Raw genomic sequence first — 134,731 nt, forward strand, 5'->3', positions numbered from 1 at the left:
TCCTTGAAAGTGTATATTTATGAGCTGGAGAGATGGCTTAGCAATTAAGAGCATGTATTGCTCTTGCAGGGGACCCAGGTGCCCACAACCATTCTAGGAGACCCAAGGCCCTCTACTGACCTCCTCCAGCATCACATATACATGTGGTGCCCATACATGCATTCACATAAAACACTCATGCGCACAAACTACAATGGAGCTTAAAAAATTTAAATGTTCATCTATAACCTTTAAAATATGTATTTGTGTATAGGTTTGAATGGGTAGTGATTTTATTCAAAATTTCTATTTAAATTTTATTACATGGATGATGGATGTCATAAATGAAATAAGCCAGACACAGAAAGACAAATACTACATATTGTAACATGTATATGGGTTTTCTGTTCTGTTTGTTTGAGACAAGATCTTGTACTGCAAATTCTAATTGGTCTTAATAATGAAAACCTGGAGTCAGATATCGGGGTAAATGCCGAAAGATCAGAGAGACAAAGGAGCAAGCCACAGCCTCTTCTTACCTTGCCAACTCCTCAGCCTGAAAAGCTTCTTTCTCTTCTTGCCTTATATTCCTCTCTCAGCCCAGTCACATTACTTCCTGTTTCTTCCTCCCTAGTGCTGGGATTAAAGGCATGAGATCCAAAATGCTGGGATTGAAGGTGTGTGCCACCACTGTCTGGCCTCTATGATTAACTAGTGGCTAGTTCTGCACTCTGATCTCCAGGCAAGCTCTATTTGTTAGAGCACAAACAAAATATCACCACCAGGTCTCACATAACCCAGGCTAGCTGCTAGCCAGTTCTCCAAAACAGCCCAAGCTGACATTGAACTCCTGTCTCCAGCTCCTAAGTGGTAGGGTATGTGCCACCACAGCCAGCTCTTTCCCTGTGTGAAAGCTTTAAAAGGTTCTCACGGAAGCAGAAAATAGAATAAATATTACTAGGAAATGAGGAAGGACAGCAGAGAAGGATGGAGGGAGCTAGGTAATGGGTACCAAATACGGTTAGATAAAAGGAAGGAATTCTAGTGTTCCTTTTTTATTATGTTTTATTTAGTGTATGTGCGTTCGTGAATATACTGTGGTGTTCATGTGGAGGTCAGAAAACAACCCAAAGGATTCAGTTCTCTCTTTTCTCCTTCTGCCATGTGGCTTCCCGAAGTCAGGCTTGGCAGCCACCGACTTTACTTCTGAGACATCTCTCCAACCCCGAGCTCGCTCTTTCTGTTTTTCTTTCTTTCTTTCTTTCTTTCTTTCTTTCTTTCTTTCTTTCTTTCTTTCTTTCTTTCTTTCTTTCTTTCTTTCTTTCTTTCTTTCTTTCTTTCTTTCTTTCTTTCTTTCTCTTTTGTAGTTTTGGTTCCTGTCCTGGATCTCTCTCTGTAGACCAGGCTGGCCTCAAACTCACAGAGATCCTCCTGGCTCTGCCTCCCCTGCCCAAGGAATGTGCCATTGCTGTCCTGCCTTTTTTTTTTTTTTTTTTAACATATTTTAAAAGACTTTTTTCTTTTATATGTGTGTTTGTTTTGCCTGCATAGTGCACTGTATGTATGCCTGGTGCCTGCAGAGATTAGAAGAGGATGTCTGATCTCCTGGAAGTGTGGATGGTTTGTGAGCCGCCATGTGGGTACTAGACACTGGACCCAGGTTGCTGTGAGAGCAACAAATGCCCTTAATGGCTGAACCATCTCCTCAGGCTCCCAGCAGCCCTGGGTTCTTATGTTCTATAGCACAGTGGGGCAAGTTTCACTAACAACGATTCACTATAGATTTCCTAAGGAACTAGAAGAGCTCATAGATCCTGAACACAAAGAAGTGAGAATGCTTGCCACGCAGATACTAATTGCTGTGATTTCATCATTGCACATCCCATACATGGGTTACCACACTGTCTCTGTCAGTGTGTACAATTATTGTGTTCCAATGAAAATAAATGAGCTATTTATTTATTTTTTTGTGTTCGTGTCCGTGTCCGTGTCCGTGTCCGTGTCCGTGTGTGTGTGTGTGTGTGTGTGTGTGTGTGTGTAAGCTCTCACATGCTGATTCTGGACCCTTCTCAGAATGCCTGAAATCACATCAGGATGCAGGCTGTAAAGGGAAGAAGGAGGGTCGACCGGACAACCATGCTCCCCCTGCCGACCCTTCCAGGTTCCCCACACCCTGTATGTTCCTGCCAATGCTGTTCCTTCCCTCTTTTTGGAACTTCTTCCTTCTATGCTCTTCCTCCAGCTAACTGTTCAGTCTCCCTCACTTAGATTCTGTCATCCAGGAAGCCTCTGCCCCCCTCCACAAGGAGATCAAGTGAGTCTCCTACCCTCGGAGGACCGAGTGATTCTTTATGTTATTGTCATTAAAAATTCACCAAGCGGGCATGGTGATGCAGGTCTTTAATCCCAGCACTAGGGAGGCAGAGGCCGGCAGATCTCTGAGTTCTAGGCCAGCCAGGACTACATAATGAGACCCTATTTCAAAAAACTACAAACACACAAAAATTCAGAGGCTGAATTCTCCGTGTTTCAACTGCCTGAGCGCTTCTCCGAGGACAGTCACCACACTTTTTCAGCTTGGTGTGTTCTCAGGATAGTGCCTGGCACTCGGTATCAAGTGCTTGTTAACTAAGACTAACTAGAAATGGATTCAAATGCCCTGCTCCCTCATCCCCTACCTATATTTAGGGATTGCTGATGGTGTCCTGTCCATTGCCGTCATTTAGGCAGTGTCTGGTTTAAGTTATTGAAATGAATAAACAGAATCGTTCTGCAAATGAAGCAAGGCAGACATTTGGATCCCGGAGAGAGGGGAAAAAATGTGGCATACTGGGTCAAAATTTGGAGTTCGAAATAGACTAATTTCTAGGCTGGAAAGGGTGAGGTGGGGAAGGTAGACTTCTCAGTAGCTTCATCACAGCAGCAGAATTTCTCCCAGATGCTGTTCAATATTTGGGGTTGGGGTGCTGCTATTCTACCGTGGTCTCAACTTGGACTCGGGCAAGGAGTCTCTGCCCTTGCGCAGTGGGGTGGAGACTCTTGGCTGTCATGAGAACACACACCAGGTCCATAGTTTGTAACCGGCTGGTAGTAGACTATCATAGGCTCCTGAAATCTATCTTGAGGCTTCTCTTACCCATCGGTTTCCCAAATCGCCATACAGCAGGCATTTTCTACGTGTTCTGCTGAGTAAAGGACTTAAAGTCGACAGAGCTCCCAAAACTAAAAGCAAATGGGTCCAACAGCATCCTCATGTGGTGCTCAGCATCAAGCAACCTAAAAGAAGCATCTTTCACTGTGTCTTAGTCCAACTGCTAGACTGCATCTAGGATTTCTCAAAGTCCTTGGAGGGCATATAGTTCACACTGTCCCCCCACTCGCTTTTAGGATTGGGCACTGGGCCCACAAAGGCAAAATGACTTGGCTCGGGGTTCTGAGAATCTTTCTAGAGGTAGGGGTTAGGCCGGCTAACACATTGCGGGGGTCGCAGAGAGCCCTACAGCAGAGTTAGGTTTGCACAGCGAGTATATCGTCTGTACTTTGGGCGAGTGTATTCTCGGCGTGGAGGGGATGATGAAGTCTAGGGATGGACCCCATTCCGGCTCCTGAGCGACGCGCTCCCCGAGGGACTCAGGAACCAAGCGGAGCACTGAGCTCCGCGGACTTAGTCTCTGATCTGCAAAGAGCTGAGTTCCGGGGGCACTCGATGAGGGCTCCCTCCAGGTATCCACCGGTGGGGTGGGGAGCAGGTCTTTGCAGCTGGAGTCCGCGTGGGTGGAGCGGGGCGTGGGTGGGGCTCCGGAGCTGTGGTTCAGAAAGCCGGGACCTGAGGAAGTCTGCAGGTGCCCCACGCTCCAACCCGAGATGACAGCCAGCAAGCGAGTCGCGAAGGTAAGTGCGTGTAAGACGACCCCTTTCTAGTGCTCTCCCCCCATGCTCTATTCCCTCCGTTTCCCCCTGCTGACCTCTGAGCTTTTGTTTATTAGGGGTACCAGAGTGGGCTGAAACCCAGGCATCCTCACCCTCTCCCAGTGAAGGAGTGGGAGGAGGCGGTCGGTGTGTGTGTGTGTGTGTGTGTGTGTGTGTGTGTGTGTGTGTAGGGCTGGAGTTTGTGGGCCGGGATATGTGTGTTTGTGGGTGTGGGTGTGTGGGTGTGTGGGTGTGTGGGTGTGTGTTTGTGTGTAGGGCTGGAGTTTGTGGGCCGGGATGGGGGACACACAAGACAGAGTAGTCACCACGTTTCCAGTTGTACTGGTGTGTGTGTGTGGTGGTGGTGTGTGTGTTGGGGCGGGGGGGGGGCGGGGGTGAGAATGAACTAGCGTCCCCAAACTGGTTTCAGTTTCAATTCTGCTGGACATTTATTTGTGGGGCGTATCTCAGGCACGGGAAGGGTTCTGTTGCGCCACCTACTGGATGGACCCATAATTTGATACCTTTCTTAACCGAGGCCTTAGAAGCTAGAGATGCTGATGGGCAGGGGGGCGGGAATGGGCAGTCCCTGGAATGAAGAGTATACAGAAGAGTCCCTGGATGAGAAGTACCAATTTATGCCCTGAGTAGGTTTGCATGCAGTCTGCTACAGATGCTAAATGCCTATTTCGTACTAGCCCAGTGCCAGGCGGCAGGGGGCAGAAAAGGAACAAAAATCTTATCCCCTTTGAGCGCTCATTTCTATCTGGGACACTGAATGCTATCTGGAAGAATGGAAAGGGGTCGGTTTCTTTAGGAATGTCTAGAGGGCTGAATGGAGCCACGATTGGAGATTGTAGGGGTGGTGGTGGGCTGGGGCTGGTACCCCAGCCTTTGAAGTTTACCCCAAAGGCCCCTCCAGTCTGCACAATTTAGGGAAAGGCTGCTTCAGGAGAGAGAAGGGTGGCTGCTGTCCTCGGCTCCATAAGGGAAAATTCTTTAAGATGGAGAAGGCCAGAGCAGGCCCATCCCAGAACTAAAATTTGGAGACTGGTGCAAAATAGGGCAGAGGGTCCTCGCTACCTCTTGCTAAGAGATGGACAGGCTTGTATTGCTCCAGAATCCTGAGTGCCAGGCAGTTTATTTTATCTAATTTGTATAGCAACTCTGTGAGATAATTGTGTCTTCCCATTTCGCAGAGGAGGAAATTGAGATATCAGAGAGAGTAACCTGGCTGACAGTGCTGTTCAGATATTCAGCAGGAGTGACGAGGCTGGAATTTGACTCTAGACTGACGAGACAATCACAACAGGGCTATTAAGGGCCTTTGTGTCTTCAGTTTCAGTTCCTCCAAGTCAGGTGACTTACTAGCAGACTTTGGGAGGAGCTGTGTGTCCTAGCTTAGATTTCAGCAATTATGGGAAAGTCATGGCAGAATTCACGAAAGCACATAAAATTCAAGTATTCCCAGTGGTAAGAGAGAAAATTCCCCTTGTTTTTTAGATAGTGTTTTATGCATTCCGGGTTGGCCTCAAACTTGATATATAGCTGACAATGATCTTTAATTTTCTTTTTAAAATTATTACTTTTATTTTATGTGCATGGGTGTTCTGCCTGCATGTATATCTGTGAACCACCTGTATGCCGGGTGCTCACAGAGGCAAAAGAGAATATCGGATCCCCTGTAACTGGTTGTTACAGAGATGGTTGTTAGCCAACATGTGGGTGCTGGGAATTGAACCCAGGTCCTCCGGGTTAGAGCAACAGGTGCACCTAGCTGCTGAACTACCTCACCAGTCCAACCTCTAATTTCTTGATTCTTCTGCCTCCATCTCTTAAGTCCTGGGATCAGAGATGTGTCCCACTTAATCAAGCTCTATGCAGTTTTGGGAATTGAACCCAGGGCTTCATGCATGCCAAGCAAACACCCTACCAACTGAGCTGCATCTCTAGCCCTGAACATGCTCGTTCAAGATCTGTGTTCTACTTAAACCTTTGTTCTTGCCAAGAGGATGGTTGTAGTTAGGTGGAATAGGCAAATGAGTGGTCATGGCTCTAAGTGGAAGAGGCAGGAAGCAATTTGTTGGTGTGGCTAGACATGGAAGAGAGGCTGAGAGATAGAAGAAAATGTGGGAAGTTCATGTATTTGGGAGAGGAAGTACAGATAGTTTACTGCAGTGAAGGACCCCACACCCAACCCCTTGGGTTAGGGAAACTTTCTCTCTGCGTGTGTTTACACAAGCACTTCTCAACGTTGTCTCTGTTGGCACTTGGGACCAGATACTTCTTTGTAGGATGTTTCATCAGTATCTCTGGACTTGACCTGCTGAACTGTAGTAGCACTCACCCCATTTGTGATAGTGGAAAATGTGTCTAGATATTGACAAATGTACCCTGGTGGGTACACACATCCCTGGATGAGAAACATAGTTTGTATCTAGTCGTTGTCCCAGAGGACTGAGCTGCTTGTTGTGTGAATGTTTTTCAATGTCGCCCCCTTCTAAAAACGAGGAGCTCTGGAGTCCCAGGGGTGAGGTCCCTTGGTCAGATGCACTATGGTATACGGGAGACTTTGGACATGTGGGATGTGGTTCAGGTAGGGTACCACCTAGTATGTTCAAGGCACTTAGTTTCACCCTCAGTACTGCAATAACCAAACCCAACCCACAACCTTAGGGCTGTTCTGCAGTGATGAACCTGGTTAGCTCAACTTGCCCAAATGTACTTAGCCGTGAAGCCCTTTTCCTGTGATAACATTAGTATTCCATGGGGTACCTGCATACACTTGTCCTGCCTGGGCCCTCAGCCTTGATGTTCTGCTTTTCTGGCGGGTTCCCATCTACTCTTCAAGGCCCATCTCACAGCGTGCGACCTCTGGGAGGCATTCCTGCTCCCCTTCTTCCCTCCTCCCTGATTATGTGTCCATTCGCACTATTCACATCCTCAAATTTGAGTTTCCTCCATTGCTCCAAAGACATTCTTGAGGGCTGCACCCCGTCTTAGTCAGGGGTCAGCAGAGGATGCTCAGTAAGCTGCTCTTGGGAGAATGAAGGGGTGCCCAAGTGATCGGGCCACATTTCTAAGAAGCCCGGTTACTCCTTATCCCTGGTTCCCATGTGTGGTGCGTAGAGTTCCTCACTGGGGGCAGACCTTTACCCTAAGGGCGGTGTGGCGTGGTGGAGGGGCGGGTGGGTGATGTCCTTGCCGTTGTTTCTACCCGTGCACATTCTGCTGGAAACTCAGCAGGTATTAGTGAAGACACCAAGAGGAAATTGGACCCAGTGGCTTTCCAGAAAGAGGGCAAGAAGACAGAGTTAAGTACCTTGCTTTCAGAAAGAAAGGCTCCTAGGAGAACTTACTCCCAAATTCTCAATATTTGAGAGAAGCGATCAGCTTATTCTTATGCTGGGGCCTGCAGACCTAGAGTGAGGATAAAATCAGGTGATTCATTTATCACCCAGTACTGTGTCCCACACCAGCTAAGTGCTCCCTAAGTGAGGGCTCCTGTAGTCGGACTTTCCTTTGAGCCACCAGTTCAAAAATAAAGGCATGGAGACTTACTATTAGTTATAAAAGGTTGGCTTTAGTTTAGGCTTTTTCCCAACTCTCTCTCTCTCTCCCTCTCCCCCCTCTCTCTCTTTGTTTTTTTCAGACAAGATTTCTCTGTGTAACAGCCCTGGCTGTCCTAGAACTCACTCTGTAGACCAGGCTAGCCTCCAACTCACAGAGATCTGCCTGACTCTGTCTCCCGGGTGCTGGGGTTAAAGGCGTGCACCACCACCGCCTGGCTCCATAACTTAAATTAACCTGTTTTTATTAATCTGTGTTCAGTTACCTTTCCTCTATATCGTATGTCTGACTTTTTCAGTGTCTCGTTGGCATCTCTTAACGCCTAAATCTGTTGGGAAGTCCCGCCTATTCTCTCCCGCCTCGCTATTGGCCAGTCAGCTCTTTATTACACCAATCACAGTGACACAGCTTCACACAGTGTGAACAAATATTTCACAAAAGGCTCTGACCTTTTGCTTTCTGTTCTTACGATATGCTGTTTGGGCTTGCTGCAGGGCTGTGGGTACAGTGCTGAGGTTATGAACACTTGGCCCACTGTCCCCGTGTGACCTCTACAGGAGCTGGAGGATCTTTTGGAGAAGCTTCCACCATACTGCGGGACCTGTCTAGCGATGATGCCAACGTGCTTATATGGCACATGCTTCTGCTGCCTGTGAGTATCCATGGGAGCTCTTGGGGTAGGGGTGACTTATGCTAGATGGGAGAGTCAGGCCTCGGTGAGAACTTCCTTTGACCTGGGATCTCTTCCTGGAGGTTGTGGTGTATGTTAAAAGGTCTGTCTCTAGACCAATTGCTTCTAAGTCCAGTCAGACTAATGAACACACCAACAGAAACTTTGGACTTAAGAGGACACCTCTCCTTCAAACTGGTAGCTAACAAGCCCACCAAAGAAGGAAGGTTCGGCAGACAAACAGTACCAAAATCAGGGGAGGCCCAGTTGGTGAACTTGAGGACCTGAGTTCGGCCCTCAGCGCCCATGTAAACAGTCAAGAGTGATGGCAGGAGCTTGTAATCCTAGAGCTGAGGAGGCAGAGACAGGTCTCTGGAACTCACTGACCAGGCAGCCTAGCTTACTTGGTGATTTTCAGGCCAGTGGGAAGCCCTGTCTCCCAAAACAAGGTAGTTTAACACATACACACATTTTGAGATACGATCTCCCTATGTAACTTGGTCTGGAGCTTGCTGTGTAGACCAAGGTGGTCTTGAACTCAGAGCACTGCCTCCTAAGTGCTGGAGCTAAAAACATGTGCTACCGGGCTTAGTTAATATCGTTTCTGACAAAATGAGACCTCCTTGTTTTTTTTGATATAGGGTCATGATTCAACTTGAGAAATAACACTTAGAAGAAAAAAGAAAACAAACAAACAAAAACAAAAGACACAGCCCTTTGCTAAGCAAAGCTCTTGGAGAAAACTGATGGTCTAATTATTTAGAATCTGTAATTACCATGCAATGGTCTCTCCTTCCCTTTCCACTAATCTGTAGTACAGAAAAATGGAGGAAGGCTTGAGCTAGGCCAACATCTGAGCCCTGTCAAGGTCCTTCAGCCCCTTGGTTGAAGCTGTCCAGATGCTGGGCCACAAGGGTTGGGGAAAAGATACTAAGTGGATCCTGATTATGTCTTCCCGGAGACCAGTTTTGGGATGATGACAGCGAGGAGGAGGGGCAGGTCAGGAGGAGGAGGGCAGTCATAGGAAAAATTAGGAAAGGCCATGTTTGAGAGAGACGGTGAAGTCACAGGATCTCTATGGGTGAGTCCTCAGGCAGATGTGCCAACACCTTTCTAGCCAATCAGGAGGCTGGAGGACATTTGTTAGACTCTAGGGAGCTGTGATGAAGAAAGTAGCTGGCCTGCAGGGAAGGAGAAGCAAAGAGCCTTTGAGGGTAAGCAGACCTCTAGCCCCAGAAAGACTTAGTCTCAATTTACATGGTCATCCAGGCAGCCCACCTGTCCCTTCAGTGACAGCGGGTCACAGCTGCGCTGGCCTTGTAAAGCTGTGTAGAGAATCGCAACAGACGGATGACTGTCTGAAGAACTCGGCATGAGGTTACACTGAGAAGCCTCACCCACCTTAAGGAAGGACATCATCCTGTTACAGATGAGGATATGGAAAGCCAGACAGTGAGGAATGTGCCCACCATTACACAGAATAAGGGGGCAGGGCAGGGGCTCGTCTGGCTCCAGAATTCAATTTCACATCCCGCCCCCTCCAATTCTGTCCCTTCTCCTCCATGTTTACCTTTGTGAACTTATGGAAGCAAGAGGTCAGTTTAAAATGCTGTACACTCCCCCCCACCCCCGGACTTTAGCCTGGGACTTTCTAAGTAGGGTAGGCAGGCTAAGCAGCCGGTCCCCAGGGATCCACCTGCTTATACTTCCCAGCACCAGGATTGCAAGCGTGTGACACCATGTCCTGCTTCCCCCCCCATACAGGGATTTGGGGGACCCAAGTCAGGTCCTTATGTTTGCAATGCAAACACTTTCCTGACTGAGCTATTCCCTCAGTCCCTTCCTTTTCTGTTTTTCCTTCCTTCATTGGAGACAGGTCCTCACTCTGTAGCTCAGGCTGGCAGTCCTCCTGCCTTGGACTTTCCTGTTTTTCTCCTTTTTGTTTTGCTTGCGGTGCTAAGATTTGAACCCAAGGCACGCGAGCAAAGCATGTACTTTGCCACTGAGCTACATTTCCAGCTCCAGAGTCTTCCATCCTAACCAGTGCATGGGCGGTTTCAATCAAAAATTTTATTTAACCCAGACTTTGGAAAGCAGTAACAGTCTTTCCACCAACATGGGGTGCAGTGTGAACTCCTTCATCTGGTCCACCTTCTTTACGGATGAGAGAGCGAGTCCTAGAGAAGCTCAGAGTCACACAGTAGCATGAGGCAGAGCAGGAGAAGGCCTCGGGCCTCAGCTGTCTGCATCCATTGTTAAGACCTTGGAGCTCAGCAAGAAGAAGTCTGCAGACAGGATGCAAAGACACCCAGTTCTGCCCTGAGGGTCCTGCGCCACTCACTCTTGTCTCTGCCTCACAGACCCAGGCTTTTCTGTTTATCAAGACCATGAGCTGGATATTTTCTTTATCTGCCCAGGGGTTGCTCCCTGTCTCGTTTCAACACAGCCTAGCCCAGTTTCCATTCTGTGTGTGTTAGAGACAGGTACTCAGTCAGAACCTTGACTCTGGGCTACAGACAGGGCTCAGTTACAGTGGACGAGGAGCCTAGCACGTGTGCGGCCTCGGTGTCCATTCCAGCACTCAGAACAGAACACAGCAATACAACACTTGACTCTGCCCAACCACTGGTGTAGTTCTAGCTCTCTTAGCCCTGTGTTTTCAAAAATGGAACTTCTGGAAGGATTTGGAGCTTTGGCACCAGCGTGAAGGACCCTGAGCTCTGTGCTGGGACCATTCTGCTCTGTGCTGGGATCATTCTGGTCTCCGCTCCCCTCCCCTTTCCTCTTCTTCTTTACCGGGTCTCGTGTGTCCACGGCTAGCCTCAAACTCCCTATGTAGCCGAGAATGACCTTGAACGTCTTATCTACCACCCACGCACTGGGATGGCAGGTGTGCACCGTCACACCCTGTGTTACGTGGTGCCAGGAACTGGTCCCAGGGCTTTGTCCATGCTGGGTAAATGCTCTGCCAACTGAGCCACATCTCCAGCCCCTGGAACTTCTTCAGGAACACAGAGCGGTGGTCGTATGTGGGTCGTAGAGTCAAATGCTGAGTTTCCATTTTAGCACAGTCACTGTGACCTGGACATCGCATGTACACACTGAACTACAGTTTCCTTACGTTGAGAGACATGACTTTCATACTTACCAATGATAGCTGGTGCACATATGTGTGCTGCCATACCCTGTTCTAGGCCTTTGACTAACTTATTCCATCCTCAGCTAAGCCCTACGAAGACATCTGCTGTTAGGGAAACCCAGAGAGGTCCAGTCACTCATCTAAGAGACATTGCTCGTGGGTGAAAGAGACAAAACTGACCCTGTAGCGTCAGGGTCTTCACGTTGCCTGCTCTCCACTCTACAGGCTAATGTGGGGGGCATTCCTAGTCACACACAGGTGGCCCAGGGTAGGTGCCCAGGAGACTCTTCAGCTCACTTGATCTGAATTCTTCTTGTACTAGCTCTTGGCCATTGCCAAACCCTTCTTTACCCCAGTCCCTGGGTTTGTTGTATTTTGTTTTGTGACAGAGTTTTGCTGTGTAGTCCAGGGTGACTTGAACTCACTCTGTAGCCCAGGCAACAGTCCTGCTTCACCTTCCAAACATTCTGATTATAGGCATGGAGCTTTATGTCTAGTTGTTTTTTTAAGGTTTATTTTGTTTGTGTATATGTATCATTGTAAAGTAATAACGTTTACCATGTTTAAAGAGTTCGTAAGTACATTATATAGTCATCATTCCCCTCCATTTTTAGAGCGTTTCAATCTGTATTTCAAACTAGGCCTATATTTGATAAGCTCTGTCCATTCCTCCAGCACCTGATAAGCACTTTTCTGTTTTATATTTCTAGGATTTGACCATTCTAGGTATTGACATGAGTGCCATCAATACAGTAGCTGTCAGGTTTTTTTTGTTTATTTTTTATTTTATTTATTTATTTTTGTTTGGCTTATTTCACTTATCGTAATGTCTTTCAAGGTTCATTCAAGTTGTAGTGTGTATTATTAGGCTGTCATTCCCTTTTAAGGATAAACAATGTGTCTTTGTCCATATGTGTCTTGTTTTTTTCATTTGTCTTCTTCAGCTGAGTAGGAAAAACGTAACCGTGAAATTTGCAGGCAAATGGATGGACTTGGAAAGTATAATATTAAGTGGGGTCACTCAAACTCAAAAAACAATTAGGATGTTCTTTCTCATATGCAGATTCTAGTCTAGAGTGTATACATGCAAACAGTGGTAAGGGTGGGCACAGCGTGCCATTTAGAAAGGAGACCAAGAAAGCGTAACATCAGGTGATGAGGACAGACAGAATGCTGCAGACAGAAGGACACACAAGTGAAAGAGAGTAAAAAACAGATTGTTTTTTCAGTTTCAACTCTGTCGTGCTTTTTCTTTTTTGTGTGTTATTTGTATGAACAAATTCATAAAAATACAATCGAAAGTGAAAGTGTAAATCCCTAAGTGTTTGATATCACTCACTGGGAGGCCTGCTCTTTTCTGAAGGGAAACAGGAGCAGCTGGATCTGGGGGAGAGGGAAGATGTGGGGGGCAGGGGGGGGAGGACCACCAAGACTGGAAGGAGTGGAGAGAGGAGAGGCTTCCACTAGAATGTATTGTGTGAGAGAAGAATAAATTAAAACACAAAAACATAAGGGAAGTTGTGTGGCTTCAGAAAGGCTGCTGTGTGTAGAAATTCATTGAAGTGTAGAGTTTAGGACTGGGCAAGCGTTTGTGTGGCTACATTAACTTAACTCTGTGATGTTTTAATTTATGACTTCATTATAGTAAAATGATTTTATTAAAAAGTTCCTCCAGGCTAAGGTGGTGCACACCTTTAATCTCAGCACTCTAGAGGCAGAGGCAGGCGGATCTCTGTGAGTTCGAGGCCAGCCTGGTCTACAGAGTGAGTTCCAGGACAGCCAGGGCTACACAGAGACACCCCGTCTTTGAAAAACAACAAAAGAAGTTCTTTGGGGAGCACTGGAGAGATGGCTCAGTAGTTGAGAGCCCTGGTTGCTCTCGCAGGGGACCCAAGTTCCGGGGAGTTAACACCTCTGACTTCCATGAGCATGTGGTACACTTACATGCATGCAGGCATTCATACACACAAAATAAATACATCTTAAAAAATTCTTCGAGGGATATGTCCAAAGTGGGAATTGATGGATCATATTTTAAGTTTTGGCGACCTCCTTTCTGGTTTCCATAGCATCTGCACCACTTTTAATTAGTAAATTTGTTCTCTGACAGTTTCATACATCTATTATACACACACCGGTTGCTCTCACGCCGCCTTCCCTCTTCCCTACACAGCTCTTGCTCACATGTCTGCTTGTTTTGTGTTGTGACTCATTGAGCTTAACCGGGGCTGTCTGTGTGATTTTCTGGGCTTCTGTCCCATTTTTCAGTTGAGGAAACTGAGGTTCAGGGATGGGAGGTGTTTCACTCATGACAACAGAATAAAACCCAGGGTCTATCCGTCCTCTAATTTCTAAGGCAGTTGCCACATGCTCCTCTCTTCCTGGGAGTAGAACAGAGAACACCTGGGACCCTGGGATGAGGAAGGGAGGGAACCAGATCAAAGCCCTTGGAGGAAAGCCATCTTGCAGGGAGTTGTACCATCAGAACAGAGCTCAGTCTCTTCTCTTTGACCAGGACCAACCTCCCTATCACCTCAAGGCCTTTCATCTGCAAATTGACTTCCCCAGAGAGTATCCACTTAAGCCTCCCACTTTGAAATTCATCACCAAGATCTACCACCCCAACATCAGAGAGGATGGGTTGGTGTGCCTGCCCCTCATCAGCACTGAGAACTGGAAGCCTTACACCAAGACCTGCCAAGGTAGGACTGGCCTTGCCCAGAAGAGGGGCAGATGTAGATGGGGCTATTGGATGGGGGATGTTTGGGGCTTAATTTGTGTTAAAGGCTTAAAAGAGAAGAGCTAGGGAATAGGGTGTAACTCAGTTGAGTGCTTGTCTTATAAAGTCTTTGGGTCAGTCTTCTACACCATATAAACTGGGTATGATGATCCACACTTGGGATGCCAGTACTTGAGAAGTTGAAGCAGGAGGGTCAGAAGTCCAAGGTCATCTTCAAGAGCAAGACGATTCAGCTGGCAAATGGGCTTGCTGAGTGGTGTTTTAGTTAGGGTTATCAACTGCTGTAAAGAGACTCCATGACCACAGCAACTTTTATAAAGGAAAACATTAATTTGGGTGGCTTGCAATTCAAAATTTAGTTCACTATTATCATGGCAGGATATGGCAGCATGCAGGCAGATGTGGTGCTGGAGAAGGAGCTGAGAGTCCTACATCTTGACTCTAAGACAACAGGAAGGGAACTGAACTAGACATAGCTTGAGCACAGGAGAACTCAAAGCCCACCCCCACAATGACACACTTCTTCCAACAAGGCCACACCTACTTCAGGAAGGCCACACCTACTAATAGTGGCACTCTCTGAGTTTATGGGGGCCAATTACATTCATATTACCACACTGAGCAAGTCTAAACCTGGGTTTGATCCACATATCCCACAGTGGAAGGAACGAACCTACAGCTCACAAAAGTTGTCCTGTGACCTCTACATGAGTTCTGTGGCATGCTTGTGTCAGTATGCACACATATCACACACACACAAACAAATTAATTTTAAAAGTTAATCCTTAATAACATAGCAAGTTTGAGGTCTGCCTGGCCCAAATTAGACCCTGTGTCAAAAATAAATAAATAGGCACTGGAGAGATGACTCTGAAATTAAGAGCACTTGCTGCTTTCGCAGAGGACCTGGGTTCAGTTCCAGCACTCAGGGGATCTGTAATTCCAGTTCCAGGTGATCCAGCGCCCTCTTTTGGCCTTCAAGGGTGCTGCATGCACATGGTGCACATATGTACGTACAGGCAACATGCTCGCATATAGAAATTTTAAAGTATATAAATAAAAAATTTTAAACATTTATATATTTAATATGTACGGATTTTTCTGTCTATGTGTATGTCTGTGCACCATATACATGTCTGGTGCCTGTGAAGGCCAGAAGAGGGAGTTGGAACTCTGGGACTGGAGTTACAGACAATTGTGAGGTACCATGTGAATGCTGGGAATCAAACAGTTCCTCTAGAGCAGCAGCCAGCATTGTTAATTGCTGAGTCATCTACCCAGCCCAATAAATACACTTATTTATTTATGTATATATATATATGTTTTGTCTGCATATATATTATATATTATGTATATATATGTTTTGTCTGCATATATATTATATATTATGTATATATATATATATGTTTTGTCTGCATATATCTACACCAGAAGAAGGCATCAGATCCCATGGGACTATAGTTAAAGATCATTATGAACCACCATGTGGGTGTTGGAAATTAAACTCAGGACTTTTGGAAGAGCAGCCAGTGCTCTTAACTGCTGAGCCATCTCTCCAGCCCAAATACATTTTAAAAAATGAATAAATCAGAGGTGATAAAAATGTGAGTCTAAGGTGAACCTGTTGAATGAAGAGATGCTTCCCTAGATACTGGATGGTTGGTATACTCTTTCAGGTGTGACTGAGAAACTTTGTCGTGTGTGTGTGTGTGTGTGTGTGTGTGTGTGTGTGTGTGAGAGAGAGAGAGAGAGAGAGAGAGAGAGAGAGAGAGAGAGAGAGAGAGAGAGAGAGAGAGAGAGAGAGCTTGCCTGCAGAGGGAAGGGCTTGGGGTAAGAGGACCATCATCTCTTCCTATGAGATGGAGTCACCGTTAGCCTTATTGAATAAATGGAGACACTGAAGCTTATGAAGGGTGAAGCTGTTGAATAAGGCCCTACAGGTGCTGAGGGGCAGAGCTTGGCTGGATCTAGCGGGTGTAGGGTGGTGGTTACTTTTATGGTAGCTTGACACAAGCTAGAAGCATTTGGGAAAAGGAGCTCTCAAATGAGAAGATGTCTCCATAAGATTGGCCTATAGGTAAGTCTGTCCAGCATTCTCTTGATTAAAGATTGATGTGAGAAGGCCCAGCCCACTGTGGGTGATGCCACCCCTGGGCAGCTCATTCTGAGTTGTATAAGAAAGCAGGCTGAGGGCTGGAGAGATGGCTCAGAGGTTAAGAGCAGTGACTGCTCTTCCAGAGGTCCTGAGTTCAATTCCCAGCACCCACATGGTGACTCACAACCATCTGTAATGAGACTGGTGCCCTCTTGTACATAATAAATAAATAAATCTTAAAAAAAAAAAGAAAAAAGAAAGAAAGCAGGCTGAGCAAGCTGTGAGGAGCAAGCCAGTAAACAGTGTTCTTTTATGGCCTCTGCTTTGGTTCCTATTCTGACTTCCCTCAATGACAGACTGAGACCTGAGAGTTGTAAGCTGAAATAAGCCCTTTCCTCCCCAAGGTGCTCTTGGTCATGGTCTTTCATCACAGCCACAGAAACCCTAAGACAATGATATTGTAAAAGAAAGTTGTCATCTGCAAAATGCATGCTTGAGAACTGTGTTATCAAGCTACCCCCCCAAGGGCAAAAATAAATATCATGTTTTAAGTAAACTCATAATTTTGTGTTGATCCCCAAGTTGGACACACCTGACTCTAGAGCATTAACAGGACTTTCTGTAGTGCTGGAAATGCTGGCTGTGTCTCCAGTGACTAATACCATAGTCCCCTGTGGTTAAAGAAACTGGAACTGAATTCTTAATTGTATCGAACTTCCATGAATTTAAACTTAAATAACACGTAAGCAGTAGTGACCATGTTGGACAGTAAAGCTCTGAAGTCAGTGGACTCAACCTGGGCGCCAACCTGTGTCTGGCCTGCTCAGGACTCTTAACGTAGGAGAACAAGGACCCCCAGGGCGGGGGACACAAGGAGTGGGCCTTGGACGAGCCCTAGGGGCCTGTGATGCTGTCTTCACCAGAGCAGTAAATGAGGGCAGAGACATTTGTGCACCTGCCTAGGAGGGTTAGAATGCCACCTCCCCAGGTTCCCGAAAGCAGTTGAGAAGATTGAAAGCCACTGGGGTGGGAACTGTTCTCAGTCTTTAGTTTAGAACCCCTTTACCCCAAATAAAAGTTTCTTTGAAATCCCAATCTAACAGAAAACCAGGGTGTCTGAGAAATGGTTCATCATTTAAGAATGATTGCTGCTCTTGCCGAGAACAGTTCAGTTCCCAGCACCCACATCAGGCCCCTCACAACTCCCTGTAACTCTAGCTCCAGGGGATCCAGCTCCCCCTTCTGTCTCCACGATCATCTGTACAAATATGGACACACACACACACACTAAAATCTTAAAAACAAAGCAGAAAGAGCCAGGCGGTGGTGGCGCACACCTTTAATCCCAGCACTCGGGAGGCAGAGGCAGGTGGATCTCTGTGAGTTTGAGGCCAGCCTGGTCTCCAAAGTGAGTTCCAGGAAAGGCGCAAAGCTACACAGAGAAACCCTGTCTCGGGGGGGGGGGGCACGACGGGACTTGGGCTGGAGAGACGGCTCAGAGGTTAAGAGCACTGACTGCTCTTCCAGAGGTCCTGAGTTCAATTCCCAGCAACCACATGGTGGCTCACATCTGTAATGAGATCTGGCACCCTCTTCTGGCCTGCAGACAAACATGCTGTACACATAATAAAAAGACCCTGTATAAAACGAAGGAAGAATGAGAGGGACGTCTGCTTTGGCTGTGGAGCCATCCCAAGTGGTGGGACCCTCTTGGAGTCCCCTGAGGAATGACTGTGGGTCTTCGGGAGAATCTGGGGATGAATAGCCCTGACCTGCTCCCATGGTTCTCCTTGGCCACGATGCCCTTCTCTGTCCTCTCTCTCTAGTCTTGGAGGCCCTCAACATGCTGGTGAATAGACCAAATCCAGAGGAGCCTGTGCGGTTGGAACTCGCTGACCTCCTGACTCAGAACCCGGAGATGTTCAGGCAGAAGGCAGAGGAATTCACCCTTCAATTTGGAGTGGACCGACCCTCTTAATGCTGGTTCTGAGGCCTCTCTGCCTGGATCTTCTGCTGAGTGGATGGATATCAGAGACTGGCACCATCCTGTGCTCAAGTTTTCCTTTGTAGCTGCTGATTGCCAATAAATGTGCCTACTGTGTGTGTGTATGGGGGAGGGTCTGTGTGATGTGTGCTCCTTTCCCGAGTCATATGGCTCTAGATGTGCTGTTCCCACGTCCTTGGCCGCTCCCAAAGCCAGCGGAAGTTAGGTTTGCCCAGTTTCAGGCCTGCTTTCCAGTTCTCCGTCTTAGGCTACCTTCCAGGCCAACAGGCAGAAAACTGAATGCCTCAGGGCCCAGGCACCCAGGGGTAAGGAAGGCAGGACTGTGGCTGGAAGGCTGGGCACACAGAAGGAGCCAAATTCCCTGCTGAGTGGTTGAGATCAGCCACACTTGTCATAGGCGAGCCCAGATTTAAGTGTTGAACGTTTTGTTTTCTGCTGGTGAGTCTCACAATGAAGGGTCTAAACTCCATCCCAGAAACTGGACTTCATGTTTCTAGATGGTTTGCTTGGCTACGTTTCTGGGGACTAGGCCTCAAGATGGGATTTGTGTACCTCCAACCTCTAGTCCAGGGGTCTCCACAAAATGCCCTTGCTTATCTGCCATTAACTTCACAGATGAATTCCAGAGTTCAGCTACGTTTTCCATGAGAGGATAGCTTTTTTGCTTTTTTTTTTTTTTTTAAAGTTTTTGTTACATTTTTATTTATTTTGTGTGTTTGTGTAGGGGCTGGTGAGCACACCATGGCCTGGGAGTGCAGGTAAAAGATCAATTTCTGGGAGACAGTTTTCTCTTTCCACTATGTAGGTCTTGAGAATTCAACTAAGGCCACCCACCTGGCTTGGTGGCCTGTGCCTTCTGCCTTCTGAGTCTCATGGATTAAGTGTTTCATCAGAAAGAGGGCTGGCTGGGGACTAACAGAGCGTGGATATTCGCCACACATGATAAGGAATGCTGGCCCTGAGTAGAACATCCTCAAGGAGCCTTCCAAAGGTCTACAGGAGGGGCACCAGTGTTTTCCAGACCAGGGAACAGCTCATCAGTGAATTGGGCATATGCAGCTGTCAATCAGCAGAGACCACATTTCTTCCTATAGCCTTGGCAGCATATCTGATTACCCTTCCCTGTTTGGTGCTAGGAAATGAACCCACAGCGTCATGTATGCCAGGCCAGTCCTCCATTATCAACTGAGCTTCGATACAGCGGAACAACACAAGGTAAAAGTTCAGCCAGAGTAGGAGGGATTAATTTTATTTGAAACCATTGAGTTAGAATGTGGTCCAACTCAAGAGCGCCACCCACTGGCCGGTTGCATCAGCCCAGTTTGGAGAGATTTCTAGAGATCGTCTACTTCCTGTCTAGAAGTTCCCCCACTGTGGGAAGTGGAGAGAGAGGGAGGAGGAGGAGGGAGAGGGAAAAGAGAGGAGAGGGAGGAGAGAGAGGGAGAGGAGAGAGAGCAAATTGCCACCCATAGCTCCAAATGCGGGTTCCTTTTTATTTTCGGCCACCGCCTATGGCACACATGTGGCTGGTTGGGGTGCGGGGAGCATCAAGGTATGAGAGGAATTTTACAACAGTTCCTTTAATGCCATTGAGACCGGTACCACCTGTTTCACGCCTGGAGGCCCAGTCTACCGTTGTCAGCTGGGCCCCCCCCCCCGCCGCCGCCCCCCCACTCCCCGGAGCGCACGGCTTTGCCATTCACTTCTTTTTCGTCTTCACCAGCCCCTTCTGCACAAGGCTGCGGTATAGCTCCTGGATGTAGGTGTAGACGCACTTGGAGTCGGGCACGGCCAGCCGCACCATGTCATCCACGTCCAGCAGCTGGGCACAGTCGGCTAGTTTCCTGAGGGTGGAATGGGGAGCAGAGGGTCAAAGGGGAAGAGGGAGCCGAGGAGATGGGTCCAGGCAAGCGAAGGCCACCAGGTCAGCCATCCTAGGGTGGGTTGAGTGTGGTAACTGAGGCCCCTGCAGGGGCAAGATGGACCTGGGTCTCCATATCCTCACGTGGGAACCTCTGTGTTCTAGCCTGGATTAGCTTCCTTCTTGCGCATAAGGACAGCGGTGCTCTGGATTAGGGACAGCAAATACTTCAGAGGACAGACCATGAATCCGACCTAGAGTGCTGGCTTGCCACAGCCCGAACAGCTCCATTCAATTAGAGCACCTATTTGTTAAACACCTACTAGGTGCCAGGCAGTCTTCTCTTGGTCAGCAGGGAATAGCCAAAACTCTGCTCTCTGCGGTGCCAAAGTAATCCAACACATGAGGCAGAAGGGGTATCAGACTGGTGAGAGGTGCTGGGGAGAAAAAGGTAGCAGAAAAGGACCACTCTGTGCTAGAGGGGACTTCTGGGAATTTGTAGTAGGGTGCTGGACAGCAGGCAGAGAAAGAACATCTGCAGAGGTCCTTGGCAGGACGGCTTGGTGTGTTCCCAGACTGCAGGGAACCCAGCAAGTCCTCCTCTTCTAACGTCCCAGCTGCATTTTGAGGTTACTTGATATCCCTGGCTCTGCTGAGGCTGATAAGCTGGCCTAATCGCTGCTGGGGCCTCCCTGCCCGGTGCCAGGTGTCTTATCGGGTGATCCCGGGAGATGGGCTCGGTTACTCCTCTTTATCTCTGACGAGCAGAGGAGGAACTGAGCTCACAGGGTTTGGTGCTCTGCCCCAGGTGAGAGTGTAACAGCCGGGACTCAACCCGAAGCCTGCCCATGTCTCTTGCACCTTGGCTCTCAGCAATCTGGGCGGCCACAGTCAGCCAACGATGGATGCTGGCAGTGGGAGCAAGAAGGCCCAGCGGAAATTCTCTCTTGGGGCTGCCACAGCTGGGCTGATGTGTAAGCCACTGGCCTGGAAGCTGGGGGAGGGGCCCAGACTGAAGGGTTTTGAAGAATAGGACAAGCATGCTCTCTGCATCCAGGGCTTCAACCTCAGCCCCATGGGTGTGGGCCGCTGCTGTTCCCCCAACGCTGGAAAGGCCAAACCCTTTGTGCCAATGAAGCCTGGAACAGAGCAGGGCTCCTCCAACAGTGTAAGTGGTGAAGCCCCACTGGGGCTCTGGACTGCTCATTTCTTCTATTCATGCCAGGCCTTTGAGAACTAGAGGAGAGTTCTGGATCAGGAGCTCAGGGCAATAGCTGTGGCAGTGGCCCCCTTCCACCTGTCACTTCTGAGAGGCCTCAGAGTTAGGAAAAAGGAGTAGGGATTCAAACCCTGGCACCTCAAGTATGATTCTCCACTTTCCTTTCTTCCTTCCTTCCTTCCTTCCTTCCTTCCTTCCTTCCTTCCTTCCTTCCTTCCTTCCTTCCTCTCTTCTTTCCTCCCTCCCTCCCTCCCTCCCTCCCTCCCTTCCTCCCTTCCTTCCTTGAGACAGGGTTACTCTGTGTAGTTTTGGTGCCTGTCCTGGAACTCACTCTGTAGACCAGGCTGGCCTCGAACTCATAGAGATCCACCTGGCTCTGCCTTCCGAGTGCTGGGATTAAAGGAGTGCACCACTGCCACCCGGCTCCACTCTCCACTTCTATAATTCTCCTTAGCCTCGGTCCTGTTCAGCTGCCTGGCGCTTCCCAAAGCCTGCAGTCACCCTCAGCTCATCCTCTGCCTTTCTGTGGCTCTGCCTCGCTGGAAACCAGGCTTGCACTCCCTAGATTAGGATGTTTGGCTGGGGCAGAGCTTCCTGCTCATTTGTTGCCTCTAAGCTTAGCTAGACCAGGAGTCACATAACACCTACCTTGCCACAGTCCTCCTGTAGGACCTGGGAAGACCCTAACCCCTCTGCCCAGCTCCACCTGTGAGGACAAGTGAGTGGGTCCAGGCAAACACTCGGCAGATGCTTACTTGGTTAATGGAGTTTTTACTCCGCATCGTTGAGCTGAAATACGACTCTGTTTTCGCTGACCGTCTCATCCCACGGCAGAACAACAGAAAACAGAAGAGACTGTCCGGAATACAGAGTCTGGCTGGAATTTTGTTGTTGTGTGCCTCTGCCTTTCAAGTGCTGGGATTAAAGGCATGTGCTACCACACCCGGCCATCTGGTGGCTTTTAAGTGACATCCATGTATCCTATGGCCCTAAGGACGTGTCCCCAGAGACCCTCTTAGGAAAAAGAGAGTTGGCCACGGGTCACCTAACTGGAAGGTCGTCCCTTAATATATATAGTATGTAGCTCATTCAACCAATGTCTGAAAAAACATGCTGTTTAAAAAAAAAAGTTGAGAAGTATGGATCAATATGCTCTCATTTTCCTGAGGAAAACACACATTTTTCCCCACTGGTGGGTGGGCAGGCCTGGGCTAGAGGGGGTCGGCTTCCCAGGCCAGACAATTTGGTACTGCCATTCCTAGGGTTTATATATCTATTTGTTTGAGACAGGCCTCCTGTATCACAGGCTGACCTCCAACTCCGTGTGTAGTCAAGGACGACCTTGAATGTTTGATTCTCGTGCCTCTCGCTCCTCTAGCTAGGGTTACTGGTGTGCACCATCACATTGGGTGATCAAACGCAGGACTTTGTGCACGGGGAAGCAAGCACTCTCTAAACTGAAGCACACCCAGAGCTGGTGATTGATTGTGTCTTACTATAGACATGAGGCCGGCCTCCAATTCTCAGCAACCCTGCTTCAGTCTTGGGGTGCTGAAGTTAGGTGCACACCACTATGTGTGGGCTTTAGAAAAAGCACCTGTCTGTCTGTCTGTCTGTCAGGGGCCTGAGTTGCGCTCATGTTGACCACACTCCCTGCACGACCCTGTTTCCACCAGTGGCTTACAAGTGTCTTTCTGCGGTCATCGCCCAGGTTGGAGGTGGGAGGCTAAAGACAGTAGGAACCCCGACCCCTTTTCCCCACTCTGGCAACCATGTTTTTCTGTTTGTTTGTTTGGTTGATTGGTTGCTTTCGTCTTTAAGATAGGCTCTCTCACTGCATATCCAGGTGGGCCCAGAACTTGAGATCCTCTTGCCTCAGCCTCCCGAGTGCTGGGAATATAGTCCTGTATACCACACCCATTGTTCAAAGCCTTGTCTTGGTCTCAGTTTCTTCCATCAGCCTCACTCTTCCCTACACCGCCCTCCCAGCAGCTGCTACCCTTGACTTGTGGCTGTATGAGCCTCGGCAATAATACCCCTCCAGGACCCAGAGTGAGTGGTAATTATCGTCATAACCGTGATAGCATTCATTATAATGATAGTCATGTAGCCAAGAGTGTTTGAAGTGCTTGCTGTGGGTTAGGCCCTGTTACGGGCGGGCGGGTTACAGGGACTTAATTATGTTACTGAGTTCTTATCTCTGTAAAAGGGGAAACATCATGGAGATAAAGGGGTGCGGGCGTGTCCAGGGTTACACAGAGTCAAAACCTAACCTCCAGTTTCTGTAACCCCCTGTCTCAAACCAGAAGGCTCACCTTTCTTCTCTCCCTTATTCTGCTTGAATTTTGAGTTTTCTTTGGATATGTGTGTCCATGTGCACATGCGTGTTCAGGTTTGTGGAGGCCGGAAGTCAACCTTGGATGTTGTACCTCGGGAGCTGCCTATCATGTTGTTTGAGTCTTGGTTTCTCACCACACTGAAGGGTCACCCAATTAGGCTAGCATGGTCAGCACGTTCCAGGGATCTGCCTGTCTGTGCCGCCCTTGGGTCCTGGGGATAGAACTCGGGCCTGGGGATGGAACTCAGGTCCTCACGGTGGTGCAGCAAGCTTTCTACCAACTGAACCATCTCCTCGGCCCCTCGAGTTTTCTTTTAGGGCACCTGCTGTCACTGCCTATGTGTTATCTGCACGCATGTTCTTATGACCTGTCTATTCATTTAGACTATAAGCCACAATGGAGCATAGTTTTCTCTGTTTGAGCCATTTACCTAAAGTTGCTTTAAAAAAAAAAAAAAAAAAAAAAGCCAACCCTCGGATACAGGTCTGTGTGGCAGTAGCCTTAGCTTGGTCGCCCACATGCACCCTTTGCACGCACCCGGACTCCTCTGAGGCCACCCACTTCCCTTCTGACTCTGCCATCCCAGGACTGAGGCTTACTCTGCAGTGGAGAAGGCTAGGGTGAAGTTGTGCCGCCGCTTGGTCGGGTCCAGCTCTGCATAGTCAAAGGCATCTGGGAAAAACTTGTGGATGAGGGCGCAGAAGGCCATGCCGCTGCTCCAGCTGGAGGAGAAGTTCTGGATGTCCACGTGCTGAGACAGATAGGCAGGGAATGGAAGCCCTTCGTGACCCCGGGCTGGGGGGCCTGGACTTTGCCTCTCTCACCCTTTTGGAATCCGAACCCTCAGATTCTCCACCGCACTACTGCCCCGGAGAAAAGTGTCCCCTGTCCCTTCTGTATCCCCAGCCCCTGCCCACCTCATACTTTCTCGTCATGGCCCGGCACCACTCCAAAAGCATGTTCTTAACACCACCAATGGCTGCCCCCGCGGCTTTCGTGTTCCGGAAGAGGGCAGTGGGGCCCGAGGCTGCCCTGTGAGGAGAGGGGCAAGAAACCACACACATCCCATTGTGAGGAATCTCAGGCTACAGGTGTGTGTCTGGGCTTAATGGTTTCCACTGGCCCCCAGACCCCCCCACCCCCTCCATTAGCCCCCACCCACAAATCCTAGGGAAATCTCAGCCCACCCTGACTCCTGGTTTGCATCCTACCCGCCAAACTTGTCCATGATGGCTTTGCGATTCTGCGCACGGGGTCCCCGGGGCCGAGCAGGGGCTGACACCCTGCGTTCTGGTGCTCTCTCCTTTTTTTCCTCCGAGGGTGGGGGCTCCGTGGGGCTCTGGGACACGTCACTGGGCGAAGACTCACTACGTGGAGAGGTCACAGAAGCACGAAAGGAGGTTGAACTGACACCATAGGGTGCAGAACAGCTCTGGGGGCTGGCTGGGCAGAGGTCACTGCCGTAGACAGGCCTGCGCAGTTAAGCTTAATTGGTGCACACACTCATCCTGTGCCTAGCAGTAAACAGACTCAGGCTAACTCTGGGGAGCACGTGGTCTGCTGAGGCCATATGCGGCAGAACCAGGGCACACCTGGGCTCTGACCTGAGTTTGGATCCTGGCTTTGTTCTTATTTGCTGTGTGATCTTGGGGCTGCCCCATCTGTAAAATGGGGACAAGAATGCCTCCCTAACAAGGTGATTCTGAGGCCTACAGAAGATCGAGGTCAGGTAGCTGCGCTTACCTCAAAGCTACGCAGATGCTTGCTGAGTATTCATCGGTCAGCTTTCCCCAAGAGACAAGGAAGTGACCGAAGTGTGTGCGATGGGAGAATAAGGCTGGCTGGCTAGCACTTCCCATATGTCAGGCAGGCACTATGTGCTCAGGCGCCATTTTTTGCTCACAAGTCACTGGAGCCTACAATAACCCTGTGAGGTCCTTACAATTGTTATGTCCACTTCACAGATGCAAGGAGGCTAAGGGACACAGCCAAGGTCACCTGGCTGGTCAGCGGCAGAGTCACTGTCCAGACTCAGGCTTTCAGATCATTCTTATGGATGACACTTCGAGAGCTGTCACAATACTCATGGGGCCTGAAGAGGCTTCAGCCACGGAGCAGGAGGTAGGCCAGGCATCCTTCATGCCTCGCCCTCCATTTGTTTTCTGGGATCTGTCTGAGATACAAGGCCAGGAATCCTGGAATATCTGGAAATCGGGTCTGGGGAGGCCCAGAGAGAGGTGACAGTTGACTTCAAAAGGAGCAGGAGACTGGAGGAGTCAGAACTCCGGGGCTTGACATTTACCTGGCTGAAGGACTGGTCTCTCCAGATGCTGTAGAATCTGTACCCAAGCCATCTGGAGGGTAGGAAGAGAGCAGAAGGAAGCGGAGGCTGTCTGTCCCGTGCTCCCTGCAGCATCCTTCCTCAGGGTAGTCCTGCAACATCCTGGGCTCCCCCTTACCTGGGCTGAGGCTGGTTCCCTCATCTGTGGGGCTCTCGGGCCACTCCTCGGGGGAGCTGGGAATCACCGCTGTCCTTTCTTCTGATTCCTTTTCCTCACCCTGCTCCTGCTCTTCCGTGGGACTCCCTGGCTCCTGGGGTGGGCAAGATCTGTGTGGGCAGCTACCCAAGGCTTTCAAGAACTTCAGAAAGGTTTGGAAGGCAGTCTGAGCCACAATCTCCTTTCTCCACCCCCACTCCCAGGATCTTGATACCTGGTGGAGGAAGACTGTACTTTCCCAAGATATGGTTTGGATAGAAAGTGGCCACACAGTCTACTGAGAGGTAGCTATCATGAGGGCTCTAACCTCATCAACAGACTATCCAGATGGGGCTTAGTTAGAGGATCTATCATGGTGTGTGTGTGTGTGTGTGTGTGTGTGTGTGTGTGTGTGTGTGTGCGCCTTTGAAGGGCGTATCTTTTATGTGATGCATGTGTGTTTGTGATGTGTGTGTGTGTGATTGTGTGTGCGCTCTCGCAGGGCAAAGGACAGCCTCAGGTGTAATCCTTACTTCCTCCTTTGAGACCAGTTCTCTTTGTTGCCTGCCGGTGTGTATGTAATAGGATTCTCCTGTCTTGGCCTTCCCTCAGGCACACAAGGACTTCAGATGTGTACTGCTGTGCCTGACTCCTACATGGGTTCTGGGGATTTGAACCTGGGTGCTTCTGCCCTCTTAGCAAGAGTTTTTACCCACTGAGCCATCTCCCCAGTGAGGGGAATGTCTTATGTTCAGAGATTTCTTCTCCCTCTCTGTCTCCTGTTTCCTGGCTGCCTGAGGAAAACAGTTTCCCCTTCTCCTGCCCTTTCGGCTTATTTCTGCCTTACCACAGACCTCAAAGCAATGAAGCCAGGACTGAAAACTTCGAAACCACAGGCCAAAATAAAACTCCCCCCACCTTTAAATTGCTTTGCTTGGGGGCTTTGTAGCAGCAGCAACAACAATAAATCAACGAGGGAGTCAGGGAGGCCTCGATTCCCGAGGAAGAGGGGACTCGAGACCCTCCTTTCTGCCCTACTCACCACCAGCTGCTTTGTGCCACTTTCGGCCTCCTTCCCATCGATGACCTCCTTCCCATCGACGATCTCCTTCCCATCGACAACCTCCTTCCCATCGACGGTCTCCTTCCCATCGACTGCCTGAAGTTCAGCATTGGCCTGGTCCTTCACATCAGCCTTCTTCTGAGATTCCGTCTCAGCCTCTTGGACAGTAACCTCTGCCCCAGCACCCTCAGGCTTGGGTTCAGGCTTGGGTTCAGGCTTGGCTTTATCACTCACATCCAATTTCTCCTTAGAGTCCAGATTGGCCTCTTTTCCATCAGACTTCTGCTTCTCCGGGGCCAGCGTGGCCTCCTCTTTCCCCTTAACCTCGCTGGGTTCAGGTGTTGTGTCTTCTTTCCTGCCAGTCTCTTCCTGGGAAGCCACGGCGGTCTCTTCCTTCCCACCCTCCTCCTCTGCAAGGTCACCCTTGGCTTCCTTCTTCCCACTGGCCTCCCCTTGCAGGTCTACCTTGAGCTCATCTAATACATTTGCGTCCTCCGGGCACTCCCCTGACACAGCCCCCTTGGGGGCTGCTTTACCCTCCTGTTCTGCGTCATCCGGAGGGTCTTTGACACTTGTCCCAGCTGAGCCTTTGGCCACCTCCTCTGCAGTGCTTTGATTTCCTGGTGTGTCAAGATTCCCTGCAGTTGGGGAGACAGTGGTCCCATTCTCAGAGGGATTCTCTTCTGTCTGTTCCATGTCTAGAAAGAGAGGACATGAAGACTTTGTCACACACTACCCTGGCATGAGGTGCAGACCCTGCCCACTGAGTGCCCTGGCCCAGGAGTCAAGAAGTCTCTGGTTCTGTCCTGTTTCCCTAACTAGTTGGGCATGACAACATACCCACTCTCCCTGTGGAAACATGAAGGATAGAACACTTCTTTTGCTAAAGTGGGGCAGTTGGGCCATATTGACTTGATATTGGATGGTATTTACCCAAGGCCCTTCTGTATGCTATGCCTTTTTTTATTGTTATTATTTTGAGGCAAGGTCTCATGTAGCCCAGGTTGGCCTCAAACCTGTTTTGTAGCAGGGGATTTCCTTGAACTCCTGATTCTACTGCCTCTGTCTCCATAGTGCCGGAACTACAGGCTTGCATCACCATACTTGGCCATTATTATTATTATCATTATCATCATCATCATTATTATTGCTATCATCAAACCTAGGGCTTCATGCATGCAAGCTACCACTTTACCCCTGAGTGAAATGTCCAGCCTCATATAGTGTCCTTTTCGATGATTTTGCCTCACTTTGATTAACAAGGAAGGTGGTCACAATGGAATACCATTGTTCTGGAACCTGGAAGGAACAATTGCTGCTCACCCCCTAGAGCCAAAAGCAGGCTGGCCTATAGAACTGAACAGCCCTGCTTTGCTTCTATTGTATGGATTTTCAGTTACCTTCTATTTCTGGTAAGCGATATCGAGCTTCCATCTCCAGCAGTGATCTGAAGTGTCTTTTTAAAACGCATTATTGGATTTAAAAATAACTTAATTCAAAACAAGACAGGCATTTAGGAAATTTGAGTAAAGATGGTACAAATGTCAGATCATAGAGATGGTGTAAAAATACTCACGATTTGGGAGCCCCGGGGCAGGCGAGTCTCTGAACCTCTGTGGTTCTTGAAAAAGTGAATGAGAAGAGTTTGCTTTGGTGAGAGAATAGAATCACATCCTCTCTAGTCTGCAAAGCTGGCCTCCACCTGCTCTTGGGTATATGTGGAGAAGATGACCCCTTAACTTGGGGATTCCTCGTTGAGTATGGTATATAGTTTTGGTGTGGGGACGGGGCCAAATCCCTCACTACCTTCTCTTGTTGGGGGTCTAGTTACAAAGAAAACAGCTCCCAAATAGAGTTCAGGGCATGACTCAGGCAGTAAGAAAAGTGGACACTCCTGTCATTGGCTAAAAATACCTCCTGCTCTTGGCAGTACTTTCTTTCTTGGTGAGAGTACCTAGGACACCTTGGTAAACTGGACAGAGTCCAGGCGGCATGAAGACATGATACACTCAGCCACCCACTTCCTTATTCCTGCTCCTCCAGACAAGAGTCCTGGGGTCTCTGGGTTTGGTGCTCTCCACTTTCTAGGAAGTAGATGGAATTTTGTAAAGATATGAAGACTGTCCACCATGATAGCCCCTTGGTGCTGCAGCAGCTCCAGCCATATATTCTAGCGAGAGGGGCAAAGTGTCTGTGTAGCAGCACGCACGGGTGGTGATCAGGAGGTCACGGCACATGGACCCTGGCATTCTAGTCACTCACTTTGAGCTCAAGGCATTCCCTCTGAGCCCCAGCTTTAGATCGGATGTTTCTAGACAGTACTCTGTAGAGGTATGGCACGCACAAAAGGCATGGGTTCACCAGCAGAGTGCTCTCCTAAAACGTGCAAGGCCCTAGATTCAACCTCCAGCACAGTATAAACTGGGTATCGTGGTACATGCCTGTAATCCTAGCATTGGCGAGGTAGAAGCAGGAGGATCAGTCCCAGCACATGGTGAGCTGAGGCCAGCTGAGGCTGTGGAGAGAGAGAGAGAACAAAAAGGTTCTCTTGACAGCGAGAGGAAGATGTATTTATTCACTGACCACGGTTGTTCCAAATATAGCCAGCTTTTCACTCTCCTAGAGACACACAGCATCATTAGCACTTAAGCAGGTATCAGGTGCCACTGAGTTAAAAAAAAAAAAAACAAAAAAAAAAAAAACTGAAAACTTAGCTTGAATATCATTGAATTCACCTTTTCCTAGACCTTCCTGGCCATGGCTTTTCTCTTTGCCCTCTTTCCTTACTGGAATGCTGTCCATGAGGCATTCCCATTGATCCCATTGACAAAACCGTGTTCGAGATCTGAATGAGCCACAAACCCTCTTCCCTCTGTGTCCTCATGGGGAAGACGGTGTGAGTCAGTGGTGAGAGGCATGGTGGTCTTGTGACGGCAGGATTCCAGCTGCCCCTGTTTACGGTGTGACGCTTGTTCTGACTTTCCACGTCTGTAGATAGAATAGGTCTGGCCCAGATGGAGAGTGGAAGGCTTAGGTGGCTAGCACATGGGCAGTATTTGGAAGGAGTCCTTACTCCACAGCATGCCTGGTGAAGATTGACTGTGCCATCCCTGAGCCAGGGTGAGGACCTGACCTGGTCCCCAGGGCATTATGAGTGACACAAGACAGAGAGGACTGGATGTCAGTAAGATGGCCCTTTTTATACCCCCAAGTGCGGCATATTTGGCTAAGACATAGCGGATTGCTTCAACCATCTTTGTAGCTGCACACTACTCACTTGGGGCGGGGGTGGGGGTGGGGGTTGGGGGTTGGGGGGTGGGGGGTGGGGGAGAGAGTATGCATGGGAACATATGCACACACCTCATTTACCTTGCCTGTTCATCGCCTCTGCTTTCCCCTCTGGGCTTGTCACAAATAGACAAGGAGTGAAGCAGCTCTGAATTCTGAGGAGTGAGGCTAGCTCTCCTCCCCCAGTGCTCCTGATGCTACGGCAGTTCACAGCGTACACTGAAGTGCTCTGCTTTACCTTGGTCACTCCTGGACGGACCCCTCAGAAGGGTGGAACTAGCCCCCTTTTAAAATTTAGGAGTCTGGTTTAGGGATTCTAGTTCTTGAGACTAAAGTCATAGGAGAATTAAGTGTGGGCCAAACCACATCTGGAACCTAGGTCTCCTGAGTCCCGGGTTAGAGCATGGATTGAGGATACTTTTCCCACTCGATCCTCAGCCCAGTGTCCCTTCAACAGTCCCAGCTCAGAAGAGTGGCCATGGCACCTGTGGCGAGGAGCCACTCAATGAGGCTGAGCGGTTTTTCTCTCTCGCGTAAGTGCACACTAGACCCTTCACCAGAGCTTTCTTCATCACTCCTTTCCAGCTTTACTCCCTGCCTCCTTCTTCCTTCGTCCTCCTGAACCCCAGCTATTACCCCAACCTTGTGTCCAGTTCGGCTTTTCAGTTCAGCTCCCCCAATCCAGAAGGAAAACCCAAGGTCTGAGCCTTCAGTAGTGTGAGTGAAGCTCGCTCTTTCTGCGATGCCTCTATCTCCTCCTACTGCCCAGCCCCCCTCCCAGTAGTTCTGAGGCCCCTACTTTACCATGCAGCCTTTTCTTGGAGAGGCCGTTGCATCCCAAGCCCCCCAAGACCTCCACCTGTCCCCCTGGGGCCTTCTTCATAGTTGGCCCCTTGCAGGCTGCTCTGTATCTGGCCTCGTTTTACCCAGCTCCTTTAGGCAGCTAAAGACAGTTGATGGAGTGCAGAGAATTAGGAAGCAGACCGAATTTTCTTTCATTGCAGGGTCCTTGTAAGAAGATCCGGGTCCTTGTAAGAAGATCCGGCTCTTTGAAGGAAGAGTAGGGCCTGGAGTAATTCGAAAAGGGCCCAGGGTTTTTCCTACCTGTGGGGTTCTGCCTGCAGCTTGGGAGCTCCTGCCTCGTTCTAGCTGAGTAGGCTTACTCCCATCGTCCTTTAAGTTCTGGTAGCTTTGAGCCCCCAGCTCATAGTCCCGCCTCCTTGCTTTCACTCCCCCCCCCCCCCCCCGCACCTCCCTTCCCACCTTTTAGAAGCCCGGGAAGAGCATTGTTTACCGCCCTGTTGGTACAACACTTTCTCTTAGACTGGGAGGCTCAAATTTCCCCTGAGGATCTGACAGGTGGCACCTTTCAATCATGCGGCGGTCCCTCTCGCCCCGACCCTAACAGCATCTTCTTTCCTGAAGTGCTCTGGCCCTGAAGATCTTGACAAGCAACTGCCTGGCCCATTTAGAACACACTCTCCAGCTCTGCTGTCGCCTAAGATCATCCACAGCCAGGCTAGACCTCCTGGGCTCCCTTAGCCCCTGGCCTCCAGTCTCCCTCTAATTGTCTCCTTTACTCCTCCCTAGGCAGAGCAGCTGCTGGCTGAGGGGTGGGCTCAGGAGGTGGCAAGTGGGGCAGCTGCCAACAGTGGGCTCACACTAGACCAGGAAACTTGGAAGGGGAGGGGCCAAGAGGAGAGCGGCATGGAGAGAGCCAATGAAACGCGGAACTTAGCATCTACATCACAAATAACTCATTGATTCTATTTTGAGCAGGATTGACTGATACATGATCAGCTCGCTCTCTCTCTCTCTCTCTCTCTCTCTCTCTCTCTCTCTCTCTCTCTCTCTCTCTCTCTGTGTGTGTGTGTTGAATTGAAAGTTTGCTCAGAAAAAACGGAAACAAATCCTTATCCTGGCTATGTGTCATACAACTTAAGGAGGGTACCATTTGGAGACAGTGGGCAGGGACACCCCTCCCATTTATGAAACTTGTGACTCCTCCAATTCCCCTCCCCCAGCTCCTTCCACTCAGCCACACTGGCTTGCTTCCTGTTCCTTAAATAAATCCAATCAGTGCTTTCCAAACTCAGGACTGGGTTTTCCTTCTGCTCTTTGTGAGACAGACTCCTCAGTGTTCTGGACCCAGCTCAAATTTTTTTTTTTTTTCCCTCAGAGAGGTCCTCCATGACTGTCAAGCTCTCTCCAATTTTCTGACTGCTTATGTATGTACTTCATAATATTTACTGGAATCAAAAGTTGTATTCTTATTGGGGTTTGATCCTAGCATTTAGGAGGCAGAGGCAGGCAGATCTCTGTGAGTCTGAGGCTGGAGCGAGTTCCAGGACAGCCTGAGTTACCCAGAGAAAGTCTGTCTTGGAAAAACCAAACCAAAACCAAAACTAAAACCAAAAAAAAAAAAAAAAAAAAAAAAAAAAAAGAAAAAGCATCCTTAGCCAGGCATGGTGGGCACACTTAGAGGTGGAGACAGGGGTAGGTCATCTCTGAGTTTGAGGCCAGCCTTGTCTACAGAATCAGTTCTAGGACAGCCAAGGCTACACAGAGAAACCCTGTCTTAAAAAACAACAACAAATTTCATTCTTAGGGTTGGTGAGATAGTTCAGTGTTTAAGAGCACAGCACTTGCTGTTCTTACAGAGTACCCAGGTTCAGTTCCCAACATTCACATAATGGCTCACAACCATCTGTAACTCCAGTTCCAGGGATCTGATGCCCTTATCTGACCTCAGAAGGCATGCATGTAGTGCACTACATTCATGCAGGCAAAACACTCCTACACATAAAATGAAAATAAATAGATCTTTAAACTCTATTGTAAATTCTCTCTCTCTCCTCTATACTTTATGAGGACAGGGGATCTATTTTCCATGCTCACAGATGTAGACCAGAGCTTTGCCTAGATCATATCTGGTTCTTGATAAATTGATATTGAATTAAGGAATCAATCAAGAAAAGCAGGGAAAAGAAAAGGAGCTGTGGTCAGTATCTGGGATGATATGAGAGACAGCTTATTTTATTAACCCAGGTTTGGGGACTGATTTTCAAATAAGTGTAACATCTGTCTCTAGTACATCTCCTTCATCCATCCAAAAATTATCTGCTGAAGACAGATGAGTTCTCCCACATTTCTCTGGCTTCATGATTTTTTCCTTCCCTTAACTCATTTCTTGTCTTACTGTCATTAGATAATAAAAACAGCAAAAACTAGAAGATGGTGGCATCAGTCATCATAACTTCTTTTATATAATCCTTTCATTCTTTGATGATGCAATGGTCAGTGAACACCAAGAGAGTCCTGGAGACAACAGCATTGAACACAAAAGAAAATAATATTAGTGTGAGGAGATAGTAATCACATTAACAAGTAAAATATGGAATATATTGGATGCAATAGATTCTATGAAATAAGGTGAATCAGGGCAAATGATAGGGTTTTGTGTTTGTTTTGACTTTGTTTTATAGGAAGGAGAATATATTTGTAGCTACAGCAAATGATATTGGAATAAAGACCTCAAAGAAGTTTGGGACTGACGCCTGTGACAGGACGGGCACCTGCATCCCTGGCAAAGAGAAGAGTAACTAGGAAGAAGGGGGTATGATGTATGTGTTGGATAAAGACAGAGGGTATCAGTAATGCTGGGCAAAGCAGGGGGGCAGGAGAACAGTTGGGGATAAAAGGAAGAAGACAGGGTTGGCAAGTCATGTGGGATTTGTACTAGCTCATACTGATTATCTACTTGATAGGACCTAGGACCACCCAGGAGATAAACCTCTAGGTGTGTCCACAAGCTAATTCTCTATTGGGTTAACTGAGATGGGGAAGACCCACCCAGAAAGCCTGTAGCAACTTCCCTTGGACAGGGACAGCTAACGGAATAAAAGGATAACATGACCTGAGTACCAGCACTCACTCTTCTCTCTGCGTGTCTTGACTGTGGCCATTGATGGAGCTGGCTGCCTCCCATTCCTGCCACAATGCCTTCCATGCCGCAGTGGAGTGCATCTCCTGAACCGAAAGCTGAGGTGAACCCTTCTTCCTCTAGGCTGCTGTTCTCAGGTAATGGACCACACCATGGAGAAAAGCAATGCAGGCTCTTACAAGCTATTGAGAAGACTTTGGCTTTTGCTCTATGATTAGAAACCACTGCAGTATTTAGGGGGTGAGTGACATGATCTAATTTTAGTTTTTTACATCACTCTGGCTGCTGTTTTGAGAACAGTCAGACGTGAAGTCTCGACAGGAGTCGGGAGAGCAGCCAGGAGACTTACCTGGTGATGCAGAAGAGTTTGTGGTGGTCTGGGCCAGACAGTCATCAATAGAGGCAAGCAGAAGTGATGAGGAACTGCCAGGTAGGCTTTCTACCTGTTACTGGGACAGTCTCCCACCTTCTGCTCCTCTCAGGACAGTTCAGGGAGACACCTATTTGTGCTCTCTGAGTCTCTTATGAGTGGCAGGTCCCAACGGGGTGATCCTGCATTCCTTTCTTTGGGGCTGGAGTCCCATTCAAGAAAGTAGTCCTGTCCCAGAGTGAGTGGCAAATACAGAACCTTTCTATAAGGACTGTAACATATTGATGAGTATATTCTAGAGATGAATAAATTCTGGAGATCTTCTGTGCAATACAGTGCATATAAATAGCAACACTATATTGTACAAGCAATTGTCTTATGTTAAATGTTCTAATTACAATAAAAAATAAAACCCTTTTGAGAGGTTGGAGAAAATATTTGCAGTAGGGCTGGTGAGATGGCTCAGGTGGGTCAAGAGCTTGCTTTGCAATAGTAACATCCCAAGTTAAGATCCTCAGGACTCATGTAACACGAGAGATATAGGATGGGTCCACAATCCCAGGACTCCTACAGTGAGATAGGAGGCAGAGACAGGCGAATCCCTGGATGCTCTCAGGCCAACTCACCCGGCATAGGCAGCAGCAAGCACAAGAGCCTGTGGTGTGTGCCAAACATGGTGGAAGTTAAGGATGGAAACCTGAGGTTATCCTCCAACCTCCATGTGCACAATGTGTGCATCCACACTCTCACACACACAGCATAAAAAGATAACTAATTTTTAAAACCTGCAATAAGCTGGGCAGCAGTGGCACACACCTTTAATCCCTGCGCTCGGGAGGCAGAGACAGATGCATCTCTGTGAGTTCGAGGCCAGCCTGGTCTATACAGATCGAGATCCAGGACAGGCACCAAAACTACACAGAGAAAGCCTGTCTCAAAAAACCAATAAAAAAACACAAACCAAGCCAAACAAACAAACAAACAAACAAACAAAACAAACAAACAAAAACCACCAAAAAACCTGCAATAGATTACATTAAGAAATAAGTGGACTGTTGAGATAGCTTAGTGGGGGTAAGGGTGCTTACCAGGATGCCTGACAACTTTGATGACTCTGGACCCACCTGGTGGAAGGACAGAATCAGCCCCATAAGTCGTCCTTTGACCTCCACATGTGCCCACGGCACATGCTCTTATGAATAAATTTAAATTTTAAGAGTATACCAAATGAGAGGTGTAGTTCAGTGGTGGAATGCTTGCTTGCTTGGAGTGTATGAGACCCTGGATTCTGCCTTCAGCACTGAGAGAGAGAGATCACTATTAGCTGAAGATGTGAAAATAGCACTTTGGGGAAAAAAAGACTTCGTCGTTAAAGACAATAAGAGATCAAGAAAATGTGGGTAAACTTTAAGAATCGTTAAATCCTGGTGATAGCTATGTTGATGTTCATTAGACTGTGTTTTCTGTGTGTTGTGAAATTGCCCTAATAAAAGTATTTTAAAAGATTGAAACCAATGCTTTTATTATTTATTTATTTTTATTGTTCATGCGTATGTGTGTGGGGGTATAATGAAGAAGCACAATAAAACATGCTCTAGGGCTGGGGAAGCAGTGCAGTTGGTAGAGTGCTTGCCTATAGCATGCATGTGATCCTAGTTTAAATCGGACATCGTGGAGCACATCTGGAACCCTAGCACTAGTGAGAGAGGCAGGAGGATCGTAAGTTGTAGATCATCTTGGGCTATACAGCAAATTAGAGAGCAGCCTGGTTTCCGTGAGACCCTGTCTCAAAAAAAAAAAAAAACTCTGTACGTGTTTCTTCTTTCTGAGAGCAGCAACCTTGCATCCTTCTCTCTGCAACCCCACCCGTTAATGATGCACACACAGCTCGTTTGTTTACTAATGCCTGGGTCCTACTCCCAGCGATTCTGATTTCACGGGTATGAGGTAACGTCTGGGCATTGAGGTTTTTTTTTTTTTTTTTTTTTTAAAAAAAAAAAAAAACAAAAAACAAAAACAAAACAAAAAAAAAACAAAAAAAAAAACGTGCTCCAGGTGGTTTTAGCATGCAAAACTGGCCGGCTCCCCTTGGGAAAAATTCTCCCTCCTTCACACAAGATCTGTCTGCGCCCCGGCGTGGGCTCTCCTTAGTGGGTTCGGGGAGCCAAGCCCCTTCCACACTGCAAACACTCCAACACCTCCCAGATAACGCAAGGGCTGGACGGCTAACAGGGCTGCTGGCGCTCGGCCTCTCACTCAAGCCTCTATGGTACGGTGGCGTCCTCTCTAGCCAATTGAAGTCGTTTTCCATTCAGCCAGCCGGTGGCTCCATCTCTATGGTAGCCGATTTCCCAGCGCCGCCTGGTCGGCGTTTCCTTCCGGATCAAAGAAGAGGTTGGACTTCCCTCCCGGAAGTGACCCACGTGCTTTTTATTTCGCCTAGCTAGGTGCCCGGCACCTTTTTACTATTGACCCGAAATTGGGGACGTCGTGGGATCCGTGACCTGCCCCAGGCCGTTGTGAGTGAGCCACGGTGTCTGACGCCCCCGGAGTGACCCTGATGATGCCGTCGCCATGACGACCGCAGCGTCTGGGCCGGCTCCGGGAGCCTCGGTTGTGGTGAGGGTCGGATTCTCAGGGCCGTGCGGGCCAGGCCCAGGGCTTCGAGTGTTCGGTTCCTACCGTCGGTCCTCTGGCTGGGAGGGATCTCGAGGGATTGAGAGGTCTCAGTTTCCGGCCCTGTGCTCGTGACATCCTGAGTGACCTTGAGTTGGCCACTGTCCCCTTGACGGGCCTCATTCCCACTTGTGTTAAGAGGGCTGATGACGTCTGCTGAGGGCAGGGGTCCCTGCTGGTCTGAGACGCTGTGATTCCTCGAGTCCTCCAGCCCCCGGATCGTAGGGTGAAGCGGGAGGGGTCGGTGATGACGATCATGTCTGCTCCTAGGACTAAAGACCAGCAGCAGGCTCTTCTCCACGGTGCTAGGTTGACATGGATCCGCTTAGAGCCCAGCAGCTGGCTGCGGAGCTGGAGGTGGAGATGATGGCGGACATGTACAACAGGTAATGAGAACCACCCCACGACACCTTGTCTTGGAGAATTATCCAGAGTCACCCTTACCAGGACAGAGTGAAGGACTTGTAACGAATGCTTGGCTCCTTGAGGTAGTGGAGCCAAGTCCCGCCCCCACCCCCCAACCTCTGCCCCACCCTCACCGTGCTTGGCTAAAGTAAATACAGGTCACTAGAAGGACTTGGCTATTTAGAGGGCGTAAAGGGGCGTGAAGGAGAATCTCCTGTCCAGGATCTGGTGAGTTTCAAAAACAACTACCACTAACATTTTTTTTTTAAACAAATAGCCCATTTAATTACTTTTGTTTATTTTTTGTGTGTGTGTTTGTTTATGAGTGCCAATGGGCATGCCACAGCAGCACATTAGTGGAGGTCCGAGGACATCTTTTTTTTTTTTTGTTTTTTGTTTTTTGAGACAGGGTTTCTCTGTGTAGCTTTGCGCCTTTCCTGGATCTCTCTTTGTACACCAGCCTGGCCTCGAACTTACAGAGATCCGCCTGCCTCTGCCTCCCGAGTGCTGGGATTAAAGGCATGCGCCACCACCGCCCGGTGGGCGAGGACATCTTAATAGGAGTCCATCTTTCCTTCTGCCATGGGTCTCAGGGATTGGACTTGGCAGCAAGTGCCTCTGCCTCCCGAGCTGTCTGAAGAGTCGTTTTGTAGTTAATAGCGTTTAGTAGCTAATATTCAAACTTTCTTCTTCTTCTTTTTTTTTTTTTTTTTTTTTTTTTTTTTTTTTTTCTTCTTCTTCTTTTTTTTTTTTTTTTTTTTTGAGACAGGGTCTCGTGATGTAACCCTGGCTAGCCTGGAACTTGCTCTGTATACAGGCTGGCCTTGAATTCACAGAGATCACTAGCCTCTCCCTCTTGAGCGCTGGGGAATTAAAGGTGTGCACAACCAGCCTTCCTTAAACTCTAACTCTGTGTTAGGTACTTGCAAAGCATTTTATACACATTATCATTTTTAAGTTCTTTTGTTGTTGTTGTTGTTTATTTGTGTTTCTTTTATATGTATGGATATTTTGCTTGCATATACATATGTACATCACATGCCCGAAGAGGCCATAGAGGCATCAGATCCATTGGAACTGGAGCTACAGACAGTTGTGAGCTGCCATGTGGGTTCTGGGAACCGAACCCAGGTCTTCTGCAAGAGCAGTAAGTTCTCTTAACCACTGAGCCATCTCTCCAGGCCCCATTAAAATAACTCACTGGGAGACGGGAATATAACTTTCTTGGTAGGGTGCTTGTCTAGAATGCAGGAAGCCCTTGGTTTGATACTGAAGTGGTACTTGTAATTTCAGCACTCAGAGGTGGAGGCCAGAGAGTCAATAGTTCACGGTCCTTGGTTACATAGTGAGTTTCAGGCCAGCCTGGGGTAGATGATACTAGTCTTTAAATTAAAAAAAAAAAAAAAGAAAAGAAAAGAAAAAGAAAGAAAAAAGAAACAAATAAGTTAAAATCAGTGGGTTACTCTTATTAGTGCCATTTTAATATAGGGAATTGAGGCATCGAGGGATTTAATAATCTCATAGCTAGTCCCTAGCTGGTCAGTAGCAATGTCAGGACCAATACTTCAGGCTGGCTTGACAACTGTTGCTTATAGCTGCTTGGCCAATTTGGAAACAAATCCTGGTGCACCAGTCACCCACTGAATATCTTTGGACAAGTTGTCTCCTGATTGATTATATCATCAATACCACTGACATAATAAACATTACTTCATGATGACGTTACCAGAACTGAACATGAAAGCCTTTAGCATCAAGCATATCATTCAGGGAACAGTGAGGCACTTGGGGGTTTTAGTTAGCAGAAGCTCTTCTCATTGGTTGATTTATCTTGGAGGCCACAAACTAGAACTTTATTATTATTATTATTATTATTATTATTATTATTATTATTGATTTTTCAAGACAGGGTTTTTCTGTATAACAGCCTTGGCTGTCCTGGAACTGGCTCTGTAGACCTGGCTGGCCTCAAACTCAGAGACCCTTTTAAGTGCTGAAATTGAAGGCATGTACCACCACCACTCGGCTGGAATGGTTTTTAAAATGCAGACTGTGAGGTCAGACTATTTGGCTTTGTATGATCCTTAGCAAATTATTGAGCTTCTCTGTCTTAATTTCCTTGTCTGTAAAATTGGGGATTTGATTGTGTTAACCCCACTGAGCTACTGGGAGGGTTATATAACAGAGTCTGTGTTAGCATTTAGCATGATGCCTGGCACACAGCCAGTATCCAGCAAGTCCTTCCTCTTTAACTAGTCTTATACATGTCTCAAACAAGGTTCTTAGTCTGAAGAACCTTCCAAGGCGTTTAAAATGAAAACAGAGTTTCCCCTGGTTCCTTGGGGGAGAGGATGAGGCAAACGTCAGTCCTGGAGGGTTGGAGTTGTTGAAGGGTTCTGGGCTGCCACAGGACGTTACTGATACAACCTTGTCCCTCTCGAATCGCAGAATGACCAGTGCCTGCCACCGGAAATGTGTGCCTCCCCACTACAAGGAAGCAGAGCTGTCCAAAGGGGAGTCTGTGTGCCTGGACCGGTGTGTGTCCAAGTACTTGGACATCCATGAGAGGATGGGCAAAAAGTTGACGGAGCTGTCCATGCAGGACGAAGAGCTGATGAAGAGGGTACAGCAGAGCTCTGGACCCGCGTGAGGCCCCCGGCAGTGTACACCTGGGGTGCGCCTCACCACTTACCCCATTTAAGTGTTCCCTAATGGGTGTCATATGTGAAAACTGTCATGCTTAGGCTCACTGGAGCGTCTCCAGGACCCCTGGGTGTGGTAGAGCTCTCCTGACTAAAGGGGGATTTGTCACGCTGGTTTGTGACTGTGTATGTGTGTATATGTATATATCTGTATTAAAACAGATTGTGAAAAGCGGTGTCTTTAGTACTTGAGAGTAATGACGCAGCTAGAGCACCCGGCAGTAGGTGGAAATGGGTGCCGCGGGTCTTTCTCTTTGTTTGGGGCATGGGTTTTGTTTCAGGACTGTAGACTAGTGAGATCAGTAGGTTTTTGTTCAGGATCTGCTGCTTGCTGTGACCCTGAATGTGACCCACATCTGTACTTTAGTAGAGTGACTCGGGTAGGAAGCACTAAAAATTTTTTTGATTAGCTATTAAGTGGAGGCAAGCAGTCATTTCTACCCATAGCACATGCTAAAATGAAAGGATCTAGAGGAAGTGACAGTGGATGGGATTTAGGAAGCAAGTAGCCAGACTCTGCTCTAGACGGCATTGTCAAGGCACGAGGCTGGCCGAGCATCATGGAAAGTGATCTAGATGGCTCTCGTCATCTGTGTTGTCTAATCAGACTGCTCCTCGGTCGCTTCTCAGTATCCAACAGAGTCCACGCATCCAGACTGAAGGAAGCAGGCTCAGGAGGCCGCTGCTTGCTGCGGGTGGCACAGGAGAGCAGTGGGAAGGCAGGGCTGACTGAGAAGAGGCTTAGTTCCACTTCTGTCCGAGGGGGGCCCTTGGAGGAGTGCAGCTTTCAGAATGTGCGGATCATTCTAGAAGGCACTTGTTGACTGAAAGTAGGCGTTCCTGATAGAGGTGCCTGGGATGCAGTGAAGGACGTAGAGGCAGAGACTTCGTTCAGCTTCCCAGGGCAGGATCAAACAGGGTTTGGGGCTTGGCTGAGGTCGTCTAGCTGCATGACTTGAGAGTTGTTTAACTGCTTCAGTTACCCTACCTGTAAAATTACAGTGTGGACCTACCTGCCTCCTTGGGTGAGGGTGAAAACTAGTAACTCAAACACTTAGAAAAGTATCTGAAGTACATCAAATGCTCAATAATCTGCTAAGTTTGATGGTTAGTGGAGACATTGCAAACGGTCCTCACCGTGGGTCTTGCCCTCTTAGTCACATATTAAATATCCTCATACCAGATATTTATATTACAATTCATAACGATATCAAAATTACAGTTATGAAGTAGTAACAAAATAATTTTATGGTTGGGGATCCCCACAACATACAAAACTATCAAAGGGTCGTAGCATTAGGAAGATTGAGAACCACTACTCTAGATGGACTTCTGTAAAATTTCAAAACCGTTATTTTATTAGGCTGGGAAGACTTTCTAAACACCGAAATACAAATGTAAGCCAGCAGGTGGCGCTGTCTGCCCTCAGGTCTGAGCTGTTGGGGCCAGCGCCATAAAGTTACTGCGTTTTCTTGTGCTCTGCCAGCCGCGCACAATGCTGGGAAGAGAGAGGAGTTATACTGTGAGGAAAGGAAATACCGTATCTGTCTTCAGGCTTAGAAGGGACATAATGAGTATTTTCTTGACAGTGCACAGCTGGAACAAACAAGGCCCGGTGGACAGAGGGAGAAGAGGTTCCAGCCCGGGAATAGCTCCTGAATAGAACGGCTTTGCCATGGCAGGGAAGTGTGGCGTGCTGCAGAACAGCTACAGTGTGGCTGCAACACCAAGGGTGACGAGAAAAGCTGAGCGATGAGCCCAGAAGCCTGGGCAGGCTCAGCTCCAGAACAGCCCAGAGAGTGGGTTGTGTTAAACGCTCTGGATTCTCGCTTGCTGAAGGCATCAGCAGCCTGTTGGAGGATTTAAACCTTCCAGTGACAGTAGCAGCTCTGCTTTCCAGAGGCCTCCTCTCCCAGCCGGATAGTGTTAGGTGACAGGAAATAACGGGTCAGGGAGGGACGTGGTGCAGACAGGAGAGGGGAGATGACAGAAGACCAGCTCACGTTTATTGAGTTGCCGTGGCTAGGCTCTGCGAGGGCCTCACGTGCGTTAATGTCAGGACAACTCTGAGGCAGGTACAACAGTTGCGTTTTATGGATGAAGAGGCTGAGGCTCTCAGGAGTTAATCACTTGTCCAAGGCAGAGCTGAGATCCCAAGTCACAGACCCGAGGCTGCTTAAGCCGTTCTTGACTTAAGGGCAGTTCCCTAGGGAGACAGTATCGCAGCAATTTTGCATTTTGAGACCATTTTCTGTGGACATGCACAGAATGAGTTGGTTAGGTTTTTGCGGCCAATGAACAAGTTGGGTGGTGTGAAGGACTGGAGAGTTGGTAGACATGTTCAAAGGGTGGGAGAAATAAGACTGAATGAGGTCCTTCCTGCCATTGGGAGGAAGTGTAAACCCAGGTGTGGTTTTGCTTGATTTTCCCAGTTTTAAAAAATCAGGGAATATCTCACAAAAATCTAGGCTTTGGCTGCTTTGTTGTTGTTTTCTCTAGACAGGGTTTCTCTATGTAACAGTCCTGGCTGTCCCAGAACTCACTTTGTAGACCAGGCTGGCCTTGTCTGCCTCTGCCTCCCGAATGCTGGGATTAAAGGCATGAGCCACCACAGGGCTTTGGCTACTTTTAAAAAGTCAGAAGATCTGTAGATCTGCATTACAGGTTGACAGCAGCCTGTTGTTAGGTAGGCAAAGCCTCAGCTGTTCATCAAATCTCTCACCGCTAGTTTTTGCCTCCCCCTCACCCACCTGACCCAGTAGGCTCTGGTCTAACCCTTCTTTGGTTAGTATATTGTGGTAGGCAACTTCTAAGGTTCCCGGCGCCTCGGGTAATACCGCCACGTATTTGTGCTCTTAGATGGATCCTCTCCCTGTGTGCAGTGTACACGGGATCACGAGACTTACTCATAAAAAAGATCATAGCTAAGGTGATAGGATATAGTTATGAGGGACCGCATGCACCTCTTCCCTTCCTTGCTAACTCCGATGAAGCCAGCTCCCACTTCATGAGGACCTGTGAAGAGGCCCCTGTGGTAAGCAACCCTTACCTGGTGAATGCCCCATTGTGTGAGTGCGCCTGCCCCTGCTCAGCTTGCAGATGGCATCCCTGATTCACACTTTGCAGCCTAGGAGAGACATTGAAGGTCAAGACCCAGTCAAGTCACACCTTATCTCCTACCAACCTGGAGAAGCTCAGATAATAAATGTTTGCTCAAAGCCTTATATTTTGGGGGAACTCAGCCACAGACAGATCATACTCTTGTTGTCTGAGACTCCTGGTCATTTCACACCTATGCTAGAATGTGTTGGGTACCATTCTAGGCCCTGGGGATACATCAGAGCAAAACAGAATAAGACACTTGCCCTCTTAGAGCTTACATTGTAATGGAGGATGCTGTTCTGAAGGGCAGACAGACCCTTCAGAGTCTAGGGAAAGGCTTAGACTCTTTCAGGTCTCAGGCCCCTTTAAAAATCTGACAAAAGCTGAGATCTGTTTTCACAATGTGCAGGAGCTCGTGTGGGCTAAGCTGAGAGCAGTTTGTAATGAGCGTTGTCTTACGTGACAGGACGCAGTGGAATGAGGTTCTAAAAGATCTACTTGGTGGGACAAATACCAAAACCAGGTGGTTTATAGTTGTGAGAAATGTTAGGTTTGGACTAGGAGCCGAGCAAGCCACACTCGTACAGCAGCTATTCTCACAGCTGCTGTAAAGGAAATGGCAAGCCCCCTACCCAGAGCCTATCTCTTACCCTCCAGCAGATTTCCCCAGGAGCCTGGATTCCAGATGAATAGCAGGTGCCCTCACTTATTTATTTTAAACACAATTTTTTATTGACTCTTTGGGAATTTCACATCATGCACCCCAGTCCCACTCATTTCATAATCCTTCCATATCTACCCTTCACCCTTGTATTGTCCACTCCCCAAGTAAAACTTAAAAAGAAATAATAAAAATAAAAAATACAAATAAGAAAATTAAAACAAACAAAAACCAAAAACAAAAAGCCCCACTTCAGTCCTCCATCTTTCCCGCCTCTCCATCGTCTGTCTCTTCATCCATCTCAGTGGCACTGGGAGCTGCGGCGTGGTGAATCATGCCATCTACTCTTTTGTCCAAACAGCTTTCCTTGCAAATGTTCATTGTGTAATGACTTGTTGGTCAGGTTCAAGGCCTCTGGTTTCTGGCACCCCATCAACACTGGACCCTCACCGAAGCTCCTCAAGGAGATCCTGCTGTTGTCTGGAGTCCTGGAGATCCTGCAGCCGTGGTTCTGCAGGACCAGTCCCTTCACTCTCCAGCAGGTCATAGATGGGGTAGATGTTGGGGAGTGCCAACTCAAAGCCCTGGCTGTGTGCCTGGGTGGTAGCTGAGCTGGTCTGACCTGGCCATTGGGACCACCCCCCTCAGGTGAGGGGTGAAGCTGGCTCTCCCATGCCTGTGGGGTGGGGTCAGCTCTCCAGTAGGGGGAGGGCAGCTCTCCACCAGCCAGTGAGGGGCAGGGCCAGAGGTGCCCTAATTAAAAAAAAAAAAACATTTAGTGGGTGCATATGTGTACATAGTCAGAGGCCAGGGGAAACTTGCAAGCATCAGTTCTCACCTGTTGCCACGTGGATTCCAGGGACTGAACACAGGCTCGGTGGCAAGTGTCCACCTACTGAGCCGTCTCACTGGCACCCTGATTCTTACTTCCTCAAGGACAGAACCAGGCTGCTAGACTCCCAAGATATCAGCGGGTACCAGTGTCACCCCACACTCACCCAGGTAATAGGTATACCGCATGTAAATGTGCCCCTCCTCTCCAGTTACCCCACATCCTCCAAATCACACCCTAACCAAATTCCTTTCTCGCTTTATGCAAGACCTCCTACCCAGAATCCCTGGGAATCAGAGGCAGGCCCGTGCTGTGGATACTCATCAAAGAATGGTGCATGGAATTTTCCTCTTCCTCTGAACCTGTAAGAAGTGACCCCTCACTTGGCCCCTCCCATGCTGTCTGTCTACAGTTTTGGGGTCTGTGCTCTCCTCAGAACCCCCCACAAGCCATTTTCCATGGCGTTAATATTTCTAATAAACCTCTTACCCAGAAGGACAGTCTGTCTCCAGTGCCCTCCTTGAACTGTAATAACCCTTCAGTAAGTTTTACAAAAGGTATTTAAGGAGCTGTGTGGCTGTGAGAAGGAATGTGCTCATAATCTGGGGACCCAGTGAAGGCTGCCTCCCCCAAAGTGGTAGGCTAGTGAGATTCAAAGGATGAGTAGGAGTTGCCAGGCAGTGGGTGGCCAGAGGGAAGGTGTATGCAGGCACCTACCCTGAAAGGCACACAGTCCATCAGAGGAAACAGGCACACCTTGATGAGTCTATCACAGGAAAAGTCAAATGTTATATAGGCCACACAACAAAGGGATTTACAGATGGAGTCCCCGGAAGTTATTGCAGAGAATCGGGCACTTATGGAAATCACCTTTCATTCTGATTTGAAGGATTAGTTTACTATGCCAGGTCAGAAGAATGTTCTGAGCCCAAGACGAAGCTGAGGTGGGAGAGAGTATGGAGTGTTAATGGTGTGAAGGAGGGTGGCAGGGCCAAGTCACAGAGACCAGAAAGAGGAGTTGGAAGCAGTACCGAGGCACAGAAGACAGTCAGGGCTCATTGTTGGAGTCTAACAAGGTGGAACCATGTGAAAGACGTAAAGACACCCTAAAGCTCCTTGTTTGGTTTTATTAAAATAATGGCCAACAATGAACTGGGACTTCTTCAGGACTCTCACGCTGGAGGAGAGAGATGCTGAAGCCGAGTGCCAGCCAGAGGGGGGCCTTGTCTCTTGGAAGCAGACTTCACACATTTCTGACAACTGATCAGACCGTCACCTTGCAGGATGAAACTAAAGTCTAAACAATGATGGGTCAGTTCCGGGCAGAACCGCACTCTGACCAGACTGTTCAGCTTTGCACACCTCTAGCTCTCTACTTAAGCCCAAACCTCATGCCAGGACCCTAAAGATGGACTTGGGGCTCAGGGTCACTGAGGTAGTATTGTATTCCCTGAAATATTGTGCACCCTAATAAACTTATCTGGAGTCAGAGACAGAACAGCCACAATATTAAACATAGAGGATAGGCAGTGGTAGCACATGCCTTTAATCCTAGCATTCCAGAGGCAGAAATCCATGTGTTCAAGGTTACAGCCAAGCATGGTGACACACGCCTTTAATCCCAGAAAGCGAACCTTTAATCCCAGGGAGTAAGGCAGAAAGCAGAAAGATATATAAGGCATGAGGACCAGAAACTAGAAGCATTTGGCCTGGTTGAGCATTTGGCTGGTTAAGCTTTCAGGCTTTCGAGCACAGTTCAGCTGAGAGCCATTCGGATATGAGGACACAAAGGCTTCCAGTCAGAGGAAACAAGATCAGCTGAGAAGTTGGCCAGGTGAGGTTAGCTGTGGCTTGTTCTGTCTCTCTGACCTTCCAGTGTTCACTCCAATACCTGGCTCAGGTTTGATTTTATTAATAAGAACTTCTAAGATTCATGCTACAGGTCACCATATCTCTTTGTTCCCTTTCTCTATGTGGCCACATTAAATAGATTGTTTTTCACTGTTAATTTGGTTATTCTAATTGGCTTGTGGACAAGAGGCTGAGCCTGGACTGTCAAGAGAATAAACACTGACCCTAACTCCAGTAACAACAAAAGGACACTGAAGATATTTCAAGGGGAGTGGCCAGATAAAACTGTTTCCAGTAGATGATGCTGGTTACAGGTAGGGTCAAATGGGGTGGAACTGGGAAGGCCAGGTTGCGAGGGTCCATCTTGAGTTCAGTGAGCAAAAGGGGCTGGGAAGGCCAGTGTATGGAGATAAGGAGTCTTTAGAAGCTGGGAACCACAGGCTACTGGCAGGCTGCATGTGAAGAGAGAGGCAAGGAGCAGAATCTGGCGTGGCTCCAGTACTCCAGCCTGAGAAGAATTGGTCTGCTGTTGACATAGGCGGAATGGGTGAGGAGCAAGAGAGGGAAGAGAGCGGCCACTTTAAATTGCTGAGACATCCTCATAGTCTTAGAAGACCCAACAGGACAGGCCTGGCAGCTTTCAGTGGCGACCTGCGCTACAATCCCTCCCTCTACGTGTTTCTCTTCAGCTCTAGGAACTGAATCCTTCATGTGAGCTGTCCTTTCCTTGGGAACTGATAAATCCTGCTGATTCTGTCCCCTAAAGCTATCTCAGATCTCAGCTTACACACAACCCTTAAAGACCATTCCCTGAGCCCCTGATTAGATCCAACTCCCCTCCTCAATTATACATCACCACAGTGGCATATCATACATTCTCCAATTATATATTCCCATAGTGGCATATCTTACCCTCCCCCATTATACATTCCCACCATGGCCCTTGTGCAGCTTTCTGAGACCTTATGTGCTCCTCTGGAATAGAATCTTTAAGATTTATTTATTTTTATTTTATGTGTCGAGTGTTTTGCCAGAAGGCATGCAAGTGCACCATATGCTTGCAGTACCTGTGGGTGCCAGAAGAGGGCACCGAGTTCCATTGAACTGATGTCACACAAAGTTGTGAGCCGCCATGTGGGTGGCTGGGAGCCCAACCCAGGTCCTCTGCAAGAGCAACAAGTACTCTTAATGGCTGAGCCATCTCTCCAGCGTCCCCAGTTTTCTGCTCTTAGTCTTGCTCTGTAGCTCTGGCCTGGAACTGGCCTTGCAGGTGTGCCTGTCATCCTGCCTTTAATCTGCTTCCCAAGTGCTGGGATTAGAGGCGTCTGTGAAAATATGTGGCCTTTCCACCCCTCACAATCTGAACTATTACACCGGCTTCCTACTTATCTATCTATCTATCTATCTATCTATCTATCTATCTATCTATCTATTTAGTTTTGTTTTTGAGACAGGGTTTTTCTGTGTAGTTTTGGTGCCTGTCCTGGATCTCGCTCTGTAGCCCAGGCTGGCCTCGAACTTACAGAGATCCGCCTGGCTCTGCCTCCCGAGTGCTGGGATTAAAGGCGTGCGCCACCACCGCCCAGCTGCTTCCTACTTACTTAAGCTTTCCTTCCCCATATACCCTCTTTTCATTAAACGTACAAACTTAACCATGTCTGTCCCCTTCCAACAAAACCAAAGGAAAAGAAAACAACCAAACACAGGAGTTACTCCAGCTCACAGCACCGTAAGTCCTTGGCTTCATGGACGTCATTTCAAAGTCATCCTAGCCTCCCTTCCCAGCTTGACTTCCTGCCTCTCCCTTCTCATTTATTCAACAAATGTTTACCAGCAGTTTACTGTGTGCCAGGTCTGTGATAGGCAGCAGCCGTACAAATTACCTACAACACGGTTGTTCTTGCACGCAGCAGACTTACAGCCGATGGGTAGGGAAGGGGAGGGAGGACACTGATCGTTTTATTTTTTTTACATCAGCAGGAGGCATCCGAAGAGGTCAGCACAGTGTTTGGGGATCTGTGGGCAGCTTCCAAACAAAGGTGAAGCTGGAGCAGTGCTGGAGGGATGGCTGAATCCGAAATGAAGAAGTGAATCTGTCACTCCCACAAGAAGGAAGAACAGGTGCAGAGACAGGAAGGCGCGAAACCAGCTGGCCGGGCTCTTCCCTGCACATCTGCTCCGTGAGCACCTCTTAGGTGTTTGGGGTACGTAAGCAGTGAACACAGCCAACGCTCCTGACTTGCCAGAGCTCAGAGTCCCCAAGAGGAAGATGAGAACATTGGATAGGATGAGGAAGAGCAAGCCTTCCAGACACAGTTCATGGACACTAAAGTCTTGTGGTTGGGGCCCACCACCCCACTGCAATTTCAACGTGAAAGTCTGTGCTCGTGCTCATGAAGCATTTTCACAGATAATGGATTCATATTTTATTGTAGTCTCAAGAGGAACCATGATGCTCTTGAGTTAGAACCTTTCCTGTAGGGCTCCGTGTACTGAGCTAAAAAAATTTGACCCTCAGGCCGGGCGGTGGTGGCACACGCCTTAAATCCCAGCACTCGGGAGGCAGAGCCAGGCGGATCTCTGTGAGTTTGAGGCCAGCCTGGGCTACAGAGCAAGATCCAGGACAGGCACCAAAACTACACAGAGAAACTCTGTCAAAAAAAAAAAAAAAAATTGACCCCGAGGTGAAAGGTCTGGATGCGCACTTGCATGCGTGTGTGTGTGTGTGTGTGTGTGTGTGTGTGTGTGTGTGTGTGTGTGCACATCTTTCTGGAATGGATCACATACATATGCAAGAGCTCTATTGCTCAGCCATACTTTTCACCCTGCAGCCAGCAAGGCATTTTAAGAAGGAAAACCACCACCAAAGCCTTCATGTGCCGCTGCCAGAGAACTCCCCATGCCTTTCTGCTGCCAAGCTTTTGCTTAGCTGTTCCTTCACCTGGCTCGCAGAAATGAAAACATCAGAAAAATTACAAGCCAGGCAGGCCTGCCTCCAATCGCTGTGGTCTAGCTGCAAACCTTGGCTACTCCCCATGTGAAAACCTGCGAGGGTTGAAGCACACTGTGATGAGCTGAACACCTAATAACTTTCTAGTTTTGGAAAGTGCCCATCATATCCATCGTAGTCACTTGACAGTGTTAGCTCCTTTCTTGGTGTTGTGGCTCAGCTGCTCAGGGGTTCAGGGACTGACTTTCTACTTCCTACCTTTGTGGAGCTCTCCACTTCTCCATGCTCCTTCAGAGCTCTGTGGCTACCATCTGCTGCGACCTTCACGTGTTTTTTTTTTTTCTGGGACAGGGTTGCATGTAACTCAGGCTGACCTCTAACTTGTAGTTTGAAGATGACCTTGAACTTCTGATTCCTTCGCCTCTACCTCTCCTTTGCTATAGACACGCAGCTGGTTTGTGCTGTGCTTCGGATGGAACCTCCAGGATCAAGCGTACTAAGCAAGCACTTTACCCACTGAGTCACGTCACCAGCTCCACACTTGGACTCCCCCCGGCCCCTCCCCCCCTCTGAGACAGGATTTCTCTATGTAGCCCAGGCTGCCCTGAAACTGCCTCTGTAGACCAGGCTGGCTTGGAACTCAGAGACCCTCCTGCCTCTGCCTTCCAAGTGCAGGGATTAAAGGTGTGCGCCACCATCACCTAGCTATTCTTTTTTCAAGACAGGGTTTCTCTGTGTAGCTTTTGTGTCTTTCCTGGAACTCACTCTGTAGCCCAGGCTGGGCTCAAACTCACAGAGATCTGCCTGCCTCTGCCTGCCCAGTGCTGGGATTAAAGGTGTGTGACACCACCGCTTGGCTCTCTTTTTTCACTCTTAATGCACCGAATTAACCCACATCCGTGTTTTCCTTCAGCATAATTATTTCCTTGATCTGCACCATTGTCCAAATAAGTACTGAATACCTTCTTTGTTATTCGGAGGAGGAACTTGAGGCCAGGTGGGAAGAATGATTGACTAAAATCCATCATTTATCGACCAGAAGAGCCTGATCACGGAGTCTTGTGAGATAATAAGGACAACAGCCGCAACAATTAATATTTACTATGCTCACCGTGTCAAGCGTACTCAGCATTACAATTGCATCCTTTATTCTATCTCCTCTTGATAGGCAAGCAAATTCTACTGAAGCTCTGAGAGATTAAGATGCCCCAAGTAGCCCAGGTTAGTCAGTTTTTAAAATGCAGACTCCCAATTGGAGCATATAAACTCCAAAAGAGTTCTGACTCTCAGAAGAAAACACTCCTTTTTGATTTCACAGTTCAAAACCCCATCCAAGCCTTTCCAGCATCCAGTCTAACGCCAGCCAAGTCTGTGGTTGTTTTGAACAAAGATGCAGAGAACACTGTCAAACGTTAGTTCAGGGTGTCAACAGAGGAGGTGGGGGTCGAGAGCGGAAATTTAGGCGCCCGGGGCGTACAGGGCAAGAAGAGTATCTGGGGACCAACAGGCGAGTCACGTGTGAGTGAAACTCGACCTAAGGGGAGGGGAAGGGAAGGGAACCCCCGCCCCCACCTTGGGGCGCTGCTCTGGACGCCTGTAAATGCAACTATCAACTCGGCAGATCGCGTAGTCCATGCCCGGGCTTCCCGGCTTCCCGGCTCTGTGGCGCTCGGACGGTTCCCGGGTCCACCGCTTCTTTCGAGGGCGCAGACGAGGTGAGACCGGCGGACTCCGAGGCCCGCTGTGTCTGGCACGCCCGGAAGATCCCCTCGCGGATGCGTTTTGGGATTGGGATCCTGGGTCTCCGGCGATCCGGAGTGTGGCAGCGCCGAGGAGGCTCTGTGTTACCCCGAGTGTCAACGGCTGCGGGAGGCAAGTTTGCTGGGGACAGGTGAGCAGCTGGCGCCGCTCAAAGTCACCCAGCCACACTTGCAGGTCCCTTCGAAGCGTCCGTTACCTGAGACCCTGGGCACCTTGTCTCCTCTCTCCGACCCCTCCAGTCTTCTAGTCCCTTCTGTTTAGAGCCACAGTTGTCCCTGTGAGAAGGGACCTCGGGGATCACTGAACCGAACGCCCCATTTTACAGATGAGGGGCTGGGGCCACCCCCTGGAGAAGGGGCTAATGTCTCCTTCCCCTTCGTCTTTCCAGCTTGCTCTTCCCTGTCTGTTTCTTCTCCGCTTGCCTGGGTCTCCCCCTCCCTTATTGGCGGTGGCGACCGCGGCCCGGGCGAGCTCCGGTTTCTCCGTTGCCTCTGGTAAACACACCCGCCCGCCAACCACCCCATCCTCCGCCACTGTCCTTATAAAGTCTACAGGCACCAGGACTTCCTGCCGGAGCCCGAGCCCTCTCCCTGGGACTGGGGGGCTGGCGAGTTCTGGGGCGCGCTGCGGAGTGAGGGGTGCGCGGGGGCGCCACGGGGCCCGCCCAGGGTCTCCCTCCACGTGGCAGCTCTGGGGTTGGCCCAGGAGACAGGAGGGACACGAGCGCCGGCTGTGGCGAGCGGGAGGAGTTTTTCTACCCGGACTCTGGAGAGGAGGATGAAAGGCGTAACCAGAATAGAGGGTCTCGGGCTAGCCCCAGACTTCCCTTTCCGCCTCCTGCCCGCTTCTGAGAGTCCGATCTGGCGCCAGAGGCTGGCTAGCCGTCGGTCGGCGGTGGCTACAGAGCACGGTCCGCCCCTTGCTGACTTTGGGAACTTGGGGTTTGGCTCCAGGAGCGGGCTCTGTGCGCCCTGGCCTGGGTAGACAAGCCCGGCAGCGCGCCAGGAAGTTGCTTCGCGCAGACACCCGACCTTTCTAGTTCCTGATAGTGGCCTGCGGGCCAGTGGCGCGCTCGCCCCTGGCACTGCCAGAGCGCGCGGAGCCAGCTCCGCAGCACCGGGCTCTATGGGACCTCCATGAGGGCTCCACCTCGGGTTGGCTCCAGGGGTCTCAGGAGCCACCATCATGGAGTACCCTTCTCAAGGGCCGCTAGGAAGCCCTTCTTCTCTCAGCGCTCTGTTTCTCTGCAGAGTCTCGGCCACCATGGCCCCCACGCTGAAGCAGGCGTACAGCAGGCGCTGGTGGATGGCTTGCACCGCTGTGCTGGAGAACCTCTTCTTCTCCGCGGTGCTCCTGGGCTGGGGCTCCCTGCTGATCATGCTCAAGAAGGAAGGCTTCTATTCCAGTCTGTGCACAGGTATATCCAAGAAAGGTTGGGGGTTGGGGGTGAGGACCGCGAGGGACGGTAGAAGGAGGAGGTAGGAAGTTGGAAAACAAGGACAGGTGGTCAGGCGGAGACAAAGCAGGGCTGCCCAAGACTGGAACACTGGATAAATGGGAACTGGACAGCCGCACTTCTTGACCTCTTCAAGCTTCATGTGCCCTCCCTTAGAATTCTCTTATTCAATGGCCACTGAATGCCGATGTCCTGCTAGGCATCCAAGTCCTGAGACCGCCATTGACAACCTCCAGTCTAGAGTAGTATGTAGACTCTTAGAAGTGCCGTACCTACCTGGATAAGTTATACCCAGGTCTTTTGCATGCTAGCAAGCATTGAGCCACATCACCAACACACAAGGCAGTTCTTGTAAGATCAAGCAGAGCCACACAACCTGGAGTATGAATCTGAAGGACCTGAACTCTTGGCCTTTTCAGGACCTTGGAGTCCCCAGTTTTACAAATCACCCATTTGCATAAAGTTAACAGCCCCGTTTCCTCTAGAATGAATATTGGTGGAAGGTTTCTGTTTTTTCATGTCAATGTAACTTGGTCTTGTGGAGTGGGAATCCTGAACTCTTTGAGAACAGTGACTACAGTCAAAGCCTGCCTGTCTACTTCTGTCGAGTGGGGTTGGGGTGGGGGTGTAGTGGGGTGGGTGGGGGATGGGGGTGGACAGAGCTCTTCATTCAGTGGCTGGGACTTGGTGGATATTTTTCTTTTCTGGAAAAGAGAGTGCTGCACTCAGCGAAAGACCTGTGTGGTGTGTCTCCCTCTGTCCCTTTTCCCACTCCATGTTGTGGAGCAAGCACGGGAGGAAGGCCAGTAGGGATTTGAATCCCCGCTTCCACCTCATTTGATCAGTGAGTTCCTTACAGATTGAGCATCCATTACCTAGGGATAGTGGTGTGAAACTCAAGAACACTTGACAAACGGAAACGCCCTTCTGGCTTCTGGTTCCTCAGCCCAACCCGTTGCCTCTTAGCGTATACTGTGAGTGTGGAAGGACAGGAAACCATTTCCCTGAGGGTGGAGATGGGGAGGTCTTGATATCTAGTCTTATTTGCAGCACCAGCTATACCGAGGAGGCTGCCCCACCCCTCCCACGGTTATCTCTAGGGAAGCAATGGGTTGCACCCAGATGTGGCACCCTGCCCATGTGCTTGGCCCCAGTTACAGAGGCCTTGGACTGCAGGTGATGGAGTTAGCGTCAGGCCTAGGAAGTCAGGGTAGGTCCCTTGCGGTGGAGGTCTGTTTGGAATGACAGGCATTCCAGGATGGTTGAGAGGACCACGTGAGAGACCTTAGAGACACCCATCCACACCATTCTCCAAGCCCTCTGGGTTTCCCCTGGAGACCAGAGAGAATCTTTCTTTTGTCGCCTGGCGGCCTCGGTGTCGACTATAGCCCATCCCGTGGGTTCTCCCTGCCTTCTGCACCTGGAGGTTGTAGGGTTTCACTAAGTTATCTTTACTGAAAATTAATTTACCTTGTACATTTTGGTGATGTTCGACAAATGTATACATTCCGGTATTCATCACAACAGCCAATATTTACATTTCTACCATCCCCAAAACTTTTAAGGACCTGTGTGATTATATATAAACTCCTTATTCAAAACATACAATATACCACCAGATGGTAGTGGTGCATGCCTTTAATCTCAGTACTCAGGAGGCAGAGGCAGGCAGATCTCTGTGAGTTGGAGACTAGCCTGGTTTATATAGTGAGTTCTAGGACAGCCAGAGCTACAGAGAGAAACCCTATCTTGAAAAACCAAAGCAAAACATACACTATAATAGGTCCTAGTGTGTTTGGAATTGCATAGTCACCCCCACAAATTTTAGAGTGTTTATTTTATTGACCCCATTCCCATTAGCAGCACCAGCTGCCCTGTTCTCTCTCCAGGCACCGCTTGTCTGCTTTCTGTCATAGACTGGCACTGACAGATACCACCTATACCTATTTGGAATATTTCCTATAAATGGAATCTTGTCTTTGTGACTGGTTTCTTTCACTTTGCGTAATGTTTTCTAGGCCCATCCTTTGTTCCACATATAAGCCTTATTTTGTATAGCTGACTAACTCTCCATTATGTGTACTGACTACATTTTTCCTTATTAGTTGATAGGCATCTGGGTTATTTCCACCTTTTGGGTTGTTAATGATAATACTCCCGTGTCTATGTATTTATTTTGGTGTGGACTTGCTGGGTTATGAAGGTAACTGTAATGTTTTTCAAAATGACCATCACAGTCTAACTTCTCACCAGCAGTGTATGAGGGGTTCCAGTTTCTCCACATCCTCATGATGGTTGTCAACTGTCTTTTTCATTTGCATTTCCCTAATGGCTGCTGATGTTGAATGTTTTTCTTGTGTTTTTATTGGCATGTTCTCTGGAATAACAACTATTCAGCTGCTTATTTCATTTCTAAGTTGTGTTATTTGCCTGTTTATTTAGTTGGAGATTGGACCCTGGGCCTGACACGTGCTAAACATATATACAGTCTACCACTGAGCTATACCCCTAGTTCTGTCTTTTCACTATTGAAGTGTAAGAGTTCTTTATACTCTAGCTCTAAGTCCTTTATATAGTTTCCCTCTTTCTTTCTTTCTTTCTTTCTTTCTTTCTTTCTTTCTTTCTTTCTTTCTTTCTTTCTTTCTTTCTTTTTTTCTTTCCTTCCTTCCTTCCTTTCTTTCTTTTTGGATGTTGATAAAAATTCTATTTGCCTATTTTTTATTCTGCTGCTCCATTATGCTTAAGAAACCGTTGGCTGAATTTAAGGTCACAAAATTTTGCACCTGTGTTTTCTTGGTTTTGTGGTTTGGGCTCTTACATTTAGATCCTTGATCTTGTGAGGTGCCGACCTGATGTTTTGAGTTGCTTGGAAGTGGGTGTGTGGTTGAGTCTGGTTGTTTGTGATCACCAGTGGTGAACTAAGTGAACTCTTGTCCTTTTCCCCCAGAACATATTTGTGCACTTTTAGAAAGCAGTGCACAGCATCTCTCTGTGTCCCCTTTTCTAATGGCCTCTACAGGCTGGTGGGTGGGATGGTGCTTCCTGTCCTGTCTGATCAGGAAGCACCCATTTTTTTTTCCTGGTACCTTATTCATCATGAATCCTCTGTGACATCTCCAGGAGATGCAGTCTCACAGCAGACCTCCTCTTCCTCTGGCTCTTAAAATCCTCTGTCCCCTCCTCTCCTCTGTTATGATCCTTGAACCTTAGGTGTGGGAGTTGTGTGGTAGGTGTACCAGTTGGGGGCCAGGTACCACATGGTTACTTGTTCTCTGCATTTTGATTGGTTGTGATTTTCTGTAATGGTCTCTAGCTGGATAATTGTTATTTTTCTTGCCAGAGAACAATATGAGACTCAAATGACGCTGTTTAACAAACAGTTGAAGAACTCAACAAATGAGAAACTCGTAACTGAGGTTGACATTAGTACAGGCTTTAGGGATCCTTGGTCACACTGTCTATTTTGGGGACCTTTCCTTCCTGATATATACTCTGGGGTGGGAGCTAATGGGGACTGTCACTCAAAATTTAGTCAAGACCATCTCAGTTCTGTAGTGGTAAGTTTCTCCGGTCCTGCCCAGCCCCGTGGTTTTGAAGCCACTTATAAAATAATCACTCAGAGGCTTAATATTATTTATAAACTGTATGGCCTATGCCTCAGGCTTCTTGCTAGCTAGCTCTTTCATCTTAAATTAACCTATTTTTATTAATCTATGTTTTGCCACATTGCTGTGGCATTACTGGTCTCTTGGCCTCTTGCTGCCCCTTGGGCGGTGGCTAGGCGTCTCTCCCTCCTCTCCTTTTTTCTCTCCGTATCTCTGCTTGGATTCCCGCCTGCCTCTAAGCTGCCTTGCCATAGGTCAAAAGAGCTTTGTTTACTAGCCAGTGAGAGCAACACATATTCACAGCATACAGAAAGACATCCCACAGCACAGTTCATAACACACTAACAAAATAACAAAACAAAGCAATGCTAACAGTCACTAAATATTACTGTTTGTTAGGTCTTTGGATCTCATTTAGATCTCATCTGTGCCATAAGTATTATTATACCCCCATTTTTGGGGGGAGAAACCTGAAACTTGGAGATGCTAAGCAGTGTACCTAAGGTTAGCCAGCTGGTAAGGAGGACAAGGGCTGCTTGCTGTGGGTCACAGTGTTTCCCTAACAAATGTGAAGCTGTGGGCTCCATCCTTAATCCCTGGAGGTGTGTGAGGAGGGCACAAAGTGAGGATTCACTTCCGTTCTGACATAGAACTTTATCACAAAGCCTCATGGGAATAGCCTATGTGTCTCAACCGCCAATAGCCGAGGATTGCTCTGGATGAGTCCAGCTGTCTCAGTTACTGTTCTATTGTGAAGAGACACCGTAACCAAGGCAACTTAGAAAAGAAAGCATTTCATTGAAGACTTGCTAATAGTTTAAGAGGATGAATCCATGGCCATTGTGGCGGAGAGCATGGCAGCAGCAGGCAGGCAGTCATGGCACTAGAGTAGTAGCTGAGATCTCACATCTGATCTACAAGCAGGAGGCAGAGAAAGACAGACTGGTCTGGCATGGGCTTTTGGAACCTCAAAGCCCACCCCAAGTGACCCACTTCCTAATCCTTCCGAAGTAGTTCCACCAGCTGGGAACCAAACATTCAAGTTCCATTCTCCTTCAAACCACCACACTCCACCCCCCAGTCCCCTTGGCTTAGAGCCACATCATAACACAAAATACATTTAGTTCAATTTCAAAAGTCCCCAGAGTCTATAACAGTCTCAACACTTTAAAAAAGTCTCTTCTGAGACTCAAGGCAATCTCTTAATTGTAACCCCTGTAAAATAAAAAAGATTACACACTTCAACATACAGTGGCACAGAATATATATTGCCATTCCAAAAAGGAGGAAAGGGGCATAGTGAGGAAATACTGATCCAAAGCAAGACTGAAACCCAGCAGGGTTATCATGTCAATTATCAAAAGGCTCTTCAGATTGCCCTCTTCTTCCAACTTTTTTTTTTTTTTTTTTTTTGGTTTTTCGAGACAGGGTTTCTCTGTGTAGCTTTGGAGCCTGTCCTGGAACTTACTCTGTAGCCCAGGCTGGCCTCGAACTCACAGAGATCCACCTGGCTCTGCCTCCCGAGTGCTGGGATTAAAGGCGTGCCCCCCCCCCCCCCCCCCCCCCCCCCCCCCCCCCCCCCCCCCCCCCCCCCCCCCCCCCCCCGGCTTTCTTCCACCTTAGTTGACTGCATCACCCTTCTCTCTCTTGGGCTGGTTCCACTCCCTGGGAGCAGCTCCCTTTGGCAGACATTCCATGGCTCTGGCATCTTCAACATCTTGGGGTCTCCGATGCAAGCAAGCTTCACTTTCACAGCGTCACAAAATGGTCTCTCTTGGGCCTCCATGGAGGGACTCTTTCCCTCCACAGTGGCTTTCCTTAAGCAAGGAGAAAGATTCCAGAATCCCTTTACCACTAACCTTCTGGAGCCATGGGCTTGAGGCGGCCACGTTCTGCTGCTTGCTGGGGCTGGAATCTGCCCCCTCCTTAGATTATATTTGCATAAACCTCACTCCTTCATGCTTTTTAGGCGTCAGATCCCTCCAGCCCTTTCCTTTCCCAGGCTGCAGGATTAGCTGGGTGGAGTCTCACTCTGCGGGAACCACTCTTTTTATTCCATTCAGCACCAGACCTGTCTTTAAACTTCTTATCGCTGACGGAGCACAGGACTTGGCTCCAACGTTACGTTCCCTTCTGCCCTAGACAAGATTTTACCAGCTAGAACTTAGTCCTGAGGTATTTTGGTGGTGTGGCTATGTCACCGGCAGGAAAATATCAGGAGGAAGCGAACATGGATTAGGAGAAAAGGAAAACTGAATCATTTTAAATTTGCTCTGCGTGTATGGGACTCAGCCCATCCTCAGATCCAGGTGTTTCAGGTCCCTGTCCCCATTTCAAAGGTGGGCCAGGCCTCAGGGAGTTTCAGCAGCATGGCTAGTGAGGCCAGGCTCTGACTACAGGTGCCTGCTTAACCATGACCCCGTTCCCAGGGGTTCCCAGACACGATCGGTTATTTACAAGCCACCCTTGGAATCTTATCATTTCTGTGTGCCATAGTTACTGTTATTTAAAGTGTGATGTAGCCTTGGGTTTGATGTTGTATGTACACACACATACATATTTATATATCCCTAAGAAATATATACATTCATGCGTGTTTCTAATGCACAAATAACTATTAACTGAAACCTCGGAAACCATATATGACCTAACCCCACTTCGAATGCCCATGCCGTGTGTACAGCCAACTGTAATGTGCCTAGGTCACCCAGGTAATAAGGAGCAAACAAGGGCTGGGATATAGTGGTGGTCACCTTGTTTTCCCTTTCAACCCAGCAGCCTCGCTCACTTACTGAGTGCATCCCCCCGCCCCCATGGAGCATCCATCTGTGAAAGCGGGACAGTTGGATGCCAAAAACTTACTCTGCTATGACTCTTCCTGGATGCAAGCTCTTTTTTTTTTAATTAAGAAATTTTTTATTCATTCCACATACCAACCACAGATTCCCCCCATCCCTCCTCCAGCTCCCCCTCAGCCTTTCCTCGCAGCCCATCCCCTACCCCCTCCTCTGAAAAGGTCTGGACTCCCATGGGGAGTCAGCAAAGCCCAGCACATTCATCTGAGGCAGGTCCAAGTCTCTCCCTCTGCATCAAGGCTGTGCAAGTTGTCCAGAAAGCCAGCTCATGCACCAGGGATAGATCCTGATCCCACTGTCAGGGGCCCCTCAAACAGACCAAGCTACATAACTGTCTGGCCCATGTGGAGGGCCCAGTCCGGTCCCATGCAGGCTCCACAGCTGTTGGTCTAAAGTTCATGAGTTCCCAATGGCTTGGTTCGGCTGTATCTGTAAGTTTTCCCATCATGGTCTTGATGCCCCTTGCTTATAGAATCCCTCTTCCCTCTCTTCAGCTGGACTTCTGGAGCTTGGCCTGGGGCTTGGGCGTGTCTCTCTGGATGCAAGTTCTTTAACCAGCCCCTCAGAGTGATCAGGCTTCAGGAGCTAGCTCATATTGAATCCACAAGAAGTTGATTGATTAAAACAGAAGAACTTATATATTAGTGGGGCTTGAGTGGCCATTAGCAGTCCGATGGGCTAGATCCTGGAGCAGAGTACACATATTTGCTGGCTTTAAAATGTACCTGGGAGCATTTCCAAGCTGGCCTGTGGGACAGCTAGGATGGGTGGTGTGGTGAATCTGCACTGGCTCTGGAAATTCTTTTGAGTTTGAATTGGAGGCCACTGTAGGCTGCTGGGTGGCCGAATGCTTTTGCTTCTTGGCACCTCATCATCTGCAGTGGATGTGAAGATTAAGTGAGACGTGGCTCAGAACAACTGGCGCAGAGTAGGTGTTTTCCGAAAGCTAGTGGGATTGTTTGGGAGGAAACTTGTCGTTTGATTATGAAAGACTTAAAGGCATGGACAGTGTCTAACTCAGGGGCTACAAATTCAGCTGCGGTATAAGGGCAGGAGGGTGATAATAAATGAGACCAGCTGGGCAGGTGTAAGATAGCCAGCATCTGGGAGCTGGGAGATAGACATGTCTGTTCAAGAAGGACAGCCCTGGCACAAGACGAGGCCACCTTCAGCAACGGCTAGAACTTTCGGACTTTCTCTCCCTGCCTCCCGCCCTCTTCTCTCTCTCTTTCGCCCTCTCTTTTTACTATGTTGCTCAGGTTGGCCCAGAACTCCTGGGCTCAAGCCATCTTGCCTCCGTCTCCTGAGTAGCCAGGACTACCGTTGCATACCACCAGGTCCAGCTGAGGTCCCAAATTTCCAATGAACTAGAATTCTGGATTTTTATTTAATGCAACTCTCAACCCAGTTTACTGGCAGCCTAGCAAAACATGGGTAGAGAGAGAATCCGTGGTGGTTGCCTGTTTGTGGCCTTTGGTCTGACTTGTCCCTCTGTTTCTTCTTTCTTTACCCACTGCTCCAACACAGTGCTGGCATACAGCAAATGTCCAGTAATCAGATGTAGGATAAACCCATGTGGACAAACCCAGTGGAGAAATGGATGGTGATGATAAAGACAGCTAAGTAAGAGGGTTAGCATGGACTCAAAGGCTGAGTAGTCTAACCTGCTAAGGCCTTCCTCCAGGTGCCTTAGCCATTTCCCTAACCTCCCAAGGTAGCTGGTACCGCCCAAGGCAGTTCCTTTTTTTGATAGCTTGCTCTTATGATCTGACCGATCTTTATGTTCTTTTTATGTTAACACACGGATCTCATTACCTTGTGCTACCTGTAGGTCCTTTGGCAAGTTTGAGGGTACTTGAGGTCAGGGTCAATGGCCACCCTCTTTCCCAGCACCCAGGCACAACCGTATCCCTCTGTTCTCGTCACAGAACACACTAACTTTGTATTTTTAGTTAATGATTCTCTCTCTCTCTCTCTCTCTCTCTCTCTCTCTCTCTCTCTCTCTCTCTCTCTCTCTCTCTCTCTCCAGATTCTCACACATAGCTTAGGCTGGCCTGGAACTCCCACTATGTAGCTCAGGCGGACTTCAAGGCGATCCTCCTGTGTCCACCTCCTGAGGGCTGGAATTGCATTCATGGTTGCAGAGCACCATGTCCAGCTGAGGTTCCACAGCACGCCTCCCTCTTTTAATCAGCATCCATTTGTTCGCTGCCACGAGCCTTTGGCCTTCCAGTCTTAGGGTGCGATCGTGTGGGTCTGTGCTCAGCCCCACTGTGGGCGGGCTATTTCAAGAGCTCTTGAGTGTGCCTCAGCCCTTTCCCCCGGGCCAGGCTCTGTGCAGAAGTCTCCTCACTGTCTGCAGCTGAGGCTGCTCATTCTCTGCCCTTGTTAACAGCCCAGGGCCCTGAGGCACGGGCTGAGGGAGTGTCCCTGGCCAAGACTCCAGAGTTCGTCAGGTGGGCGGTGGGAATGGAGACCCTGTTTGGGCTGTCCCTTAGGCAGTACCCCGTTTTCCCCGGCACTACCCAGAAACAGTTTGGAGGCAGCCACCTCATGGCTCAATGTACAAGAGTTAAGTCAAGTCACCCTCTGTCCCCTTGACTGGCCCTTTGCTTGTCTCAAGTTCGCAGCTGACGGGCCCTGGAAGGCAACGCTTTGGTGTCATTATGTGTGGGGTGGGATGTTTTGTTAATGGACTCTTGGGGGCTTGTGACTTACAGGGTCTGTGCAGAGCGGTGCCTGGAACGTAGTTAAATGCTGAATAGTAAATGCTAAACAGCACTAGCTGTGATTATCAGAATGTATTTATCGAGAAGGCTTCCTCTGTCTTTTATGTGCATTCCTGTTTGTTGCATACATTAAGGAACCAGCCACTGACTGTGCCTCTCGATTTGGGTTGTTCCCCACTGCGCTCCCCAGTGACTGTGATAACGTGGTCCAGTCTTCCATGTCCACTTTCTCAACTGAGCTAGGTGAAGCCTCAGATTGAGAAAGTATGTGCGTCCCTCAGGGCCAGATGCTCATTGCTGTCACTCATGAGCTCTTTCTCCACCCCGGCCAGAGCATATAGGACTCCACATTACCTTCGGAGACACCTGGTTGGTTCAAGTCAGAGGCCTGAATTGGAAGGCAGGACCCCCGGGTCAGGCTGCCTTCCTGTTTCTGTTGCCCATGCTGAGCCCTTCCCATTCCCTCCTTAGCTGAGAACAGGACCAACACCACCCAAGATAAGCAGCACCAGTGGCCAAGCTGTGACCAGCAGGACGAGATGCTCAATCTGGGCTTCACCATTGGCTCCTTCCTGCTGAGCGCTACCACACTGCCTCTGGGGATTCTCATGGATCGCTTTGGGCCCCGGCCTCTGCGCCTGGTGGGCAGGTGAGGTGCCTAGATTGTGGGGACATGCAGGGCCAGGAAGACGATGCAGGGGATGGGAGGCTAACAGGTCTGTGTCCTTACAGTGCCTGCTTTGCGGCGTCCTGTACTCTCATGGCCTTGGCGTCCTGGGACACTGAAGGTGAGCCCTCTGCCCTCATGTGCCTTCTCTAGAATGGGCAGGATGAAGGCGACCTCTGACCCCAGCTCCTGCCTGTGGACTCCCGTGGCTCCACAATTGCCCTCATCTGTCCTTCTCTCTCTTCCCAGTTCTGTCTCCACTGATATTCCTGGCACTCTCTTTGAATGGGTTTGCTGGCATCTGCCTGACGTTTACCTCGCTTACGGTGAGTATGATGGGCATGTCCCGGCAGCCATCCAGACACCTGGGCGTGGGTGGGGTTAGGAGTGAGTGAGGAGGGCTGGAGAGATGGCTCAGCAGTTAAGAACATTTGCTGTTCTTCCAGAGGACTGGAGTTTGGTCACCGTTCCCCCCCCCCCCCCCCCCCCCCCAAGTCCTACAGCTCACAACTACCTATAACTGGAGCACCAGAGAAACTGGCACCCTCTTCTGGCCTCGGAGGGGACCGCACGCATGGCACACACAGAATCACACTCATACACATGAATAAAAATAACTAGAATCGAGCAAGAGAATGATGAGTAGCCCAGATCAAGTGCCTGTGTGTGTGAAACTGTGCAGGTGGGAGCTAACGGCAGGCATGGAGCTGTGCGTGGGTGAGACTTTGTGTGTGTGTGTACTGAGCCTGTGAATGTCAGCTCAGCTCTGTTCCCGCACGAAGCCTACAGTACAAACAGGACTATGTCCTCATCTTCCAGAAGCTTCTATATGGGAACTAGGGAGGGGTGGAACAGAAAACCCAATAAGCAAGCAAGCTAATAAATCATGTCAGCAGTCATAACTCCTGGGAAGGAAACTCATCTGGGTAAAGTGGCCGTGAGGGTGAAGGAGCAGCTTGGCCACGTGGACCTTTTACCACATCAGAGTGGTGTGTGTTGTGTGTGTGTGTGTGTGTGTGTGTAAGGACTTGAGTGGAAAAGGCATTTGCGAGGTTGCACCCTTGTGAATTTATCAATAGTTAACTATTTTTGACCCAGAAACCTAACCTTTCCGTGTGACTCAACCTCTTACGTACCTGTGTAAGTTTGTTTTACTGTATATGTTTATGGACGTCTGTGGGTACGGGGGTTAAAAGTTTAGCAGGGTGGGGGTGGGAAAGGAAAGTTCCTGTTGGGCCATTTCTGGTTGTTTATCTCTGATGCGGCCAAATTGGATGTGTTTTGGCCGAATTTCTCATCCCAGCAGCTGCCTAATTTAACTGCAGCTGGGGACATTTCACAACTTTCAAGGAAGCTGATCCCTTCCGATCCACCCCTCTGTGCGGCAATCTCTTCCCGCTGTGCAAATTGGCTCAGGCCTCCGAAATCTCTTCTGGGACTGGAGTAGGAGGCTTGACCTGGACCCTGCCCTGGGGTAGTAGAGGGGATTGAAGGGCCAGCCAGTCTGCGCTCCTCTGCGGTCATCGCCTCATCTCCAGCCAATGGTGTGGCCGGCCGCCTGCCCCGCCCCGCCCCACCACTTGTTAGCCCGGCCCCTGACCTTTGCTATTTCAGACCGCCAGTGGGCGCTAACTACGGCCAATAGGCTACCTCCTGGGTGAGGCTGTGGTTAGCTCCTGGCAGTGCTAGGCTGAACCTCTTCCACCCTTGAAGGACAGGGACCTAAGTCCTGGCATCCTCCCCTGGTATCATTGGCAGGGTGCATGGCAGATAGAGGACTCTAGTGAAACCTCTGTTCGAATGGGAGTCGGCTTGGCCTTACCATCTGTATTCCCTTGGGGTCAATGGCAACTCCCTTTTCTGTTTAAATACTTGACTCCTCATTGCTATTTGAGGTCTTTTTACTGAGCCTCTGTTCTTGTGGCCTCTGCATGACATCTAAGGTCCTATCCAGCTGTGTTATCTCCTAACCCTGGAAGACAGTGGGATTAAGGGAGGAGGTACACAAAGCATCAGGAGGAGGATTTCGCCTGCCCTTTCTCTGAGGGCCAGGCACACTGTTAGTGCACAGAACACATGACCATCAGTTAATTCATTGCTGGTGGGCATTCTGGGCCTGCTTTGGTTATCAGAACTACCTCCGCTTCGTCCTTACCTTTCTGCTCTCTCCATGACTTATCCAGGTTAAGCAGAACCTGTGGGCTGTGGTATTGGGGCCACAGAGAGGATTATCGGTCACTTTTGTGTTGCAGGGTCATCCATGGACACAGCCTTGAGGGGGTCAGAACAGGGAGGACGTCTTTAGGGCTGTGAACTTAGGTGCTCCTCTTTCCTTCACAGCTTCAGTTTTGTTTTCGTTTTAGAAATAAGTTGGACTACATCAGTGTTTATATTTATGTCCCATATATGTTTCGTCTGCACGCATGTCATTGCATCATGTGTGGACCTGGTACCCTGCAGAGGCCAGAAGAGGCTATCAGATCCCCCGGAACTGGAATTATAGACAGTTGTGAGCAATGTGTGGGTGCTGGGATTTGAACCTCAGTGAGCTCTCCTGCCCCCAGATCAGGGCTTCTTAACACCTGCTCTGGGGGTTTATCCACAGGTGTCACTGAATAAAGGGGTTCCATGAACAAAATCCCTGGGGCAATCCTGGGATGAGACAAAGTTAGAATTTCCCTCTAGGGATATTTCTGGTGCCCAATTTAGATGCCCAAGTACATTGGAAGTATGTTGGAGGGGGTCAGAATGAATGCACTTCCCAGTGTGGGTTTTCCCTGGGGACTTTTCTGTGGGTCTCCTGGGGCTGCCATTCCTGGAGTTCACTTCTAGAAGTGCCAGGCTGGAGCCTCCAAGCTTCCCTATGGAGTTCTGAGACAGGGGAGCCCAGGGTGATAGCAGCATATCACTAGCTCATAAGAGTTGCTTTTTCCCTCAGCTGCCCAACATGTTTGGGAACTTGCGCTCCACTTTCATGGCACTCATGATTGGTTCCTATGCATCTTCCGCCATCACGTTCCCTGGAATCAAGGTATGGAACCCTCGGTGGGGCTGGGTTGTCTTTTTTCTTTTTTACACTGTGCGTGCGTGCGTGCGTGCGTGCGTGCGTGCGTGTGTGTGTGTGTGTGTGTGTGTGTGTGTGGTGTGTGTGTTACAGTTGGACTCACCCGTGCTTGTGCGTGTGGCAGCCAGAAGTTGACATGGGGACTTCTCTTGCTCTCTGTCTTATTTTCTCAATGAATAAAGAGCGTACAGTTTTGGCTAGACTAGCAGGCCAGTAAGTCCTCCGGGGTCCGTGTGTCTCCACACCACAGCCCACAACGGGTTGCAGAATTGTGCTGCCACGCTCTTCCCTGACGTGTGTGATGGAGGTCCAAACTCTACCCGCTGAACCACTTCCCTAGTCCCCTGAGCTGTCTTTTTGCCTTGACACCAGAGTTGGTGTCACTGGGGCAGAGTGAGTGGTGCTTTTAAGTCCAGAAGGCCAGATAGTTGGGCTGTATCTCCCTGCCAGAGAAGCCGAGGAACTTGATCTAAGGTCACAAAGCAAGTTGATGCCAGAGTAGATCCTGGTCAGGCCAGCCTGATGGGCCTGGGAGCTGGTGGCCTGAGCTTTAAGCTTGCGGCCGGCTGGAGGACCCTGCTTCCTCCTCCGTCAAGTAGTCCGTCCAAGCACTCTTGCCTCGGGATCCTGCCCTCGTTCTTCAGGGTGGACCTTGAGAAGTTCTTCTGTTAGTTTTGTGGGCATTTTCGCCCACCTTCTCTGAAGGAGTTTGGAGTGGGTAAGCTTGAGGAGTACTATGTTACCTCTACATGCTGAACGGGTGCTGTCTATTGAAGCTTTGTCTTGCCCTCAGAAGGAGGAGCCCAAGGCCCAAGTTCCTGCAAGAGCAGAGGTTTCTCCTACACAGTGACCAGAGCTCTCGGTCGGAGGCTGCCAGGGAGAACAATTGGAGACAGTTCTCTTATCAGAGGGGTGGTCGCATTTGTACTAGATCCCAGTCAATTCAGAACCTTTTTGTTTTGGGATTAGAACCTTACCGGATTACCCCACCTCCCTGCACCAGGTGCGCTTGTGTGCATTTGGGAGCTGTGAGATAAGGCTCCTCAGGTTGGGGTTGCCTCTCCAAGAGGAAATGTGCTATCGAGGGGAAGGCTGAACCCAGAGCATTCATTTCCCCGTACATATGATATGAAACGTGTGTGTGTGTGTGTGTGTGTGTGTGTGTGTGTGTGTGTAAAGCTGGCATTCCTGTCCAAAGCAGTAGTGAGATTTTCTAGGCATGTTGAGAGAGTGGCAGGCACCTTCGGTACTTTGTGAGAATGACTCCACACTCCTTCAGTGGAGCTTGGGTACAGGAAGGGATGGAGCGGCAGGCTTTCTGGGTCTGACTTTTAATGTCTGGCTTTGGTTTCTCCACCTGCAAATTGGGTATACGGATTGGGATGGGAGGGACCTTGGAGTCCCGGTCTCCAAGGTTCTGCCTTTGTGGGGCCCGAGCAAACTGGCTTCCTCCATGGCCTGTCCTTCCCCGACAGCTGATCTACGACGCTGGAGTATCCTTCATGGTCATCATGTTCACTTGGTCGGGCCTGGCCTGTCTTATCTTTCTGAACTGTGCTCTCAACTGGCCCGCAGAAGCCTTCCCTGCCCCCGAGGAAGTGGATTACACGTGAGAGGCTGGGAGAGGAGGTTGGAGTATGAAGCAGATCCCTCCCCCTGCCCCCGCCCCCCGCCCCCTGCCCCCTGCTGTACAGGGCGGAGGCCAGGCCTCTTGATGGTGTCATTGACAGAATCAGCTTTAGCCTTAGACCTGGATTTGGAATTCAGTTTTGCAAATGGCCTCAGACTTCTCAGCTCTGCTTTTACACCTGAGCCACCTGCTCACGGGTGTATTTTTCTTAAATAGTAGGGCTGGCACGCAGGTGGTAGTCAGCATGTGCTTTATTATTAAGGGCAAGATTCTCTCTGGCTTTGGAGGAGAAGGCCAGAGTAGGAGACCTTACCACCACCACCACCCCCGAAATAGTGTTAAATGTCACGTGGACCAAACAAGAAGCTTCCAAGCTGCCAGTTCAGCACACTGCTTTTTGTGGGGGGTGGGAGGGCAGCCTGAACGCCAGCCTTTTCCAGCCCCATTTCAGTTCGTCAACAGCAAACAGCTAGGTGCTGCAAAACCTAGCACGTGGGGGAGCAGTCACATCGGTGACGTTCATTGAGTACCTCCTATCTGCCACGCACTGTCCCCACCCCCAAGTAGCTGCATGTGTGTACGATGTAGCTGCTGATATTAACTCCATTAATGACAAACTGACTGGCTGAAGGTCCTAGCACTGGAGAGAGGGGAGGCGAAGTCTGGATGGGAGGAAGTTACGCCGCCTCCTCCATGAAAGTAGACCGAGAGAAAAGCCCTCATCTGCCCTTCATTTACTGAGTATCTGTGTAAGCGGGTGCCCAGCCAGGTCCTGAGCTGGAGAGATGGGGGCGGCAGTAGGAAGCGTATTCCTAGGGATGTCTGTGCTGGATAAAGGGTGCTCAGCGTCCTCGGACAGGCTGGGATGGTGCCTAGAGGTTGAAGTTCAGCTCTGCACAGCTATGCTCTGTTCTGACTGTCGGCAGGAAGAAGATCAAACTCATTGGGTTAGCCTTGGACCATAAGGTCACAGGTGACCGCTTCTACACCCATGTAACCATCGTGGGCCAGCGGCTCAGTCAGAAGGCCCCCAGCCTGGAGGAGGGGACTGATACCTTTATTTCATCCCAGGATGTCTCTGGTACTTCAGAAAAACATCAGGAGAGTGAGTGTCTGGTTCCAAGCCTGGGTGTGTGTTTGTGGGGGGCGGGGCAGGTAGGGCACATTCTCGTCCCTCCTTGCTCTTCACAACACCCTCTGTGGATGGTGTGGATGTGGAAATCAAAGCTCAGTGAGATCTGGGAAACTCAGATTCAGGGGTACCCTGCTGCATCCTCCCGATGCAGGAAGGAGGAGCTTCCAGCACAGGGAGAATCTCCTGACCTGGGAGGCAGCTGATTCTTTGCTCCCCGCCCACCTGTCATCAGTCTCCCCGCCTGTTGCATCAGGCACAGCCCAGTCAGAGAGCTCACACAGGCGGCGCCTTCCAATGTCTGGCCCACTTACGCCCCCTGCTGGCCGTAGGTGGAGATACGCACGAACCTGAAGTTCACTTCCCAAACATACCTTAGCTCTCCGGGGGAACCAGTTACTTGATGGGAGCACCGGCTTTGGAGTGGGCAGGCGCGAGTTGGAGTCCTGCTTTACTTGTGTGACATTATCATGGGTCCTCACCCTCGCCTTCCTCATCTTTTAAGCCATCAACCGACAGGGAGGTTAGTGATGAGGACCGGAAGACTCGATGGCAAAACAAGCTCTCTCATATGGGTCCAGTCCTACCATGATCCCCCGCCGGTCATCCTCATCGGAGGATGGTTAAGAGTAGGAGCCCGAGGCGGGTCCCCCTGCCGTTTCAGCCCTGTGAGCTCAGGCAAGCCATTTGTCTGCCTGAGCAGCTGTTTCCTCACCTGTAAAATGTGGGAAAGCCGGTCTCAAAAAGCCGGGGAGGGGGGCTGCTGCAAAATTAGGTTTGGTAAGATAAAGCTCGTCACGGATGTGGCCCCGAGCAGCTTGCCTCATAGTTGTTGCTAACAGACGAACACAGGAAGCCTCTAGAGGTCACCTGACAAGGTGCTGCGGAGGCTGTTACAGAGCCTGGCAGGCGCTTGAGGAGGATGGTGTACCTGCACCTTTTGTCTCCGAAGAGACACGTCCTTCTCTGGAGCCACACAGTTACCGTCTTAGCACCACTAGACCCACAGGAGCTGGGAGATCGAAGGTCTGGGGGGGGGCTGACCTCCCACTCTCTGTCTCCCCAGCCTCTGTCCCTTTTCGCAAGAGCCTCTGCTCCCCCATTTTCCTGTGGAGCCTCGTCACCATGGGCATGACCCAGCTGCGGGTCATGTTCTACATGGCTGCCATGAACAAGATGCTGGAGTTCCTTGTGACTGGTGGCCGGGAATACGGTGAGGCTCTTGGGAAACCCTGTGTGTGTGTGTGTGTGGGGGGTTGGGGGGGGCGGTGTGCGTGGGGGTGAAGGATGGGACTGGAGGGTCATCTGGCTCTGTGCCCCTTCACCGTGTCTGGTCTCTACCCACAGAGAACCATGAACAGAGACAAAAGGTGCAAGAGACAGGTAGGGAGATCCCTGGCCCATACTCACTCTGACCTGTTCCCTTCTTTGGGCGGGGCTCACCCTGACTGTTTCTTCCTCTGCTGGGGGTGGGTGGTCGTGTCCACCGAGCTGCTGGCATCCTGACCCCAGTTCTGTTCCTGCCCAGTGGAGTTCTACTCCTCCGTCTTTGGAGTTATGCAGCTGCTCTGTCTCCTCACCTGCCCCCTCATTGGCTACATCATGGACTGGCGCATCAAAGACTGCGTGGATGACCCAACTGAGCGCGCCCTGAGTGAGAGTGCCTCCTTTGGAGATACCAGGTGACCCACAGGGTGGTGCTGACGGGAGCCCCGACGAGAGTTTTCGTTCCCTCCGTGTTTGTGTGTAGAGCATTTCACTTCGTTCTCCTAAGAGGTCTGAGAAAGCACTTCCCGGTTATACAGATAGGGAAACAGGCTAGAGGAGGCAGGGTCTGTTTGGCATACGAATACCTATAGTTGAGGGCTGGCTGTACGCTGGGCACTTTGTATCATTTGCGTCCCAGAGCACCTCTATGAGGTGAGTTCATGATGGCCTTGACAGAGGAAGAGACCTGGGTTGTACCACTAAATAACCACACAGCCGGCTCCTAAGCCAGGTGTCGTAAAGCATAGACTCCTAAGCTTACCTGAGCTTGGAGACTTCATGCCTGTCGTCCAAGCAGGAGGCTGAGGTGGGGAGGTTGCTATGAGTTTGAGGCCAGCCTGGGCTACATCATCGTACTCCGCCTGCTTTGGCTCCAGAGTGAGACCCTGTTCTAAGACAATGGCTAGGAAAAGGGAGGACTGGGTTATCAGCTGTCTCTTGCTCTGAGATGCATTGCCCTGTCTCCAGACAGCAAATGTTGACTATTCCACACAGCTGCTGCGGGGAGGGAGTCTGGGAGTGCCTTCGCTGGATGAGTCTGACCTGGGGTTTCTCCTCAGGTTGTGTTCCCTCCTCCTACCACAGCTGGGCCATCTGAAGTACTGCCTGAGGGAGAGCTGCTTCCCAGCTTTGCCTGTGTGACTGAGCGTGGAGTTCAGGGCCTGCCAGTGTGGCCTCTGTGAGGGCTACTTTGGATATGGCAGATGGCTTCCTGACAGGAAGCGTTCTGGGAGACGGGAGAGGTGAAGATAGGAGCTGTTGTGTCTTCTATGATTTTTTTCTATTTTGAGACAGGGTTTCTCTGTGTAGCTTTGCACCTTTTCCTGGAACTCACTCGGTAGCCCAGACTGGCCTCGAACTCACAGAGATCCACCTGGCTCTGCCTCCCGAGTGCTGGGATTAAAGGCGTGCGCTACCACGGCCCATGTTGTGTCTTTTATAATACAGTCTTAGTAGCGATAGCTATCAATCTGTCATAGTCTATGGTCACAGAGTGAGCCTGGTGGAGCAGAGGAAGGCCTGGAGTTACCTTAGGCTTCTGGCTGGCAGGAGACTGAAATTGGATCTTGAACTCAGGACTCTTTTTTTTTTTTGTCCTGAGAATGTGGGAGAGGGGGACTAGAAGAAAAGGTGTCTAAGGGTGGGCCCAGTGGCTTCCGTTTGTTTCCTGGGCTCCAGCCTTTCTCTCTCTACTTTCTGCTCTCCATGTGTGACCGCCCATTCACAGAGCCCATCCTCGGCAGATGAGCAGTCTGCACTCATCCCAGCCTGCTTTCCTCTTTCCTGAGCTGGTCCCGAGCTCTTGGTTGTGGTTCTGGGCGGTCGTCATGGCGAGCTCCGCCCAGAGGGCCACCTGGTTTTTGTGGGACAGTTGGTGTGAGGAATCCCTTCTCCACCTTCCTTCGTATCTATGATCTCCTGACTTCAGTGTGTGTGAGGGGACATGCTTGGGACACTTGCCCTGCCAGTTCCCGGGCTTCTGGACATTCTGCATTCTGGGCGTAGACCTGTAGATTGACGTTTAAGTGCCCCCGAAAGTTGATGCTCGTCTAGTTAGGGAGGAAACCACACTTATGGAGAAACGGCTTTCTTTGTTTTTTTTCAGGTGAGTGTGTATGTACGTGCATGAGCGTGCACATGTTTGTGGAGGTCAGAGGACAACCTTGGCTGTTGTTCCTCAGGTGCTGCCCATGCTGGGTTTTGTTTTTGAGATAGGTTCTCTTATTGATCTGGAGCTTGCCCAGTCGGCTAGACTGGCTGGCAAGTGAGATCCAGGGACCCACCTGTCTCCACTTCCCCAGCATTGGGTTTACAGGTGTATACCACTACGCCCAGATTTATTTTTTAGACGCAGTCTAGCACTCATTATGTAGTCCAGGCTGGCCTTGAATTCACAGAGCTCTGCCTGCCTCTGCCTCCTGAGTGCCAGGATTAAAGCGTGTGCTACACCTAGATTTTTTTTTTTAAGCATGGGATTTAGGGGTTAGAACTCAGATTGTTATGTTTGCAAGGCAAGCCCTTCATTGGCTAAGCCATCTCTCTAGACAGAGAAATGGTGTTCTGCCTTTGTGGCTTTCCTAACTCTGTAGGCGCACCAGCAGGGGTTGAGACCAGGCTGGTACCAAGGAGCTTCCAGGAGTTCCAGGCAGCAGCCAGTGATGGCCTGTTCTTTTCAGGGATGGGACTGCCACCAAGTTCACCAGACCACGCTACCGAAAGATCCAAAAGCTCACTAATGCCATCAATGCCTTCACCCTGACCAACATTCTGCTGGTTGGTTTTGGCGTCACCTGCCTCATCAGCAACCTCCACCTGCAGGTACCTACCTACTTTCCTCCACTCCTCTCCATTCCTAGCCCTCTCCCCTCCCCCATGGGAATGCTCTACTGGCGTCTGTATACCACAGAAGCAGGCCTCTGTTCCGGGTCTGTTTCCCGGGTTCTCCGGCAGGTGTACCTATTAGATTATGTTGGTGGGGGTTGGGTCAGGGCAGAACTGTATAGATGGCCCGGCAAGACCCATGTCCTTCTTCTCTCTGCCTTGATCTTTCTGACCCTCTTCTCTCTCTTGGGTTTCAGTTGGTGTCCTTTGTCCTGCACACCATGGTTCGTGGTTTCTTCCACTCGGCCTGTGGAGGTCTCTACGCTGCAGTGTGAGTCACATGGACCATGTTGCCTTCTGGAGCTTTGCCTGAGTAGTTAGGGATTTTTAGCTAGAGCTGAAAGGGGCCCAACTTCCTCTAAAGCAGCCTTTCTCCTGGCCTCCCTTCAGTAGTGACTGTCAGAGGGGAAAGTGATCATAGAAGCTAGTGATCACAGAGAGCCCACCCCCTATTCACAGAGACGCCAAAGTCATGTCTTTCCCGAAGAAAATGGGAAGGCCTGGTCTGATGAACTTTTTGGCCCAGGGCCTGGGTTGAGGCCTCCCTCCCAATGCCTGTCTTGGAGAGATTTCTTATAGTGTCCCGATGAACATCCCTGGTTCCTTTCTCTCCTCATTCCAACTGCAAGGCACTGTTGAGAGACTTCTCTGCACGGATCACATCACGCAGTGTCCCTTCCCTAGAAGGGTCTGGGTGGGTGTTTGCCTACACCTCCTTATAGGGGTCTCAGCAGAGGTCAGCCCCTCCCCTGCACTGTCCCAGCCAACGCCTTCCAGTCGCCTTTGATGGCTTTTCTCTGAACACTCATATCCGGGGTATCTGCAGTCCTCTTGGCTCCACTTTTCACGTGCCCACATCTGGTTTCCCAACCTTGACTGTCTCAGTTCCCCTCCACCCCACGGTCATCGCCAGCGTGGATCACTGCCAAGCCGCATCACCTCTCGCCGGCGCTACCCCCATTTGTTTGTGTTTTTTTGAGACAGGGTTTCTCTGTGCAACCCTGGTTGTCCTGGAACTCACTCTGTAGACCAGGCTGGCTTCGAACTCAGAGACCCTCCTGCCTCTGCCTCCTGAGTGCTGGGATTAAAGGTGTGCACCCCCCTCCCAGTCTCCTTTCAACATGGGCTGGCTCACTAGTTAGGACACAGTAACTCTTCACATCTCGAGTGGTTTCTCATCTCCCCTTGCTCCAGAATAGGGCCAAAGTTCCTAAAGACCTGGACCTAGGACATCTTGGCCCCTTTCCTTCCCCAGGCTCCCTGTCCCTCTCCTTCAGCCGACCTGTAAACAACATACCCTAAGTATCTTCTTTCCCGAGGGCCTTTGCACTTGGTGATGTCGCTGGATCATGCTTCCCCCAGGGTTTACAGTTTTACCTTCTCACCTTCTCAGGGGGCATACCTATCTGTCTTTTTGGTATGGCTGCCTCTGGCCACCGCATCTGCAAGTCCCTGGCTCCCCTGCAGGATCCCACCTCTCTCTTTAGCTTTTCTCCTTAGCTCTTAGCATTAACACGCTCTGCACTTATTTATCTTGTGTATACCACCGCTCAAGAGAGCTGTTTTAGTTCACTGCTTTTCTCCAGCACTCAGAACAGCGTCTGCACAGAGGAGAAGCTCGGTAAACATTATGGAAAGAACACCACGAATAGCCCAGTGAAGCTCGTCCTATCCCTGCTGTTAGGGGAGGAAGTGGGAGACCGAGAGGTTGCTGGGCTGGAGGAGGTGCTGCCTCTGACTCTGGGATGTCCTTCTGGATAGGTTCCCATCCAATCATTTTGGGACGCTGACAGGCCTTCAGTCGCTCATCAGTGCCCTGTTCGCCCTGCTGCAGCAGCTGCTCTTCATGGCCATGGTGGGACCTCTGCGTGGAGACCCCTTCTGGGTGAGAGCTGGTTCATCACGGGGCCCAGGGAGCACTTCCCAAGACTGGGGAAGGGGCAAGGGCTGGCGTGTGCTGGCACCTCTCCTTGCATCCCAGCCAGGAGGTGCCTTGGAGATTCCCTCATGTGGGTTTGTCAGGCTGTCTGCTCATCAGAACCCTTCCCGGAGAGTTAAAAACACACGTCTCCCAGCCTCACGTCAGTCACTCTCTTGATCTGGTTCCAAGGGTTTGCTTCTATTCTGTTTTATTTTTAAAAGCTTTATCATGTGTGGGGTAAGTGTGTATGAGTCTCCTCATGCTTGTGTGTGTCTATGTACATATGTGGAAGCCCAAGATTGACATTGGGAGTATTCCTTGATTGCTTTGCACCTTATTCACTGAGGCAGGGTCTCTTCGTTGAACCCAGAGCTGAGCAATGTGGACAGTCTAGTTACCCAGTTTTCTCCAGGGAACGAGAGTTACAGTTGGAGCAGCACTCCCACGCATATTTATATGGATTTTGGGGATCCGAACTCTGGTCCTCATTCACGTGCTGAAAGCTTTCCCCCTGATCTATCTCCCCAGCCCCAGGATTTGTTTTAATAGGGTTCCAGGTAAGTTGTGTACTGGCCTGGCCAGAGTCCTGGACTGCGTGCAGGCACCTCTGGTCCCATTCACTAGAATGACGTGATTCAGGCATCCTCTCTCAGGACTCTTGAAACAGGGTTCAGGGCAGGGTGCCTTCTGTGTGGGTATCACTGTTGTCATTAAGGCCTTTCCTCGCAGAACTCTCATCCACCTCCCTGATTTCTGCTTGAGGGGCGCTCCGCCATGGACCCTCCTTCTGAGAGAACTGTGACAAATTACCCTCCCCCCAGCTTGCTGAGACGTTGCTGTGCCAAGCATACTGGCTTTTTTCTTGTTTCTTTCTTTTTCTTTTCTTTTTTTTTTTTTCACGTAGTCTTTCCACAGTAGACCTGTGAAGGAGGCACTCAGATGAGATTCTTTGCCCAAAGTCACACATGAGTCATGGAGTAGGATGTGATCCGAGGGAGCTTGTGAAGGGCACAGTCCTGGGCGTGGCAAGTCATCTGTGCTCCAAGCTGGCTAGATACCCGTCTGGTTCTTTTGACCACGCCCAAGAACTTCTTCTTGACACTGCAGGGGGATCCTACTGGCTGGCACGAGCCAGGCTTCCGGGGCATGGGTGTCGCCACTCCAGAGAGTGTTGCATCGTGGAGCCCGACCGTCACTTCCTAGACGTTAGTGTTCTCACCTCAGCCCCTTTGCCAGGTTGCTGACCATCTGAGATGCTGGTGAGAGAGTCACCACACCTGCTGGGTCTGACCATGTTTCTTCTCCTGATCCTGGACCTGGAGTACAGGTGGCTGAGCTACCCTCCCCGTTGGGAGTCTCAGGCCAAGTCCCTGAAGAGGGTGCATCCTGCTAGTCCTAATTGGACTTTCTTTTTTTTTTCTTTTTTTCTTTCTTTCTTTCTTTCTTTCTTTCTTTCTTTCTTTCTTTCTTTCTTTCTTTCTTTCTTTTTAGTTAAAAGGGAGGTTTATTAGTGGTGTAACTTACAAATGAAGGGATAGGTAGGTTGCAGGGTCTAGGGAAGGTGTGTCGCAGTCTGGCGGTGTTCTCTGGAAAACTCGGCTTGGTTGACCTCTACCGTCCAGGGTCCAGGAACAGAGAGAGCACGGCACATCTGGATCTCTGATCTTTAGGGCTAATTGGACTTTCTTTGCTTCTCTTTCCATGCTCTGAAGGTAAACCTGGGCCTCCTGATTCTTTCCTTCCTGGGATTTCTGCTGCCTTCCTACCTCTTCTACTACCGGTCCCATCTCCAGAGAGAGTACGCCACCAGTTTTCCAGACCCACAGAAGGTGCTCAATGATTCCAAGGTGGCTACATAGACTCCCGAGGCTAAGGGACTTGGAGGACAGACAACCACGGCTTGATAAAGCAAAGGGAAGGCCTCAGTGGCTTCTACCCGCACCGTGTGCATGGAGCCGAGGGACCGTGGAGTTATAAATACTAAGAGTTCTATTTTTGTAGGGACTTGCAAAAAGGGAAACAAAACAAAAACCTCCAAAACAAAACAAAACAAAAAACCAGCCTTTAAACATCTTCTCCAAAGCAAGCTGTCCGTTAACTGAAGACAGTGCCTATTCCAGTGGTCCTGGGACGTCTTCTTGGACTGGAGGAAACCAGAATGTGGGGCTGCCCTTTCTCCACACTTGCCCCAGGAGCCTCCTCTGTGGCACTGCCTCTGAAGACTCATGGGATCAGCGAACAGACTCTCCTAAGATCGCAGCTGCCGAGTGTGCACACGTACATCCTGTGCACATGCGCATGGCGACCTTTCCTGCAGGAGGGGCTGAGGTGCTGGCTGTATCCACGACTGGGTTGGGGCTGGAGGGCGGGTTCCCTCCCTGGTGCTGTTTCTTACAGGTCTTAGAGGAAATAAAAAGGGAAATGAACATCTGGCTGGTGTGTATCTGACTGGAGGGAGTGGGTTATGGTCTTTCCACACCTCCATCCCTCTGTCTCACCAGGCTTGCCTCAGAATTTAAGAAGGATGATGGGAGGGGGGATGGGGAGCTGGAGAGATGACTCAGTGGTTAAGAGCACTTCTCCCAGAGATCCCAGGTTCAATGCCCAGTACCCACATGGTAGCTTACAACTGTAACTCCGATTCCAGGGGATCTGACACTCTCATACAGATATGCATGCAGACAAAATGCACATGCAATTAAATATAAATAAATAAAAATATATTTAAGAAGGATGCTTTACACCTGTCTCTCCATCTTCCTCTTCTCAACTGTGTACTGCTTTGCCATCTGTCTTGGTTACTTTTCTGTTGTGCTGACGCCATGTGCAAGGCAGTGTATAAGAAGGAAGAGTTTTTTGGAACTTACAGTTTCAGAGGGTGAGTCCGTGACCACCCTGGCAGGAGGCACGGCAGCAGGCAGGCAGGCAACAGTCAAGGGGCAGAGAGAGAGAAAGCTAACCGGGGATGGTGTACATTTTTAAGACTCAAAGCCCACCCCAGTGACACACTTCCTCCAACAAGGCCACACCTCCTAATCCTTCCCAAACAGTTCCACCAACTGGGGACCAAGTATTCAAATAGATGAGCCTGTGGTGGCCATTCTCATTCGAAGCACCACAGTTAGCACCTAAAGGGAGTTCTGTGTTGCCACTTTCCAGGGCTTGGGGGTATATCTTGGAAGCTGCCCTTTCTCCATTCAAGAGATCTGGGCCAAATGCTAAAGAAAGACATAGTAAGCCAGATGTGGTGGATCCCACCGGTAATCTCAGCACTTAGAAGGCCGAGGTAGGAGGATTGTCATGAGTCTGAATTGCATAGTAAATTCCAGGCCAGCCTGAGCTTCAGAGTGAGACACACACACACACACACACACACACACACAGAGAGACAGAGAGAGAGAGAGAGAGAGAGAGAGAGAGAGAGAAAGTAAAGAATGACTCCAAATTTCCCGCCACTAAGTCATGTCTGGGGCCTACAACACCTATGTGTTATCTCCTATTTTATCTTAAAACATCAGGCAAATTCTGAGCTTTACGTTACTCTGAACTTACATTTAAACATTAAAGTCAGGCTTTAAAATTATTCACATTTAAAGGAAACACCGGGGGTTGGGCTGGAGAGATGGCTTAGGACTTAAAAAACACTGACTGCTTTCCAGAGGACCTGGGTTCAATTCCCGGCACCCACATGGCAACCCACAACTGTCTGTAACTCCAAGATCTGATACCCTCACACAGACAGATATGCAGGCAAAACACCAATGCACATGAAATAAATCAATTATAAAGAAAACACCATCTCGAATGATGAGAGACATATCAGGAAGATGTGACCTTGTTTATCTCACCTTTCACCAGTCTGTGCCCTGGGACAGAAAGCCTTAGCAGTTAGTCATAGACTGGCAGAGTCACTAATGCCAGCTGGCGATCTGTCTTCCACGCAGGTGAGTCATTTCATCCCAGCTATAGTTGGAGAGGTTAGCAGTGTACAGCACCAGAAAGGTTAAGGCCAAAGCCAAGTGTGGTACAGAGGGGCGGGGAATAACTAGGCAAGGCCAGGTAACAATGTCACTACCGAAGCCCTGATGGGCAGTCAGGGACAGAAAGGATTACCCAAGCCTTCTGGTTCTCAGGGCTGAGGTGACTTGCTAGTGTGTTTGAGGGTCTCGTGCTTTAGCCAAGGCTAGACTGGCTAAATTCACTGCGTAGATGTTGCAATCATGTTGCCTCAGCTTCCCAAGTGCTGGATTGGCAGATGAATACCTCTGACTTTGGAGGGACTCCAGTAAAGTCTTGCCCCCCCCCCCCCCCGCACCCGCCCCGCACCCCGTGCAGGACCCCCCAACTGTTAGGGCCGGAGGATAGCATGCCGGATGAACTTCCCTGTTTGTTCTGACTTCTCTTGAGGGATAAATAAAGCAGAATGACCCACCCATCTTCAAATGACAAAACTACAGGGAGGTCTGGAGGGAAGTCCCACAGCAGATGGCGACTCGAAGCAGACTCCTGACTCCCTACGTGGCCTTTTGTGCGCAAGAAAAATCTCAGAATGGGTGAGATCCTGTCAGTGAGGCTGGCTAACTCCCGGAGGCCCTGTCAGAGTCTCCCTGCGTTCTCTTTCCTCCCAGGACTCTAATTTTGCCAACCTCAAGCCATCAAGGGACCTGGCTGGCATCCCACCAGGCAGTCTAATGAAGACGGGCACAGGAAGCCCAGTGGGTGCGTGTGTGCGCACGCGGTCCTCGGAGTGCCCAGCAGGCGGCGCTGCATGTTTGCGGGTGGCCAACTCGCGGGGTGGCAAGCCAGGAGGGGAACCCCAGACCACTGCGCTCAGATCCACGCTTCTGGCACCCGGGCCTCGGCCTTCCTACCTCTGTTTGCTCTGCCTTTTCCCGAGATCTCCTCTACGCCCCCACCCTACCCCGCCCCCGATCCCCAGCCATGAAGCATTCTCTCTCCAGCTCCACGGGCCCCTCAGAAGAAGAAGAAGGGGGCCTCCAGTTACTCTGCCCAGCTGAGGCTAGGGGCTGAGTGAGAGATGGAGGCCGACATGTGGGCCTTCTAGGAGAGGGGTGTCATCATTCTCCCACTCCCGGGGATGAGGGAAGTTTGGGGAGGGGGCTGGGTAGGGGCGGAAGCAAGCAAGAGCCGTGTTTGTCGCTGCGCTGCCTAGAGGAACAGATGGCTGGGGAGGGGAGAGGGTGCCTTGCCGGGAGGAGGGGTGCGGGGGCCGGAGGATGAGGAACGAGGAATTTTGACGCCCCGAGTCTCCCGGGAGAAGTCCCCCTCCTCATCTCTTCCCAGAAAGAGGGGCGGGCGAACGCCTGTCGTTTTCCGGAGGAGCACCGGTCTCTGGCTCGCGCTTTGAGTAGTCAGCCGCCTAGGGGTGCGTCCCGGCTCGCTGACTTCTACAAAAAGACAGGCCAGAGGCCAACCGGAGCCGCCTGGGGCTCAAGGGTTAATAGAGCTGCGATCCGAGGGACGAGGGGGCGGCAGGAAGCCGGCTCTGGGTTGGGAGCGAGTTCAGGGATCGCAAACAGCTCTAGGAAAACGTGTTAATTGGAACTTTATGCAGATGATCTGGAACTGGGGGCTGGGGAAGGCCGGAGTGAACAGGTCAGAAGGATGCTGGACACAGCTGAGTTCCCGCGGGTGCAGAGGGCCCCGGTTAGGGTGGTGACACATGCGGACCCACATATTCCTGAGATGCACCCTATTAGAGGTTCACTGGTCTTGGGGGAATGAAACGCTTGCTATCTGGCTCTCCTCCCCAGAAAGCTAGTGGGAGCGCCTTCCTCTGTGATTACCCATCTCCGAATCTTGGGTCCAGCAAGGCAGAGTCTCAGGTGGCCATGAAGAAGGGTGGGTGGGCACGCCTTGCATGTGTCAAGTCCCACTTTTGGCTACTTCCCAGCCTCATCTTGGCTATGTCCCACCCCACACAATTTGGGTCCCTTTCTCCACTTATCATATTATCCATTTTGCCTTTTGTTTTCAAAAACAAAAAACCAAACAGGACCTCACTTTGTACCTCAGGTTAGCCCGGAACTCCTTATATAGGCCAGGCTGGTCTCAAACTCATGACTGCCCTCTTGCCCCAGCCACCCTAGTACTGGGATTACAGGGTAAGCGCCTGTTCGGACCCACTGTCCGCTACATGGAGCTCCCATCCACAGCTTCCACCAAGTGTGTGTGCTTGGGGAGGAGCACCAACTTCCTTTTGCGTTGTCCTGTCCGCTCTCCCTCCTCCCTCCCCTCCTCACCCTCCAGAAGATGACTCTCAGACTTGAGAGCACTTACAGACCTTCTCCACTTGATAAAATGCAGAACCCTGGGCTACTACTACTGGGTATTTGATTCCGAGGTGGCGGTGGTGGGGTCAGGAACTGTCTTTCCATCAGTCAGATAGAAAGGACTGGAAAAATGGGGGCCCACTTCCTCCTATTGTGTCCCGTGCCATCCCCCCCCCCCCACTGTGGCTGTCTCTGGTGTGATGGGATCTGGCTCGGAGAAGGTGCCAGGAAGGAAAAAGAGAGGGTGGAGGTCATGGGTAAGGAAAGATGATAATGGAGTGAGATAAAGGGGTGATCTGCACCTGGCTCTTCTCTGAGCTGGCCCCTTCTTCCCATGCCCTCCCTCAGGGGTTTCCATCTCCGGCCCCTCCTTTCTCCCCACTCTTCAGCCGGCCTTGCCCACTTGCTAACCTCCCTCTCCCTTTTCATCTGTAGTCCTTGGGAGGTTTTTGAGGCTCAGGCTATTAGGAGGTGACTGGGGAGACCAAAATCAATTAGAGTCCCACCTTCAGAGAGAGAGAGACAGACAGTCAGTCAGACAGACAGACAGACAGACACTTCTGGTGGTGGAAGAAAAAAAAAAGACAGGAGACAGGAGAAGAGACAGGGCTTGTGGGAGGGACAGCCCTGACAAAGACACCACACCGGCCTGCTAGGCACTTGCTCCCCACTACAGCTCAGTTACCTCGGGGACTCTGGGTCGCCGCCCCTCCCCCACCCCACCCCCAGATGTCCAAACCAGGAGTACCAACAAAAAGGGACATGGGGAGAATTCGCCGAGGTCGCGCAGCTGGGAAGGGGAGAACAAGCAGATCTCCATCCTTCTGCTCCTTCAAACCGCGTGCCCTGAGCAGAGTTGCCCCGGAGCCCCCTCTGTGGCCCGGCCCCAGAGCAGTGGGATAGAGAAGGGCATCTTGTCTAGATGAACGGAGATGGATTCTCAGGTTTCAGGACATCTGACAGGTTTGGCTGGAAGCATTAAAAATTCATAGAGAAACCTGACCCCGGCTGGACCTTGGGCCTGCCACCTGGCCGGTTCCTGGTTTTGTGTCCTCTTGGAGTTTGTTGGCCAACTTTCCCTTCTGAAGGGTCCTGGAAGCCCGGTCTTCGTGTTTTTATAGAAGAGCTCTCTAACAGATTAGAGATCTAAAGTGGGTAGCCAGCTGCTCGGAAAACTGGGCTGAAAACACCCTCACCCCCCACTCTGGGTGTAAGAACCTGAGAGGCTTAAGGGCTTATGAAGCTTGTCATCTGGCGTCCTTCTATCCCTCTCCCCAGGCGCCTGCATGCTCACGCTGCAGTTTGAGATGACAAAGCCTGTCTGTGCTTCCCACGGTGGTCAGTAGGGGGCAGCCGCCCTCTGGGCGACGTCATCTTCTCTGTACTTTGAAGGGCAGTAAAGAGCCCTGCCGGCAGGTAGGGAGGTGCAGTCTTGGCCTTGAGGAAAGGCCTCTGGAGTCTGTGATCTGAGAAGAGCAGGGAGGAGTTTCCTAGCTTGGGGGAGACGAAGGGACTTGAGGTAGCATTCAAAATAGATTTCTGGGTTTCTAGTGTACCAAACCAGGTGGCCAGGTGGACACAAACGTTCAAGCGTTAGAGAGAAGGTTGGCCGGTGGCCACCGAGGGTGGAGGAGGCTTGACTGGCAGCTGCTTCTCGACAGTGCAAACCCCTCTGGTGCCTGGATAAGGTGTTTTACCTTGAATCTGAAGGCAGTGGGGGAGCCACGGCAGGTTCCAGAGTGACGTAGTGACATGATGCACCTTTCGGCCAGATGAGTCTAGTCACTGTGGGCAGGCTGAGCGGGAGGCGGGGAGGCCGAGAGCAGAAAAAGCAGAGTAGAGATTACTTCCATTTTCTTCCCTGTTCCAGGCACGAGGTAATGAGGAGCTTCAGCAGGGAGGTGGCGGGGCTAGGAAGCAGAGCATGGACAGGGGCCAGGAGGGGGACTTGGGAACCGAGTAGATGTAGGAGATTAGAGAAAAGTGGAGCTAGCGTCGACACTGGGTGTCTGAAAGATGAAGCATGCAGAATGGGGACACACTCATGGAATGCGGGAGGTGAATGGATTTTTGCTTCTTTCAGGAGTTAGGGAGTCATGGATAAGTCCATTCTTGAACACTCTGGCCTCAGTTTCCTTATCCAGACATGGGTAGGGGTTGGAAAACATGGCTTTGCCCATCTCTTCTATTTTGGAGTGTCACGCTCAAAGCTGTCAATCTGGATTGTTTGGAGAGGCTGGGGCCCTGAGCTTGTGAGATTGCTGGGTGTGGGGTCCTGGGTGAGAGGGTGTGGGTCCACGTCCGTATCTGAGGTGCATCTGCCTGTTTGTGGGACCCATGGGTGGCTGGTGTGCTTGCAACGTGCCACAAAGCTCCATTTTGTGTGTGTTCGTGTGAGAGCGAGTGAGCTGGAGAGTGTGGGTGTGCACGTGATGGGCGTCCCTTGGTCTGTCTGGGCTGTCAGTGGCTGCGGCGGGGGCCAGTGGGGAGCAGTATTGCTCTAGGCTTCTTCCTGAGGCTCACACACACACGTCTCCTGCGCTCGTTGTTCTGAAATAGCATCTGGACCGAAGGCCCATGAATATTTCACAACGATAATTCTGTGACCTGGACAGCCTGCCTCTGATTTACCAGCACACTTCCCCCCCCCTGCTCTGGCCCAGAAGCCCCTCCTCCAACACAGCACTTCCCTAGCTCCCTTCTCCCCTCCCCCCTCAACCTTACCTCTAGACCCCCTCCCAATCCTACTCATGACTTTCCTCCAAGCCAGTCTGACACAGGCCCTGGAAGACTCCAGCTCGGAGCTCTCCAGGTCTGACCTCTGCTTTCACTAGCCCCTCACCCATTTCACATCCATAGCCAACGTTCATCTGCTACAGTCCACGGGTGCCGATTCCTGCCTGTTTCTGCCCCCTCTTCTCAGCATCCTGAGACATCACTGGTCAGGGTTATCAGATCCCAGGAACAGCTCAGTCCTGAACCCCGGCACCCAGGTCCCTCCCATCCTGCCATTCCCTCCTCCCAGGCTACAACCCAGCTCTGGATCCTTGATCAGTTCCGTCTGATGAGCCCCAAGGCTAAGGTTCAATGCTAGCCCTGCCCCTGGCCTCTCTTTACCCACTCTAGAGAGGGAGCCTCTAGCTTCAATGTAAGGCACCCCAACTTGAATTCTTTGTCCCTTGATCACCTTAACCTCCTAGTCTCTCCTGATCTGCTCAGAGAACTGCTGGACCTGATGCACCCACGGAGGCTTCTACCTCACCGGTGCCAAGGGAGAAAGACCGGATGGCTGTAGAAAGACCAGGATATAACAGCCGTGGGTGCTGAATACTTCACAAGGGCACTCTCAGCAAACAGGGCAAACACAAGCTGGGGTCTAGTCTTAGGTTCTGCTCTTTAAGGCTTATGTGTTCCCCCAGGAAGCCGTGCCTTTCCCAGATAGGCCCAAAGCCATGTTTCGCTGGTGGTGCCCATGAATATCTAAGTTACACCTCCTTGCAGGGGAAGGTGGAGGCCTACATGTCTTTCCTGGAGGCCACTCAGCCCAGCTGGTGGCCACCTCCAGATTCAGTCCTTCAGCCATCAAACACTTCAGGGCTGGTGGTAGCTGCTTCTCTTGGGCAAATTGGTGCCATCAGCACACACCCTTAACAGCCAGGGTAGCTCAAGAAATTGAAGCCTCGGGAGGATCAGAATGACCTTGAGGCCCAAGGGAGGTGAAGTCACTCATCAAGTCCACGCAGCAGGAAATCCCGGGGGGCCTGAGATGGCTCTTCCTTATCTAGCCCTCCAAACCTTAAACACTTAACGGTTCTAAGTCCTACTTCTGCTTTTGAGGTCTTGATGGGGGAAAAAAAACCTTACAGGAGATAAAATAATAGAATTTTTTAATAAACTTTCCCCCAAACAACTTCTTTTGATCTTCACCACACAGGGGCCATGGTGGAGAGGAAACTACTCTCCAGGCACCCTAAAAAGTGTTCTGGGTAGACTTAGGAGAAAAGTATTCCTCCAGGTGTCAGGAGGCTAAAGGGATCAGGACAAGCAGGGTCCAGGGGCAGCCTGGGCCTTGCTGAGGCATCCCTCCCAAGGTCCGGGGGAGGAAGGGAGGCTCCCGGGGGGAGCTTTCAAAGGCTCTGCTGGTGGAAGGTGCTCTACAGACAAAAGCCCCTCCAGTCCACTGTGGGGCCCTGGAGAGAGGAGCATCGGCTGCCTGGGGTGCCCCGCCCCAGCCTTGGGATTGGGGAACAAGAGTTAGTGGCTAGAATCAGGGCGAATGGGGCCGAGCCACCTTAGACACCGCCTGAGGGGCTGCCATACGTAAGTCAGAACAGCCCAGAAGGCAAATGAGGCAGCGTGGTCCCGGGGAAGAAAAGGAGCGAGGGGGCCTAGGGAAGGCGCCAGGCCGGGCCGCAAACAAGGGGCGAGGATGGAGCCGCAGCTCGGTGAGGGGCGGAGAAGGGGAGCGGGGCGAAGGCCGTGGCCTCTTCCGTCTGAGCACCGCAGTCAGAGGTGATGGGGCGCCAGGAGCAAGAGGCAGAGCAGAGGGGTGCACAGCCCGGCCGAGAGCGCGGGGCCACGCGAGTCTGCGGGCGCCTGGCACGCGGCCCCGGGACACGTCTGCTCGCCCCGCTGGTCCTCGCCGCCGTAGCCACCCCAGTAGTCGTCCTCGGTGGGCGCGTCCCCGCCCTGACGCCCCCTCGAGTCCTCGGCGGGCAGGTCTCGGTAGAGCGTGGACGGGTCCGCGGGGGGCGCGCCCGCCTCGGCCACGCCGTACAGGTGGTTGGAGGAGCTGTTGCCACGCGCGCGGCTGCCCGGCCGCGTGGGCGTGGGCGGCGGGCACGATTGGAAATCGGCCTCGCGCAGCGCGCGCAGGTCCCGGCCCTGGCGCTCGGGCGGGGTGGCGCAGGTCACGTCGGAGCTGGACACCCGCGCGTGCTGGAACCAGGCCCAGAGCGGCCGAGCGCGGCAGTCGCACGCCCAGGGGTTGGCGTTGAGCCGCAGGAACTCGAGAGCCGGCAGATCGGCCAGCGCCTCGCCCGGCAGCGAGGCCAGGCTGTTGTTGAACAAGTAGAGGATGGTGAGGCGGCTGAGGCCGCGGAAGGCCGCGCGGTGCACGCCCTGCAGCCGGTTCCCGTGCAGCAGTAGCCGGTCCAGGCTGCCCAGGCCGCGGAACACGTGCTCCGTGAGCAGCCGCAGGCGGTTCCCGTGGAGGAAGAGGTGGCTCAGGTTGGCCAGGTCCGCGAACAAGTCATCCTGAGTGGGGGGATGGAAACAGAAGAGAGTGGCCTGAGACGGGGTCGGGGACTCCACTCCAGGACCTGGGGAGGGTAAGGAAGGCATAATGGCAGGGTGGAACAGTGCGAAAGGGCTTGCCTTTTCTCTTTTTTGAGATACCATGTATCCCTGCTATGTATCCAAGAGGATCCTCTCATCTCCTGCTTCCACCTCTTGGTTTCTGAGATTTCAGGTTTGTGCTCCCTGGCAGTTTTATGTGGTGCTGGGGATCACACTCAGGGTTTCAAACATGCTAGGCAGCGCCTTATCAGCTGAGTCCTGAATTTAAAGCGTGCATCTTCTAACCTATTTCCTATGGAGAAAGCTATACAACTGAGGTCAGTGGGTCCCTTTGCCCAGGGCCCCAAGGGGCTGAACCCAGCACAGCAATGCCAGGCAAGAACCCTGCCGCTGAACTATAGCCACAGCTCCCTTTCTACACTTTTTTTGAGACAGAGTCTTGCCCCGATTGACTTTGGACTTGATGTTTAGCCTAGGTGGATCTTCAGCTAGCCATCCGGGTGCCTCAACCTCTTGAGTGGCTTGGATTGTCGCTCAGTAACACAATAGCTGGCTTTGTCAGTGGGTCTTAAAATTTACTTATTTATTCACCCCCTCCTCGTGTGTGTGTGCGTGCGCGTGCGTGCACGTGTGTGTGCGCGCGTGTGCGTGTGTGCGTGTGTGTGCGTGCGTGCGTGCGTGTGTGTGTGTGTGTGTGTGTGTGTGTGTGTGTGTACAACTTGTGGGAATGCGTCCTCTCCTTATATCATGTGGGTTTCCAGGCTAGAACTCAGGACACCAGGCTTGGTGATGACCACCTTTCTGACAAGCCATCTTTCCAGCCTTTCTAGGTGAGTCTAGATCCTGTCAAGATGGCAGTCAATACTAACTGGCACGCAGGGACAATGCCATCACACCTGCCGGGTTCTTAAATTTAGATTGTATCCCAGTCCCTTTCAGATTCCAGTACCTCCCAGCAGCTTGCCATCTAGGCTGAGAACAAGTCTGCCTTTCCCATGCTGGTGATCAGGTTGCCTGAAGACCGTGCTTGGAGCTTGAGAGTTAGATCCTGGATCTGCCATGAACTTTGATACCTGGGGGAAAAGTCACTTTGACTTTCTGCGCCTCAGTTTCTCTCTCTGTAAAACGTGGCAATTAATGGAGCAGAATGTATCAAGATACTTGGGATAGCCAGGCAGTGGTGGCGCACACCTTTAATCCCAGCACTGGAGAGGCAGAGGCAGGTGGATCTCTGTGAATTTGAGGCCAGCCTGGACTACAAAGTGAGTTCCAGGACAGACAGGGCAACACAGAGAAACCCTGTCTTGGAAAAGAAGAAAAGGTTTTCACATGGGCAGACATTGTATGATCGTTTGTGAAGTTGGCCAAGCTGAGTTACCTCTAAGCATGCTTTCTCCTCCGTAAAGTGGAAACGAGTGTCCCTAGCTCTTGGCTCTGTTCTGAGGGCCAATGAACAGAGTTCACATAGGGTTCATGGGGTGGAGTGCTGGGTACAGTTCTTGCATGTAGAGTTTTTGTCCAGGGATGAAGCCCACAGGCTCAGGAGTTAGAAGCACTGCCGCAAAGCCTAGATTTTTCCTTTTCCTAGCTGCTGGACAAGCTGTTTAACCTCACAGAGCCCTGTCCCTTAGTATGTTTATCTTCCTTTAGAAGGTTCTTCAATAGACTGAAGAGGTTAGATGCTGCGATGCTGCTGCGGGTACCACCTGATAGAGGCACAGTCAACCATCCATAAATCACGGTTGTCATGACAGCAGGGACTCCTTTAGAATTCCAGCCCATCCCGTCTCATCCATTTCCCTCTGACGGAGGGTTTCTTTGGGGACGGGAAGTTCTGCTTCTGGCTGAGTTATTCAGGGGACCACTGTCAGCTCCACATCCCAGACTTAGCAAAGGAGGGAAGAAGCTGGCCTCTGAAGCCTTGTATCACTGTCCCTCTTACAGTGTTGGGGACAGGGCCTGGGGTGGAGAAGTCATGTACTGGCTGAACCTTGAGATTATGGCTCAGAAGTGAAGGTACGGGGTATGATGGGGGGGGGCAGTGGGGGCTCTGCTTCTTAACCAGCTGACCAGGGAACTTTTGGTGGTCAGCTGGTGTGGGGCTGTAGCTCAGGTGTAGAGCACTCGCTTATTCATGTTGAAGGCCCTGGACTGCCATGAACACCCTCCGCCGCCCATGCACAATGTGATTTGGGAGCTAGTTACTTAAGTGACCACCCATCAAAAGTGAGGTTTGCTTCAGGTGAAGGGTTATCTGTAGAAAGAGCCGGAACCCCATTCCTCTCGCTCCCACTGCCTCAAGGTCCTCCCCACATGGCCGTGGTCAGCAGGTCCCAGGAGATCTGGTTTAACAGGACACGAGCATCCTCTCTGCTCAGGCCAGTTCACCTTGGCCTGTCCCCCAACTCTGGTTCTCTCCCGCTCCCCCAGTGCCTGGGGTGATGGTTCCTTCCTCATGCGACCTGGGCACCTGGTCGAAGGTCTCAGGAGGGGGAGTGTGCTGAGTTCCAGCCCATATCCACAGCCCCCACCTTCCTGTGTTCCCGCGCGCTCGCACCTCCTCCCATCTGCCTTCCGCCCTCTCTGCTACAGGAACTGAGTCTGCCAAGAGCCCTTCTCTTGGCCACATTGAGATCAGTCCTCCTCAACCTTCTTGCTCCCTCTGACAGCGTGCTCCACCCTCTGATGCCACCACCCTGAATGCCTGTCCAGGTCCCTAGCTGACCCGCTCACCACAATAGCCTCAGTCTTGCTGTGTACCCCTCTAGGTCCTCCTTTCCGGTCCTGCCCAGCAGGTACTCTGAGTCCTTCCGCTTAACCCCTCCCTTGGGGTTTCTCTTCCTAGAGTGTCAGCAATAGCAGCAGGACACACCCGGAGATGTATGGCTAGAGGATCAATGTGGGCACACAGGAGGGGGGCGCTGGGTTACCCTTTGGAGACTTAGGGTTCTGGAAGGGAAGACAGAGGTTCAGACACCCCAGGGAACCCAGATACTTAGTAACCACAGTCCAGTTTTGTATTCTAGCCTCTTCTCTCAGCCCCTGCTCTGAGCCTCAGCCTTGGGGTCCATTCCCTTCCCCCAACCCAAGTTGTAGCCAAATCCCATCGCCACTTCCTGGACTGCAGCTCTCAAATCCAGCCCTTCCTCTCTCCACCATTAAAACGGTTCTCTGTGCATTAATAAGCTCTTGACTTTCACAGCCCCAGCCCTCCCCCATCACCTTCTCGCACGCCCCCTCCCTCTGGGCTAGGAACATCTGCTAAAGTCATCCTCTTCCATTTCAAAAACCACATTTCCCTTGCCTCCCGCCTGGCCGGTTCACAGCTTTCTGTATCCATTTGGAATCTAAATGCAGCATCCCTGCCCTCCTCAGCCTTGCTGACAGCATCCTGTTCTTAACCTTGCCTTCCTCCAACCTTCCAGTACCTGGCCTTGGAGCCTGTCTTATCAGCTTCCCAGGCTGTGTGGCCTTGGGCAGCTCCAGGCACCTCTCTCTCTGGGCCTCACTGTTTCCATCTGTGCCACGAGTGACTTGGAGTGGCTGATCCTTCAGGTCCCCTAAGCGTTTGCTAATTTTGACTCAGTGAGCCTGGGAGTTGATCTCACTCATTCAGCAAAGCTGTTCAGTGTGTGCACTCTGCATTAGGCACCCCCGCTCATGGTGCTTGCCCATCCATGGTAGGTGTCATAACCATCGGCGTCAGCAGGTGATTTGCCAAGTTCTCACTGAATGCCAAGTCCTGCGTGGCACAGATCCTGATAGTATCTTAATCATCGACACTATGAGGCAGATGCTGCGATTTTTTTCTTTTTTTCTATGTGGAGACGAAGAGAAAGGGGCTCAGAGAAGGGAACCACTTGCTGAGGGCCCAACAGCTAACATGGGTATAATAAAGTCCAGAGGTGAGACTCCCAACCCCTGTGCTGCGGAACCTAACAGACCTGGGCCAGTTGGAGCCTGGCAACCCCACAGTTGGTGAATTCACTGCTGTCCTTGGCTCCCACCCACTCTGTATTCTTTCCAAGTATCATCCCCTTGGATGATCCTCAGCACCTCCTCCCTGAGCAACAGGCCAGGATCTCTCTTTCGTAGATGGGACCCCGAGGCCACAGCACATTAGAGAGCGCTTAGATTAGAACTCCAATCTGCCTGAGCACAAGCACTGCTTGTAAACACTAAGTAAGCCGCTGCGGTGGGGGAGAGGCAGCTCTACCATCTGGCCGCCCTCCAACAGAGCAGGGATACTGTTTTTGTTCACCCTGGAATCCCTGGCACCCTGCATGCTGCCTGGCATGCAGTAGGTGCTCAGTAAGGAATCTGCTGGTGAATGAACCGGCCTGGCACAGTGCCTCGCCCTCAGCAGACATTCCATGAGAACCTCCACCATTTTCGTGGGCACCTGCCACATCCTACCAATGGGTCTCCTCCAGAGCTCCCTTCCCGGGCAGGCTGGGCTGCATCCTAGGTCACACCTGCTTCCTGAGGATCTCACTGAGTCACATGTTTCCTCACCTGCTTGTGGCATCTCCTAGCCTAGTTCCATCAGGCACCTCACAGGCTGTCTCCTTTCTTCTCTATAAAGGGCCAGGTGTGAAGAGACTTCCTTCCCATGACACCCCGATGCTGCCCAGGCCAAGATTGCTCAGAAAACCCCAATGATCACCTACAGGTTCATTGGGCTTGGGCCTTAGGTGGTCCCAGGAACAGACTGCTGTCTATGGCCTGACGGTCAAGATCTATCTATCTATCTATCTATCTATCTATCTATCTATCTATCTATCTATCGTTTTTTTTTTTTTTTTTTTTTTTTTTTTTTTTTTTTTGAGATAGAGTTTCTCTGTGTAGCCTTAGCTGCCTGAAACTCTCAAACTCACAGAGATCCACCTGCCTCTGCCTCCCTAGAGCTGGGGTTAAAGGCATGCACCACCACTGCCTGGCAAAAGTAATTTATTAAGCCCTAAGCTATGTACACTACACATTAACTTATTAGCCTCTCGCAGCCTGTCTTTGTGGAAGGCATCATTTTCATGGCTCCCCACTAGGAAGAGGAGATGGAGGCTGAGCGAGGGGAGGTACCTTTCCTAAAGCTAAATAATGAGTAGCTTTTACATATTGATAAGGAGACCATGATCTTAGGAGTAGTCATTAAAACAGAGTCTAGGCCAGTTGGTTCAGCAGGTGAAGGTGTCTGCCACTGTGGTGATTTGAATGTAATTGGCCCACATAATCTCATAGGGAGTGGCAGCATTAGGAGGTGTGGCTATTCTGGAGTGGGTGAGGTCTTGTTGGAGGAAGTGTGTCACTCTGGGGGCGGGCTTAGAGATTTCCTATGCTCAGGATATCACCCAGTGTCTCAGACGACTTCCTGTGGTAGGCAAGATGTTGGACTGTCAGCAACTACTCTAGCACACCATCATACTCTCTGCCATGATGATGATGGACAGAACCTCTGAACTGTAAGTGAGCCACTCCAATGAAATGTTCTCCTTTATAAGAGTTGCTGTGGTTGTGGTGTCTCTTCACAGCAATACAAACCCTGACTAAGACAGCCACCAAGCCTGACAACCTGGGTTCCATAGTTGGGACCCAACTGATGGAAGGAGAGAACTGACTCCCCCAAGTCGTCCTTTGACATCCACGTGCACGCCATGGCACGTGCATGTACACCCACCTTCCCCTATGAGCATAAAAAAATGTAATTTAAGCCGGGAAGTGGTGGCGCACACCTTTAATCCCAGCACTCGGGAGGCAGAGGCAGGCGGATCTCTGTGAGTTCGAGGCCAGCCTGGGCTACCAAGTGAGTTCCAGGAAAGGCGCAAAGCTACACAGAGAAACCCAGTCTCGGGGGAAAAAAATGTAATTTAAAAACTAAAAACAAGGGCCAAGTGTCTTTAATCAGAAAATCTGAATTATCCAATCCTCCAAAATCCAAAACTTTCAGAACATCAACAACACTTCACCACAAGTGGGGAATTCCCCACCTTGAAATGTTTCCTGGTCAGAATTATGAAATTGTCTGAAATTTCCTTTACGCTATGGGAGACATGGGTGAACTATGTGGACAAGTGTGTAGGAGACATGGCTGAGCTACATGGGTCCTGTCTCCACGATAACTCATCATGTGTATGCAGATCTTCCAAAATCTGAAATAAACACAACCGATCCCCGGCACTTGAGGTCAGGGTACTCAGCCTCTATTAATCATGGTTCTTTTGTTTTGAAGTGTGGCCTGTGCTAAATACCTTTCATTTTAATACCGATGAAGCTTCTGGATAGGTTGACATCACTAAGGTGCCAACTCAGGGAAGTGGACATGGGGATGGAGAAAATAGTTTATCCAAAGACATACAGGAGGCTGGGAAGTGGACATGGGGATGGAGAAAATAGTTTATCCAAAGACATACAGGAGGCTGGGAAGTGGACATGGGGATGGAGAAAATAGTTTGTCTAAAGCCATGCAAGAGGCCGAGAAGTGCTTTTAAAACTGAACCCCACAGGGCTGGGAATGTGGCTCAGTTGGTAAAAAGCTTGCTTAGCATACACCAAGACCAAGGTTCCATCCCCAGTACTTATAAACCAGGCATGCTGGTAGAGATTTGTAATCCCAGCACTCAGGAATCGGAGGTGGGAGGATTAAGAAGTTCAAGGTCAGGGCTGGAGAGATGGCTCAGCCGTTAAGAGCGGTGGACCTGGGTTTGATTCCTGGCACCCACAGGGCAGCTCACAACCATCTGTAACTATCCCCAGATCCAGGGAGTCTGACTTCCTCTTATGACCTCAGTGGGCGCTAGACACAAGTGGTGCACAGATGTACATGTAGGCCAACACCCATGTATATACAAATAAGTAAAAAAACAAACAAAAACCAATGACAAACCAATCAAACACTAGCAAAAACCCCTAGCCTACACACTTGTATTTCGGAGTATTATCCCTCTAAAGTATGATGGTACTAGGCAGGTCAGGTGTCAGCTCCCTCTGGCTCTGTAGTCTCAGTCAGTTCCCTTCTGTGTCCCTTCTAGTCTTGTGTGTCCCTGCTGCTACGCAGCTTGGGGCTCAGCTTGGTGGGGAGCCCAGTAAGGCCCCAGTCACAGGGACAATGGCTTCAGGGACTCGTGTCCTACAAATCCCTGGGATCCCCAGTGTGCACTTCGTGGTGAAAACCTCTGCCTCCAGAGGCCTGTAGGCTTGAGATGAAGTGGCTGAGTTCACTCTGTAACCACGTGGTTCCCGGCAACTTTAGGAAGAAGAGAAGTGGAAGGTGTGTCTTGGATCCTCTCCATGGCCTCATAATAATCCTTAGAGTTGACCCAGATCTCTAAGATGAAGTTCAAGCTGGGGCATTGAACTTCATCTGAGACCAATGTTAAATAAAGTTCATTTTAAAAAAACATGGCATTTTAACAAGTGTTTATATAGCTCTTATATATGCCAAGCACTATTCTAAGTGCACTACAAATTATTCATGCATTTAGTGCTTACAAAATCCCTGGGCAATGGATGCTCATATGACTCCCGTTTCACAGAGAGGAAAACTGAGGCCCATGTTTGAAAAACACCACATGCTTGCTGTAAAGTGCTTTGCCCAGGGCCTAACACAATGTGTACTTACTAGGCACCTGCTAAATTGATTGCCCGTTATTCAGCAATAATAAGGCCTATTATCCCAGTCACTGTGCATTTTCCTGCTCCTCTCTCCATTTAAATACTGTTCCCAGGGTTGCTGTGCTTCTAGTATAGCATACCGTGGATGCTCAACACACCGATAAATTATCATCACTGTTGCTATCATCAGGAGCATCAGCTGGGTCGGATTTTCCAACCCACAGACTGATGACCTGTGGGTGCCAAGCCCTGGATAGGGAGAAGGCGGGGCCTTGTGGGCTCACGTGGGGAGTGCCCCCTTCTAGCCAGAGGCTGTGCTACCAGGGAACATGCCCTCCTGAGTGGTTGTTAGGGGTGTGTCACTGCTTCCGGAGGAAATGGGATGTGAGGGTGTGAGTGCCCGACAGTCAGCATAACAACAATAATAAATAATAGTTAGATCAATAACGGTAACAATAAATAACAATACTTCTCCTCCTTCCATTTCTTTTTGTCCAGAGCATCTGTTTTTCAGCTATGTAACAGAGTTCTGCCTGAGACCGCAGGTTTGAGGGGCAGATCTGGAACGGGTGGGACTTTTCTCTTGTGTGATTACCCAGAGATCAGGGAAGAGTGTGACTTCTGTGAGGCAGGCCCCTCCCCAGCAATGACCCCGCGCTCTGTCCGGCTTGCACGGCGAAGTGGGAGGACTTGGGGGTGGATGGGAAAAGATCGTGCCAAGGCCTTTGGGCTAAGGCTCTTGGGGAAAGGAGAGATACACAGGCACCGGGGAGTGTGCTGAGTGGGTGCATGAAGGGAGACAGACAGAAGAGGCAGAGGGAGACATATGGGGGAGGCAAGTCAGGAGACAGGCAGAGACACACGGGGGTTAGAGAGACACACAGAGAGAGGCAAGTGGGATTGCTGGTTGGGGTGGACAGATACTGAGAAAGAAGACAGAGACACGGGTAGATGGAGATGCTGAGGCGGGAAAGGTGGCCTGAGAAGACAGGAGGGGGTACTTAGGTCCAGAGAGAGAGGTGGGAGAGGCCTAGGGGAGGTAGCTGGCTCACCTGTAGGTGGAGCAGGCTGTTCTCCTGGAGGTAGAGGTACTGTAGGCTGACCAGGCCTCGGAAAATGTTGCCAGGCAGGCTGCTGAGCTGGCAGCGGTAGAGATGTAGCGACTGCAGACGCTCCAGGCCCTGGAAGGTATCGGGCTCCAGGGAGCGAAGGTGCCGATTGTCACCAAGGTCCAGTTCCTCTAGGGCCTGCAGATGGCGGAAGGTGCCGGGGTAGATGGTAGAGAGGTTGTTGGAGAAGAGCCACAGGGTGAGCAGGTTGGGGCCGAAGGTGCCTGGCCGCAGGGAGCGGATGAGGTTGTTCTGCAGGAAGAGTCGCTGGGTGCTGGGTGGCAGGGACAGCGGCACCGAAGAGAAGTTGTTGGCCTGGCAGCTCACCGTGGGTGGGGATGAGTAGCAGGTGCAGAGCATAGGGCAGCTGGGAGTCACAGGAGGGAGGGCCAGGAGGCTCAGCAGGAGGCAGGCTGAGGCAGGACCTATTGGGAGAGCAGAGTGAAGGCTCGCTGGGTGGGTGGCCAGGGGTCTAGAGGCAACTTAACAGGCTCAAGGGGCTTGGCCACCCCCACCTCTCTCCAGGTTTCCTTGAGGTATGCAAACCTCATTTCCCTCCCTCCCTCCCTCCCTCCTCCCTCCCTCCCTCCCTCCCTTCTCTTCTTTCTTTCTTTCTTTCTTTCTTTCTTTCTTTCTTTCTTTCTTTCTTTCTTTCTTTCTTTCTTTCTTTCTTTCTTTCTTTCTTTCTTTCGGATGTCCCTGAACTTGTGATCCCCCTGTCTCCACCTTCCTAGTGCTGAGATTACAGTGATGTGCACCATGCCTAGTTGATGCTGTGCTGGAGATCACACCCAGGGCCTTGTGCATGCAGGCGAGCACTCTACCAATTCAGCTACAATCCCAGTCTTGAAATCCTTTTGAGAGCTATAGTTTCTCCAGAATAGATGCCTGTGTTTCTCCACTGTATTAAAGACTGAGGGGCTCTTTCTTTCTTTTCTTTCCTTCCTTAAGACAGGGTTTCTCTGTGTAGCCCGGGCTGGCCTAGAACTCGCTCTGTAGACCAGACTGGCCTTGAACTCACAAAGATGGGCTTGCCTCTGCCTCCCAAATGCTGGCATTAAAGGCCTGTGCCACCTGGCAGTGAGAGAGCCCTCAACGGAGCCGATAAAGGCGGAACCAGCTTTTGCCCTCTTCCCTCTGTCAGGGATCCCAGGAAGCCTCTGCGGTTTTCTTGGGGAGCTTTGCCTGGGGAACGGTGAGCCTGCACCCCAAACACCAGGAGGGCTCTGTAGACGGCACTGAGAGGTGTCTGAAGTTGTTTGGGGGACAGGAGTCTTTTCCTTCCTGTTTTCACTGTTGTGTTTGACCTCGTTTAGAGTTAGGGTCAAAAGTCTTCGAGTCAGGGCTGGGGATTCTTTGGGATAGGGACATCTCTTCTCAGGCTGTTAAACTATAGCACTATCTTCTAGCCACCAGATGCCAGCGGCACCCTGCCCCCAGTGATGACAATCAAAATGTCTCTAGACATTGCCAAATGTCCTCCGGGAGCAAAACCAGCCCACTCGAGAAAGCGAGACACTAACTTGAGGCCGTCTGTGACGAGAAGGCCTGTGGGTGTCCTGGTGACCCACAGCCTCCTACCTCTTCTCCCTGCAGGCCTTGGAAGAACCTTAGCCTTTCCCTCCTAGGAAGGGGCTGGAGAGTGGGGCTGCAGAACCGACTCAGACACCCTCCTTCGAAGCCTTTGTTAGGGTTTTTCCAAAGTAACTTTTGGAGTGTGGTTGTGGGCTAACCTTCTTAGGGTACAGACAGAAGAGCAGGTGCAGGGGACGAAGGTGCTGGGAATGGGGACCTGGGTTTCTCTGCCCGACCCAGGAGGGCAGAGCTCCTCCTCTGTTCATCCCTGTCCCTTACCCCTCAATACTGCAGGTGGAGGTTCCTGTGGGTAGACCTCAGTTCTGTCAGGATTCCCAGAAAGCCCCTGAGACTTCCCGGGGCATCTTAGCCTGGGGAGAGGTGAACCCGCACCCACAAAGCTAGGACTCGGGCCCCAGAAGTCGGGTAGGAAGCCCTAGTTTGGGGGTCCCTATGGCTCAGGGAGTGGGTAGCTGAGAGGTGGGTAGCTCTCAGTGTCAGATCTCCAAGGCTGGGAACGGAGGTTTGAATGTATTCTGAGGCGTCTGTGTGTATGGAGGTCTGTCTGTCTGCCTGTGGTCTGGAGGGACAGTGTGAGGACTGACTGGTGGAAGGTGCTGCTCACCCCAGTAGGCGACGTTTGTAGCAGGCATGCGTCCCTGTGCCTCTTCCCCGGGGGGCTCCACCCTGGTGCAGAGTGGAGTGCCCTGTGAGTCGGGGTGCCCCCTAGCTCTTCACTTTGAGGCACTTCCCAAAGCCACCCCAGCCCCCTGTGTGTGTGTGTGTGTGTGTGTGTGTGTGTGTGTGTGTGTGTGTGTGTGTGTGTCACTGGCCCCTCCTGGAACGCGAGCGAGCAAGCGAGCGTGTGCTGGCGGTCCTCCGCGTGTGTGAGTGCCGGGCCCCGTGCGTGTGTAGGCTGGGTGTGATGTAATATTCAGTGACACAGCGCGGCTGTTCCATTCGTTCACACCACCTCCGCGTTTCTCGGTCCTTCTCACCCCTCCCCCGTGCGGCGGTTCACGATCACTTTTCTCCTCCCGAGTTTTTTCAGAGCCACGTGGGGTGGAGGAGCATGTCTCTCACCCTTGATCTTAACCAGGAAGGAGTGGGGTGTGGGAGTCCAGTGGGGGACCCTGGGCGGTGGGCTTCCTGAGCGCTGAGGGCTGGGGATTTCAGAGCTGTGTCAGGCCTCACGGAAATGGCAAGTTTTGGATCTCAGAGGAGGCGAACAACTCACCCAAGGTCACGCACTAAAGTGGTACAGGACAAGGGCCAGAAAAAAGACTGGCCTGGTGTCCAGTAAGGCATTCCTGTTCACCCACTGATCTCTGCCTCTCCAAGGACTTTACACCAAAGGAAGCCAAATCCTTCTCTTGATCCTTTAATCCCACCCCCATCCACAAGCTCACCAGAGTGTGAGCTGCTGTGGCTAACCTCCCCAGCCCCCCAGGGTTTCCAAGCTCTTCTTCCAGCCTCCACGGCTGACTGACTGCTATCCCGGGAGAGAAAAGCCGGAAGGGCCACAAACCCAGCAGGCCGGGGGTTCAGAGGGCAACTCCCCTGACCCCAGGCCCTGGTCCAGGCTGAGGTCAAGCTCATCAGGAGCTGGCAAGCCTCCCCTCCGTCTTGTCCCAACTTCCTGTCTGCCCCCCTCACTTTTCCAGTGCCTCTCTTCTCTTTGGCCCCACAGTGGCCTCCCTGCTGCCCCGTCTAAGCCTTTTCTCTCAGTGGGATCTACTTCCCTCCGTCTCAGTGGTCTTCCTTGCAGGGCCCTTTGAGGAGGGACCCTGCGTGCTGGGCGGGGGGTGCTCCACGGCAGCTGCTGCGTAACAGTGACTCTGTTGCCATTTCTGGCCCTCACTGCCGTGCAAAGCAGCTGTAACCCAAGGAGCTTCATCCATAATTCAGGTTGTGGCTCTCACTGGAGGCAGGGGGGAGGGGGAGGAGGGGCTCTGGGCTTCTCTGCCCCCAGGCTGGGTTGGAGTGGGCACTCCAGGCAGAGGCAAGGTAGGGAGGGGGCTGGGAGAGCACCTTTCCCTCCCCCCTCTCCTCCACCCTGCACCTTGTACCATTTTCCCTCTCCTACGTCTCCCCCCGCCCAAGTCCCGCTTTTCACACGCCTCTTCACAGCCATTCCAGGCCCTCCCCTGAGGACCACGCTCTACTCCAGGTTCCCCTATGCATGTCCTGGTCAGGTACAGTGTGTCAGAGGTGGGTTAGGGATTCTCAGCCACTATCTAGGATAAACCTTTGTGAGACAGGAAACACCCCCGAGGGCTGGAGAGCAGAAAAGTCGGCTTCTGGTTGGAAGAGCCCCTTTCTGTCCTCAGAATCCTGGTTTCTTTCCTCCCCTGTGGGGAAGGGAGAGGGAAGCCTTTTCTGCCAGCCTCCCTCACCCTCTGCTCATCCCTTCCTCTGAAGTCAGCAGGTAAAGCCCCGGGATGAATGGTGTGTGGGACCAGAGAAGAAGGAATCAATCTGTTACCGTGTACCTACTGTGCGCCAGCACCCCGCTTGTGATGCTGGCTTCTTTATCCATGGAACCCAACCTGTCACGACCCCTGGTGAGATCAACAGTACCAAGGTCCCAACCTTCCTAGGAAGGGAGGGAGACTTCACTGTGCGGCCCAAGTGTAATGTGAGATCCAGAGCAGCAGGCGCAGGTGCTGGACTGTGCTCAGAGGACACACGCTGACCCCTACCACACCCCCTGGTTGTGAGATGCTAGCCTAGAGGTAAAGGGAATATAGGTACCCTGCCCATATGCTCAGGCTTGGGATACTCACAGTGATAGCCGTTTGGCTGTTCAGGATCGAGGGGGAGGGGGGGAAGGGACCTAGGCTCTCTCTATAGATTTCCACTCCTGGGCTCCAAGGCTCTGGTTATCCAGGAAGAGGTGGCCAATGACCAAAGGCATAATAACCACATCTGGCCACAGGAGGGAGTGGAGAGAGGCCACAACATGATATTGATCTTGGAAGGCTAAGGTACCCAGAGCCAAAAGGATCCATTCACCAAAGGATCACGGTCAAGGCCCAAGGGCTGCCAGACCTTGGAATACCCAGGTTCTGAGATGAGGATCTCAGCCTGTGCCAACCGTTAGGCCAGAGGCTCCTGGGAATAAGAAACTCGAAGGGGGCGGGAGCAGAGTCCAAGGCAGGAACTAGAGTACACCATAATGGGGCAGAGCTATCCCAGGGAAAGTAGACAGGCCTCTGGCTCTAGAAATAGGGTACAGGGCCCCAAATACAAGCGCCATCTCCATACTTTAAACACGGCCTCAGGGAAGAGCTAGGGGCCTACCCAGCAGATGCTGAGGGGGCAGAGGCTGGGGGGGGGGCTTGGGAGTGGCATGGGGGCGATGGCATGCCAGTGACGCAGGGGCCTGGGGAGGCACTGATGCAGGTGACTGGAGGTTTTGAAGCTGCTGCAAACAGCTTCTCACTCTGCCAGAATGTAACACCCCAAAATAAGCAGCTACTGTGGGGCGGCAGAATCCGACGTCGGGGCTTGGAGATATAAATGGCAGCACTGAGCCAGCCCAGGTGCCCACCCCAAGGAGGCCGCCACCCCCCCACCCACACAAAGTGCTCACCCTCCTTCTCTTACAGCAGCCCCAGGCCCTGAGCTCAAAGTCCCCTGGACTAGCCCACCAGCCACTCCCTGAGAGAAGGGCAAGAACAGGCAGGCGCTTTAGAATGGAGGGCTGCCTTCCCACGTGGAAGTGGTTACCAGGAGCCTCTTTGTCTCTTTCCTGGGCACCCCATCGCTTCTCTTCCATCTCCTCCTCTGGCTTCTATTGACATCCTGAGCCTCCTCTAACCACTCTACCATGTAGGGATCTGGGTCCCCAGTCCTGGTGACCATTTTCCCCAGTGTCTGATCCTTACATCTGTCCTCCATCACCAGCTTCCGCTGGCTTCTAGTCTTGCCATCCCTTTCCATTCCAGTCTCCCAGAGCCCCAGTCCTCACCCTTCCGGTTATCTCCCCCGCCCCGCGGCCCACTAGCTTCCTATCCCTAGTCTCTGCATTTCTCTCCTGAACTGGTCCCCTTCTCTCTCTCTCCCTTGGTCTTCCCCTGGACCCTGGTTTCTACCAAGCTTTCCTGTCGTCTAACCTTTCTTCCTCCTCCCGCCCTCCCCCCATCCCGCCCCCACCTCCTCTTTCTCACCCCCACCTCTCTAGACACTTTTCTCATCTTGACTCCCCTCCTCCCTCCGACCCCTACCCTCCCCGCCCCCAGTCTCCAGCCCACACCCTTGGCTGTCACTCAGTGCTTGGAACTAGCCTCTCTTCTAGCCCCTCCATCTGTCCGACCAGACAAGGCCATTAGGGAAATCGCTCTCTGCCCCCTACCTTCCCAGACAGTCCCCTACCCACATGGCTCGTCTTCCCAGGTGACTGGAAAGTGCTGAGACACCGGGCATGAGGAGTTGCTGAGTCGGCGCTTCCCCAGCCGGCCCGAGTCCTCGGCGTCCCCCGGAGCAGGTGGAGCCGGGACAGCGGAACCTGAGCCTCTTTCTCCTCCTTCCAGCCTGCTCGGTCTGCCCTCCGCGTCGCCCCTTGGTCACGAGCTCCCCGCACACTCCCCGCAGGCTCCAAGCCCAGTGCCCTCCTGCGGCTGGCAGCTATGGGGGCGGAGGCGCGGCTCCCGCGCTAAGCGGTTTTTTTTTTTTTTTGCTCCCAGCCCACCCCACCCCCTTCACTGCCCCACCCTCATGCCCAAAGAGAGGGGCGCCCCTCTCGAGGGTCCTCCCGCCGGACGTTGTCCTTACCTTGCAGCAGGCGCCGGAGCCCGGGCAGCATCTTGTCTCGACGCTCGGGGGAGGGGGCGGCGGGGGGTGGGGAGGGCTCTCCCACTCGCTCCCTTATGCCGCCGGACAGACGGCGGGGACTCCGCGGGGCTCCGGAAGGACCCGAGGAGTCCCCGGGCTACGTGGCGGGGCTGCGGAGCTCTACCCTGCGCCCCCCGGACTGCGTGCCTCAGAAGGAGCCATCGGGCCCCGACGGGACGGGGCGGGGCACGACGGGGTAGAGAGGGCTGGGCTGGCCCTGGACACCTGGTGTCCGCGCCCCCTAGGCAGTGCGGCCCCGCAGGGAGTCAGTTAGTCGGTCGGTCCTTGCACCCCGGCTGCTCTCCGAGGAAGAGTGGGGACAGCGAAGAAGCGCTCCCCCCCCCCCCATTCCCGCACTCGCTGGCTCCTCCCTCGCTTCCCGGCTTGCCGGTTTAACCCTTTGCTGGCTACTAGGAGGCGGGAGTGGTTCTCCGTCTAGCCCACTCCTCCCTCCGCCTCCCAACCTTGGGAGACCCGGAAGGCCGAGTTTCCATAGCCTCCGCAGCGCCATGCCTTTAGAGAAATCCCTTCTTGGTGTGAGTGTGTGTGTGTGTGTGTGCGTGCGCGCGCAGTAGTGTTAAGGAACGCCCCCCTCCCCCCATGGACTTGTCCGGAATGGGGGTTTCCTCTCCCAACTTTGCGAGAAAATACGCCGTTTCTTGAGTAGTTTCCCGCTCAGCTCCACCCCCTCCTGCCCTGTCCCCTGCCATCGTTTGTGTTCCCCTAGGAAAACTTCAAGATTTCACTTTCTCCTTGGTTCTCAGACTCCGAGCCCTGCTTGTACAGCTCTAGGAACAGTGTGTATAGGAGTTTGTGTGAGCGAGTGTAGAGGCGCGTGCCCCCGCGCGCAGACAGACACTTGGGCAGGTGTCGCTGAGTGCTGGCCTTTTATCCCCGTCGGTGACAGGGCAGGAGTACGTGAGTGTGTGCGCTGGTTTCTTCTGCTCTGGTGGGTCACACGAGGGCTGTGTGAAATTTTGCGCGCGCGAGTTTGGGACAGGAGGCAAAGGGTATACGTACTCGGGATTGTTGTATGCACCTTAAAACTTTTACAAATGGGTGTTAAGTTTGGGCGCGCCTGCGGGTGTGTGTGTGTGTGTGTGTGTGTGTGTGTGTGTGTGTGTGTGTGTGTACACGCGCGCGCGCGCGTATTTACGTGATATGCCCCAAAGGGGATATCTCATCCCTCGCCAGAGGGCAGAAGAGGACCCAAAAGTGGGAGCCGATTGTTAGTTTCACAGAAACATCTTTCTCTTTTACAGAGGGGTGGAAAGGGGCCTCACAGGTGCCCTAGACACCTCTAGCGACCTCTTTCCTGGCACTATCAGCCAATCTCTGATTTAAGCGCCTTCTTTTAAAGGCCTCTGTGCCTTTTGCCCTAATCCTGGCTAGCTCAAGGTGCTTAGCAGAGCCACTAGGTGAAGGATAGTTGGGGGGGGGCGCTTTGGGACCGTCGCCAAGCGGCGCGGGCGGGGTTGGGATTGTTGCAGTGGTGCGTACTGCGGGTGCCAGGGTCATCTGGACGCAGTCGGACCCTGCCGTTGACAGCGTGGAAGCACTGGGTGGCCACTCCCGTGAGTGGAGCCGAGGAACCCTCTGTGCGGGCCCCTGGCTCCTCCTTTCCTGTCTGTGCCAGGGTCCAACGCTGTGTACGGACGGCATACAGTCGGCGCTTTATAAATGCTAGACTCACTCTTCTCATTCATTCCATGCTCCTTTTATAATCTGTCATTCTTCTCTCGTACTCCTTCGATTTCTCTCATTTTCTTCCCAACTCTTATTCATATTTTATGATCCCATCTCTATTCTCTCCCTCGCTTCCCTCCCTTACTTTCTCTGTCCTTCCCTCCCCAAATATGCGTACGCCTTCTTCTGTCTTCTTTGACTGCATCTTTTTTTTTTTTTTTTTTGAATCCCAGCCTTTTGGCCTCTCCACGTCTGCATGCATTTCCTCGCCTCTCCTTTGTCCCTCCCCCACTTCCCCCTTTTCATCTTGTTCCTTGGCGGGGTGGTGGTGGTGGTAGTGGCTCTCCGTCTCCTTGCACCTCACGCTGAAGTGCCCCCTGCCGGTTCTATCTTTTGTTACTTCCAGGGCTCTCCCAGCCTAGCAGCCCCTGAATTTTCTCTCCCGCTTTTCCAGGTCAGGTAGAAACAAAAAAGGGCATATCTGGGCCGCCTGTCCCTCTTTTCTAAGGCAGAAATAGGGCCCTGCGTTTCCCTGGTCCCATTCTGCGCAGGGCCCGCGCCTGAGGTGGGGGTAGTGCTGGAGGGGGCGGCGGGGAGGGAGTGTTGGGGGTAGCAGGGTGGGATTTGGCGTCCTTCCCCGGAATGAGCCGCGGCACAATCTGTCGCTGGGTTTGTTTGCCGAGCTGCCTCCGGAGCGCAATGGGGCTGGCTCCCGGGGAGCGAAATATCACAAGATGCGGAGACAGACGCTGAGGGGCGGGTGGGCGGCGGGCTGACTCAGGTGTGCTTCATCGGCTCCCTGGGCTGCAGCTCTTCTGAGAGGGGTGGGAGGGGACACTGGCCCCCCAACACAGGCCGGCAACCAAAGCTTGGAGGGGATCCCCTTCCTGCGATGAGCGTCGGGGAAGAGGATCCTTAGCTCTAGGCCTCTCCTTCAGCCCAAGTTGGGATTCCCTAGACGGTCACATGCTCTCTAAGCCACCGTCTTGTACAGGTGTCCGGGTTTCCCCTAGCTATCTGCTGACTCACCGCTTCCCACTCTCGACTGCCGGCGTTTTGAGGGCAGGAAATGCTTCTCATACAGTGTGTCCAACAGGTGCTGAGCAAGGCTGTTGGACCACTGGCTGGTGGGCGGAAGGGTGGCTAGTATTGGTTTCCCAGAATCTCACTGTGCATTTGGTCTTCCCTGTGGGCTGTTCCTACCCCTTGTTTCTCCTGATATTTACATTTAGGGCCCCCTCTCTTTGCACCTCTTGACAGCTCTCTCTGGATCGCAACACCCGCTTTCTCTAACTACCCCGGACCATTCACTCTTCCTTATGCCTCCATCTCCTTATTTGCACATAGAGACTGTACGGCTCACCAGGCTACATAAAATCTCCATCTCTCCAGGAGAGCTGGCTTATTACTGTTTCCAAGTCATCGTTTTTTGGTATGGGCTGTCTCGCTAGAAGCAGATCCCGTGATAGACTTTTGCAGTTAAATGGTTGGAGATCCCAAGGAGTAGGCTGATGGCACAGTGTAATCGAGGACTGTGGTTTGGTTGTGTAGGCCCATCTCTGCCTGGACAGTTGGCCAGGCGCTGGGTACTTCTTGGCCACAGAGCTGGCCCGCCCTCTGGTGGCTGTAGGTGGAGCTGCAGTCCCCCTGGAGCCGAAGATCTCTAGAAAGGGGTTGATGAATATAGACTCTTTGCCGAGCCAGCCAGTGTCTGCAGAAAAGCGGGCTTCTAGAAGGACTCGCAGAAGAGGTGGGATATTGGCACAAATGGGCTTTTATGTCCTTCATGATCACGACTATTCTTACTGTGCCACTGGGGCTCCTCTCCCCTCTGGTGGCCCCACTTAGTGAGTTGGCATAGCCCCCCTCCCGAAACTTGGCCTGCTCAGCACGGTCAGTGTTAGAACCCCAGTCAGTAAATGTACACCGTGGGATTGCTCAGTGGTCCTTAACACAGAGGCTCTGCGGAGTTTCCTCTTGCAACTCTCGAGTTAAACAGGTGACCATCGCCAAGTGGCTTAATTTTCCCAAGTCTCCAAGTTTCTCGTGTAGAAAATGGAAGAGAAATAGCCTCTCCAGATCACAGAGTTGACTGAAGATTAAATGAGATAAAGCATGAAAGGATCTAAGAGTCTCTGACCCCATGCGCAATAATGCTAAATAATGTCATTATTTGTGCTTTTAGCCTAAATGACCTGGAGACTCAAGTAAAAGGCAGAGTTAGGACTTAAGTTCATCAGGAGCAAGGGGTAATGCTAGGCGTGGGAGTCCTTAGTCATAATGGCCTCCCATGGAGCTGAACTTGACCTTGGCACCCTCTCCTAGCACATGCCAAGGTTGTCCGGTGTGATGGAAGGATTCCCAACCTGAACCAGAAGTTCCAGACTGAATTCTGCCTCTGAGTATAACCTGCGATGGCCTCTCAGGTCTTCAGTTTCCCCGTTGTTGAAATGGACATCTCGGAGTTGGTGTTCCTGAGAGTCTGGCTTTCTGGCATTCCTGGTTCTCTGGGGCTTCTGAGCTGGAAGTCACTGAGAGTGGAGTCTGTCAGCCAGATTCCACACTGCTCTAACCTTCCCCGCTCTGGCGGAGGAGGATGGGCTCCAGTAGATGATGAGGATTGGTAGAGATTCCGCCAAACCTCATTTGGGGCTCCTCAGCTCTCTCTCGCTGTCCACCACACAGGGCTAGTGAGTGTTCCCCTGCATTACTCTGATCTGGCCAGTGACCACACACACTGCACACTCGTGCAGATGCATCTTGCAGCCCAGTTTCTCCTTGAGCACTGTGCCTTGCTCTGCCAGCCCGATGGGGACAGGATACCTCATCAGATCCTTTCTAAATTGAGGGGGTGGGGAAGTCCCGAACCATATTAGTTTAAAGGTCAAGCTTGGGACCTGGGGAGGTGGTTTGGTGATTAAGAGCACTTGCTCTTGCAAAGGACCAGAGTTCTGTTCCCAGCATCCACATGGCAACTAACAACCGTCTGTAACTCCAGTTCCAGAGGATCCGACTCGTGTTATTTATGGTACTGTGTTTAAGTACTTACTTCAGGCCACCAACTTCTGTGCACTGGATGATTTAGAGTAATTCTGTGAGGGAGGGTTTGTTTATAGATCTTTTAACAGGTGGAACACAAGCTTGAAGAAACTGGAGCCATCTTGTACTTGTGTAAGAGGAGTCTTGCCTCGAGCCCCATGCTCTTGGGACTCTTTTCTGGCCTTTCTCCAGCCAATATCCCTTCATGGGATAAGAACTACTTAAGGCCAGGGAAGTGTGCCTTCCTAGAGCCCATATGGCCCTGGTGGTGACTACAGAGTCCTTTCCTCAAATGGCCCAACTCTTGAGGACACCCATGAGCCTTTTCTCCAATCCACCTGTTATGTGTCCCCATAGCAGAAGCTGGGCTTCAGGGAGGTGCTTTAGAGAGGATGCTCATAGACCTTAGATCTGCAGTAGGTGTTTATGTGCATGTCCCCGAGGATTCTTGTTTAGGTCAAACTACAGTTGCAAGAGACGAGGACACAGTATATATCTGTATAGAACCATGCGGAATCCAATCATTCTAAGTTTGAATCTAGATTTCTGATATCAGGTTTCTTTGAAGAATACAGGAATGGTGCCTGTGACTTGGAAAGCAAGGGTTACGTTGGTGGAGACGTCTTGTTTGCTTTGACTGCTGTTGGAGGAGAGAACTCCCAGCCTGTTACATAGTATTTCTATTTGCCCATGTGCCCTGTTCTCGTACATGTTGAGGCCAGCGCTACCAAGAAGTCACATGACTTCCTCGAAAGGCTACAAGGCTGAGCAGCCTCAGAGCCAGCCTCTGCATCCAGGGACAGACATACTAACCTTTTCTTCTTTCTCCAAGCCCCACGCAGTGCTGAGCCTCACTCAGGATTTGGCTCCCTGGAGGCTGATTAATTCAAAAGTCAGGTCCCACTGTGCTGACAGAGTTCCCACTCAGATGGAAGAGGGCCCCTTGTCTCCTTAGACCATAGACTTGCTAACTTGCCTAGTGCAGAGTCCGCATTTTCCCTGATTCTGTTTATTTCGTGCACCTGTAAACGTCCCTGACATATCACACGTGCACTCTGCTGGGGGGCACCTCTAACCCTAATAATGGTGGTACAAGGGTCGTGCTGGTATTTGTCAGAGGGTGAAAAATTAAAGTGGAGGTGGGGGCGGGCCAGCACTTAGAAGTCCTGCCTGCGGTATTTGTTAGATGGGATGCCTTGGACTCTTTTAGTCTGGGAACCATATTAGAGAGCACAAAGCCTCGGAGTCCAACCCCCCTGTTGCTGTAACCTGTCTTTCTATTACCTCTTTGAAGATGTCACATGTGGCTGGGAGTTTTGTCTTTTCTTCACTGTGGGATCCCCCTCAGGAAAGACTTTCTTTAGCTTATATAGTGAGTGGATAGGGAAGAATGATTCCTTCCCCCTCGGTTCCTCTAGATTTTTCAAGGGAGGGCAAGTTGATGAGAGGGGGAATTGTAGGGTGGGGGTGAAGACAAGAGCCACAAGCCTTAGAAAGAGGGACATAAGACCCCTACAGCCTGGGGTCTGGGATCACTTCCCAGCGCAAGCCCCCATTAAGATCCTGCTGACAGATGTCTCTGCCTGCCTCATAGTCCATTTTTCTCAATTAATCTGAGAATTCATCTTCCTAAGGTGTAGTCTTGGTCATGCATCTCCCTGCTCAGACGCCCCAGTGGCCAAATCTGGCTGGCAAATGATTCGTATCTGTCGAGGTGCTCACTCAAATCCATCACACGCATCGAAATACTTTAACAGACAAAGAGGTGAGGGATGCGGCTGGCTGCCTCATCCAGTTGGGTAGGGAGAGAGCAAACAGATACTTGGGAAATAGTTCAAACTGTTTGTGATCAAAGAGATGGAAATGAAAGCTGAATCAGGATAGCATTTCAGACTGATTAAATTAGCAGAATTTAACAGACATCATCATCCTGCGCTGGCAAGACCGGAGAAAGTCTGTGCTTCTGAGTCTTTGGAAGCAGTGTGCAAGTCTGCAAAACCATCAAGTGAATGTAACAAGAGCCTTGGAAGTATTATTATCTTTTGACCCCCTGAGCTCGCTTCTGGGAATTGGTCTAAAGAACATAATTCAATAGGTGGGAAAAGAAGCCCTTGGCATGCCGCTGGCGTTTCTCTTTCTTCGTTTCTCCAGGCAGTGAGATGGTTAAGAAAACCGTGGCTGATCTCTTCAGTTCAATACTACACACCCACAAAAATGGTAATGATCAAGGATATGCAGAAACATGGAAACTGTTTATAACGCAGTTTGTTGATAAAGGGCAGGGCACCAAATTTGCATGGATACCGACTGCAGACATGCAAAATAAGCACTCATGTGACAAAGTCAAGAGAAGAAAATGCAAAAGTAAAAACTGTGGACTGTTGGGAGAGTGATGGGTGCTTTTCCTTTTTTGCTTAACCATCTTCTTTGTTAATAACGATGTTCCACAACAGAATGGGTTCTATAACAACAAAATCTTATGTGGCCAATGAAATTAAACTCCTTGGCTTATGCTCACTGTAACTACAACCGTCACGCTTACTAGGCACTTCCTGCATTCCAGGAAGTGAACACCTTGTGCATGTGACTTCATTAAATATTCGCAGGCATCCTGCGACAAAAAATACCACTCCCTGGCCAACCAATGACAGACCCATGCCTCGAGATGGAAGCCCACCCCTGACACTGCCTGGAGTGCCAGGATCCAGAGGCTGGATGGCCCAGAGACCTAGGATAGAAGCAAACATGATTGGAGAAAAATAAGTCAACATAATGATTCCTAACCATATTCGGCTGTACTCATAGATTAGTGCCTAGCCCAGTTGTCATCGGAGAGTCTTCATCCAGCAACTGATGGAAACAGACGCAGAGACCCACAGCTGGACATTAGGCTGAGCTCAGGGAGTCCTGCCGAAGAGAGGGAGGAAGGATTTAGGAGTCAGAGGGGTCAGTCAAGGATATCACAAGAAACCCACAGAACAACTAACCTGGACTCCTAGGCGCTCACAGACTCTGGACCAACAACAACCAGGGAGCCTGCGTAGGGCTGATCTAGGCCTCTACATATATGTGACAGTTGTGTAGCTTGGTCTACTTGTGGGACTCCTAACAGTGGGAACAGGGCTGTTCCTAGCACTTTGGCTTGCTTTTGGGAACCTATTCCTCATCCTCGCTTGCCTTGCCGGGCCTTAATACAAGGGGAGGAGATTAGTCTTACTGCAACTTGTTATGCCTTGTTGATACCCATGGGAGGCCTGCCCCTTTCTGAACAGAAACAGAGGAGGAGAGAATGGGGGGGGGAGTGGAGGTGGGGGGGAATGGGAAGAGAGGAGGGAGGGAAAACTGCGGTTGGGATGAAAAATAAATAAATAAATTTAATTAAAAAATACCACTCTCATTTTATAGATTAGGAATCTGAGTTCTGGAGTGGCTAGCCCACCTGTCCAGCCAAAGAGTGGGGCTTTAAATCCACTGTCTGTTTAATTCATAGAACTCATGTTGAATTCTAAACTTGGCATTGTATATCAGTGTTTGAGGAACTCTAGTTCCTAATGTATTACTATCACGATTTGGGGGGTAGCTGTGGTTCATATACCATGCAAAATGAATCACTGAGTTTTTAAATTTCAATCCAATCACTTTAAAAACATTTAAATGCTTTCATTAGCATTCTCTTTCTAAAACTATCCATTATTTATTTATTTTTGTTTTTATGTCTTTGAGAGTTTTGTCTGCATGGGTGCCTGGGTGTCAGATCACTCGGAACTGGGGTTACAGATGGTTGTGAGTCACCATGTGGGTGCTGGGAACTGATGCTGGGTCCTCTGGAAGAGCAATAAGTGCTCTTAAGTGCTGGGCCATCTCTCCAGCCTCCCCATTATCTGTCTGTCTGTCTATCTGTCTATCTATCTATCTATCTATCTATCTATCTATCTATCTATCTATCTATCTATCTAATTATCTATCTATCTAACTATCTATGCATTCATTCATCCATGTATGTATGTATGTATGTATGTATACATGCATGCATGCATGTATGTATGTATGTATGTATGTATCTATCTATCTATCTATCTGACTACATACCTATCTACTATCTATTAGCTATCTACCTACCTATTAGTTTTTGTTGTGTGTGATATATGTGTATATGTTCATGTGTGGGCACATGCATGTAGAGGTTAGAGATGGATGTTGGATATCTTTCTCATTTACTCACTTTAAAATTTATGTATGTATGTGTCTGCATGTGTGTTTGAGCACATGTGTGTGGGAGGCCAGAGAAGTCAGAAAAGGGCCTCGGATCCCATCAGGTAGTCTGGAGCTGGAGTTGCAGGCAGTTATGAACTGTCTGATGTGGGTCCTAGGAACCAAACTTGGGACCTTTGAAAGAGCAGTGAATGTTCTTAACTGCTGAGTCAACTCTCCAGCCCCTCCACCTGATTTTTTTTTTTTGGGGGGGGGGAGAGACCATGGGATCATTTAAGTGGGTTGGTTGTATTTTTCATGGCACAATAAAATATCAACATTTACAGGGCTTGCTTTAAAAATCACAATGATCTCTGCATCTGCTTCCATCAGTTACTGGATGAAACTCTATGATGACAGTTGGGTTTTCACCCATTTGAGTACCAGGGTAGGCCAGCTCAGGCGCCCTCTCCTCTATTGCTAGTAGTCTAAGCTGGGGTCATCCTTGTGGATTCCTGGGAATTTCCCTAGCAGCAGGTTTCTCCCTTAACCCATAATGTCTCCCTCTATCAAGATATCTCTTTCATTGCTCTCCCACTCTGTCCCTCCTCCCCCAGCTCGACCATTCTGTTCTCTCATGTTTTCATCCCCCATCCCCTCCTCTCTATTGCCTCCCCTCCATGGTGTACTACTTTGCTCACTCTTGATGTTTCGGGGAGGGGCTTGACTCTGCCTCAACTGAAAGTACCAGGCTTTCTGACTCCCCATGGGAGGCTTCACCCTTTTGGAGAAGGAGGTCGGAGCCGGGGAAGGCGTTGGGGGCGGGGGTCGGGAGGAGGGTTGAGAGGGGCATCTATGGTTAGTGTGTAAAATGAATAAAAAATTTTTAAATGAAAAAAAAAAAGAAAAAATCACAATGATCTTGTGTGTCTTCCTTTAGGTAAAACTGATGCCACACTTCTCTACTCCACTTCTGAGGCCTGAATCAGCCCACTTTCTCCTCAGCCTGAACTTTCCTGGCCCCTTACAAGATGCATTCAGAACTGCACCCTCTACCTCAGGCACAACACTTGCCCAGGTCTTGCCTGAGTTAAATCTAGATCAACACCATTCGCAGAGGAAACTTGGGTTCAGACGCTTGCCTGCTACAGTCCCCCTACCTGGGACTTTGCATGCTTTTGTCTGCTGGCTCTTTATAATGACCAGATATGGTTTTAAAAAGATTTATGCTTTACACATTAGGAATATGAGGCCCACCATGAGCTAACGCATTTGCTCAAATTACACAGAGAATAAGTATTCAAAGCTGGGCTGTTGACCCTTGACAGCGATCCGGGCCCTGGCGAGGTGGAAACAGTAGGATCAGAAGTTCAAGGACATCCTTGACTACACAGTGAGTTCAGGGAAGCCTAGAAGATAGTTGAGACCTTGTTTAAATAGAAAACAAAATGCCAGGATTCAGATATGGCATCACTAGATTCCCAAGGGCTTTCCTCTCACTGATCTGCACCTGGGTCTTATTTATGATAAGGACCATCTAACAGGCCAGCAGCTCCCCTCTGTGTGCTCTCAAAAGTTGATCTATGAGTTGCTTGCCTCTCCAGAATGTGGAGAAAAGAGGCACTCTCATCTATCACGGGTGCGGGTGTTAATTGGTACGGCTGCTTTGAAGGTCAGTGATAAATGGCTATTAACTTTAAAATGTACTTACTCTTTGATCTAGAAACTCACGTTTTAGAAAGTGATCCTGCAGTTGTCCTTGAAGTGTGCACGTGGAGATTTCGCCTCGTTTGTAGCTGCTTATTATATTGTCAAACAACCTAGCATCACCAATGAGGCATGAGGGACTCCAATCCTGTTTCATATATAAATATCCCCAAATTGTCATTGAACTTAATACAAATTATAAAAAGAAGAATGAGGGCTATATGTTCTTTTGTGGAACAGAATTAAAATGTGGCTGGAGAGATGACTCACTGGTTAAGAGAGCATATTGTTCTTCCAGAAAACCTGTGTTCAGTCCCAACACCCACACTGGGCAGCTTGCAACTGCGTGTAACTCCAATTCCAGTGGATCCAACATCTTCTGACTTCCACAGCATGCACATAATACACAGACAGACAGACACACACACACACACACACACACACACACACACACATGCGTGCACACATACGTAAAAAAAAAATCTTAAAAAAAAAAAACATAACAAGTTAGTTAAGGGTTGGGGAGATGGGCCAAGCTGGCAAAGTGCTGGCTCCATAAGCACAAGGACGCAGTTTGATCCCCAGAAAACACACAGAAAAATCTAGCGCAATGGTGCACAGTTGTAATCCCAGAGCTAGGGAGGCAGAGATTGGTGGATATCTGGAACTCCTTGGCAGGCCAGCCTAGTCTACCTGGTGTGCCCCAGGCCAATGAGAGACCCCACATCAAAAAACAAAGTTGTCTTCTGAGAAACACCACCTTTGGTTGTCCTCTGGCGTCTGCATACATGCACACACACATGCAAAGATATCTCTCATGTGCACTGACTGACACAGGAACACACACACACACACACAGACGACACAAACACACTAAAGAAATTAAAGATACCAGTAACACAATAAGAGACGGAATGTTTTAGCAGTGTGCTACCACCGTGTCAAAGACATGTGGGATGAAATATTAATACAATAATTATACACACATTGCACCACCAGATGCAGAGACTGTCTCCAAAATGACTCAGAGGAAACAGTAACAAAGGCTGGCCAGCATCACGGGTGGGCCTGGAAGGCTAGCAGGGAGAGGTCTTGACCTAGGTTTGCACAACTGACTACTTGAATCTCAAGCTAGTTTGGTGGGGTTGGGGGATATGATATAAGCAACAGAGACGGTGGAGACTCTAACTCCTTCTACATCGTCTTGCACCCACATCGGTGCTCTTGATATTGTTCTGATGGCTGAGAGCCTTCTCTCTGTCTTTCTGTCTCTCTGTCTCTTCCTTCCTTCCTTCCTTCCCTCCCTCCCTCCCTCCCTCCCTCCCTCCCTCCCTCCCTCCCTCCCTCCCTCCCTCCCTCCTTTCTTTCTTTCTTTCTTTCTTTCTTTCTTTCTTTCTTTCTTTCTTTCTTTCTTTCTTTCTTTCTTTTTGTTGCTGTTGTTGAGAGGGACGTGGAAGATCAAACCTAGGGCCTCACGAATACTCTCCCTGTGTTCTGTCCTCAAGCTATGACCCTTGCCCTAGACTTATGCTTTACTGTATAACCTTTGTACTTAAAAGAAAAAAAAAGACCTGGTACATGCATTATCTCTTTAATAATTTAACATTTAAAATTAAAAACAGAAGAATTTCTTGCTTGAGTTATCTACTTAAGAATGGGGACTTTCCAGACTGCAGGGGGACCTCAATACCTGTGGACTACAGTAGGAGCGGTCAGGGTGTCGAGCTCTAAACACCACTTTCCTAACACTTCAGGACCTAGGGTCCTCTCTGTCTTGACCTTCTTTCTGACAAGCAGCTGGCGATGGTTCCAGAGGTAGGTGTCTGGTCAAGTGCATTTCAGGAGCTTCCACATCTAGGACTTTTTGTTCTTATTCCTTTCTTCTTTCTTTCTTTCTTTCTTTCTTTCTTTCTTTCTTTCTTTCTTTCTTTCTTTCTTTCTTTCTTTCCTTCTCTTCTTTCTTTCTTTCTTTCTCTTCTCTTTCTTTCCTTCTCTTTCCTTCCTTTCCTTCCTTCCTTCCTTCCTTCCTTCCTTCCTTTCTTCCTTTTTCCCTCCTCTTTTGTTTTTTTGAGACAGGGTTTCTCTGTGTAGCTCTGGCTGTCCTGGAACTCTCTCTGTAGACCAGGCTAGTCTCAAACACAGAGATCATCCTGCCTCTGCCTCCAGAGTGCTGGGATCAAAGGTCTGCACCACCACCACCAGGCCATTTTTTTTCTTTTCTTTTCTTTAAAAAAAAATGTGTGTCTGTGTATATATGGCATGTGCATGTGAGTGCCCAGAAGAGGTAATCTGATCCCCTGGAACTGGAGTTATGAATGCTTATGAGCCACTCAACATATGTGCTGGGACTTGAACTCAGGTCCTCTGGAAACACAACAAGTGCTCTTAATCACTGAGCCGTCTCTCTAGAACCCCCTTATCTTAGCACTAAAGTGGGCTAGTTACTTTTCTCATCAATATGATGAAACACTTGACACAGCTTAGGAAGGAAGGCAGGCTTTATCTCGGCTGAGTTCCATGGGTTATAGTTTGTCATGGTGGGGAAGCCATAGTATTTTCTTTCCTTCTTTCTTTCTTTTTGTTGCATTCTTGAGAGGGATGTGGAAGATCAAATCTAGGGCCTCATGAATATTCTCAGTGTGTTCTATCCCCAACTATGACCCTTGCCCTAGACTTACTGTTTTACTGTATAACCTTGGTACTTAAAAGGAGTGGGAGGCAGCTGGTCACACTGCACCTGCAGTCAGGAAGCAGAGAGAACATGGTGTTCAGCTTGAATGCTCCCTTTTATGCAGCCTGGGATTCCAGACCACGGAATGGTGCCTCTGACATTTAGGATGGGTCTTCCCATGTCAATGAACTCAATCTAGAAAATCCCTCACAGAAATGCCCATCTCTTAAATGATTCTAGATCCTGCAAGTTGAGAAAAAATATTTAGCATCACACAGGGAAAATACATCCATCATGCTGTGGTGATATCAGTGGGGGCTGATACTTGGTGTTACATGAGAATAAGACAATTCTCCGTGATCTTAGAAAATAATATAGAGTTGACCTGTAAGAGTTAAGGTCATCAAATCACCTAGAGGGAGCAGAAGGAAAATCCTTGGTCAGTTAGAATGTTTTGTTGATGTAGGTTCTATAAAACCTACCCCTGAATGGCTTAAACAACAAGAAGTATTATATACCTCATACGGTGGCAGACCCAGAGGTAGAGACACGAGGATTGGTTAATTCAGTGGCTTAATGATACCATCAAGACATAGGCTCTGTCCATGGTGTGGCTTCATCCTAAATTAGATTGGTCCTGTCTTGATTATAAGTTGACTTCTAGGACAGCCAAAACTACATATTTATGCAGTGCTGGGTATCAAACCCAGGACTTTACCAGCCGAGCCTCGATCTCCAGCCCCATCCACTTGATTTGTGAATGATTACTAGATGCACATACAGCCTGGGCTGGAGATGATGTAGCAACCAGATGTGTCTATGACACTAGGACAGCTTGCTGCCGTTAAGGTTTTGCTCAGACTTCCCAATTTTCAACAAAGCTGCCTCCATCCTGAACTCCATGTTCTCACTCTCATTTCCACACCCTACTCCAATTCTCTCCCTCCTTCTGGTTTAAAAGTGAAATGTCCTTCCAACCTGATATTTGACACTTGGTTCCAAAGCTAGTGTCATTGCTTCAGGAGTTTGTGAAAGCCCTGGAACATGTGGCCTAGATAGGAGAAGTGGGTCCCTGAGGTTGAGGCTTGAAGGTTACCTTGACTTCCGGTTCAGCTCTAGCTCTCCACATCCTGCTCCACCGAGATGTGGACGTGCTGCTCTGCGGGCTCCCGCCACCGTGCCCTCCCCACCGTGATGGACTGTTGACACTTGGCTGTGAGTCCTTCCTCCCCAAAGTCACTTCCGTCAGGTGCTTCGTCACAGTGATGGGAAAATGAACTACACAGCACTTGGAACCTCCTGATGGGCTTTTTAAGTTATTTACTCTTTGGCTTTACTCTTTATTGTCAGTCTTCTCCTACTAGAGTATAAACAGGAATTTTCGGCTTTTTAATTTTTTTTTTTTTTCAAAGATAGAGTTTCTCTGTGTAGGCTTGGCTGTCCTGGAACTCGCTCTGTAGACCAGTCTGGTCTCCAACCCAGAGATCTGCCTGCCTCTGCCTCCCAGTGCTGGGATTAAAGGTGTGCACCACCCAGCCCTGATTTGGGGCTTTTAATTTGCTGTTGTACCTGTGGCATCTGGAGTAGTCCTCGGCACACAGCAATCTCTCCACAGTTCTATGAGCAAATGACTAGAGGACCCTGTCCATGCTGGGTGTGTTTACACATGTGTGCTACAAAGAGAGAATTGAGAATTCAAGCAAATTGGTGCAAACACCAATGCGTAGTAAAAGCAGGAAGAGATCTACAGTGAACTCACAGGGCCACAGAGCGTGCCTGCTATTCTCTGTGATTCAGGGTGACGGCCCATCTTGTGAGAGCTGTTTGTCTGTGGTCTCCAAAATTCCATTTCCTTTGGGCCTCTTTGCTGGTGGCCAGCTTCCTCTAAAACCTCTAGATTTGATTCCAGACCTTTTTACTCTTAAAGCCTGACCCCATGTGGGAAAGGCAGAAACTCTGGTAAGTCCAGATTCTGAAGTTAGTGGGGGACCAATCAGGTCTGCCCTAGGTGCGGGTGTGTGGAGCCCTGGCTGCTCCAGCAGGGGGCAGCCCAGTGAATGAGGGGGAGCCTTTGGGAAGCCTGCTGCCTCCCTTCCTCAGCACGGGTGCTCTGACTGAGCCGCTGTCCCGCTTTGGGAGGCAGGAGCGAGGTTGTTAGGTGCCGCCTGAAGGCCCAGAGAGAGTGGAGTCTACTTGGCCTTAACTGGCTTGAGTGTAGCGTGGAGTGTCAGCAGTGGGCTTGACCCTGCTCCTCCTGCCTGCTTAGGTTTTGTACCTGAGCCTCCTCATCCCTTGATCCGGCAGTGGCACCTCTTAGGCACCTCTTAGGTGTCACTTCTCCTGAGGTGAGATACCTTTCAGGTGTGGACAAATGATGGTCTTTTTTTTTTTTTTACCCCTCTCCCTGGGGAAGTATCTATACACTCAGAGGAGACTCCAAGCTCAAACCGAAAGAGCGAGCCAGCCCAGCCCAGATCTGCCTGAGGTCCTGTCATGGGTGGGATAATGAGGAGGGAATGTGGACATGCTTTGCTTTACAAATTGCAGAGAGCTTTGCAGATGCAACTGAGGAGAGAGAACTCCATCTTCCAGAAAGGAAGTAGTCACATGCAGCCATGAGGGGTGGATAGAGGGGTTCAGCAAGAAACACAGCAAAGAGATAGAGTGGGGCCTTGACTTTACACTCATGCTATCCCCTCCACAGGAGCGTTCATGATCCTTTTTCTTTGAAGATTTATTTACTTACTATGTATACTGCATTCTGCCTGCATGTGTGCCTGCAGGCCAGAAGAGGGTGCCAGATCTCATTACAGACGGTTGTGAGCCACCATGTGGTTGCTGGGAATTGAACTCAGGACCTCTGGAAGAGCATTCGGTGCTCTTAACCAGTGAGCCATCTCTCCAGCCCGATTGTTTTTCTTTTTAATACAACACACACACACACACACACACACACACACACACACACACACACACACACACACACACACACGGGGGGGGGGGGAGGTAATAAAATTTATAAAAAATGAATTAGTGTTATTGGTGTGTGTATTATGGTACATGTAGAGGTCAGAGGACAATTTTCAAGAGTCCGTTCTCCCTTTCCACCATGGGTTACAGAGATGAAATGAATTCAGGTCACCAAGCTTGCACAGCATGCGCTTTTAACTAATACGCCACCTCACTGACACATTTATGCTGAAAAAGAATGAAAGGGGGCCGGGGGCCGGGGCTCAGATGTGGAGTGCTTATCCAGCACACATACACCAAAATCCCAGGTCTAATCCCCGGATGTTAGCAAGGCCAGCACTTGGGTAGTAGAGGAAGGAGGATCAGGTAAAAGCCAGCCTCAGCTACAGAGTGAGTCAGGCCTGAGCTATGGGAGATCAAAAAAGCAGAGGAGGAGAAAAGAAGGAAGGAAGGGAAGGACATATGTTTTGAAATATTTGGTTCATCTGAGTGGAGGTCTTGAGTTCTTCCTGGAGAAGTTCCTCCTTACACAGGAAGGCTCTCCAGTCCTTACAAGAATCAGCCCCTCAAGATAGAGCAGTGGTTTTGGGTCTCAGCGGGGTTCTGTCTGTAGTATGAGAAGACAGTCGAATGGTGGAGGAAAGTGTGATAAGACCAGAGAAGCTTCACTTCCTGCCAGCTCCCAGAGGGATGGTCCACAAGGGCAGGAAACCATGACTCTGCCTGGCATGTTACAACCAAAGCTGTTTCAGAGATGAATACACGCTATGTGTTACTGGGAAGGAACTTCTTGGTTGATGAGGTTCTATGTGATGAGTACCTTTTGGTATACAAATTTATTATTTTTTTAAAAGGATGAATTGGTCAAGTGATAGCCTTGCAATAACAGGACCTGAGTTCCATCCCCAGAAACCATGTGAAGAGCAAACCAAACCAAAAGCCCAAGTGTGGTGGTTTGTGTTTGTAATCTCAGCAGAGGGAAGGCGGAGGCCAGTGGATTCCTGGAACTCAGTCTAGCCTAATTGGCCAATGAGAGATACTGTCTCAAAAGGAGGTGAGCGGGAGCTAGTGAGGTGGCTCAGCAAGTAAGGGCCCTTCCACCAAGCCTCTGACCTGTGTGTATACATTGTGGCACATTGTAAACACACACACACACACACACACACACACACACACACAGAGTGGAGAGATGGTTCAACAGTTAAGAGCACTGGCTGTTCTTCAGAGGACCCAGATTCAATTCCTGGCACTCACATGGCAGCTCCGACTGTAACTCCAGTTCTAAGGGGATCCAAAACCCACTTCTGGCCCATATAGGCACTGGACACTCGTGGTACACAGACACACGTGTGGGCAAAACACCCATACACGCAAGATTAAAAATAAATCTCAGAAAAAGAGGACGTTTTAGCTTTAATTTTGCATATATGCCCGTGTGTGGCTGTGTGCACGTGAGGGCAGGTGCCTGTGGAGGGCAGAGGGAACTGAACTCAGGTCCTCTGCAAGAGCAGTGTGTGATCTCCAGTGCTGAATCATCCCTCCGGCTCCTAAGTCATTACATAGTTCAGAGTACTAAGCACTGAGGCTACTGAGTGATAGCACGCCTCAGTCATAAAATAGGATTCTTGCAACATACATGTGAGTTTGTTAGGTCATCCGAGGAAGGACTGTCTGTTGGGGCCGCCTGACTTGCCTTGGGCAAACCATTTCAGGAAGGGGAGGCTGCAGGAGAACACGTGGGCTGTGATTGCAACAGTTTCCTCACTCTCAAGCCCTTCACCCCGCCCCATAAAGGGGTGCAGTGACCTCCCCCACCCCCAGCAGGTCCCTCAGTTTCCTGAGGGAGAGAGGCTGCCCCTTGCTGTGTGCATTAGTGAGCACAGTCCTGTCTGTTGAAGGTCAGACCCCAGTCTCTTTTCTGCCTTCTGTCTCTTTACACAGACTCAAAATTCCAGCACTAGATCTGATCTAAGTGTAAAACTCCAGTGAACTTTCACATACGTGCAGATGTCCTGGTTAGGTTTATGTCAACCTGGCGCAGCCTAGCGTCATCAGTGTGGAGGGCATGTTAATTGAGAAAATGCCTCTCTAAGTATGGGCTGCAGGCCAGCCTATGGGGCATTTTCTTAGTGATTGATGGGGGAGCGCTCAGCCCATTGTGAGTGCGACCACTCCTGGCCTGGCGGTTCTGGGTTCTATAAGAGAGCAAGCTGAGTGTGCCATGGGGAAAAGGCCAGTAAGCAGCACCCCTCCACATCCTCTTCTTCAGCTCCTGTCTCCAGGTTCCTGCCCTGTTTAAGTTTCTGTCCTGACTTCCATCCATGATGAACAGTGATAAGGAAGGGTAAACTTAAGGCCTTTCCTCCCCGAGTTGCTTTGGTCATGGTGTTTCATCCCAGCGATAGTGACCCTGCCTGAGACAGTAGATATAACACCTGCTACTCAAGGGAAGTCTCCAGCTGTCGGTACTGCTCTGGGAGGTAGCTGATATGGCCAGTCCTGGCTGGAGGAAGCAGGAAACTAGGCAGTGAACCTTTGAAGTTGTAACCCAAGCCTGCCTCTGGTCTACCCTCTGCTTCCCATTCCTCCAAGATATAAGGGGAAAACCACGTTATAGGCTCCTGCCACCATGATGGATGGTGTTCTTGAACTGTGAGCCAAAATAAATTGCTGTTCCCCTGAGTTATTTCTGTCAGGTATTTAGTCACTGCGATGAGAAAGTAACCAATATAGAAGGTCTTCTGACGGAAGACAGCAAACCCACCCTTCCCCTCAGTGGGAGCTAACTGTCCTTCTGTCCCTCTCAATCAGCTTTGCCCATCATGACCTTTACACAAGTGGAATTGTACAAACATTTTGTTCTCTCTCTCTCTCTCTCTTTCTCTCTCTCTCTCTCTCTCTCTCTCTCTCTCTCTCTCTCTCTCTCTCTCTCTCTTCCTTTCTTTCTCCAGAGTCTTTTGTATCCCAGACTGGTCTCCTATTCATTATGTAGCTGAGTATGACCTTGAACTTCCGAAGGGCTTTGTATTGTGGAGCAGTATACACTGTGTGAATAAAGACAATTTACTCATCTCTATTCTTATCGACGGACTACTGGCTCTTCTGAATAAAGCTGTTCTGAACAGCCTGCTGCTCTCAGTTGGGGGGCACACACACACTCCTTTCTTTCAGGTGAATCTTAAGTATAATTGCTCGGTCAAAGGGCAAGTTTCTAGTGTGGAGACTTCGAGAGTAGACTTTCCTGTGTGTTTCTGGTGAAGGCGGGTCTCAAGGAAGACTCTGGAGAGCATTTGGAGGGCAGGCAGGAAGCAGCAGTCAGCTTGTAGCTCAAACACACTTCACCTTATCTCTGGCAGGCCTGATTTGGAGCGTTTCCACAGCTGGCTTCCCCTTTGCTTGGCTTCTGCTCTTGAGTCAGGAATGTCTGAAGTGACTTCTGTTGGAAAGGCTCATGGCTTCTGCAAAATACAGCACCAGAGACTGCAGCAACAAGAACTGACAGCGTTTTAAGGCTTCAGTCCATCTCTTGGCATTCCAGTTCAAGCTTATGGGGTCTGCTCTGTTCTGTATCTCCTTTACCGTGTGTCTAATCCTGGCTGTCGAGCTTGAGGAACTCCAGTAGGAGGTAATTCATGTAAGATGGCTTAGTCATTGTCCATAATTAAGACCAAATCCCTATAACACACACAGGACATGTGTGACACACACACCCACATGCACACACACACACACACACACACACACACATGCACACACACACACAGTCTCTCTCTCTCTCTCACATACACACACCACATCTCTCTCCTGCCCTCTCCTACTCCCTCATTCGTCTCTCTCTCTCACATACACACACACATACACACACCAAAATACTACAAACACACACCCATACCCCCCCACCCTCCCACACCCCCCCCACTACATATATGAACACACACAGTATCTATTCTTAGTTGTCAGCTTGACTACATCTAGAATTAGCTAAAAACCCCAAGTGCCTCGAAGGCACTCCTTCGAGGGACAGTGTTTAGCTGATTGGATCACTCGAGGTCTGAAGACCCACCTTGAATCTGAGCCATACCCTCTTATGGCAGCTGACATAAAGGACAAGGGAGAAAGAAGCTTTTGCGCTTTGCCTGCTTGTCCTCACTCTTTCTGGGAAGTCCATTCCTTCACTGGCATTAGAGCCCATTTCCTCATTCCAACCAGCTGAGACATCCAGTCTTGTGGACTGAACAACAACTGGATTCTCGGACTTTCTGTTGCTAGTCAGTCATCGTAGGACTAGAGCCTGTAAGTCGTTCTAATAAACCCCCTTTATATAGAGATTGATTCCTATTATCAGTTCTCTTCCTCCAGAGAACACACACGCACACACACACTCTTACACACACACACACACACACACACACACACACACACACACACACACAGAGTAATTCCTGTCCCTGGGTTGAACCTGGCTGATTCAGTGGGTGTTTATTTAACGCCACTGGAAACTGCCAGCCACTTCCCAAGCAACGGCTCCTACACACCCCCTCTGGTTGTTCTGCAGCCTCACCTTACCCTAATGTTTCATTCTTTTAGATCTTTACCTATTCTGGTAGGCGGGTGGGTATTTTCATTTTAAAAAGACCTTTCCTTTAGCTCCTTATGGAAATTCAGGACCAAGAAAGCGACTCTGGAACTACCAGTCTGAACAATGCCGAGCTGCCATTTGCAGTGAGACAATGAGGACTGGAGGCCACCATGCCAAGTGAGATAAAGTCAGGATGGAAAAACAAGGACAGAACGTTCTCTCTCAGGGATGGGAAGGAAGTCGTTCTGAAGAGCAGGCAAGTGATTCCTAGAGGCTGGAACGGATGCTGCCGGGAGGGTGGAGGGTGGAAGGGGGTGAGTGGAAATGACCCCTCCATGTTGTGTGCATGTACGGAAATTCACACTCAGTCTCATTAGCATGTATAATTAACATTCACTAATAAAAAAGTAGGAGAATGTCTGAGGAAAGACTTTGGTAACCGAAGGAAGCGATGTGATACAGAATTATCCCTTCACCCCTCATTGGCTGCATGATCTTGGTTGACTATCTCTCTGGGCTTCAGCTTTCTCATCTATGAAATGAATTATTCATCATCACTAACAAGTATCGATTGCTTCCCAGATGCCAGCCACGGCTCTAAGCACTCCACGTGTACCCAGTCATCGACTTCTCTTGATTCACATCGGGGTGGGTGCTACCATGACCCTCAACTCAGATAAGGGGAAATTGACATAGATAATGTGTCCACAGCATATCCACTGCAGACTCAGGATTCAAACACGGACAGCTTGGCTTCTAGCACCATGTTTTCCATCTGTGATCCTCCATCACAAGGAAATGTGGGGCTAGAATGATAATGTGGATGCACAGGCTCCCGAAAAAGCAGCAGGACTAATATGAAAGGCAGTTGCTTCCTCCTCCTCTTCCTCCTCCTCCTCCTCCTATTCTGTAGGTTACGATTGGAACTTGCTGTGCAGTTTTGTTGAACGGCAGGAATGAACCTAAACAAGCACTGGAGAAATCCAGCTGGAATAATGATGAAGACATCCAAAAGGTAGATTCTCCAGAGGACCCAGAAAAATCCAGAGCTGTCCAGAGATGACACCAGGACACTCTGACTTAGATATTCTGGTCCTTGGCAGGCAGGAGGCTTTGGAGGTGTGTCAGGCCCACCTGTGTGTCAATCCATCAACTCCCTTTACTGACTTTGTACTGAATAAAGAACCTTCTAGTATTGATTTTCTTTCCCAAAAGTCTGTCCTTCCTGAAAGAGATTGTGCTGACCAGCCAACTTCAGAATTCCCAGCTGCTGGGGGCGTTTTCATTTCTCAGTGAAAGTTAATAAATTGCATTTTGGGCTCATTAATCAGTCTCATGAGTGTGTTTAGTGTGAGCTATTTCCTCTATACTTAATCATAACAACTCACCTTCCAAGGGAGGGAATGGAGAAGAAATCCCTTCAGTGCAGTAAGAGAAATGGCCCCAAAATTTTATGTAAGAGGCAGAATGTGTGGCTCTGTGGGTGAAGACAGGCGCATCCAGGATGGCTTCCTGGAGGAGGTGGCACTGGCGAAGGAGGGGGCTTCAGCAGGACCCTTGAACACAGTCCTTGAGGCCTGCCTGAGTTGGAGGTGTGTCTCTTCCCACTCACTGGCTGAGTGACTTTGCCAGGTTTCTGCATCTCTCTGGTCCTCATGTCCCTCATCATTAAAGTTCTCATAATGATGACATCCAATATGGGGTGATGTGAACATCAGATAATTACAGATGTCCTGAGATATTCTGGAGAGCTGATTTTGGGACTTATCCCACCCAGGATCTCCAAATCCACAGATGCCTGAGACCTTTCTATAAAATTTCATTGTACACAAATATAAAATTCTCAAAAACAATGAAAAAATAAATTACTAGTAAATAAAAACATTGTATGATATTTACATTTAACCTAAGCACATTTTTCTCTTATGCTTGAAATCATTAGCCTGTTCATGGTGTGTGTGTGTGTGTGTGTGTGTGTGGTGCATGCATCTGAGGTTGAAGTGATGGGTGTCTATGGGTATGAAGGCATGGAGGTCACTGGAAGACGTTGGGGTCTTCTTCTATCACTCTTTACCTCCTGCCTTGACACAGGGTCTCTCACTGAACTGGTACCTTGCTTTTCTGACCAGGCTACCTTGCCAGGGAGCTCCCAGGATCCACTTGACTCCGCCTCACCGATGCTGGCTACAGGAAATTTTAATTCAGAATCTTATGACTGCAGAGCAAGCACTCTGTCCCACCGCACCATCCCCCCACCCCTATACACGGTACTAAAGACAACGGAAACATTATGCAAATAGCTGTTGACAATATTAACAGTAGCTGGGCACCATAGTGCACACCTGTAATCCCAGCACTTGGGAGCCAGAGGCAGAAAGATCAGGAGTTCCAGTCTATCCTCAGCTACACAGTGATTTCAGGGCCAGCCTGGGCTACATGAGAGTCTGACTTAACAAGATAAAACAAAACATGTAGCAATGATTTATTTGGGAACACAATGACAAAGAAAACAGTCCCTATATGTTTAGTATAGATACACTGCCTCCCCCCCCCCCCCAAATATTTGCAGTTGGTTGGATCTTTGGTTGCTGAACCTCCAGTTAGGACAGACTAACTGCCATACAAAGCTCTCAGCCTGAGGCCTGGCTTACAAAGGACACTTAGTAAATGGATGTCATTACTGTTGCTATTATGAATGCCCTGAAGGGTATTTCCACAGAGGGCACTTCTGGAAGGAGTCTCATTTGGCACCGGGTACATCCTCAGGATCTAGAGACTGTTCTGTGAGTGGTGACCCTTAGGTTTCAGATGTGCAGGGCAGAATGTTCTTTGTAGTAGAGGGATCCTTCCTTGAGAGCAATCACAGCCCATTCTGTGGTTTAGCAGCAGGGAAGAGCTGCATGCCCAATTTGCAAGAACGCATCAGCTTGTGGTTTCTGAGTCACCCTTGGGTCATTTCAGCTTCCAAACAGGAGGTCTGTTCTCTAGGCCTGAAGGGCAGTGCCTGGAGACAGCTGAGCCTTCCCAGAGATCCTTGTTCAGGCTCAGCCTTTGCACAGAAGCCTAGCGCTTCAGCAACTAGGGCTGAGAGATGCTCAGGATTTGTTTCTAGGGAAAGAAACCGAGGCCCCTAGTGGGAAGGCGCTCTCGGTAAGGTCCAGCTGCAGAGAGCTGGGCAGCTCCTGGGTCCCCTGCTCTCTTGTCCTGTGCTTGTCCATAGAGGGTAAAAGGAAAAGTATCAGCTCAGGGCCCCCCAAGACCAAGTCCTCAGCACAAAGGAGATTTATTTGCCCCCAAGGAGCAGAGGGCAGGACTAAGAGACAAAGACAGGAGATAGAGGAAGAGGGAGAAGGGAGCCAGCGAGAGGGGACAGGGGTATTTGTTCCAGAAGGACAAAGGACTGCCTCTGCATAGAGAGGAGACAGACATGGCACATAGGAAAATGGCGGTTTATAAAGGTACGAGGGGAAGCCCCGTGTTAGGACGAGGTGTTTAATTTTAATTGGGCATGTTAATTAGGTGAGCCAGCGGGGGCTTTTGATTGCTGGATTTCAGTACTTTGATAGTTGGACCTTGGTAGTCAGCCTCGGGGACTATCTGGGAACTAAATAAGGCAAGAGAGCTTGTGGGCTAGCTTCAGGAATGTAATCTAACGGTTTCTAGCAAGGCCTGCCAGAGCCACATGCTGGAGTGGCTAGTTGTCCCTTCACTGGTGAGTCCTTCCTGGATTCCACCACACACTCACTTCAAGACTGGGTCAAGACAGGGGACAGGTAGAGAGGGATGGGCAGCATGCCTAGAGGGTATTTGGAGTCCCGTTCTTCACGTGTCCCAGGGAAACACAGAAATCAAAGCAAGAATATCCAGTCTTGGTAGGAGCAAATAAAGGCCGATCACAGGCTTAAGAAACAGGGGTCCCAAGAACAGAAAGCAGAAAGAATGTCCTCTCTGGTGAAGCGTGTTTGGAGACCCAGCAGAAATAGCAGACATTAGGACCCGGGAAAGCTTCTACCTCAGTCTCCCTCAGAGCTACATAGCTAAGGGCCTTGTAATCTGTGGCCACTCTGAGGTGGCATCCTGGACTCACTGGCCAGCAAGGGTACTGATGTTTGGGGGTTTCAGAGGGGGTAAAGGGTGTGTGTGTCTGTGTGTGTGTGTGTGTGTGTGTGTGTGTGTGTGTATGTGTGTGGTGTGTGGTTGCGGCTCCATTCCTGTCCACATTGTAGCTCATGTAGCCATGTCTCCCCGCTCCACACACTGTGCTGCCCCACCTGGGGCCTTATCTTGCAGGGCTCAGCCAGCAGGACTTTATGGCTTGCTCTCACTGGGCTCTGGGAGCCCCTTGGGAGAAGGGAGGATTGGATTTGACTAAGTTTGAGCTCTGGTTGAGACCCTAAGCAGGAGCTGAGCGGCAGGAGTGAGAGGAGCCAAGATGAAACTCTGAGGAGTGGAGAGCTGGGGAGAGGCAGACAAAGAAATGATCAGTGAGGAAGGACCAGTGAGGACACACACACACACACACACACACACACACACACACACACACACACACGGAGCCTGGGCAGGAAGCGGGAGAGGCAGGTAGGGAGTTCACAGATGAAAGACAAAACAGAAGACGGGCAGGATCAGAGGACAGTTTCCCCGATCAGTCAGTATAATCCCAGGAAGGAACTTCCTGGGCAACCATGCTGCAGATCACTCCCTGCAGGGTGAAGTGCATACTCCAGGTTGGCGCGCTCCCTAACAGATGAGGCGCATACCCCAGGAAGACTTCCAGTCACCACTAAGTCAGAGTGAGCTCAGAGTGCAGACCAGCTCTCCTCCTCTTCTCAGATAACAGGGAGGAGACAAAAGCAAGACAGAGATACCAGCAACAAATCAACAAAACAACCCTGTAAGCAGAGCTCACACAGTTGGCTGCTGACCATTCACCCTGACCAAAACCAAAACCAGATCTCTCAAGAGAGACAGAACCAGGAAGCCGGGCCCTCTGCTTTCGTCACCCCTGCTTAGCTCAGGAGAACAAGGAAAGGCTCCTTGTCATGTGTTTCTTATCAAACCTTAACAAGTATCCTCAAAGGGCCTCTGCCCCTTAACCCTAATGAGACTCCCCCAAGAGGCCTGTCCCTCTTATCCAGAAGGAGGCCTCCTAAGAAGCCTATCCTCTGAAGCAGAACTGAATTCAGTTTGCTGACTTACCTCCTAGGAGTACCAGAAGGACTCCATTCATCTGGTGTCTGGGCCACACAGCACTCATTCCAAACCTTTCCAGGCTCAGGGGGAATCACAGAGCCCTGGAACATCTCCAGGGAGCAACCCCTAAGGCTCTCCATTGCTTAGGGCAGTCCAGAGTGAGGCTGAGTCCTGTGTGTGTGGGTAATCTTTCTGGGGCTCCAAAAAAAAATGAAACAATCCATGTGACAGACATAGACTGCCACACGAATTAAGCCAATTAAGAGTATAAGAGTCCTTTAATTTTGGCCAGAGTAACCTAGAGAGGGCTAATGGCCCAGTCTCTTGGTGTTGAAGCTCAGGGGTACAATGTTTTTAAAGGCAAAACCCACAGAAACCACAATTACGTCAATGTTAGATGAGGGTCAGGTCAGAGGAGACTTGAAACATCTGCTTAGGTGGAACGCAGTCGTTATTTCAGATACAACATGACAATCTTGATTTACACCTTTCCCAGTGATTTAAGTTTATGTTTGTTTAGTTTGTGTAAACATTACTTCTTTTGGTTAATACCACTGGACCACGGGCAAGGGTCGTGGTAATCCCAGATGTGTTGCCCAGGCGGCAGATGTGGCTGTCGGGGTGTGTGTGTGTGTGTGTGTGTGTGTGTGTGTGTGTGTGTGTGTAGGGTTGTGAAGTCTCAGCTGACAAAGATGGAGTCAGGATGCGATGGCATTGCCTTGATCACTGCAGCTGGGTGAGTGGGGCTGGGAGACACCGACCCAGGCAACACTTGTGCGTTTTAAGCAGCAACGCCTTCAGAAAGCGGTGTTACTTCTGAGACTAGTAACCGGCACTTCCGTCAGCCCGTTTCCAGAGCTCATGGTCTGTGCAGTCCTGGGGGTGGGGCAGGCAGACCAGGCGGCTTATCGGTTAAGAGCATCAGCTGAGTGACTGGAGGGACGGCTCAGTGGTTACGAGCTCTCACTGCCCTTGCTGAGGACCTGGTTTGGTTTCCAGCACCTACGTGACAGCACACATCCATCTACAACTCTAATTCCAGAGGATCTGACACATCTCTTCTCACCTCTGCGGGTTCCCGTATGCATGGAGAGCACACATGTACTCAGGTACGCGTGCACACACACAAGATAAAGTAGTTGTAAGAAGGGGGTCGGCTGAGTCGGAGCACCCTGGTTTGGACCCCCACGCCACCCAGGTGATCTCAGAAAGTTGTTGAATCCCTCAGGAGGGCAACGGAATGAATACAGCGTTATGTTGGAACTCTTACCCTCATGGGGCTATTCTGAACCAAATGAGAGAACAAGCACAAAGTGCTTTAAATAGTGCCCAATGTATGGTGAGCTACTTTTCATTCACTAAACCAGAATACCCGAGATACTTAACTTATAAAGAGGAAAGGTGGGGCATGTGGCTCAGTTGGCAGAGTGCTTAGTACGCACAAAACCTGGGCTTGGTTGCCATTACAGCATAAAATCACGCCTGTTGATGTACATCTGTAGAAGAAAAAAAAAGAAAGCACTGGGAAATAAATGGAAGCAGGAGGATCAGAAGCTCAAGGTCATCCTTGGTTCTACAGCAGCTTTGAGGCCAATTTGGATGCATGAAACCCTGTCCTTAAGAAGGGGAAAGGATGGAGCTGGAGAGATGGCTCAGTGGTTCAGAGCACACACTGCTCTTCACGAGGACCTGAATTCGATTCCCAGCACCCACCTCAGGTAGCTTACAACTGCCTGTGACCCCAGCTCCAGGAAGATCTCATACCTCTGACTGCTGTGGGCACTTGTATTCATGCACACATACCCTCCCACCCCCCACATACACATAATTAAAATAATAGAAATAAATCTTTTTTTTTTTTTTAAAAAAAGGGAAAGGCTAGCCAAGAATGATAGTGCCCACTTCTAACCCTAGCACTGGAGGCTGAGGCAGGAAGGTCATGAGTTTGAGGCCGACTGAAGACCCACAGTGAGGCTTTGAGAATAAAACAGAAGAGAGTGCAAGGGAGAGGAAAGAAGTGGTGTGAGAGGCCTAGAGCTTCTCATCTGAGACTGAGGACATTCTTTGTTTTGAGGCCACTGCTTATCTCCTGGCCAGGAAGCAGAGAGAAAAGAGGAAGGGGTTTGAAGACATAGCTCTGGAGACCTAAGGACTCTCTATGAAGATCTACCTCCTGAAGTTTCCATCACTTTCCAATAGCACCCCACCCCGTGAGCCAAGCCTTTAACTCATGGGCCTTTGGGGGACAGTCAGTGTGTAAACTCTAGCACACAGTCAGTGGTCACTGAAGAGCGGGGTACCCCTGACGCCACTCTGTGTCTTCTCAGGCGGAAGAACACCTTGGAGTTCATACAGGGTACTCCAGCCTGGTTCTTCGAGTTGCAGGTGTAGACATTTTTAGCAATCTGATATCTTTTTGGCTCTGATAATATCTAGTTACTTGCAAATGTCTCCTTGATGAAAACATGTCTTAGTTTAAATCTGGAATGTCCCTCATAGGCTCATGGTAAATTTTGAAGACTGTGAAGCCTTTATGAGGTAGGAACTGGCTGGTGGAAGTAGGTCATGAAGCTTTTCGGGGTGTAGCCTGTCTAGCACTTTCTGTTTCCTGGCTTATCCTGATGTGAGGGGCCTCCATTGTCCGCTCTTTCTGCTCTGAGTGCTACCATGCTTTCTCTGCCACAGTGAACTAAAATCTCCTGATGTGGTGACGGCTCTAGTTTCCGTCGATCTCTTTCTGTTTCTTGGTGTACTGAGATGTGAGGCCTGGCCACAAGCGTCTACTGCTTGCCGTGAGCACAGCTGTGCCTTCTCTGCCATGACGGGCTGAAATACCTCTGAAGCCACACGCTCAAATAAATATTTCCTCATTTCAGCTGTGTCCGTCGGGTAATCTGTCACAGCAGTGTGGAGAATCGCTAACAAGATGTGGAAATGAAGCTAAGGGGAGTCGGGTGGGCCTCAGGGGACTCATGAGGCCAGGTGCGGTGGGCCTTGGTGCTCCTGCCTCTAGCCCCAAAATTCACTGTGACTGGCTGCTGTGTGCATGATAGCTGTTACTGACAGTGTCCACGAGGGCTGGGCTGGTGATGTGAGGGGGTTGAGGGCCTCTCCAGTGCCTCCTTGGGCATCCTTTCATATCCTTCTTCCTCTGAAAAGAAAGGTCTCCAAGAACATGGAGGCCTCCTCTTCATTTCAGCCCTGCCCTGACCAGAACTGTTTTGAACGTACTAGGAGATCCCAAAGAGCCTGGCTCCATGGCTCCCTCTCCTTCCTGTCCACTCTGGTTTGTGAACCAGCTTCTTGCCGTTGGCTCACAGTATAATCAGCTGGCTGGTCAACAGGACCCGTAGGATGGAGCTCTTTAAAGGTGGTTGGCTTACTTATGACACAGTGACTCCCCCTCCCCATTTGTTTATTTTTATTTTAAAAAATGTTTTTTTATTTTTTGTGTATGAACGTTTTGTCTGCGTGTATATCTGTTTACCTCGTGTGTGCCTGGTGCCTGTTGGAAGTCAGAAGAAGGCATCGTATCCCCTGGAACTGGAGTTACAGGTGGATGTGAGCTGCCATGTGGGTGCGGGGAATGAACCTGGGTCCTCCTCAAGAGCAGTCAGTGCTCTTAACCACTGAGCCATCTCCCCAGCTTAACCCATTTATTTCTTTGTTAGGTTAGGGGCACTTTACAATCCTACTAAAATCTCATTTCCTTTTTTTGATTAGATTTCTTCTTGATTTTCCTGTAATTAAATAATGTTTGTTAACAATAATATTAGCCGGTGTACTAATTGGGCAATTTTCATACATTATCTGTAATCCACACCAGAACCTGACTAATTTTATAGATGAGGGGAGGGAAGCTCAGAGAGATCAGTAATTGGCTATCAACATGCTGCGGGTTTTTTTTTTTTTTTTTTTTTTTTCCTGGTGTCATCTCAGGAGGATGGGGATTTTTATTTCCATTGGGAATGAAAAGGAAAATGTTTTCATTTATCTTTTGCTTTTTAAATTTTCAAAACAGGCTCTCGGACCCTTTTTTTGAGACTGTAGGTAGAAAGCCAAATACATGGATTCTTACAAGTCTAGCTTTTGAAAGGCAATGTGATGGCTAATCTCGGTTGTCAATTTGACTACATTTGGAAGTAACTAGAGGCCAAGCAGCTGCGTGCACCTGTGAGGAATTCCTCTTGGTTGGATTATTGTAGTGGGGAGACCCACTCTCTATATTTAATAAATCCCTTACTGATATTTAGCTATGTTAGTTCACTCTATCAGTTCAGTTTCTTTGAGAACGCTGGCTTGTTTGCACGCTCGATGTATCAGGAAGCAAGGGGGTTAAGAAAGGGTTTGCGGGCCCATTGGTGGTGGCGCACGCCTTTAATCCCAGCACTCTTGGGAAGCAGAGACAGGTGGATTTCTGTGAGTTCCAGGCCAGCCTGGTCTGTTTTAGGGCAGCCACCGCGCCCCCTCAAAACCCCTGTGTTGAAAACAAAACAAAAGGTTTGTGAACCCTGTCCAGGGAGGAACATCTGGAGTAGAGATCATTGGGGGGAGGTGGGATAGGGTGACTGAGGACCTGATCATTGCTTGTACAGGAGTATCACTTTCTATCTATCTATCTATCTATCTATCTATCTATCTATCTATGTATGTAGCCCAGACTGGCCTTGAACCTATTATGTAGCAAAGGGTCATCTTGAACCTCTGGTTTTCCTGCTTCAACCTCTTGAGTGCTGGGATGACAGGCCAGCATCTTCATCTGCAGTGATGCGTTTGGAATCCAGGACTTCATGCCGTGTGATAGGCAAACACTCACCTGCGCTACAGCCTCAATCTTTTGACCTCCAGGGACATGATTTAACGTAGTTCTCTTATTTTGCCTTGTGTGGCTAGCCTTGCAAGTCTGTTCGATGCCCATGGCTTTTATCCCCAGAATCTGGGCCTGCCCCCAGCTGCTGGTTAACTGGAAAGAGTATGAACAGTTAAGTAGTGTTATCAAATGAGAACCCAGATGAGCTGATGTGCTCACAGCACAGAGGTAGACAAGGCCTTAGTGAGAGATGAGGATCTGTGGCAGTGGCCAAGGATGGGCAGGATAGATAGAAAGAGATGGAATCAATCGGACATGATTGATTGATATGGGCTGAAGTCCAAATACCTTCAGCTAGGTACCGGCTCTGGCCTGAGTCTTGCCACTGCCCTTGCCAGTGTCTGCCTTCTAGAAGGTTCTTGCTTTGCCTAGGCTCTGTCCTGGCCCCACGTTGTTGGTTGAGAGTATTAGGCTGGCCTCGGCTTGGAAGAACATTCTCTCACTCTAATAATCAGTTTTCTTTGCCTCCTTGGCTTGAGAAGGAGTTGCCTGAGGGAAGGCATAGCCTGAATTCCAGCACCCAGCACTCCCAGCCTGGTGCTTTGCATATATTCACTGAGCCAAGCAAGCAATCAATTAAAAAAAAAAAACAGAAAAAGAAAAGAAAGAAAGAAAAAGAAAAAAGAAAAAGAATGAGGTACAGGGGAAGGAGATGAAGAGAGAGAGGATGGGAATGTTGGTGCTCAAGTCAGACCTTATTATCATCACTCCTCTCTCTGATGTTCCAAGAAAATCCTCATCGGAGAGCAGCTGCAGGCTGATCAGAACAGCACCTGCCTCTGCTAGCTGCAGGAACCGAAGCAAATCGGACTCAGAATGTTCTAAGATTCGCGCTTGGCATTGTCAATAGCCTGTCATGTTACGAGAGGCCGTGCCCCTTCGCACTGTCAAGTGGGGAGCCGGGTGGGGCTCGTACTTGAGAAAGAGGAATAGGATAGACTGCTATCCGGAGTCCTGGGCTCTGGCCTGCCAGAGAGCTGCGCCTGCCTGCCTGCCTGCCTGCTGCCCCTGCTGATTTGCATTCTGAATTCTCTTTATCTTGGCTTTGACCTTTCCTGCTCTTCCTTTGCCGCTTCCACTTCCTCATCCACCAGGTCCTCAGGAGAGCAAAGCCTGAGCCCAGGGCCGAAGCCTGGGTTTGCATTCATAGCAGAGTCTCTGCGACTTGCAGTAAAAGAAAACCTCGCACCGTGCTTCCTTTTGTCTTGAGTTGTATTTTTAGTTCCCCAGCCTCACCCTCCTTTGTTTTTTTAATTTTAATTTTTAAAGAAATGACTTGTTTTCAACAATGTCCAAATATCTGGTGTTAGGTCTGGGGAGTTAAGAGCGGAAGTTTGGGAGTTAGGCAAATTTTAGGCTGTGTGACATGACCTTGGGCAAAGTCCTTTTAGGGCTCCCTACTAAGCTCTCCTCTGCAGTCAGCCTGCTGTGTCTGCTCCAGCGGGACTTCAGACGCTGCTCATGCTTCTCTGAGGACAGCTCCTATAACTAAGGTGCTTTGAACCCATTTTACAGGTGGGGCAGCTAGTGATCCTGTCTCACTCAGCCTGCTACCTTTGAAGTCACTGGAGTGGAGGATGGCAACACCCTCCCCCTCGGCAGTAAGTCGCTTGAGTAGCCTTTTTTGATAACTTCGTTTTGGTGGTGGTCTGGAAAACACTAACTGGTGCTGGCCTTCCCACAGTCTTTCTCCTTCAGCATGGGGTCTGCATCTAATGCACAAGCACCTGCCTCTCAAGGGAGAGGAGAAAACCGGTACAGGCGAGGAAGACATCAGCTCGTTTGCTCTGGGCTGGAGTGAGCAACACAGCTGGTTAGGTCAGCTATCTCATGCTGATCACAAGCTCCGATGGGCAATTATAAATGTCTTTGATTAATAAAAAATGGGGTGATGAATGAATAGTTAATCAATGCAGTCTGGCGGGAAGCCTCTCTCAGAACCCGGCTGGGGTGGGTGTGGGGTGGGTGGTGGTGGTGGTGGGTGGTTCAGCAGGGGTTGCAGGAGCAAGGAAAAGGTCGTTGGGGGCAAAAGGCAAGGCTACCTCCAATGATGGTTTCTGATAAGCACCCCTGCCCTGATCCTAGCTCCTTGATTTTCCTGGCAGCTCTGGGGATAAGCTTGGAGTGAGGAATGAGCTAGCGAGCAAGTGGGAAACCGTGTGTTCTGTGCCCACCCGGGTGGACAAGGTAAAGCATTGGAAACACGACGTGATGTGCGTGCATCCAAGTGCTTAACAGCTTTCTCAGAGCTGTGCCCCTTGGTCTCTATGACTGGACCAGTGCCTGGAACT

At 50.2% G+C, this 134,731-nt stretch overlaps 5 protein-coding genes across 8 annotated transcripts; 3 read left to right on the plus strand and 2 right to left on the minus strand.

The window, feature by feature from the left end:
• Positions 1-3,512: 3,512 nt before the first annotated feature.
• On the plus strand, positions 3,513-18,216 carry Ube2l6 (ubiquitin conjugating enzyme E2 L6). Its single transcript, XM_028894207.2, is given in 5 exon segments — positions 3,513-3,870; positions 8,016-8,049; positions 8,052-8,110; positions 13,783-13,969; positions 17,929-18,216. Coding segments are annotated over 5 exon segments (459 nt in total). The 5' UTR covers positions 3,513-3,843; the 3' UTR covers positions 18,081-18,216.
• Positions 18,217-19,574: 1,358 nt separating this feature from the next.
• Positions 19,575-31,564, minus strand: Smtnl1 (smoothelin like 1). Of its 3 annotated transcripts, XM_037204930.1 has the most exons (10): positions 31,459-31,564; positions 28,643-28,687; positions 27,148-27,764; positions 27,046-27,111; positions 25,986-26,118; positions 25,829-25,880; positions 24,738-24,893; positions 24,444-24,558; positions 24,126-24,277; positions 19,575-19,951 (listed from the first exon to the last, which is right to left on the minus strand). In XM_037204930.1, the coding sequence occupies exons 3-10, from the start codon at positions 27,760-27,762 to the stop codon at positions 19,807-19,809; spliced, it is 1,434 nt and encodes a 477-aa protein (XP_037060825.1). In that variant the 5' UTR covers positions 27,763-27,764; positions 28,643-28,687; positions 31,459-31,564; the 3' UTR covers positions 19,575-19,806. The 3 variants fall into 3 exon arrangements, with proteins under 3 accessions (XP_037060825.1, XP_028750065.1, XP_037060824.1); XM_028894232.2 differs by having other exon boundaries at positions 27,046-27,764; XM_037204929.1 differs by lacking the exon at positions 28,643-28,687 and having other exon boundaries at positions 27,046-27,764; positions 31,459-31,560.
• Positions 31,565-36,762: 5,198 nt separating this feature from the next.
• Positions 36,763-40,622, plus strand: Timm10 (translocase of inner mitochondrial membrane 10). Its single transcript, XM_028894196.2, has 3 exons — positions 36,763-37,186; positions 37,614-37,729; positions 40,197-40,622. Exons 2-3 carry the CDS (start codon positions 37,659-37,661, stop codon positions 40,396-40,398), a joined length of 273 nt encoding a protein of 90 aa, XP_028750029.1. The 5' UTR covers positions 36,763-37,186; positions 37,614-37,658; the 3' UTR covers positions 40,399-40,622.
• Positions 40,623-51,050: 10,428 nt separating this feature from the next.
• Slc43a1 (solute carrier family 43 member 1) lies at positions 51,051-77,243 on the plus strand. Its single transcript, XM_028894204.2, has 15 exons — positions 51,051-51,737; positions 52,858-53,024; positions 62,724-62,901; positions 62,985-63,040; positions 63,169-63,245; positions 65,858-65,950; positions 67,459-67,592; positions 68,540-68,718; positions 69,812-69,958; positions 70,093-70,128; positions 70,274-70,427; positions 72,690-72,831; positions 73,092-73,165; positions 74,656-74,779; positions 76,528-77,243. Exons 1-15 carry the CDS (start codon positions 51,622-51,624, stop codon positions 76,672-76,674), a joined length of 1,824 nt encoding a protein of 607 aa, XP_028750037.1. The 5' UTR covers positions 51,051-51,621; the 3' UTR covers positions 76,675-77,243.
• A 7,735-nt stretch (positions 77,244-84,978) lies between these two features.
• On the minus strand, positions 84,979-102,163 carry Rtn4rl2 (reticulon 4 receptor like 2). 2 transcript variants are annotated; one of them, XM_028894162.2, is made up of 3 exons: positions 101,475-102,163; positions 95,067-95,548; positions 84,979-86,364 (listed from the first exon to the last, which is right to left on the minus strand). In XM_028894162.2, exons 1-3 carry the CDS (start codon positions 101,503-101,505, stop codon positions 85,615-85,617), a joined length of 1,263 nt encoding a protein of 420 aa, XP_028749995.1. In that variant the 5' UTR covers positions 101,506-102,163; the 3' UTR covers positions 84,979-85,614. The 2 variants fall into 2 exon arrangements, with proteins under 2 accessions (XP_028749995.1, XP_028749996.1); XM_028894163.2 differs by lacking the exon at positions 101,475-102,163 and adding an exon at positions 101,080-101,345.
• Positions 102,164-134,731: the final 32,568 nt, after the last annotated feature.

Source organism: Peromyscus leucopus, chromosome 4 (assembly GCF_004664715.2).
Source record: "Peromyscus leucopus breed LL Stock chromosome 4, UCI_PerLeu_2.1, whole genome shotgun sequence".
NCBI classification, from domain to species: domain Eukaryota; kingdom Metazoa; phylum Chordata; class Mammalia; order Rodentia; family Cricetidae; genus Peromyscus; species Peromyscus leucopus.

What these genes read in the sequence shown, in the direction of transcription:
- Smtnl1 (XM_028894232.2), bottom strand. Translation starts at nt 27,762, where the DNA reads ATGGAACAGACAGAAGAGAATCCCTCTGAGAATGGGACCACTGTCTCC. An exon ending in CCATGACGAGAAAGTATGAG is followed by an intron (nt 24,278 to 24,443) that starts GTGGGCAGGGGC and finishes TATCTGTCTCAG; the next exon opens with CACGTGGACATCCAGAACTT. An exon ending in CTAGCCTTCTCCACTGCAGA is followed by an intron (nt 19,952 to 24,125) that starts GTAAGCCTCAGT and finishes TTCCACCCTCAG; the next exon opens with GAAACTAGCCGACTGTGCCC.
- Timm10 (XM_028894196.2), top strand. Translation starts at nt 37,659, where the DNA reads ATGGATCCGCTTAGAGCCCAGCAGCTGGCTGCGGAGCTGGAGGTGGAG. An exon ending in ATGGCGGACATGTACAACAG is followed by an intron (nt 37,730 to 40,196) that starts GTAATGAGAACC and finishes CTCGAATCGCAG; the next exon opens with AATGACCAGTGCCTGCCACC.
- Slc43a1 (XM_028894204.2), top strand. Translation starts at nt 51,622, where the DNA reads ATGCGTTTTGGGATTGGGATCCTGGGTCTCCGGCGATCCGGAGTGTGG. An exon ending in GGCAAGTTTGCTGGGGACAG is followed by an intron (nt 51,738 to 52,857) that starts GTGAGCAGCTGG and finishes GTTTCTCTGCAG; the next exon opens with AGTCTCGGCCACCATGGCCC. An exon ending in GGAGGTCTCTACGCTGCAGT is followed by an intron (nt 73,166 to 74,655) that starts GTGAGTCACATG and finishes CCTTCTGGATAG; the next exon opens with GTTCCCATCCAATCATTTTG.
- Rtn4rl2 (XM_028894162.2), bottom strand. Translation starts at nt 101,505, where the DNA reads ATGCTGCCCGGGCTCCGGCGCCTGCTGCAAG. An exon ending in GCTCCGGCGCCTGCTGCAAG is followed by an intron (nt 95,549 to 101,474) that starts GTAAGGACAACG and finishes CTCTCCCAATAG; the next exon opens with GTCCTGCCTCAGCCTGCCTC. An exon ending in ACAGCCTGCTCCACCTACAG is followed by an intron (nt 86,365 to 95,066) that starts GTGAGCCAGCTA and finishes CCCCCCACTCAG; the next exon opens with GATGACTTGTTCGCGGACCT.